Raw genomic sequence first — 144,179 nt, 5'->3', positions numbered from 1 at the left:
TCATCCCTGTGTCCTTATCAGTTCAGAATATTTGTTTGTACAAGTCTACATTTTACGATTGAAAGAATTCTGTTGGTCTGTATCTTTGCAAATAGAATTTCATAACTATTGCATATATGCACAACCGTCTCTCTCTCTCTCTCTCTCTCTCTCTCTCTCTCTGTCACCCCACCCCCCAAGATCAGGAAAATGTCATTTCTGCCCATTTATCAACAGCAGAAGAAAGAATGTAACTTTCACCATTAGAACACTATCTAATCTGGTTTATTGTGAGATCTGAGAGAAGACAAGTGTGTTTTATTAAATCTCTTGCTCTCATGCACTTCATCACATCTGCTTTGTAAAAATAGGGGGGAAAAAGCAAAATAAATTCAAAGTTATTAAGAGAAGCCCTTCATTATAAAAAGCATACGTTATTTGCTAGATACAATAAAATGAAAAACAGTGAAGAAAAATCGATTCATATGGAAGCCATCCATCTGGATACACCTAGATAGGGTACGTGGGGATTTCCAGCACTATTGAAAAGGTTATCCCTAGTACAAGATATTAAAAATATGCCTTGTGTGATTTAGGGATTTGAAGCATCACTCTTTCAAAATGAGGGAGACAGAGAAGGAGAGAAATCTGAACCTGTGTTGGAAATGTAGGAAATTTTGTGTTCTTTGCCATAGCATTTGACAAGAATAACGAAAGATATCTATGGAATGTATGTTTCAAATGTGATAATTTGTTCAGATATAAACATACTCACAACATTGTTAGTTAATTCCATTTCTGGTGTTCCACATTTCACTGTCAGGAGGATTCATTCAAAAGTTGTCCTCTTGCCAAAATGCTGATTTGTCTGACATATATATATATATATATATATTGTGATTTTAGGGTGCAACCCTCTGAGAACTGTAAGGCACAGAACAGTCAAACATGTCCAATCCTCATATAGGCCATCCAATGTGTTTTCTGTGATGAATGCCCATGCTATTTTCCTTGTTCTCCAATATGTTTATCACATATTGTCCTAATGCAGCTAGTTGGGTGAGGAATAATATGTTCAAATGATGGCTGCATGTGTAACTCCCTTGTATAATCCCTTAGCTGGAAGCATGGTGCAGAGAGAGGTGGTGGGCTAATTCAATGGTCTAGCACAGTAGTTCCCAAACTTTTCTGGGTAATGATGCCCCTGCAGCCTCTTCTGCCTGGCTCATCCAGGCACCACCATCTTGGATCTCACAAAATCTCATGGGATCCAAGATGGAGATGCCCAAATCTTGCAAGATTTTGTGATAACCAAGATGGTAGCACCCAAATCTCATTAGATTTGGGTGTTGCTATCTTGGTTCTCATGAGATTTTGTGAGAACCAAGATAGCTGTGCCCAGGAGGAGGGGCCACTGAGGAAATCCCACAGCACCCCTGTGAGTGTGCCATGATGTCCTAAAATGTTTCTTCCTTTTCCAATTCAGGAAGTGGAGGGAGCAGGGGCATGCACACCGCTAGATAAAAATGGGCAGCATTTGGAACACCACTTCAGGTGCCAAATGGTCTTGGACTGGCCCTAAAGTGAGCTATTCAGTGATGGCACTTTCTAGGGAAGCAGAGGTCTTGATAAACTCTCTCATGCTTGGCCACCCCATCAAACAACTGAATAGTGTGGTTATGGATATATGACAACTGCCATCGGAGAGGGGTCTGTATGTATTCCTAAAGTATAACCTTGTGATTAATTTTTTTTTTCATATGTGAGAAATTAAAACTCTCACTTTGTGAACTGGTATCAATTTCAGCTCCACTTGCACAACTAAATGAGAAAAATAGACATTGGTCATGACCTCAGGACTCGCCATCCTGTAATCAATGTTTTATAAATCCCTATAGTTGTGTCCACATGTCTGATTCATTTGCAATATTTTCTCCAATAACACTAGTCACAATCCTGAGCACCTTTATTTTTTGGCACGATAAATAAAATTAATGTGCCAGTATTAGGGCAGAATTACTGGTTCCTCTTTGGGGACTATGGCTTTAGCAGTTGGCAAAGGAAATGAAGTTGAAATGAAGTTTGTCTTTGTAGACATGTACAAGTGATGTTAATGTGAGGGTTTCAGCAGACTCAGCCCACCTACAAGTGGTTTCAAGGTCTTCTGCAGGTGGGCCTTTCACACAGAAGCTCACAGAGTCAGTCTGTGCAAAAAACGAGAATGAAGAAAGGGAGAAAGTGGCAGATAGGTTAACAGAATACAATAAAGCTTTCATACAAAGAAGCCGGTGTAGAAAAGCATTAGCAAGTATATGGAAGCAGTTTGTCAAAATTATGTCTGATTAAAAGAGTAAGAACAGGCCTACTCTGTTCTCTAATTTATAGAACTCAAGGTCAGAGGTATCTGTTGAAGGCAGCCATGGCCTTTTTAGTTTCGGTATTGCTTATACATTCACCTCCGAAAGCACAGGAAGCTGGAAAGAGGAGGAGCAAAGAGAATAGACTCAGGGCTGAGCTACACAAGAAGAATAATGTGATGTAATGCAGCCCCCCTGACCGCACAATCCCAAAGACACATTGGACAGTGTGGAACATTACTTGCTCCCTGCTCCTTGCTTGATTTTGGCTCAGTGATGTGCGCCTTTAAAAAGGAACATATATTTTAAAGAGGAATGCAAATATTTTAAAGAGGGCTATATTGGACACATTCAAAAAATATATAGGGTTGCAGCCAAAGGTGCCCTTCCACACATGGAAGCAATCAGCTGTTATGGCTGCACCGTGCACAACCGTTGCATGAGGAAAAATGGAGCAAAGGTGCTTTTCCACCTGTGCAAGAGCTTGTGCAACCTCCTGACCAAGTGAACACATGAAAATTGCTATAGAACCTATTTCAGCACTGTGTGCTCATGCAAATACACAAGCATTTGCAGAATAGCACTAATTACTATTTTCCATTCATCATTCTTGAGATCCAGTCCATGTGCAGATGCATTTTACAGGTAGTGACAGATAGCCCAATCCTACTCAGCTCCCAACATAGTGCTCTCTGAATCCCTTGGGGGAGTTTCAAGCTCCGCAGACCACCTTGGGGTAAGCCCGTACTGGCTCACTGGGTCCTCTCGGACCTGTGCCAGCTATATCATTGGCACAAGTTCTTGAGGAACACGTTGAGGCCTTGAGACTGGGAAGGGGGATAGGATATTAGCATGCTCTGCTGCCACAGATACTGCCTCTTTCTCAGCCCCGATCTTCCCTTCTCCCTGCCCCCATTGCTGCCCCGTTCCTCCCCCTCCCCACACTATTCCACTCTATTCTACCCCTCCCCCATCCACTTCCCCCCCACTCCCTGCATTAACTTACCAGCGGCTTTGAGCATCCCCAGTCCACTGGCATGCGGACCCAGCTGCTTGCCACTTGTGGCAGTGGCCAGGCTGTGCAAGTTTTGCAATAGCTATAAAAGGCCTTGTCATGTTTTGCGATAGCCATAAAAGGCCTTACGCTGCCAGAAGGAGCCTGAATAGAATTGGCCTGAATAGGATTGGGCTGTATGTCTGTCACTTAGGTATACTTACCTGGCTTAAAAAAAAATCCAGTGAAAATGCCACCAAGGGCCACCCCCGTCTTGCCCTTGAATTTCCACTGACCTAGCCTGGTCCTCACCCCAATCCATCCCACCACTGACTGGTGATAACAGGTTCTGTGGTCTACTGTCACCTGCACATGGCCTCTGGGGCTTTGTGCTGACAATAGTGGCCCACAGAACAACAGACTGGCTACTGCACTAGCGACCCGGGCCTTATTCTCACAAGATCTGACAGCATAAGACCTAGATAGGATTGGACAATGTAGTATATACATTTCTTCCCAGAATGCATGATCAAAGCATACATTTTCCAAACTCAAAGCTAAAATATAGAGACCAAACAGAACCCCCTTTTAGGAATGATTGTCAGAACAAACTGACTCCAGACCAAAGAAAGCAAGCAGACAATGCAAAATTGAACAAGTGTATATTAGGTGTCTACATATTTTACAAACCTGACCACAAAATATAATTTCTAAAACAATGGCAATGTCTTCAACAAAGCATTCTTTAACAATGAAAAATTAAAAAGGCTGCTCTGTCCAAGAACTCATTTTTTAATCTGTGGTCTAGTTTTGCATGTAACAGATTCCAGTTCTGTATATTTTTGTGTGGTGGCAGCTAAGTAAAGTATATGGATACTTCAGAATATTTGCTTGCTTGGGGAATAGGAAATAGCCATACTATTTAGTGATTTAAGTGCTGGTGTCAGTGTAATCGAAAACCTTCAGGGCATTCAGTTCACAACAATAGCACTTGTCGACCTAGGAATTGGTCTCAGTCCCACTGAAATCAAAGAGAATCTTCTGTGGGAGTTAAATGTCAGGCTGGTAGAATCATAGATACTGTCACTAGTAGCAAAAAATCAGTGTGATCTGTTTAACCCACTAGAATTTTTTTGGTTTTGTAACCTACTTATAGTCACAGACAGCCTGGCATCCAGAGAACTAACTTCTGTCAGCACTTCCACTGACAAAATGCGTTAAGATATCTTGCCTCCCTTCCCACACTGGCAGTGTGGTCGCGATCACAATAGCTATTTCTAGCATTCTGAGGTGCGGGGAGGACTGCAGGGGGCTCAGTGGAACTCCCTGCACCCGCCTAGTGGCTAGCGCTGGTAGAGGTGAGTTTAAAAAAAAAGACCCTTCGTCCCTGGTGGGGATGTGATTCAGGGGATCACATCACCACCACTATCCCCACCCTGCCCCTTAAGGAGGCAGAGACAGGGCTTCCCAGATTGGTGGATCATGACCTGCCAGTTTGAGAACCTTGGGCTATAGGGTAATTTAACATTTTTCACATAGGTTATGTGGTAGAGATGCTTCATATAGAGATGCTCAAAACTGCAATGTTCTTTGCCATTGCCATTGCCAGGATACTGACCTGCATTCTCCATGGAACCCCCACCCACCCTCATTTGGTGCATTAAGTGCTAGCACTTTCACCACTACTGAAAGTTCAGGAGCTGGCCCAATCAGATGGGTGCTTTGATGGGTGTAGTGCCCACTTGACCAGTGCCCAATCTGGCTGATGCTTAACATCCCTTTCCCCCCATTCCATTCTTGATGGAGGCAAAACAATGAAGGTGTGATTGTTCATTCAAACAGGATGACACTCAGTAAGAGACAGATCACACATAAGAATACAGAAAAGTAGATGCGCATGTAACGAGAACCAGTTATTTGCTCAAGTGGGGCTCTGTAATTAATGACCCCAAAGCAAACAAGCTCAAGATATTGCTTCACCCAAATCATGCGCTCTTGTAGTGTTTAGAGCAGAGTAAAATTACTCTCAGCGCTGGCAAATATATTTTCCTGCTCACTTACATGTAATCTTAAATGTTCTCATGTTTAGCAAAACCAACCTATCATTACTGGGTAATGATGTTTGATTGACACTCTAATGCATGTCTTGATCATGTTTACCTAGTTATTTTCAAATTGGTAGCAGGCTTAACAGCTGTACTAAGAACTAAGGTTTTATATTCCCACAGGCAAGTCAAACTGACAAAACCACAATGCATTCCTACATCATCAAAGCACAAATACAAAGGGATGCAAATGAGTCTCGATCACATACATCAGCCTAGAATTGAAATACTACTGGTGGAAAATGTTGGTCATTCATCTCTGCTTGTTATGTAGCAATGGCTGTTTCCGTGTGGTACTGTTGTCTTTGATGATGCCTATGCCCTTGTTACTCACTATGGAGGCAAATATCTATGCATCTTCACATGGCGGTATAGACAGAAGTTCTATGGGGCAAGTGCAGCATCTGGTTCATGCTATACAGTATATCTGAAATATACCTCCTTGTATCAATGTAAAGGAGGTGTATTCTTGTGTCAAACTCTTGCCCTAACAGATACGGCACACAGCAGATATTGCTAAGAATTCAGTGAGAGTGAGATGTGGCTAACAAAAGAAAACAATTTTTTTGTTTTAATTTCTAAAATGCTTATATCCCATCTAAATGATATGAATGCCACGCAATTATTTTAACATGGGAATGTATCACAGAGGAGTTGGAAGTGGATTCCCAAGGGAAAATAAGGAGGAAACTTCTAATGTTAATGGAGTTACAGAAACTCCAATATCACGTGAATTCTCTACTCACCATGAGTAGAGGTGAGTATTGTTCAGATTGGATCTGCCCCAAGGGGGCAGTTTGATTTTGGTACCCACTTTCTGTGCTGAAGTATCTTAAATTCATCACTTCATTTACAGTGAAGAGGAACTTAAAGCTTTTTGTAGCCATTTTATTGAAAGAATCTTGCAGCATTGCTTCACATGATTTATTTGATTTTCTTCAGAAATGGTGTACAATACATAAGATTCTGGGCTTGTCAACAGAGAAACAGATTATCAAAGGAAGAGAGCTATACAAACAGGAATATATAATTTCATAGAATATTTCATCATATCAACAGTAGGCGACTGGAATCATACTCAAAATGGAGAACCCAAAGACCTGGTTAGTAACTAGTTTCCCTGGAAGGCAACTTTGAGGATGAAATTGAAAGGAGGTAGCAGGGAGTGATATTTTCTGCTGTTCCCCCCCCCCCTTTTCATTGTTTCCTAAGGGGTGACTCCTACCTACACCAGTCCGGTCATTGGCCTGTTGCTTTTCTGGCATCTGAGGCATGTCTGTAATCTGAAAGGGGTTTAGGACATGCGTACATCAACCCTGCCTTTTCCCCACCCATGTTGCTCCTCGATCTGCTTCCTGTTTTGGCCTCTCTACCAGTGGAGTTGAGCTGCAATCCAAGTTACATCAGTGCAGCATTTTTTCAGCATTCTGCCAGTGTCCAGTGTGCATCTGTCAGCAGGTGGACTTCTATGCCTCCACACCTGTCATTGTGGGAGTGTGTGTGAAGATGCACCAGAGTATCTTGGGGATAGGATTGGGCTGTTATTCTGATGTCCACCAATCTGTGCTTCTGTGTTCATCATGTGCAAAAGCAAAGGAAGCAAAAATCAGATGGGTGGCACTTTGATTTGTAGGTGAAAGCTGACATCAAACTAGTATCGTATTGCTGAACCTCACCTCTTTTTTCTGGCTTAACTGCTACCTCAGTGTTTCTGACAATTTAGTTTTTTCCTCAGATGTTAACACATCAAGAAAATGAGCTGGGAAAATGCCTTTCCCACCAAAATCAAGCCACAAATTGCAAAATCAACATTGAACTATTTCAAAGCTATTACTCCCATGGCAGGATTTGAACTTAACATCCTCTGATCCAGGGCACTGAGATAATATATTCACCTTGTACAACAAGAAACGCCTGCAGTGTCTTAAGGAATTAGTCTTGTCTTTTCAATGCAACAATTATATGAACTATTTTCCTTGCCAACTACAGGAAGACCAATTCTTTTTTCATATTGCAAGGACTGTCAAATATATATATTTTTTAAAACCAGGTTCAAGTTTGCCTTGCCTATTTTATTTGCTAGGAAGTATGAGGAGTAGTGATTAATTAACCCACTCTACCTGGATAACTGCTCCCTCAAGAAGGTATTAATGTAGCTTGTCTGCTAAGAGCAAGCTGTGTCACCTGGCAGTTTATATTGTTGGCTTAAAAAATTGTTCTTACAGCACTTTTGTGCGAGTGCGTGTCTGCGCTTTGCAAAACCAGAAATGAAATAAAATGGATAAGTGTAACATATGCTGCAAACATAACTGTGAGTTCTGTGTGATCAGATACGAGCTGACCACTTGTGTGATGCTATCTGCAGAAGGCTCAGCTAGTTGCAGTAATGTCTTCTGAGAGAAAATGGGCCCAATTAATATCTGGCCAGCTCAGCTTCCAGGTCATCTTCTTTTAATCCCCCCCCCCAATACGCTGGTTCTAGAAAAACTGAGGTGACTTGCTATGCTTGTATCTTCCTGTCCAGATGTGCTCCCTTCTCAGGTTCCCTTCATATGTTCCAAGAACAGTGTGGGAGCTTGTGGTGTGCTCCCATTCTGCTGGGAAGTGTGTGTGTCCAGTCAGTGCTGGTACCAGATAACTGGGGGCCTGGGGCCAAGCCCTGCTTGCAGTGATGTAGCTAAGGATGGGTTAGGGGGTACATTGCCCTAGGTACCATGCCCTGAGGTGCGGTCAATCCACAACCACAACAGCAGATCCTGAGACAGACACAGAAGGCCTCCTGAAGGCTTTAGAAAGGCACTTCTGGTTTTCTAACGGTTTCTAAGGGTCTGGATTTCTAAGGGTCCAATCCAGACTGGTTTGTGCTGGCTCAGTGCCAGCACACAGAATCATAAATGTCTCCTAAAGCATGTTTGCAACACTTACCGCACTGAGCCAGCACCAGGCTGAGGATGGGTGACTGTCCCCTGGAGCTCCAGGCAAGTGCCGGGTTGTGGAGAGGTAAGTGGGGGCATGGGGGGCATTCGGGATGGGGGAGGGAGCAGGGTCGGAGGGGGGAAGGACTGGTGGAGCTCAGCTCTGCTGGATCCATAGCCCCCTGTCGGGCCTCCTGGCCCAACATGGAACTGCTTTACTCTGCATCTGCTAAATAGCCAGTGCAGAGTTGAGTAGCCTTGTTGCGGGGCCACTTCCCTTACTTGGAAGAAGGGGACAAATGTCTCCTTCCCCCGAAGAGAAATTGGGAGCCACTGGCGGCTGCCTGACATCCATAGGATGCATCAAGTGCCATTTTGGTGCCACTGCAGCCCTGGGTGCCAGGCATCTCAGAAATGGGCTGTAAGGCCTCCACGCAACCTTCTGAGGTGTGGAAAGGCCATGTGCTGCCTCCCCATGCCTCAGACCACCTCCCAAATGCAATGGTTTGTGTGTGTATTAAATTTGATTCTTTTTAATGAGGAGTGTTAAAAAATTTTGTGCCCTAGGTGCCAAATGCCATACCTACACCAGTGCTGCACTGGATCCGACTATGGCACCCTACTCACCTCCTTTGATGCCTACTGCTCATTTTGGATGGCTACTGCTTCCACTAGTCCTGACAGCTCAGGTGCAACCCTGAAGGTGTCCAATTGACACTACCCCTGGGACTAAAAGAAACACATGGACAGGCCTGATCATATGAGCCTTCTCACCAAACCAACAAGAAGGTAGCATGTACTGAATACTTGTTTGGGTGTTAATTTTATTCAGATTCAGTCCACAATGGCTGCTGAGGCAATGTTTGTCATTTACTACTGTCAAGAAACCTCTCCTTCTGCCGGGACAAAAATATGTCTCTCGTAATAGGTCAAATGACTCTTTTGAAAGGGCAGTCATTTCCATCTTCTGACCAAAAGACTGAGAGCGTAAGCAATGGACAAGTCAGATGGATCTGAGCAATATGTAGCACACTGTTCTGTTATGCTTGTGCCTAATTACTCTTCAAGCTCTGTTTCTTCCCAGGGATTTCACTCTGAGAGTCTCTAAACAGCAATCTGTTGTTAGTCTTGGCAACCTTCACTCCACAGTGCGACATTCATCAGGGTCTTTCACTTTGTTTCAAAGGCCATACTTAGGTATAATGATTTTGCTGTGAAACAAAACAGAAAATGTTCGTTGTGGTGCTGAAAACACATTTTGCGGAGTTGTTTCAGGTCTGTTGGAAGGAGGCCCTTCGTTTAATTAATCTTTCTGCATTAGTATGCACATTCGTACTTTCTCTCTTTAACTTTTTATTAAGCTCTGCAGGCCTTGATCCCCCAGAGGCTGCTATAGAGAATGTTTCGCTGCGCTGAAACGGTGGTGGCTTTACACCTGGTGTATTTCCATGATTCCTTCATGATTAGCAGCACGGCATGGAGGCCTACTGTGAGGGATCAAATGATCTGTTTTCTTTTCTCTTGAGGTGAACCGCATTTTGCTTGTATGAAAAAGCAAACGTTCCTACTAGACCAGAAAGCAACCTACTGCTTTGGAGAGACTTCTAACAGGCATTGATATAAACTGCTGACCTCTGTTGATGGGCTTCCTTATGACCAAGAACAGCTCTCCCCCCCAACCCCTTGAGACATCTCTTTATGAGTCATGTCTATGAAGTTTTGCTTTACTGTGTTAAAACCTCATGAGCTAACTGATTATTCTTCAAAGACCTATAACCCCCAAAGATACATTGCTGCACACTCAGTCTACTGAAATGGTTACAGTGGAAATTCTCACTTGACTACCTTTGAGAGCTAAGTTTGTGCTATTTGCCCATCCCTCTGCAGGCTGGAATTCCAGCGACTGAATTGTTTTCATAATATTATATGGCACCTAAGAGAGGAGCTACACATCTTCTTGGCAAGAATGTGCTCACAAAACCGCATTGACTGAGATAACATAAATGATGGAGTGGGGAGTGAGAAGCTTTTGTAGTGGAGAGGCTGGTGGAAGGGAGTGGTGCTTAATTTCTCCTGACTGGTTTTATGCTGTAAATGTGCTAGAACTAGGTTGTTGGGGGACCAGGGTGAAGCCCTGCACTAGGCCATCAAGTTTGGTGGCAACAGCTCTTCCTTCCAAATTTGTCAATGGCAACATCCCTCAGAGGCCCAGCAATGGTACAACAGCCCTTGGGAGATGCTTCCATTTCTAGTTTAGAGTGCCAAATGCAGCAATAGTGCCGGCACACAGTTTGAAAACCTCAGACCTACAGACTTTTTTCTGTTTTGGTAGCCCAGCAATAGGAAAAATAGCTACAGAAACATTAAGGGGTGAGGAGAATATTGGGAAAGGGTTTCAAGGGTTTCAACTGAGGGAAGGGTTTCAAACCACCTCCCACGCGTTGTGATAAAAAGGGAGAGGAATCCTGTGTTTTGCTTTGGGCGCCCTGCCTGCCATTTGTCTGCCTCTGAAAATGAAAATATACTGGACACATGTACATGGCCATACACTCTACAGGCACAAACAACTGTTCCAGGTTTTACACTCTTTGACGTGCATTAATTCCTGCTCTTTTCTCACAGAAGACTCATATGTCAAAGGAAGTCGTGAAAGAGGAAGGAGTCATCATCCCTACTCTTCTTGCTCAACTTCTAGCAGAACCCCATCAAACTCCTTGCTGCCAGAGCCACATCACACAGTCTTGCTCTTATGATGGGCTGGAGCAGGATAATTATGCAAAATAATATACAGGACAGTCCTCATTATCTGTGGGGGTTCTGGGAGATGGAACTCCTGCAGAAGCCAATATCTGTGGATATTGGAATCAGTGGATTTTGGAGGGGGGGGGAGGGTTCCAAGCCCTCTGAACCTGACCAAAGCTGTGCTCTGGTCGCGAGGCCCTTCTGAGGCCTTCAGAGGACAGAAAACCACAACTTCTGTGTTTTGTTTTGTTTTTTGGAAAAACTGGAAGTCATGGTTTTCAGCCCTCCAAAGGCATCAGAAGGGTCTCCAGACCCAACCAGAGCACATTCAGAGGGCTACAGGTGGCCCACCTTGTGGGTTCAGAATTCGTGGGCATTCAAATCTGTGGGTACTGAACCTGCAGATACCAATGGCTGCCTGTATACGTTTTGTCCAGCCCTGTAAGAATGTTCACAATAGGAGAAAAATATTGCACAATACTTGCAACTGTTACTGGCAGCACATTAAAAAAACAGCAACACATTTTTGTGTTGACTCCCAGCATCAATTTTTAGATTGCAAACTCTTTGAAGCTGGGGTCTGTTTTCATACTTTAGGTCAAGTGCCATGTATTTTTTAAAAAATAAATAAATAAATAAATAAATAAATAAATAAATAAATAAATAAATAAATAAATAAATAAATAAAGAAGGAAAGAAAGTATACTGCATATGGTGTGTGCAGGATAAAGTTAATTCACACAGGGGCAGCCCAATCCTGAACTGCCTGACGTGTGGGGCTGCAGCAGTGCTAAAAATGGCAGCCACCAGATCTTCGGGAGAAGGGGATTTTTCATCCCCTTTCCTCGAGTAAACCAAGCAGCCCCATAATGGGGCTACTCAATTCTATGACAACCCAAAGGTCGGCATAGAATTCAGAGCCTCTGTGTTGGACGGCCACCAGACCCATCTCCCGACCGACCCGCTCCCTCCCCTGGCACGCTTCCTCCCCGCCCTCTACCCACAATCCCTCTGCCTTCCCCCACCCCAGAACACCTTCTCCCTACCTCCCCCCACTCCCCCACCTACCTCTCTGCTGCTCAGCAGTCCATGCAACCGCTGAGTGGTGGAGCTCTGATGAGCCACTGACACTAGTCCAGCGCCAGCCAGCACTGGGCTAACACTGGCAGAGCAGTGGTGCTAGGGCCTGCAAATATGCTTTATGGCACATTTGTGACAGTGCACCCTGGCATGAGCTGGCATGCACTCCACAGGATTGTGCCCTCACTCAATCCTCAACAATGAGTCCCTTGCACCAGCCTAGGAGGTTCTCAAACGTGCTGTAAAGCACATTTGTGTCTCCTCTGGAGCAAGTCGTGCCAGCACATGGAGGTGCACTGGCACACAGAGGCTCAATCCAGCCTCTGTGGTAGCTTGCGTGGCGAGCCTCGGCTGACGCAAGACTCTGGGGTGGGTGGGGAGGAGACAGGGAGGAGGCATTCTGGGGTGGGGTGAGGATGGGTAGAGGGTGATCCTGGGGGCGGGCAGACAGGGAGTGAGAGGTGGGGCTGGGATCCGGCCATTAGGCTCTGAGCAGCGCAGAGCAGCTCCAAGCCGCCTCTCTCTTCTTGGACTCGTGCCACTTCAGGAGGTGGTGCCAGTCCAAGGAGACGCATAGGGGCTGCTCAAGACAATGAGGCAGACAAAGTATCATGGAGTGCAAACGATATAAGCTGCCATCCTGGAAGTAAGCCCTATTCAACATCGTGGGACTTTACTTCTGAGTGGACCTGCCTAGGACTGTGCTGTTAGACAAACTTTTTTGGTGATAAATATTGGTTCTTTTGAATGTCTCTGGCTCTCCACTGGGAAGGAGTGTGTTTCTTTGACTTTAGCAAACTTCCCTCAAGACACTGAATAATTCTTTGTTGTTGTTAATGTCACCAATATGAGTGCCGGTCCTGTAAAAATATGAGCGCGCAAGTAAGCAAGATTGAGGCTCCGTTCTGCTGTTGCCCTCACTGCTCATTAAAGAAGAAACAACACTGTAAGCATAAAACAGCCTAACTCTCAAAGAGGGGGACACTGAAAACCAAAACGAAGTGACTCATCCGTCTTGTATGGAAGCTTATAAAAACCCAGGAAGTCCCTGGGGTTCAGTAGGCTCATTTGAAAACTACTGACTAGCATTTCTTTCTCAACAGATGACAGCATAAACTAAGGATGCAGAGTGTATCCACTTTAAAGCCTAGCTGGCTCTCTTGTGTCTTGCCAGGTCTTGTAAAAACAAGGCCCTGTGTCATGAACAGGGTATTCCTCCACAGATCCTGGATGAGCATAAGCAGAGGTTTTGTAAAAACCACCTCAGTCAGCAAGGGTTAGTTTTCTTCTGGGCTTACAAGAGCGGCAGGTCTAAATGTTGGCTTGTTTGTTTTTCTGTTTAACCTTCTTAATGATTTATGTCACTTTCGGAACATAGTTTTTAGGTTTAAGAGTGAAGGAGAGAGAGAGAGAGAGTGCGCGAAATGTATTTACTTATGGCTAGGGATGGTCATTAGGTTTATAAAAAAAGATTACAAGAGAAAGGCGTATTGGTTTGTTTCTAAGCTTGAAAAGATAGCCTTAGACAGGACGGGTCTTTATGTATTGTTACAATCACTGCTTATGCCAGTTCTAGGATTGAGATGGCCCTTGGCAAACTGCAGTTTGGTGAAGCACTAAGGATCATGGGGGCCATAAAGACTTAGGCCGCAGTCCTAACCCATTTTCCAGCACCGACATAAGGGTAATGCAGCTCTGAGGTAAGGGAACAAACATTCCCTTATTTTGAGGAGGCCTCTATGAGTGACACCCAACTGCAGGATGCAGCACATGTCCCTCTAGCACAGCTATGCCAGTGCTGGAAAGTGGGTTAGGATTGCGCCCTTAGTTTGGTGGCAGTGACTCTTGTCTTTTTACTGCAGCACCATCAGTTGTATTCTTCTCAGTGCTGAGGGGCTGGCAGCTGCCACATGGGAATCTCCACAATGCCCCAGCTGTTGACTCATTCCAGGGCAGTGCGGCAAAAAATGGCAGCCCCTGCTGGCAGCCAGTATCATTTCCTCCATGACATCCCAGAATGGCTTAACTTCTGGATCATTGCAGGAAAATAAGATGGCAGCCACCAGCTGCTCAGCACTGGGAAAAGTGGCAAAAGAATATTTTTCTTAAAAGGGCCCAGACCTGGTGCCAATGGTATGCTCTGCCTGGGCTGACACTGGATGTGATCCCTGATAAACACCTGTTTCTCTCCCTCCAAATCCCTCTTCAAAACTCACTTCTTCTATGGTTTATCCCAGTAGCATCCAGCAAAAACAGAGCATACATTTGTGCCTATTCATCCTCTCCCTTCCCTTTATTATCTCCACCGCTGCTAAGTGTGTCAGTCTTCCAGGAGTTCTTATAGTTTCCAAGAATCAGCATCAACTGAATGTGACTACTGAAAGCAATCTGGAAGATTTTAAACAGGTCTTCTAACATTATGCCATGCTGTAAAAATAACTCTCCAGGAATAGCTTTAGGGCCCAATCCTATCCAACATTCCAGCACCGCAATGCAACCCTAAGGTAAGGGAACAAATTTTCACTTACCTTAAGAAGGCCTCTGTGAATCCCCCCCCCCCAACCACTGCAGGATGCAGCCTGCACCCCATTGGCTCATCTGTATCAGCACTGGAAATGTGGATAGGATTGGGCCCTCAGTCAGAGCTGGCAATCTTAGCCATGTCCAAAAGGGGAAAAACAAGATCTTGAGCATAGGGATCTATCTGTTTAGGTTTATTTTACTCTAAACAGTCCTGTGCATTGATAGTATAATGACAGTAATTGTAATACAGATCCAACCTTGTTATACACGAATTTTTTATACATGCATTTGACTCAACAGGAATGGCCCCTGCAAATGAGAAGGAATGTGCTGATCCCTGGAGAAGGGAAAAAATGCACCCCTTTAAAATCACCGTTTTAAAACCTGCTTTTTAGTATTGCAGAGAGACAGTCATGCAAGTGATTACAGGTGCAGCCTAAGTATCCACATACTTTTCTGTCTCAAAGCTGATGAGAAGGGCCCTTTAAATGAAAGGAAAACAGTTGTTTAATAATGCCAGAGGGGGAAGCCAGCTGACAATCCATCAATCATTCTTTTTCCAGCTTCACTCCTCCCTTCCCTCTGAGCAAGTGAAAGAAGGCTAAATGGTAGCGATTATCACCTTCTCCATTCTTTCCCCCTTGCTGGGGCTCCTGGTGAAGGGAGGGATTGCTGCCTCCTAGTGAAGCCTAAGCGCCTGGAGAGACACTGATTGCCTCTGTGTGCATTACAAAGGTCAGCAAGGCTGTTTTTAAATCACTGGAGCAAAGAAATTTTGTTTTTTAAATGGATTTGCTATAGTGCGTTTTTTGCCATCCATGTGAGTTCTTGGAACGAAACCTTCATGAATAATGAGACTCAACCTGTATAACCAAATTCTCTCTGCTATAGACCACTGATAAATAGTTCAGACTTTTTCAGGATTAATTGATGTTTTTGCATTTGCATGAGGGTAACTGAGAACAGCATCAGGCTGGAGGAAAAAATTCTTCTTCAGAGAAAACACACTGAAATGTTGAATTGTAATAGTGTAGGAATGGATTGCTATAATACAGAAGTATTAGTGGAGTCCAAACTGTTCAGTGTTTTATGTGTGCGTTATTTTGTTCTGTCAGCCCTCACATTATAGCAGGTTCTTTTTTTTTTTTGGTCCTTTAATACCAGCATCTATTAAAAACACACTTATGGATATCTGCCTTATTAGTTATGTTTCATAAAGCTTAGTCCAAAGGTCACAATTATCTTTGTGACCTTTGAACATTGGTTCTTCATGTTTGTTTGTTTGTTTGTTTGTTTGTTTGTTTGTTTGTTTTTCGGCCCTTGACACCATGTGGCCTTCATGCCAAAAACTTTGGCGATCCCTGGACTACATATTTTACAGCTATTTGGGCATCCTACTTCATCCCCTGATGTGACCAGGTGGGCTTGGATGCCCAAACAATGGGCACATGGAAATTCCATCAGGTAGGCTGGCTAAAATCTGGTGCTGTTGACCAAAATTTGCCTCTTCCAAGCACTGATCTTTCCCATTCTATATGGATCAGAAACATGGACTCTGCTCAAATCAGACATGAAAAAGCTTGAGGTCTTCCAAATGAGTAGCTTGAGACAGATCTTGGATGTCTCTCTTCGTGATCACCATCATGACAAGGCAATTTGGATTAGGAGTGATCATCAACCATCAGTCGAAGAGCAAACCCAAAAAATGCAGGCTGCAATGGTTTGGCCATGTCTGCTGAATGAACACCAGCCAGCTGCCGCACAAGCTCCTCTGGTGAAAGCAACCTCCCTAATGGAGGGTTCAATGGGCAGCACAAAGAAAATGTGGCTCAAACACATTGAGGAAAGTCTAAGGAACCAGAAATTGACCATCAACAAGGCTAGAACTATTGCCAACAATTGCCAAGCGTGGAAGTTGTCATAAATGATACATGGATCCCAGAGGCACCTATAAGCAGCATATTGGCTGAGAGGATAACTTGTTCCCCAAGCACCAGAAAAGGACTGAAGAAGAAGAAGAAGTGTGTAAAGCACACTACTCCGATGGAATGCTAGTTCCGGTGGTGCAGAGTGTCCATAAGAATGGACTATATCCCTCTCCCAGAAGACCGCAACTGATGTCACCCAAGCATCTAATCTTAGGTCTGGATCTAACAGTAATCCTAAGATGTGAACTTGCTCTTTAACAGGGAGTCCAACCCTGTCCAACAATGCTGTTTTGTTTTGAGAGAGGAACACCAATCCCCTTCAAACCACTTGAGGATGCCCTTCTGGTTTTCACTGTTCCATCCATGGTCTTGTGGTCACACACTTCACTTTATATAGCTTGGCACCAAATTCTACAAATGAAAGTATCTCCGCTATGTGAGAAACTTAAGTGGCAGTAGTAATTGTTACTTGGATCTTGTTCAGAAAAGCGTCATCTTTTGGGTTGTCCACATCTACTGTATGAATTTCTGCCCCTTGCAAGAACTGCACAGTGGCTGAAAATGAATGAAAATCCTTCATGCCTGCTGATCACGAAACTGAATTGTTCATAGATTGCATGCATCGGGCTTTAGTTGACTAATGGGAGGCTACCCCAAAGCTAGCTCTTGATATGTAATTGTTATCCAGTCTGATGACAAGAAGACAGCCACATAAAGGAACTTTGTGATACGTTGCAGACAGAAATTCAGGAATGGAAAGCATGCTATGAGCGCAACTGCTGAAAAGACAGAAAGCTTGGTTCGTTCCTTGATACCATATGGTTGTTGCTACAGAAGGGTTCAGAAGTATTGTTTATGGACACTACCCAATCATTAATGCCAACAATAATAATCTCAATAAATCTAGTCCAAACAGCATTTAACAAGATTCAAACCAATACATTAAATTATGCACCCGAATAACAAAACTCAAATTGTTTTAGGAATAGCATCGGGAGAGCATTAGCCAATTTTGATCCTAATAATTATTTGCTTCCTGTGCTCAAAACTATTCAATATGCTTTTTTTCAAGCATAAATATTTGTTCTACTAATTGTTCTCCTGTTCTCATGGTTATTTTTAAAGGGCTGAAAAGCTGTGCTGGCCCAGCAGCTATCCATTAGAGAGGGAGATCTGGTTGTGGTTTTTCACTTTCATCATCTTACAGTATTTGAAGAAATTAGTTTGACCAGTACTTCTGTCTTCTGTCCAGATTTCAGTTGTCTGTATTTTGTATACCATTACAAAGCTACTTCTCAAGTGAATCTTTGCCAGACTAAACACAGTTTTTCCTCCTAGGACATTCCATTTTAAATGCCCAAATACATATCGTGGGCCCTCTCAGAATTGTTTATAAGATGTGGATTCCTGCACGTTAAGCTAGGTAGCTATTTCGAGGACCCATGTTATTTTTGTGCCTGACTATTGAGAAATTACCATCTCATACTGTCAGTTGTTATAAAACTATCCACATCGCTGGACGACAGAAGAAAGGATTCTAGGATATTAAAAACATATATATGTATATGTATATGGATTAAGTTTATAAAATCATAACTGAAAAGGTGCTCATAAGATATATGGCAAAGCACTTTTGCTGAAGTCAGCAGTAACGTTCTGTTTCACGTCCATGATAGCAGCTTTGGGCCAAGCTTGGAGAATTTGGGAATGACCAGCTTTGATTCCCATCAAGTTTTTTGAGCTGCCTTTCTTCAGTTATGCCTTTTGTGGATTTCCTCTGCAAGGTGGAATAATATCACAGAATCATAGAATGTAAGAATTGGAAAGACTTCGGAGGTCATTTAGTCCAGCTTCCTGCCTGTTACAGGCAACTGCTACAACTTCCTTGACAATCCAGCCTCAAAACTTCAAATAGGGAGAGCCCTTCAAGTAGTGAGAGCCCACAACTGCATGAGGGACTGTTCCAGTTCTGAAAAGTAGGAACCACAGAAAGTCCTTTCCTTCTTCCATCTGACAGCCCTTCAGATACTTGAAGATAGTGATTGTATTCTCTTTTTGTCTCCTCTTCCCCAGGCTAAACATACTAAGCTCTTTTAAATGTTCCTCATGTTTTCCCGACCCCTGAATTGCCCTCCTCTGAAACCACTCCCGTTAATCAAAGTCCTTTTTTAAAATGTGGTGACCAAAACGACACGGTGTGGCCCAGTATTCTGCATGAGGTCTGACTAGTACAAAATAGAGTAGAACTATTCCTTCTCATGATCTGGACTTTATGCCTCTGCTAGCACAGTCCAGCGGTTTTTGCACCCACATCATTCTGCTGGCTCATGGTTCCTGAATCACCTAGATCCTTTTCACATATGTTGCTGTCAAGCCAGGTCTTCCCCATCCTGTGCTTATGCCTCTGGAGGTTTTTGCTCCTGTTTGTAGAGCTGTAGTTGACTCTGTGGAACATCATCTTGTTGGTAGGGGCCCAATGTTGGAGTCAAAATCATTTTGAATTCTGATTTGGTCTTCCAGGGTGTTAGCTTTGTCCACTCCGGCTTTGTGTCATCTGCAAATTTGGTAAGCATTTCCTCTACCTCCTGATTTAAGTCATTTATTAAACTGTTGAGCAGCACAGGGCCCAAGACTGAGCCCTATGATACTCCACTCAAAATTTCCCTCTAGATTGTTGTGAAGCCATTTAGTAGCACATGTTGGGAACAGTGGTTCAATTGGCTTTGAATTCATCTAACAGGAGTACTATCTAGCCCACATTTTACCATTTTATCCTCAAGAACATAATGGGAGATTTTGTCAAATGCATTGCTGAAATCTAGGTACACCATGTTCACATGCACACTGTTCTTTCCAGACTAGTCATGCTATCAAAAAAAAGGAGATGAAATTAATCAGGCATGATTTGCTCTTGAGAAAGCCATGCTAGCTCCTACAAATCACTCCATTATTTTCCAAGTACTTGCAGACATTCCTCTAAATAATCTGTTCCAGGATTTTTCTGGTGATTGATGTCAGTCTGACCACTGTATTCTATTCCTTTGCTATGTTTTGAAATAATCCTTGACAGAACTGAACTGGGAGGAAGTAGTCACTCCTCTTCCACTGGCTCCTTGATATTATCTGGCCCTACTTTCTAGCCTTGCCTCATGCTAGAGCAGGGGTGCCCAAACCCTGGCCCGGGGGCCACTTGTGGCCCTCGGGGACTCCCAATGCGGCCCGCGGGGAGCCCCCAGTCTCCAATGAGACTCTGGCCCTCCAGAGACTTGCTGGAGCCCATGCTTGCCCAACGCGAGTGCTCTCAGCATGAGGGTGACTGTTCAACTGCTCACATGAGCTGTGGGATGAGGGTTCCTTCCACTACTTGCTGTTTCTCATTTGTGATGCAGCAGTGGAAGCAAAGGAAAGACCAGCCTTGCTTTGTGCAAGGCCTTTTATAGGCATTGAGCTATTGCAAGACCATTCATTCATTCATAAAAGTTCCATCTCTAATATATTCATTTACGTAAATTTATTCAAATTTGAAATGTTAATTAATTATTTTTTCCCCGGCCCCTGACATAGTGTCAGAGAGATGATGTGGCCCTCCTGCCAAAAAGTTTGGACACCCCTGTGCTAGAGAGAAGGGGCAGAGATGCCCACCCACTGATGCCTTGGGGGAAGGACAAACAACTACTGGTGGAGATGAAGAGGGAAATAGGGACATTGGGACACCAGAACACAGGTATGTTCTACTATATGTCACAGAGGCGACAATGAAGCCAAATACATGGGTACTGTTTTTGACAGCTGCCAGACCTTTGGTGTAATGTCCAAATTGCCTCTTGATTGCCTCAAAATGATTGAACTGGAGAGTACATTCTTGAACTCAAGGCATGACATGCAGGAACAAACCAAAGGAATACACTTCTGAATCTTTCTTCTACCTTGCAACAATGGGCTGCAGCCAAAGGTGCCTTGGGGGACAAAAATGTGGTGCTTGTTTAAGGTGGCCCCTTAATTTCCACAGCTTTCCCTCTTCTGCTTTAGCCCTGTCTCCCATGGTGCATCTGACACTGAGGATCTTTGACCCTCAAAGAAGATTTTCAGGGGGCTGCAATGGACAAGTGGGGTATGGGAAACCCCAAATGCAAGGGCAGAGTACCGTTTATGCTACTGACACGACAGACGTTTCAAGCATGTGAATGCTCAGATCTGCCCTAAGACAGATCCACTGAATTATGCTCCACCTGCTTAGAAATGCAAACAGAAAACTTCACACTCCTAAAAGTGTGACTCTAACTCTCTGTAATGGAAGATCAGAAGATCATCAGGTGGATGATGTGGTGTTGACAGCGATTCCCTGTTTTGACAGCTGTTTGACAGCTCTGGGAAGGGAAGGGCTGGCTCCACAGCTGTAATCAATCAAGGCCAATGGAGACCTGGATGGACACCTGAGCTTCATTTGACCTTGATGGGACTTTGAATGGACATGGACTGAAGGGATGGCTCACCTGAGCCTAATTTGGAGCTAATGAGGTAGCTCACAGCTGAGCTGCATTTGGATCATGAGACATCCAAGGATAAAAGGCAGCTTTGGAAGGAGACAGAGCTACCCTGACCCAGGACCAAGAGCGGGACGCTGACCCAGCCGGAAGCTGGACCCTGACCCAGAGCGAGGAGCAGGACGCTGACCAGAGGGAGGACCCAGAGCCAGAAGTGGGACACTGACCCAGAGGAAGCCAGACGCTGACCCAGAGGGAAACCCGGACAGACCCACACTGGGAGAAGGGGACTGCCAGAACTCTGCTGGAGGGCACAGAAGAGAGGACTGCCAGGACCCTGCTGGAGGAGACACTCTGCTGGAGAGACCACTGCTGGAGAAGAGGAACTCTACTGCAGAAGATTGGACTGGGAATACTGGACGGGGAAGACTGGACTGTGTTTTGAAGATTGGATTGGACTTGGACTGGAGGCGTCAGACCTTCACCCACAGAGTTAAGTGGAGTTTTGGGGAGGGAAAGCCTCTGGACAAGAGGACTTGCAGGTCGTGTCTGTGTTTGTAGCAATAAATTCTTGTTAATTGCTATAGATAAGAAGTTCTGTGTTTATTCCTTTGCACACCACAGCTGTGCTTCTGGGAAAAAAGGGTGTTAATTAGCCAAAAAGCGGGCATTAGAAGAGAGTTGGGATATTTGGTAGAACACTCTCCAACCCATATTCACAAAATGATGTGCAATACGCAAATCTTGGGTGCTGCAAAACAGCTGGGATTTCTGAATACAAATGCAACCTTGACCACATTCCACCGACGCAACCTTCAGTTGCTTGGAGAATCTATTGGTGAATTCCTTAAGTCTCATTAATCACTTACGGAGTGACACTGCAGGGGGGAGGGTCTTTACTTTTTTATTTCTCATTTGTTCCTGATATTCCCTGTTTATTACAAAATCTCTTCCTGATAATGTATCTCTTTAACCAATACAGCTTTATCCTTTTTCACTCACTCTAGGAGATTGTCCCTGTGTGAGAAGTGGGAACTAAATGACTTTTGATGAACAAAGGCAGAAGGGCAAAGGACCATGACTGTACTCAAAGATCCCCTCCATAGTCCAAAACACCTGGTGGACAAGCATCACAATGCGATCTGCTTGCAAAACATGCCTGGCCCACACTTACCCACATCGAACCTCACTTCCTTCTCTCTATTTACTAAGAAAATCTTCCATTCACTGTTCATTGACAGCAGCTGCTGAATTTAGATAAGCATTTATGTCACCTTCAGAAAATTCTTTGCAAATGGTGTATGCGATATCCAATCAGTGCCTAGTTTCTAGGGCTACTGTGGAGACCCCTGCACCTTCTTATTGTTTCTTCTCTTCTCCTTACCTTTCCATACCATTATGCTTTCATCATTCACTTTGCCTTTTGTTCCTAAGCAGCAGAAATTCCAACAAGAACTTTCAGACACGCGTCCAGTTATGCCCATTTCAGGGATAGCAAATCTGAGGTCACGTACAACCTCAAGGTTTGCATAAAGGCCAAACTTGACACTACATTCAAATGCAAATATTTACACCTGCGATTTTCAAATTCTCAGGGAGTTTGAGGACCACAGTAAATCCTTGCAGGGGAGGGGAGGGAGGCAGCGGGGGCAGGGGGAAGGCAGCGACAGGATCCCCAGGCTCCCCAGGGCTGCAGGGACTGGGATGTACTCACCAAACCCTGCAGCAGCCTCCTAGGGTTGCGGGGAACCCTGCGCGAGTGTCTGCAGGGCTCCTCAGCCTTCTAAAAGTGAAAGTGGAGTGATCGTGCTTGTAACAGCCAAGGCCAGTACCTACCCTCCACAATGAGAACTTGGGGGCCAAACCAAGGTAGAAAGGCTTGGCCCATCTTATGCTATCTCTGCCGTGAGAAGGTATCTCTCTGCCTGGCTGATTATCGCCAGCTGCGAACTTAGGAAACAGCCTGGGAGTGCCCTTCGTTGGCGGCTGACTGACACATCTTGGCCAATTAGCACCCCGCACTCCCCATATAACTTCCCTATTCTAACTCAACATTCGCTTAACCCTCGGCCTTCTCCATACCCTGCGCCATTCCACGAAATCCATAAGTCTGTCTGTTTTATTTGTGCACTTTGTCTGTTTACTTTGCACACTAGGAATAAAAAGGATTCCTGCACCAGACTTGAGCTTGGTGTACTCCTTTCCTCCAATCTTTAAAAGAACTGCACAGGCTGTGGGCTGGCCTGAGACAGTGGTCCTCTTCCGGTTTTGCGGAAGTGGAGCACAATAGCTCCACTTTCATTTTTGGAATGTCAGGGAGCCCTGCAGACGCTTGCTTAGAGCTCCCCACACTCCCAACAGGCTGCTGCAGGGACTGGTGAGTACATCCCAGTCCCTGCAGCTCCCCTGTAGCTCCCCAGGATTGGTCAGAGTAATAGTTTTTGGGCTTTGTACCTTTTATATACCCATTCCCCATGGACTGTTCTCCGGATGAGTTCTTGCATATTGCAAAAGATTCTGGGGAGTGTTCTAAGGCAGGGGTAGGCAAATTTTGGCAGGAGGGCCACACCATCTCTTTGGCACTGTGTCGGGGGGCCAAGAAATAAAGAATTGATTTACATTTCAAATTTGAATAAATTTACATAAATGAATACGTTAGAGACAGAGTTCATATGAATGAATGAATTTTACTGGGCTTATTTAATATACATGAGAACTATAATACAGGCATGTAGAACCACATGAGAACTATGAACAGTTTGCAGCACACCCCTTGCGCAGTGAAAACATACAGATCAAGCCCGACCAAGCCAGAAACACATGGAGACAAAAGTTGTCCAGAGGCAATGGGGGGGGGGGGGTTAATAATAATGCCCAGGGAAAAGCAGAAAACACATGGAGACTATAAAAAGACTTGCTCAAACTCAACCCACAGCTTGTGTCTGGCGGGAACAACTAGTAGTTGTGGGTCAGCAGGGGCTCCAGCAGTCTCTGATGGGCCAGAGGAGTGGGGGCTCATTGGTCTGGGGCTCCTAAAGGCCGGATTGGGGGTCCCCAAGGGCCACAAATGGCCTGTGGGCCAGGGTTTGCCCACTCCATTCTAAGACACAGATCTACTGTCTCAGACTGCTGACCAGTGCTGCCTCTGGAACTCACTGTGACTTTGTAGGAACTGAGAATGTGTCTGGAGCATTCTTTTGTGCCTTCACATTTTCAGTGGAAATTAATAATTGGAGAATAGCTGTCTTCAGGGTAGGACTTTTTTGTCACTATAGATATTCTTATTAAGGAACCTCCGATAGCTTTCTGAGAAGTCTCAGTGAACCCCAAAATTCAGTTTAAAAACAATCCCAATAATATCCAATTTTCCATGTGGCCATTTTCACACAACTTTATAAGAAGTTTTTCCAAGGCTGAAATCCTAATCATGCATATCTGGGAATAAGCTCCATGGAACGCAATGGGGCTTACTTCTGAGTAGACATGTGTAGGATTGTGCTCTAAATGTGCAACCAGCATGGTCATACAGGAAAGCTTGGTTTGTTATTGTTGGTTAGCAGGAAAAAGAAAATATTCCTGATGCTGCTGTAGATGCTCACACCTAACAGACCGTTCTTGATTGTAAAAGAAGATAGGTGGGTTGTCGGCTGTCATGTTTACCCCTTTTGTGCAGAGAATTCTCAGGCTCTCTCAACAACCAGGCACACACAATGTGGGCAATATCAAGCAGAACGTTTTTCCTTCAGTGCTTCTCTGCTGGATTCGGCTCATGCCCTTTTGTGGTCCTACAACACAGCGACATTCTTCGAAGTGCAGACATTCCTTTGAGCTTCCTCTTCAGAGGTGGCACACCAAGAATGTGGAGTTGCATTATTGCTAAGCATGTGAACGTAAATTCACATCTCCATGTTTGTGGACTACATACTGTGGCAGTTTGCCAGCAGATAATCACCGGCCTACCCTACTTGGCAAGACAGTAAGGAGTGAGAGGGAAGTCTGGAGATAAAGCCATAACACCCCTCTTTCCCCTCAGGGGACATGAGCATGAATAGCTGTTATCTTCTTGATCACTTTTAACATTTTTCAACCTGGCCAATTTTTAGTTTGTTTTTAATAAAACTATTTGCTTCCTGGAAATTATGTTGATTATTTTTATTGGCCATCATTTGCAATTCTCTAAATAGTTTTCTAAAACTTAGTTTATCACCCCCTTTTGGTCTGGCAATACATAGTTAAATCAGTTATTTAGGCTGCCACCCTATCTGTGCCTACTTGGGGGGAAGCCCTATTGAACACAGTGGGATTGACTTCTGTGAGAGATTTACAGGGCATAAATCCCACACAGTGGTCATAGTATAGTAGATTATAATAGGTGATTATAGTGTGCTTTGTGTGATTATAGTGTGGTCATAGGGTGTGACTACATATAGAGGACTGTACTGTTAATTAATCAGAAACTTCCAGCTCCAATAAGCATTGTTCCTTGTGATGATTTCTACATGTGAAATGTGACATGTACTCACACCCTGGTACCGCTTATATGACTGACTGACTAACATTTGCAGAGTAAGGTAGTAAGTGATAAATGAGCATCATTTCATAGAAAGAAGTGTATTTGAAATCACAAAGATTTCTAACAGGACTGTCAGGGGAGTGTATGCATACTTTGGGAAGGAGTAAACCCCATATAGCTCATTGAGACTTCTCAGCAGATATCCATTGGATTGAACTGTTAGGGCGCAATCCTAACCCTCTTTCCAGCACCGGCATAAGGGCAATGCAGGTTCAACGTAAGGGACAAACATTCCCTTACTTTGAGGAGGACTCCATGAGTGCCCCCCAACTGCAGGATGAAGCCAGGATGAAGCACATGTCCCATTGGCACAGCTATGCCAGTGCTGGAAAGTTGGTTAGGATTTGGACCTTAGTTGCATAATTGTGAGCTGCAGGCATGATTATAGGATATTACACACCTCTTTTAGAAGAGAAAGGTGGGAAAGACATATTTTAAATAAATCAATAACCCTAGTGAATTGATTAGAAGTGCATAACTACTGGTTTGAAGGGGGGAAAAAATCATTTTTTTAAAATTTTTTTTGCAGCAAGATGCCATCCTGGAAGAAGGATTCCTTTCTTGCTGAATGAAGGAGGGGAAATCTTAGATTATGCATGCCAACTGCAGCTTTCATAAAGAAAATTTTTAAAAATAATTCATTGGAAAGAATTGCCCAATTCATCAGAGGGAAGCATTTTAGCTGAGCAAGTTGTTTTAAAATGAATTAATCTAGCCCAGGAGTGTCCACACTATTTGACAGGAGGGTCACATCATCTCTCTGACAGTGTGTCAGGGGCTGGGAAAAAAAAGAATTAATTTACATTTAAAATTTGAATAAGTTTACATAAATGAATATATTAGAGATGGAACCTATATGAATGAATGAAGGTCTTGTGCAAAGCGAGGTCAACCTTTCCTTTGCTGCCACTGTTGCTTCACAGATGTGAAACAGCAAACAGTGGAGGGAGCCCTTGGCCTGCAGCTTGCATGAGACGTTCAGCAGTTGACCCTTGCACTGAGTATAGTTGCATCAGACCAGCACAGTCTCCAGCAAGTCTCCAGTGAACTCTTATTGGAGACTGGGGGCTCCCTGTGGGCTAGATTGGGGTTCCTGACAGCCATAAATGGCCCCTAGGCCGGGGTTTGGGCACCCCTGATCTAGCCAATTATTTGACTAAACTTTGCAGCCCAGAAAAATGATTTTTAGAATTAGGATGTAAGAAAGCTTTCATCTGAACCAAGGCTGAGCAAAGCTTTGTTCTAAGTGCTAGGTTTCAGCACCCAAACTCTTTTTCTCATGACTAAAAAGCGAAACATAGGCCATAACAATACAGACGAAAGGGTAAAGTATGCTCAGAGGAGATAACCAAGTTCAGAATGATTCCCATTGAGTTTTGTGAGGCAGAGAAAACTGGGGGAGGCTATAGTAGCCTATAGCTAGAGATGTTTGTTTCCTGTGAGTAAAATAGGATTACAGCCTGAGGGCGTAGTCCTAACCAACTTTCCAGCATTGACGTAAGGGCAATGCAACTCCAAAGTAAGGGAACAAACATTGCCTTACCTTGAGGAGGTATCCATGACTGACCCCCAACTGCAGGATGCAGCACGTGCCCCACTAGCACAGCTATGTCAGTGTTAGTGCGCCCTAAGTCTTAGTGAACACAATGGGCTTACTTCTGAGTAAAATAAAGAAGACCATTTTCAAACCCCTCTCTTACTCAGTGGGAGAGCATTATGTTTTGAATGCAGAAGGTCCCAGGTTGAATCCTTGGCAAGTCCAGGCTGTCTCCAGGCTACCTCTCAAAGTAGACAATCCTGAGCAAGATGGACCAGTGTTCTGACTTGATATGTGGCAGTTTCCTGTGTCCCTAATTGTCTACATCTGAGGGGTTGACTTTCATCCTTCCCCAGATACAGTGTTGTCTGGGTATGCCCTTTAACCTATTACCATCTTTTTACGTCACCATCTATACATCAAGGGCAGAAACCACAGTGTTGTTGCTGGCTGCCCAGCCAAATCATGGAACACATTCCACCATTGCAAACTCGATGGGGATTCTCTCTCTCTCTCTCTCTCTCTCTCTCTCTCTCTCTCTCTCTCTCTCTCGGGTGTGTGCGCTTGCCACATTTAGAGTTTAGATTTAGATTTACAACAGTACATGTAGATTTACAACCATGCACATCTGTGAGACAAAAGCAGCCAGATTATGCTCCTGCTGTGGGGTTTATTTGATTGGATGCATTTTGTTTTTGTTACTTTATAGTTTACTTCTTCTGTGTTTTTCTGTTGTATTTTTGGTAGATTTATTACTGATATTGTTGTTTGGCACCTTAAACGCCACTGGAGAAAGGAAAGGCAGGGTAGAAATCTTTCAAATAAAAAACAAACACCGCACAGGGCTGGAGGGCACCACACAGCACTATGGCTGACGTTACCACCACCCCGTGACTGGGGAGCTTGATTCCAGTGCAAGACAGGCATTTTGATCTAGGCACACTTCTAGTAACATAGGAAGCGAAAAGCTAAACTGCATGTTAACACTGAAGGCGAAGATTATGAAGTGATAAAAAGCTGATAAAGTGAGTTGTTGTATCATGACTAGGCACCATTCAAGCAAGGGGCTGCCCACCTTGTGCAAGTTCTTTTGCAGTGTTGCACGATCCTGGCCTAGAACTGCTTCTCCTTCTGGTTTCGGATTTGTGTGGATCTGCCATGGCTCTCCATCCAACTGCAAAACTAAATTTTCTTTGAACATTTAGCTGCCTGTGCTCTGGCACTGACAAGCTGAAATGGAGACAGAGTCTTTAAGGGCGAAAAGAGGAAGGTTTTTTCACTTCTAATCCTTGGCTCCTCTTCTGAGATTTTGCCAGCAAGCATGATCCAGATGTGAAAAAAGTTATGCAGTGTGAACCCTTCACTTAGACATGAGAACAGACCACCTGATCATTTAAGGAGAAATCACCGAGTGGCCAATTGTTGTTCTTAGATAATGGCAAGAACAAAGCTGTCTGGATATTATTAAACAGGTCACCATCTTTATGAACCACTGGGCCTAAAACACGAATTCCTTCATGAACAAGAATCTGAGGGCTGAGTAATAACAGAATTGCAAAATGGCAGTAGACCAGCTTTTCTCATGGATTGGTCAGAGCTGGGGTTTTTTTATGGACTCTGCATATCTACAATATTTTGAGCATCTTTGGATCGCTTTGATCACTCCGTCACCTACTCATTCACCAAGATAGAATCAACCAATGTTAATGGAGTGGCAGAAGAACAGCATAAAATGCAAGCTGACCTGGTTCATCTGGGTTAGGTTTGCATCTGCTAACATATCGATGACTGCCACAATATTCAGTGGTATGAGTTAAATACAGGTGTGTGTCACTTAACAATGGGGATACGTTTTCCAATCCCTGTTGTTATACGATTAGGTTGTTAAGTGAACATTCAGCCCAATCTAGTGCCTTTGTGGTGTAAGCAGACACTCCCTGCCAGACACTAGCTGGCTGCACAGGCTACTAGAAACAGATTTCCTCTTCTTTGCATTAGGAGCCTCTTAATGCAAGGCTATGGTGCAGACTCTGCTGCAGGCTATGGGAGATCTGACTGCCTCATTAAGAGCCTCTTTGCTGTGCTTTGACCACTGTCATATATGCGGTTCATCATTAAGTGGACAGTTGTTAAGTGACAGATACCATTTTTTATTATCATGGACCACAGAAAAATGGAGATGTTTACTGTAGAAACACAGAGCATGGACAAGAGAGATAATGATATAGAAGCCGTTGCATTGTACAAAAGAAAAATAATTAAAAATGGACTAATGTAATGTGCTCTATGTGGGTGAGCCATTAGAGAGTGTTTGGGGACTTCAGTTTATCCAAAATGCTATTTCCAGAATCTGAACCAACCTGAAGTAATGTAAAACTCCTAACTAAAACTCTTAACATGCAGGTGAACCAACTTCCCATTAAAGGCCACCAGCACTTAGACCATCAAGCTCATCATCTCACATATTTTAAAACAGAAAGATGAGTCAGAAAGAAATAAGTGATCAAGCAAGCAACTAAGGGCACAATCCTAAACCACTTTCCAGCACTGACGTAAGGACAATGCAGCTCCGAGATAAAGGAACAACATTCCCTTACTTTGAGGAGGCTTCTGTGAGTGCCACCCAACTGCAGGATGTGGCACATGTCCCATTGGCAGAGCTATGCCAGTGCTGGAAAGTTGGTTAGGATTTGGGCTTAAGGACCTAAACCTATCCAACTTTCCAGCACTGGTGGGACCACGATAAAGACCCAAGGTAAGGGAACAAATGTTCCCATACCTTGAGGAGGCATCTGTGACTGCCTCCTCACCAAAGGATGTGGTGTATGCCCCATTGGCACAGCTGCACATGCACTGGAAAATTGGATAGGATTGGGTCCCAAGGCTACAGTCCTATCCACACTTTCCTGGGAGTAAGCCCCATCGACTCAAATAGGACATACTTCTGAGTAGATATTGCATAGGATGGGGCTGTTAGAGCTATGCATATCTACTCAGAAGTATGTCCCATTATAGTCAATAGGGCTTACTTCCAGGTAAGTGTGGATAGGGTTGCGGCCTTAATCTTAATGGGACTTAATGGGAGTGTACATGCATAGAATTGAGCACTAAATATATTTAATAGAAATACTACTGCTACTTGAAAAAGTGCTTATTCTTTGCTAAAGCTTTTTAATTTAAATTTAATTGATTAATAAACAGGAAAATAGGAAAAAAAAAAAAACATTTCTGTCTATAGATTATGAACTATTAATCCAGCTCCCTAAAGGACAGCAAGAATAAAACAAGAGTTCTATAAGACAGACACAACACAAGAGTCACACATCAATCAAAGAATCCAAAGGGAATCAAACCAAACCAAGTTAAGGAGATATGCTGCATTGCCTGTCAAAGTTTTGTCTGGGGTCTGCTTGTGCACATCACCACAAAATGAAGGTGCTTCGAAGCATTCTTATTACTTATTTGCCAATGTATTAAACTGATGGGATTCATCAATAGCAGCACAGCCCCATCATAGGCTTCCACTGGCTGCAATGAGGCAATTGCAGGGCAATGGCTGATGGCCAGGTGCACAGGCTGACAGAGAATCCACTGTCTACCAGTATTGGTGAGTTGGTGGTGGGGTAGGTGGAATGAGGTGGGGACGGAGTTCCTGGGGGAGGGAGGGGTGTATGTCAAGGGTAGGAAGGGGTGGTTATCGGCAGCGGCAGCTCCACTGACACCCTATCTCCCTTTCCAATCTCAATATTCCTCCCTGGGTTCACTCAGACTTGCAACAGCAAAATATCTGGCGCAGATCCAAGAAGACTCATTGGGGCACCACAGGCTTGCAACAGGGTAAGGGAACATTTGTTCACTTACCTCAAAGAGGTCTCCACAGCTGCCCCCCTGTGGGCAGCATTCCGTTGGCACCGCTGCATTGGCGGGGAGGGACTTAGGTTAGATTGAGCTGTAAAACTTATACAATCTATTTAAAAGTACATCCATTCTCTTCTTCACTTGCGCATATGGTGGGACAATTCTTGCCCTGGTGAGGGATTGGGTTTGAAAAATTCAACTATTTTCCCCCCAGAAAACTCAGGAAATTGCTTATTCTGAGACCAATTCAAAGCCAAACCAGACTTTACTACACCTGATTATGTCATTTCCCCTAGTCTGCCCTAACCCCAGTTCCACTTACCTGCCCACTGCCCTCCAAATCCCTTCCCCCCTTTTATCTCGCATTTCACCTGGTTTGTTGCACTAGCAGTGGTAGAAGGAAAAGAAGGGAGTGATGAGCCTTTCTCCCACCCCTCCTTGTTGCTGGGTATGCTGCTATGGATGTGAGTCTGGTGCCAGGAGTTTGGGGAATTGTAGTTTTCCTACAGCTAATGACAATTGGAACTGTATAGGTGAGCCACAACAAAAACAACTATGCCCTGCTGTTTTCCTACTATATCCAAGATAAATTACCCCTGATCATGAAACTTTATTTGACTTGTCATGGCTGATATCCATTCATAGATGTATCCTCCATGACTTTGTCTTATTCAAACAGGGCTGCTTGGGATGGCCTGCATCATTTGAGGTTCAAAACAGACTTAGGGCCTAATCCTTTTCAGCTTTTCAGTGCTGATGCAGCTATGCCAACAGGGCATGCACTTCATCCTGCAGTGGGGGAGGGGCACTGATGGAGGTCTCCTCAAGGTAAGGGAATGTTTGTTCTCTTGCCTCTGGACTGCATTGCAGCTGCATCAGCTCTGAGTATTTGGATAGGATTGGGCTCCCAAAAACATAAGAATTGCCTTGGTGGATCAGAATAAGGGTCTGTCCAGGGGTCCATAAAACCATCTATGCTTGTGGTCATCCTGACATGGCGTGGCAGTAAATTCTGTGCAGTAAATAATAATACATTGCCTGACTTCATAGTACAGATTTACTTCTGGTCCAAGAAAAAAGTTAAAATATTGTCTGCTATTTTATTATTTTAAATTCTTCTTCTTAATATTTCTATACTACTTCTCGACAAAAAGTAGTTCAGAGAGCAATTGACATAGGTAAAATAAATCAATAAATGGCTACTTGTCCTCAAAGGGCTCACAGTCTTAAAAAAAAGATTCTGCAGAGACACCAGCAACAGCCACTGAAAAAGATGCCATGCTGGGCTGAAGAGGGACAGTTGTTCTCTGCCTGCAAAATACAAGAGAGCCACTACTTTAAAAAGGTCTTTTAACCCAGTTAGCAGGGGCTAGTTCAGTTTCCTCTGGTTTCTTGTTACAGAACGTACCAAGCAATTCCTTTTACTAGAAACTATTCTTAACCAATGAGCAGTTCTGTGGCTATGCAATTTCTTATTTCAATGGTGATACTGTTCCTCATGGACAACATTAACAGCCCAATCCCGTACCATTTCCCACTACACAGCCACACACGCTGCATGCAGTGGTAGGAGGTGATCTGATGGCCTGCAAGAGGTAAGTACAGAGGTTTACTTTCCTCCCAATAGGCCACCTGCTTACCAATGGGTCTCCTTGGACACATGCCAACTATTTTCCTGGTGTAAGTCCAAGGAGAGGCAGGGGGCATGTTGGGCTGAAATATTGGGATAGGATCCTGGTGAAAGCTGTTGCTGCCCACTTCCACCCCCAAACCATCCTGTGCCTTCCCCTCCCGAACCTCCACCAAACCTCCCATGATCTGCCCTCGCCACCACCTTACCTGGTATGGCATGGGCTCAGTCCATCAGTGGCAAGGTATGCACAGCTGCCAGCTGCTTGCACAGGCAGTTGCAACATGCACAGCAGCGGCACACCATTTACGCACCACTGTGACCTTTACAAAGTAGAATGCAGGATCTACTGTCATAAAGGTCCCAGAGGATCGGGCTGTAATTTAGGTTACAATTTAAAAAAAAATCAATTTAGCATACAAAGTGGAACCCTGTCAAATTTCAACGTGATGAGATCCAATTAGTGTCATTTATTGTGCCATTGTCCTTGTAATTGCGATATCCTGTTTGAATTTGATTGACTTTTTCAATAGCTATCAATGAGCATTACACATGCACACAACACACACACACACACACACACACACACACACACAGACACAGACACACACACACACACACACACACACCTTTTTGCATCTTTTTAGTTTTTTTTTGGAAGCGTCTTTGTGTGCTGCTGTGGATTAATCTGTGTAATGAGTGAAAATACTCATTTTCTGAAAGCATTTTTTTTAATTTGTAAAAACAAACAAGAAATTAACTTTTGTGGTCCATTATTGCGCCAGATAACTGCATAGCCCAAATCTGTGATTCATTCAAGTTAATGCCACATCTGCCATTGGCTTCCATGGGGGGGGGGGGGATAAGGATTTGGCCTGACAATTCATTAGTGGACTTTGTGAACACCCAACAGCAGTAATGCTTTCTTGAAAGCAAGGCCCCTTCTCTTGCTCCCTGTTTATGTACTAATGTTATTTCTCACACCTTTATTGTGTTACTTTCTTTAATTTGATACCCTGCTGGGTCCCAGTAGGATGCCACTCAAACTTTCTATCAGTGATCTCAGAGCTGAACTCCCAAAGGTTTATTTTACAAATGGCTCCTAGCAGATGTGTGGCACACTTTATTAACTTAAGTACCCATTAGTTGAAAATTTCATTAGTTTGGGGGGAAAGGAGATCCGTTTCATCAATAGACCTGGTATGGGTGGATTCTTTGTGTCAACCTGACCCATATCAAAATGGATTATTGTTGTAAGTGAGACAAGTGACCTAATGTTCTGCCTATTATGCACACATGATCTATAACCTTTTAAAATACTAGTGTGGGAAAACAGCACACTTCAGTGAATCCCCAAACCACAGATTCTTAACAGGTGGCAATCCCTCGCTTAGCAACATTTGTTAGAGGCTATCCGTGTGTGTGTGTGTGTGTGTGTGTGTGTGTGAATTATCAGGGGGTACAGTTTCCAACCAGGTAACCAAGGGGAAATCAGAGCAGAGAATGAAGACAGGACAATGAACAGCATAACACACATTTTAATGAGCACAGATGGCCCTGGAGGAACTTTGCACATAGTGCCACCATCTGACTAGCCAGAAGCATTTCACCAGACAGCTTCCCTGCACTTCCAAAGAGGACCCCTTTTGTTCGATAATATTCTGAAAGTCATGTACAAAGTTTGGTAATGCTACTTAAAGCATTCTGAATATGCAGCCAATGACATCGATCTTGTCTTGGGTAATATTTGGAAGCTTCAGCCAGTGCAAAGCACCATGGCCAAGCTTCTGATGCAGGTGAGTCATGAGAAGCACATTACACTAGGGTCTAGTGTTGGCACTTCCTTCTAGGCTCAACTAGTGATGATACCCTACCAGGTCCTAAATGGTTTGGACCAAGTATACCTAAGAGGCCACCTCTAGCCCCTGAGATGGATTTGTTCATGGGTGTTGTGGACCAGGCAGCCATGTCCCAGGTTTATAATACTTTGTATTTATCATTTTTTTCCTCTTTCTTTCAATTATTTAGACCAGTGTTTCTCAAACATTGGTCGCGAGCCAATTTCAGGTGGGTCCCCATTCATTTTAATATTTTATTTTTAATATATTAGACTTGATGCTACCATGGTATGTGCTTGCATTTGGGGAAATGTTACAGAACTATACTTTTAACAAGCTACTATGTTTATTCTTTTAACAATGATAGTAAATGGGACTTACTCCTAGGTAAGTGTGGGTAGGATTGCAGCCTAGGATTGTTAAAAATTTTCTTGCTTGATGATGTAACTTTGGGTCATGACATCACTTCCTGTGGGTCCTGACAGATTCTCAAAAAGTGGGTCCCGGTGGTAAATGTGTGAGAACCACTGATTTAGACTATCAAAGGAAATCAATATAATTCATACTAAATCCCCACACAATCTGTTCATTTACGGTCTGGACCAGCACTGACCTAGATGAAACAGGCCTTTGTTACATAGAGTAACATGCCATGCTTTGGGTGAAATGAAGCATTTCCAAAGCAAATTGAAATGACATATCTTCAGAATAAACCACAGGTTGTTAGACAGAACTCCAGTTTCATAAAGGTATAATTTCTCAGAGCTTAAAGGGGGTGGTTATTCATAACATATAGATGTATAAGGAATAATATAGCTCTAAATGAACTTTTCAGGGCAATTTATATAGTCCATTCCATGCATCATTTATCTCCATTAGGACTGGGTATGTAGCATGTGTACATGCAGGAGAGAAGGATGGACAAGAGTGTTGCAGAGGAAATTTGCTAATGAAACATGTAACCAATTTCTAATGCTTCAAAAGTGTATCAGGTGGAATGTTTTCAGTACACATGAGAGAGGAGCACTTCTGCAACCACACTGAATCCATCTAGTTCCACAGTCCCTTGTGTCAGGAAGCTGCCAGTGTTCACCCACCTTGGTTGGTTAAAGTTCATCTCAGCTATGTTCTTGAGTATTCAAATATGTAACTATATCATGAATTGATTTTAATGATAAAGCAGAAAAGCATTTTCCGGTCAGATAGTCTGTGTATAGACTGTGTAACTGTCCAAAGTAAGTCGATAAATTATGTTAATAGTGTATCACTTATATAGCATCACCTATATGCCATTTTTTCTGTGTTACTTGCAAAGCTGTGAGGATCAGACATGTTTTCCACAAATGTCATTTCTACAACAACCTGGCTACACAAAGGTATGTTGTTTTCGAGTCTTCTATTTTCTGTGGCATAGGCGGGCTACAAAAAAACTAAAAGTGGAAGGAAAACAGGTGCTCATGCCGTTTTGCAAATATTTGTGGAAGAGTTTGTGCACCGCTGCAACAGATTGCATAGTGGTTCTCATGATTTTACTTGTGCAAGAGGCTGTGCACGTCACTGTGAGTGGAAGGATGTTGTTGGATTTAGTTGTACTTTTCATGTGCAACACGATTGCCCCCCATCTTAGGCAGAGGTTACATTCTGGAGTCAGTGTGCAAAACTAAAACTGTGTACCAAAAGTAGCCTGAGAAGAGGAGAATACAGTTGAACAAATTTTATTCTGTAAATGAAAAGAAAAAATAAAGTAGCTCCCAAAGTGAATGGGTTTAATGAAAAACACATTCAAACAACATTTCTACTGATGTTGAAAAATGAGTTTATTCTGATTAAAGCAAGAATGCAGGAGAGAAAGCCCACTACTTTGAACCCAATTCCAGGACGCACTCCTCATATGTATGTACACAGCATTCTAACAGCTATATATAAAACCAAATAAATTATTAAGCCTTATCTGTTTTGCTTTCAGAAATGTTTAAATTTCAATTTTCTGAACAGTTTTTCAGAGACCTTTCTCTAAGGCTGCCAACATCTGGCTCAAAGTGATGCCCTACAACTTGAATAGTAGAGCAAGAGAGCAAAGCTCAGAAAGGGGTAGCTTCCTGCAGTGTCTCTGCAGTAACAAGACTTATTGCACCTGTTGACAACAAAACCTAGTCTGATCTTGCACTGGATCAACAATTAAAACACTGAGCAATTCAAACAGAAAGAGGAAAACAAAATTGTTGCCAAGATAAGAAAATAATAATTTGGTTGATAAGTAAAATGAAACAATAGGTACAAGCTAGTGGCTGACCATTGATTTACTTTGGTTAGAAGATTATTTATGGCAGAAAAGAAGCATTCTATTCTACTAGCAGTGGGGTTTAATTTTACTAATGGTGTCCTTATGTCCATCCCCCCCATTTTGTGTAAAGTCTAAACAATTCCACCTGACACTTATTCTTCAGCCTACTTTTGTCCAGCCACAGTATAAAACTATACACCTAAACATGATACAATCCCACTTCAAAAATATTCTGTAATCCACAGATATCTTTAACTGGCTCCTTTGTTTGACCTTTACCTTACAAGCTGCTTCTTATTCCATTCTGTTTTGAAGTCTCATTGAGACAACTTACAATATGTATTGCATGATATGGGACTGGCCATACAGCCTCTAAACCACTTGTAAAGACTCCCTTTAACACTAACAAACACTGAATCCATGACCTAAAATAAAACTGGTTTCAATAGAGGACGCTAAAATGTCAGAAACAATTCATTTATTAAACTTGCAGATCATTCAGCTTTCATTTACAAACACCGGTTCAGATGATAGCTTCCAGATGATCCCCAAATGATCATTGCTTCTGTCCTTAAATATGGCATGCTAAAACCTTGCACAATCTTTCCTTCTGTTTGTCCATTCAAGACTGTAGGCGCCTTTGTACATTTTCCCTGATCTGTTGCATGGTTAATTGCTCAGCAGCAATTTGCTGTTCGATGAATCTCTGCAGTTCTTTCCATTTCCTGGAGCTCTGGTCAATACCTTGCTGGACAAATTCACGTGTCAATTCTAGTTTCTTTCTGAAACCGTCTTCACTGGGGCATTTGATACACAGACTGCAAGTCAAATGGTTTCGGTATGTCTATTCTGAGTTCTCCTTGGCGGACCATGACATAGGGCCTAAGCCTGTCAGCTGTCGTGCTCTCTAGCCAATCCAGAAACTGCTGGAGGTACTGGACAAACGCAGTGTAATTATCTATTGTCAGGTCAATCAGGTTTTTGGTCTTGGAGATGATCCTTTCATAGGAATTAGAAAGGTGCTCATAGGCCTCCTGCAGCTTTGCTTTGACCTGCTCATTTTGTTCAGCAGCACTTCTCTTGGCAGCTTCAGACCAATATTGGATCTTGTCATGAGCAGACTTAGAGAGCTCTGTGATTCTTCCATCATTCTCCAAAAATTCTTTCACTTGATTTGTCAGACGTGAAACCTGGTCTGCAACATCATGAACATACTGGGCTTGCCATTCCACAACATCATTGAGAAGGCGCCTCAGCAAAGCTAATACCCTCTGTTCCACTTCATAATATTTGACGGACAATTCAACGATGGTTGGGTCGAAGTATTCTTCCCGCAGGTCCTTCATATATAGCACAAATTCTTCTAGCTTTATGAAAACAGGCCGCAAGGTGTTTTGGATGATATTTTCAGCACGTGGAACCAAATACTTTATATTCTCCGCAAAGGTATTCAGCCCTTGTAAGATCTTTGTGAGCAGTTGCTTTGTCTGGTCTCTTATATAGTCATAGTTTTGGGCTTGTAAATTTTGGATGAACTGCTCAGTCTTTTGGAAGCCTTGTTGTACCAATTCTTTCAGCTCTCTAAGTTTTTCTGCAAAGTCAATCTCTTTGAGGCCCACAAATAACTGACTGACTTTCTTTTGTATGTGTGTTAGAAATCCTTTAATCTCATCAAGTATGGGTTTGCCTCTGATTATCTGGGCAGAAGCTGGAATTTTAACCTCAAGCTCATTGATATATGCAATCAAAGTATCAAAATAGTCCTTCAGTTTTGAAATGCAGAGGTCTACAGCTTGTGCTAATTTTTCAGTGGCCATTATAAAAAGTTCTTCACCAGTGTGCTTCTCAGCCAACCCTGGCACATGGAACTTGGTTATCTTCAGGAATTCAATGGCAGAATCAATGAAGCGCTTCACTGCTTTTTGGTATTCTACTGTTACTGTCATGATGGCATCAAAAAACCTGGCTCTTAGTTGGTCATAGTCCACCTGGTTGGCTTGATCTGCTGCTTCATTATACACCTTCTTGACTTTTTTCCTCATAGCATCATATTTCCCACTGGCCTGGCTAGTGACTTGGTGAAGCTGCTTTTCAAATTCATTGATTCTGTTTAAATATTCTCTGTAAGCCAGGTCAGCACTTGTTCTCAGGCTCTCCTTCACCTTTAAGGCAGCTGTGCTGATCTCCATCCCTGTATGCATGCGATGGTACTTATTAACACAGGTGTAAACAGCTTCAACTATTTTAGGTACCTGCTCTTTTAAACCCTGGAGTAACTCCATGGCACCATCCTCTTTCCAGTTCGCTTTGACTTGAATGAGGTCCGGATTTTTGAATGATATCTCACTTTTTAAGACATCAACGTCGTTCTGAGGATTAGACTGAAAATGTAAAGTGAATTTTAGAAAGCATTATTTTCTGCTTTTAAAAATATGACCCTCATTCACTAATCAGCTCTGAACAGCAGTGTTCTAATTCTGTATTCAACTACATTAATTATAATCACATATCAACCATACCCCCTTAACTCCCAAGAGTCTCTGCACCTGGCTTGTTTTAAAGAAAACCAGGTGGTAGAGGAGGTAGAAATTACGATGGTGACAGCAGTGATGGTCCTCTTCTACCCTCATCACCTTCTTATCTCTTCCACCACCAGGCATTTCCTCAAAACAGGCCAAGTGCAAAGAGTTTTGAAGAGGTATAATTAAAGCCTATCTTCAAAATTGGCTGGGTGGAGAGAATCCTGGGACTCCCAGGATCCTCCGCAGCCGATGTGTTTAGAAGAAGCACCAGAGAAAGTAAGGAGGCAGTGATTCTCTTCCTGATAGCTCTTCTTCAAAGGAAGGGCTTATCTCCTCTGCCAATTTCAGTGGTGTGCCCATCTCACATCTCCCCCCGTCCTCCACTAAGGACAGTGAGAAGAGGGTGGGGCAATGGTTAGGCAGGTGGGGGTCAGGCACAGGGTGTCACCTGCCAGTTCACTGCTTCCACCAGCCCACAACCAAAGTAGCCTTGTAAGTTCATCTCATGAGTAGGCTGGTCCTGAGGGCAATATTAATGAAGCGCATCAGATCCTAGGATGTTTTAATGGACCTTAGGATGCAGTTTAATGACCTGTTTCTGTCTCCAAGAGCAACTGAGTGGTCCTTTACGAAGACGGGCAGAGGGAATACCAGTACAGCTATTATGATGGCTGTTACAATGCCACATTTTGGTTGGCTGCCAGCATTCTGCAATGAATTCGCTTCTTTGAGAACTGCTTAAGTCTGAGATGCTAATGGTCAATCCTGCATCCACATGGATTCATAGGATGAGACAAATAATCTAGTATTGACAGGAATGCAAATAAGCTTTTCCTTCTTTCTCCATTCAAGGTTTTTGAATGAAGTCTAAAATATATTTGAATGAATGATTGAATATGTGGGAACAGCAAAATATTTCAGTAACTTGAAACTGCCCTTAGAAATGCAGACCCAGCAAAGATAATTTAGGAGGCCAAATTTAGCAGTGACGGCAGAATATAATGTCTTAGTTTTCCCTTCCTTTTTTTCAGCAAAGTTGTCACTGTGACTGAAATAGGAGAAATACTTGTGCCAAGGAGAAGAAGCTTAAATGCATTGCTGGGTAAAGGAGAAGGCCAAGCCAGGTGGGTTTTCTCAGCATCCGGTCCATGATTTGGAGCAGTCTGTAATTTGGCTTCATTAACAGGCCCGCTAAAGCCACTAGAATACTCTGGATCTCCCTCTGTCACCCAGCTATAACAACAATGGGTATTACGTTGGTAATAAAATAATCATCATTTACGCAAGACCTAGCCTACCTTTGTTCGGTAGAAAATCTTGCCCTTGACAATATCAACGTCCAGATTGACAAGACAGCCAAGGATGCCCACTGAAGAAGAAGATACAGATGCAGCCATTCCTGAGCTGTTGACCTGGTAATGTGCTTGAACGTCAGTGAAGGTTGGGCTACTGATGTCCAGTGATATTATGTGGTCAACAGCACTAAAGCAGAGAAGAGATGAACGAATTACTAATTCTTATTATTTAAAATAATTGCACGCCACAGCAAACTTATCTTTTTTTGCAGCTTCTAAGGACATGTTAAGTGAGCAAAATAGTTGACTGAGCTACGTGTTTGTCTGTAGGCTGTTGGAGAAGGAGGAAGGGAAACATTCCACATTTAATATAAAGCGATTCAAAATTAAAATTAGTTGCATATATTTATTTGGGTTTCTCCGCTCCCAGCATTCTCTTGCTACATCAGAACCTGTCCAGTAAACAGACAGCTGACTCTGTGGCCTTTGTTTACTCAGGGCTCAATTTTATATATTGACAAGAAGGGAACAACCAAAACGGTCCTACTGTCTGTTAGGATTCAAGTGCACCTAGGGCGGTGATGGCACCCACAAAAAAAGGCTTAGTTTCAGATCTTAAAGTGGTGGTGGGGGGCATGTGGTTTCCCGATGTGGTTCCTTCAGAAAGTCACCCCTTTCCCTGCCTTCATTTATTTGTGGCACTGCTAATCATGTAACGCAGACCACACTTTTTTTAAATGCAGCTAATTGAATTAGATGCTTCAGTTGCATCTAATCTAATGCATATATGATTTAATGATATATTGGCAAAAAAAAAAAGTATTTACCTGAATCCTTGAATAATAAAAACTTCTTTATAATTTGCACTTAGATCACTATGCGCGAACATGGCTCGAACATTTGCAGAAAAGCGGTCACCATCATATCTGTAGGTACACACTCCTGTAAAGAAAAGGTTTCACATTGGTAAATGGACAAAAGGAAGGATTGCCTGCATTCCAAGTCTAAACGACAGGCACAGTATATCCAATCTTGCAAGAAAGCGCAAGGGAGTTGCGCCGGCCCAGGGTGCAGTTAGGATTGCGCCCTAGATCATCTAATGAATTTGTGAAGTGACATTTGAACTGAGAACTTGAGAGGTCACAGCTCATTTTTAAATAATACACTATTCATTTACCACAGTTACCATATTATTTTAAACTTTAAGAAATCAATGACAAAAAACCCTCAATCATGAAGCTCATGCCCGAATCCCTCACTGATTGAGGTTTATTTGTCATTCATTAGATGGCCTAGGGCGCAATCCTAACTGCACCCTGGGCCAGTGCAACTCCCTTGCACTGACCTGGGAGGGTCACAAACATGCCATAAAGCATGTTTGCATGTCCCTCAGAGTAAACTGTGCAAGTGCCCACAGAGGCCAGATCCAGCCACCACAGTGATGGCAGCAGGTGAATTCACACCAGTTGAGCTCGGCTGGTGCGGGGGTCTGGGGGGGGAATGGGGAAGGTGGGGTGGAGGCGTTTCAGGGCAGGGCGAAGGTGGGCGGGCCCATGGACTGGTGGGTGGTGAGCAGGTGGTGCAGCCAGGACCTGACAGTTATGCTTGAATCTGTGCCACCTTGTCAGGTGGGGCCTTGTCAGGTGGAGCCCATTGGGGCTGCTCTGGTTCTCCCCAAGGCAAGGGGACTTTTTCCCCTTGCCTCAGGCTGAGCCTCAGACAGTTCCAAACTTGTGCTGGATACAACGCAGGCCTCCTGGCCTGCCTGTTCCAGTGCAATTTAGGATTGCGCCCTTAGTCACCTAGTGGCCTGGCTTTCATCTTCAGTCACTGGGCCTCACCAGCACTATGTGACTAATGCTGACCTACCCTACAAGGAAAAATTATGAAGATAATATAAATCACTCTTTTTAAAATTTCTGCCCCAATCATATAATGAATATTACTATAATCTAGAGATCAGTGGTTCTCAAACCTTTTAGCACCGGGATCCCTGTTTAGAATGATAATCTGTCAGTACCCACTGGAAGTGATGTCATTAACCTGGAAGTGATGTCATGGCTGGAAGTGACATCATTAAGCAGAAAAATTTTTGACACCCCCCATATGACCAAATCAAATTTTAAGGAAATTAAAAATTTACAATAAGGATAAACTTTAAAATTCATTTAAAATAAAGAAGAATCCTCCTAAACCTCTCATCAGTTACTGATCTGTTTAAAAAAATGCCCCAAAGATTGCAGTCCAAACCCATTTACCTGGGAGTAAACCCCATTGACTATGCTAGTTAAAAGCATATACATAGCAGCCTGTTAAAAGTACAGATCTGTGACATTTTCCCAAATGCAGTCACATACCATGGTAGCATCAAGTCTATAAAATAAATACACATGAATGGGGACCCACCTGAAATTGGCTTGCAACCCATGGTTTGAGAAACACTGATCAAGATAAAACAATAACTTAAAAACCACACATATAACTTGTTATTCAAAAATGTCTTTAGGTTTTCTATTTAGTACTGAATTTTTATTCCCTCCCCCTTCTGTTCCAATAGGGCAATACATCCCATGTTACTGAGGTACAGTTTCCAACCCAAACAGAAACAATAACATTGAAATTTAAAAAAAAAAAAAAATCAAATTTACCATCCAGGTCATACTCCAGAAACTGCAGTGGCGAATTTGCAGTAAAATCAATGGAATGCTCGAGAGCGCCGTTGCTGTTCTTCAAAGCTGTGCTCCAGGTGGCACTGTATACTGGGGAAGCAACTCTGAGAGAACCAGCCAAAGCTCCAAATTTGGGGAAGTAAACTCCGGCAGGCAAAGCCATTTTAAAAGCTGGGATTTCAATGTGCTGCTCGGGAATCGTAATTGTGGGCAGATCAAAGTCAGCTATTTTATTGGCTACGTAATTCAGATCCACAATTGCATTACCCAGAGAAAGTGTAGTTGGAAGACTATATTGGGGTACAGTGAGCAGATACTCTGGTACAGTCAGCTCAAAGTAGGGAATTTTATGTTCTTCCAGGTGAATGTATCTGGTTATCACATCGAACTGGGGAAACTGTATTGAAGGCAGTGAAGGCAAATTGATGTCAAATGGCATGGTAGTCAGCCTTTCAGGGACTTTTATCTCACGCAGGTCGATAGTATAAGATGGCACTTGAAGAGTTGTAAAAGGAACATTGAATGCTGGAGTTGTGACAACAGGATTTTGAATTTTCAGTTGCATTTCAGGAATTGTGAAGGTGAATCCATCTGCGAGTTGGTTCACATTTATAGGGATAAAGTACCCATCTTCATTTTTTGTGTATACTAAGGCTGCTGATGCATTTAAGTACCGCCTTTCTTCAGCGTGCGAGTTGAAATCTAATTTTAAGATGTCCCACAACTGCTTGTTATAAACTGGCACAACTATCCTGAGGAACTCCATATGTCCTCCCAAAGACCCTGACAGGTCAAATCGAGCTTCTCTTTTGTCATTTGCTAACTGGAAGTCATGTCCGAAGAACAGAGAAGAAAGTTGGCCTTCAGTCTTCCAACCAATTTTCTGATTTTCAGTATTGACTGTGGTTAAAAAGACATTATGAACAGAAATTTCACCAAGGTAGTCATTTTGCTGGGAAGCTTGTGCTCGAAGAGCTGTTGACATACTGCCAGGAGCCATTTCCAAAGTTACTCTGCAGGTCTGATTTCCATTAGTTCTAAATGAAAAATACCGCAGATTATTTTCTTCAGTGTGTTCCCACACTGCATAAATACGCCGGGTTGACGCTTCAACAGCGACATTTTCTCTCATGTCAAAATGCACGATGTCACCAACTTTAAGATTGTTCTGAAGCTTGAGTGAGGAGCGAGCACCTTTGGCATTTAGATAGGCATTTGCTTCATGAACCAGCTTCCCAGAAAAGGGACTTACTTGATCATATACTCCATTGATGAAACCATTGGTTGAAGTATCTATAGAAATGTAAGGTATAATGCTTTCTACAGTGAGCTTGTGTGTAACTGCTCCTTTACCATTCATACCATAAGTGGGAGAATCAAAAACATAGTCTAAATTAATTGCTGAAGAAATTATAGGTTTGGACTTGGTGCTTCCCCTAAGTTCTTGTCCAAAATTTGCTTTTAAACTTGTTATGCTAATTTTTGCTATTGTTCTCACTAAGGCTTCTATGCTTCTCTTTGTGAGACTGATAGTGCTGTCATGGTTACCCTCCATGAATTTATTGTTCAGGGATAATGCCGTTGCTAGCTTCAACCCTCTCTTCCTTGTCAGACTGGATGTTCCATCCAATCTGTACTGCAGCGCGTCAATCACAGAAACAGATGATGAACTCAAGCGAGCCATGATATCAGATTCGTTGAAAAATCCAAGACTTGTGCTTAGAGTAATAACACTGGATTTAAATGAAAAATCATAGGTAATATTTCCCAAGGCTGGAATGTAGATTCTGTCTGATGGGGTTTGCGCTCGATAGTTGGGAAGCTTAAGTGTCCGCAGACCTTGGGGAACATGAAGAACTGGTAGCTCCAGTGATGGGAGGACTACTGTATATGATGGTATTGAAAAGCCAACTAATGGAACAACAAAACTTGGAGTACTCATTTCTTTGGGGAGCATGTAGCCAAAAACAGGGAGTTCAGCTGTGAAGGGAGAAACTTCAATGTTTACTATGGGAATGGTGTATCCTGGAATTTTGAAGGTCTGGGGTATTCCATTGACTGAAGTATCCACTTTGTATTTGTCCAGCGTGGTCCTGGCCTGGTTATAGGATTCTGTGAGGAAAGCTAAAGCATTGTCTCGGCCTCTCTCAAAATGCCTGTTAAAGGACACAATGTAGTTATGGAGTGCTTTATGCACATTGAACGGCATCTGAAATGAGTGCATATCTTTGTTCTTCTTGTACTGAGCTCTGACACTTAAATCATACGATTGCTTGGGGGACTTCAAAAACCTTTTCAGCCCCAATTCCTCCCACAGCGAGTATGCTTGCACCCGGGTGGTCTTGATGCCTATGTAAGGGACAGTGTAATTTGGAAACGTGAGAGGAATGTTAAGGAAGTCCAAGCTAGCATCACCGTTTATGGAAACAGCAGCTTCAATGCTATCTTCATTGTTTCCAGCAGCCATGCTATGGGCATATCGATATTGGTTAAATTTGCCCTCTACCACCCAGCTGACTTGTTGAGTAGATGGTGACAGCACCAGGCCATAGTTGTTCAGGACGTCAATTTTGCCAACAAGTTTCAGTGGGAAGCTCACTTTTACGTGTCCTTCATTATGCGTTGAGATGCCAATTTTAAAGGGCTGCACCAAGAAAGTCCCATTGTTGTATATCGTTCCAGAGATGTGTCCGTTCAGCTTAGCACTGTGTGTGCCACTTAGTTCTGCTTTAAGCTCTGCAAGATTACTTGTGCCTTGTACATTTAAAATACTATGTCCCAATTGTGGAGATTCCATTGTAGACTCAATCAGAAGCCTTGACAAACTTGGCAAACTATACTCACTTATCAGTCTTTGGTTGACTTTCAGGGTCTTAGAATTTATTCTGTTTTCAGCCACAAATGCAGCTACTGATCCCTTGATGCTGAAACTGGCACTTGAGTCATGGGTTCCTTCATCAGAGTAATCACGAGCGGTCCACTTCCAGTTTCCTTTACCAACAGAAGTAATTGATACATGTCCTGCTTCCAACTGTGTTTTCATCTCGTTGCTTAAATCAGCTTGGCTTGTGAAAAGGGCATGTGGAACATTGAGCCTGTGTGTGTATGTTGTCTTGCTCTCCATGGAAATCTTCTTCTGCAAGTTGACCGTTAACTTGTTATGCAATTCGATCGCATTCCTTGCAGTACGGAAGCTTGATGCAGTTTCCGCATTACCTTGAACAGAAGTCCCCAAAAATATTATTTCACCTGTGTGATCAGCTTTAAGGTACAAGTGGGAGAATTTCAGGTGCTCCCTTAGGATTAGACGTTGCATCTCAGGAGCTAAGAGGCGTGCATCCGCAGTCATGGTGAAAGCAAGGTTGTTGAATTTGGATGTTGCCACAGCTGAAACAGAGCCCACAAACTCTGGACTATGTGGAAAAGTTGTTGCGTTTTCAAAACCAGCATTAGTAGCTAGTGTGAAGAACGGTGAGACGACTCTGAAAGCACCAGACAGTTTTCCAAATGTAGGGACAATCACAGCATGTGGAATATGTGGCAGCTGGAATTCTGGTATCTGGATTTCTGAGAACTGGAATTCACTGAGATTCAGCTTTGGGATCAATAATTCAGGGATTTGTATCTCAGGCAAATTCATTTCTGGGAACGACAAGCCAGAAAAATAGAAATCTTTCACCCTTAGGTCTTTGAAATACAAATCAGATGCTGGCAACTGGAAGTCACTTGAAATAATTTGATCTATTGTCCTCACAATTTCCAGTTTGATTTTATTCCAATCAATCGTGTAGGAAGGAATTTTAAAGGTATTTAAAATGGTGAATGCAGGAGTAGTAAATCTGCTTGGAATTTGGATTTCTTTTAACTTCTTCATGTTTATCTGATAGGAGGGGACATGCAGGTCAGTTAGTGGAATAATAAATTCTGGAGTTTGAAATGTTGCTTCCTGTAAGGCCTGGAGGCTGACTTCAAAAGCAGGTATGTTGATTATGCCAGTTCTGATTGCAGGAACTTTAAAACCAGTTTCAATAAACTGAGTAAAACAATCAGTCATATTTCTTATATTGTATTGTTCAGCCAAAAGAGTAATCTTCTCTGTGACAGTGTGCCAATATTCTATTACATAGGTGATTACACTATTGTACAACTGACTTGCCTTCTCAAGGTATTTCTGGCATTCATTAGAAATGTCCATTAGATAAATTCTATCACGTATGTCTTCCAGATAATCACGCACCTTAGTTTTCAGTTCATTTAATGCTGTAGAACTTAAGAGATTGTTGAACCAGTCAATGAGTGCTGAAAGTCTAGCATTTTTTAATTCCCATATAAGCTGAGAAATCGTAGCATTAACCTCATGTATATATTGTTTTACAGCTTGCACTTTCTGTGGTAGCTCTAAGGCTCTGATTTCCTCATTGATTTTATATGTTGCTTCCCGAATTATATTGTTTGTGTCATCGACAAACTGGTTGTAATCAAAGGACCTCAGCTTCTTTATGATAATATCTAAATAATAATTGATGCCATTCACCAGATTTTTGTAATCATATGTTTGGAGTTGTTTAACAGCATCATCAATGAATTTCAGTATTTGATTGAAGTATGACTTTATGTCAATTTTTTTCAATAAGATGGTAAATTTCTGGACTGTTTCTTTTATCTTCAGTTGGTTAGAGAACTCTATCATCTTGTCCATTAGATATTTTGCCTGCTGATCAATTTTATATTTTACAATAAGCTCGTTCATTTTGGCTCGGAGTGAATTGATCACCTCAAACACTTCATAGTCCTCCATAAAATTCAGAAAAACGTATGTGATTTGTTCAAGAATTTGCTTCATTCTTTCACCTAGATGGGACAATTTCAGTTTTTCTACAAGCACTTTGATGTCTACTGCCTGCACCTGCTGCTTCAAATTTTCTGCAATATGTTGGACATCTATACTCTGAATCTGGCTCTTCAGCTGGTCTAGTTTTTCTTGCACCTGAGCTTTGATTTGGTACCGGGTATCCATATTCTGAAGCCAAGCTGCAGCACTGCTTCCTATGTTGCTAGGGTCATACTGAGATATGGCAGATTGCAACTGTTGAATAGTGTGGATCATATTTGCACTGATTTCATATTGTCTGTCTATAGCTTTTATTTTTTGAACAATTTGCTCAATAAGTTGCACAACAGCGGCTTTCAAATCACGCAGATCATAGTTCTCCTTGATGTACTTTTCAACTTCTACCAGGAAAGTCTGTAGGTGAGACCAAGCTTTTTGCAGCTGAGTTTTGGCCTTTTCCAAACTGTGTCGAAGGTCATCCACTGTTATTCTATAGTCCTGTGTGAAAGCATTCAGTTTCTCTTTTAGGTCATTCACTGTGCCTTCCAAATTGAAAATGTTCACATAGTCATGGATCTGCTGGGGGAGCCTGTCTAATGATGCCCTGAAATCTCTGGCAAATTGGTCTATATTGATATTCTTCAGATTCTTCTGAATAGATACCAATGCGGATAGGATGGAGCGCCTGATCTGCTCATAATAAATGGGTAGCTTTTCCAAGAAGGGCAAATTGATTATATGCATATTCTTGTTTTTATCGTACTTCACTGTGAGAGAGAGAGCAAACTCCTGAGGCTGGGCTACATTTTCCCTTAGTCCTAATGTGTCAATTAGATTGACTTTCTTAGAAGCTGTGAATGGTACTCTTATAGGGAAATCCAGAACGGAAAGGTCTGCTAAAGTTTGTCCACTCAGTTCCACACCAATTGTTTCAGCATTGTTAAAAGCACTAAAATCTTGTGTGTATACATTATTGTTCAGCTGGCCCTTCAGGTTCCAAGTTTCTTTCTGTTCAGATGGGGTGAAAAGGACATAGACTTTGTTATTAAGTGATGTGCTGTATATTTTCCCAGATTCTAGGTTGTGGCCAGTAGCTCCTCGATAAGAATGGGAAACAGTGAAAGCAAGAGGTTCCACTTTGAGGAGAAATGTGCTATACAGCTGCCCTGTCTGCTCCCCCAGGACCAAGAGTCTTCCATTACCATTAGTATGCATATCGACAGTGACAGTGAATGGGGCCACAAGAGATCGGAGGACATTGGAAAATTGCAAGTATTTTGATTCACAGTTTGTGTTGACAGTGACAGAAGAGGAAAGTCCTGCCACGTCCAAGTTAACTCGGTGGGAGAGGGCTGCACCACGAATGCTGGCCACAGTGTCTGTCTTCAGATTTGCTGCCAGATCTGCATACACAAATGTGTAGGATTGCTTCACCTCATCCCCTCCATAGGCACCTTTCATGTTGCCATCCAGATTTATCTTCAGAGGCTCCAGTTGCAACCGAGCTTTGTTGTTTACATCCGCACTGCCATATTTTATGTTGTTGTTCACGTTGGCTGTGAGAGAATAGGGTTGCAGCTGGAAGTCAAAATGATGCTTGTGGGACTTGCCAGGACCAATGGTGTGGTCTAAATTGGAGGTATAAGTCAAGGACAAGCCAGGAATGCTCAGGTCATGAGTGTGTTCAAGCTTCATTTCTTGGTATGAGCCTACCAGGCTGTTTGAAAATTTGAGGCCTTCTTTTGTCACTCTGAAGTTGAAGGTGTTCTTGCTGTCCATGTCCAAAAGGCTGCCCTGATATACACTTCCCAGTGCCAATTCAGTGAAAGACACTCTTCCATCCAGATTGAATTTGGCATTGTGTTTCCCATAGCGTCCGTTGGTATTAATCACCATGGTGGCTCCTGAGGTGCCAATCTGGGCATTCATTTCACTCCCCAGTGCCAGTGGGCTCAGCTGCACATTTGTCGTGGCACTGCTGGTCAGTCCATCCTGGCTAATTCGCAATGTAGACCTGTACTCTGCTCTGTTTCTTTCCTGCTTGCTGGTCAGAGATGCATGGGCATTCAGCTCCAGACCTCGGCTATTAGCAGAGCCCGAAAGCAGGGTGTAATATTTACTTTGTAGGTAAGTGGCCTGATACTCAGAGCGAAGTGCAGCCTCCTGCTTGGCTACAGTTAATTCAAACTTATTGAGTGCTGCAAAGTTTCTGTGGCTTCCTGCTGTCTCTGACGCCAGTTTCAGTTGGCTATTTTCATACTTCAAGGAAGCTGCGTTGGTCAGAAAGCCATTCTGCACATTCGAGACAGACGTAATTATCCAAAAAGGCTTACTATATCTGCCAGTTATTTGGTTAGTAGCCTGGAGGAAGGAAGAGTCAAACTGCAGATTGGACTCCCCTACAAACACAAAACTGTTGGCATCGAAGATTTTTGAGAAAGTGTATGTGGTTTTAGCAAAGGCTGACGCAATTTTTAGTTGCCCTTCCAGGTTCAAGTTGTCAGTGAACACATTGTTATTCTCTTTGCCATCGTTGCCAACTCTTAAGGAGAACTGAGCACCCAGCGGGGTGAATGTCTCAAGTGAAATGGAATTTACAACACTGGCACCAGGTCCCAATTTCGCTATCCTGCTGAACTGAAAATTTGAATTGAAGAGACTGTGTTGCAATGAGTTTACATAATTGCAAACAAATGAGTTTGGACTGTAGCTTGCTGCTCCATCACCTAAAAGAAAAAGAGAAAATAAAATTGTAACAACATCAGAAACGTTTTTTTCAAACTTTGGTTATTGTGACTTTTCAATTCCTCCATATACCTACCTTCATTCATTGACCCAGTAAACCAAAATGCACACAATTCATTAAAGAGGCAGCCAGACTTTGTCCTTGTTTATCTCTCACCTTATTCAACAGAACTTACTCCTAAATAAGTTTCTCAAGATTGACTTGAATTTTGTATAGAACCCACTGCAGTCAGAACTAAGTATTTGGACTTTCAGCTTGGTCTCATGGTAGTGAAGGATATGATGAGTCTATTATCTTCACCAGCTTTTAAACCAGATTGTAATTCAGCTTCCATTCAAATATTTAAACTTAATAGGGTTGTGGCAGAAGCAGCTGGCTTGCAGCAGCAACTGAGCAGTTCTTCATCTGAAGAACAGCAGCTTATCCCTTTCAGAGCCCAATCCTACTCAGGCCAGGCACTGACAGAATTTGTGTTCTGTCAGTGAAAAGCCTGGGCTGCTGAATGGGCAGCCACAGTGATGGGGTGCAGGTTGAAGCCGCCAGTGTGAATGGGTGGCAGCCCCAGGCACATACCAATGGAGTTCTCAACCCCTGCTGGAGCGGGTAAGTCTGTGGAGGGTGTGCTTGGGGGAGGATTGGGGCCGGTGCAGATATTGGCAGCAGCAGGTCCGCTGATATCCTATGCCGTGGCTCCCTGGGGAGTCATAGAAACCTGGCAGGGGAGCCACGGAATTCTCACAAAAACCCACCACCCTAAACAATGTATAAGATTGTAGCCCTAATGGGGAGCCATGGCCAGTGGCCCAGTAGTTCAAGAGAGCCATCAACTAAAAAATTTTGGGAACCACTGTCCTATGTCCTCAGCCTGGCCTCAATGCATACTCCTGGACCCACTGAAATTTACAGCAGCCAAATAGCTAGCACTGATCAGAGTATGCCCATTGGGGAGCATGGCACAGCAGAGTAGGTAAGGAAAAACATTTTTTACTTCCCTATCTGCTGTTGCTTGGTCCCCAGCCAATCCACAGCATGCAGCATAGGTTGCACCAGTGCCTCTGCATGCTATGGGCCAGCCCAGGATAGGTGCTGTCAGTGTTCTGAGGGAGCAGAGCGTACTTTTGTACTCAAGAAAAAGGAATTCATGATCTACTTTAAGAAAAATTATTGATTTGACAAGAAAAACGCCCCGTGTATAACAACAATTAATGATTATTATCTTGAATGTATTCTTAAGCATTAATTTCCCTTAATGAGAGACTTACCTTGAATGTTATAGGACAGTAGTTCCCAAACAGAATTAGCTCTCACGTAGTAGTTTGTGTTCAGGCTGAATACATCCCTTGTGGTATTAGCCAAGGAGTAGGCAGCGGACCAGTTGTAGTAGTTGCTGTATATATTGGAAGAGATGTCAAGGGTTCCCAGCAAAGGCACTCGAAGCGTGTAGGACTCTGGAATGGTAAAGGGTGGAATCCTGTACTCCTGCGATGGCATGTTTACTCCCAGTGATTCCATTACCAGTGAAGGGGTCCTGACAGTCTTAGGCACTCTCAGGTCGCTGGATGGCTGGCCACCAAATGGCAGTGGGATTGTAATGGAAGTAGCTTCCTTGTTCCAAATGTATTTAATCTGGCCATCACTGCAATGCAAAATTGTTCATAGTTATGAAACTAACAAAACAACAGCAGGTGCATTCTTCCTGTACAACATGTGCTTGCTTCATTGACAGCAGACACAACATGATAACTACACGGAAATGAATGCGGCTCATAGTGTACTCCCAAGCATATGTACCTGAAAGGAAGGGTCAAACAACATGTTATTTAACTTGGCCGTGTGTGTGTGTGTGTGTGTGTGTGTGTTTCAAAAGAGCATGCCAGAATGGAGGGATGAAACCATAGTGGAGGCAGGGTTGCTTTTTACCTCTTTGGCTTTCAATGAAAGGTTGGGTGTACACGTCCTGCAATTGGGAACTATGGCCGGGACAAAGACCTGCAGATCCCTACACCCCACTGCAATTTCACACCATTTTGGTCTCCCCTGGTATACTATTTAGAGAAAAAAAAATACATGAAAAAACAAATGGCCATGTTGCATGTGATTTGACCCCAAATCTTTCCTAAGCCAATAATTTTTCTCCCCCAAGAAAGGGTTAGAAGTCAGTTGTCTGCCTTATACTGGTTTCCTTTGATACTGAAGTATGAAGCAGTGCATCCAGTGTAAGAAAAGCATGCTGAATCACGTCCAGAGCCACAAAGGGCCTCTGACAGCATCTAATCAGACACATGCTAAGAACTTCTCATCTTTTGCTTTACCTTTTCCAGAATAGTTCCTCAGGAATGGTGAAAAGGGACAGATCCACATTCTGAAAATGTAGCTGAAGCTCACTTAATTTGTCCTGTAGTCTTTGGGTATATTGATTACTCCTTGATGCCTTCTGCAGCCAGGTATTTGATGCCTGCAAGGTGAGATTACATAGTTGAATGTATCAACATTATAAGAGGCTTGTGATCAGGCAACTGTAAATGGACAAGTCAGTTAATCCCAACCCATCTGGCAGGGGTTAAGTGCTAAGGTACATCGGAAATGGTTTAGGGCCCAGTCCTATCAAATTTTCCAGCACCAGTGCAGCCGCAATGCAATCTCAAGGAAAGGGAACAAATGTTCCTATACCTTAAGGAGGCCTCTGGGACTGCCTCCCCACCACAAGATGCAGTGCTTGCCCCCTTGGCATGGCTGCATCAGCACTGGAAAATTGGATAGGACTGGGCCCTTACAGCCCAATCCTGTCCCCACTTACCTGGGAGTAAGCCCCATTGACTCTAATGGGACTTACTTCTGGGTAGACAGGCACAGGATTGGGCTGTTAGCCCGCTCCCTATGCAGCCATTCATGCTATCCTTGTGGCATGGAAGCTGCAGCAGCATCATTCTTTCCTGCACTGGGACCATATGAGAAGATTTGGACGATATGGAAGGTGTGTGCATTGCAATGCCTCCTCATACCAGGAACAACCTCTCTTTTGGTTACTGCTTAGTGACTCAAGCTATTTACTGTTTTCTGCTCCTGTTCACTGTACAATAATGTACATTCTACTCAAAAGGGGCAATTCTTAACACAAGTGGAATTGGTTACATTTACAATCATGGGTATCTGTTATCAGCATGAATAGAAGTGGTTGGACAGTTGATCTTTATGACAGAAATGTATGAATTTCTCTAAAATACTGTAGTTATTCACCACTTTTCAGTCCCTTGAGAGGACCATCAGGGCAACTTATAAACTAAAATTAAAAGCAATTTCAAAACAACAATAAAGAATTTAAAACAAAACCAAAAGTGGGGTGAGAACAAGAAGTAATGCCACTGGAGAAAGCCAACAGCAATAGTTAACAAAAGGCCAAATGGAAGAGAATTGATTTCTTAAAGATTGCCAGTGAAGGGGCCACCTCGGTGGGAAGGCATTCCAGAGCTCAGGGGTCACCACTGATGAAAGCCCTGTCCCATGACCCCATCAACCTCAACAGGCAAAGGAACATTGAACAGGGCTGTTGGCAACAAACACATTATATGAGCAGGTTCACGTAGGAGGAGGCTATCCTTCAAGTATTCAGGCCCAAAGCCACGCAAGAACTTATAGGTCATAACTAGCGCTTTGAATTGGGCCCAGAGGCCATCCAGAAGACAGTGAAGATTGAAAAGTGCCATAATATGTTCAGACCATCGAGACCCAAAGAGCACCAAAGGACTGCACCATCTGAAGCTTCTGCACCTTCATCAGGGGCAGCCTCAAATGTTACAACAGTTCCGTCATGACGTGATTATAGTGTGGATTGCAGTGGCCTGATCTTCCTTCTTCACTTACCGTTATAAGATGTGAAACAATATGTCGGAGTGTCATATCTGTATTGGCTACTTGGTGGTCCAGTAGCTGATTGGCACGCTTCTGCAATGCCTTTGAATAATCTCCAAAATCTACAGGTAGGTTGGCAGACATTTTCTTCAGGGCAGCACTGGTACCTGAATTCCACTGCACTTCAACTTTGTCATTATCTAAAAGCAATGACAAATTATAACCTACTGAATACAGTTTGCAAGTTAAAAAAATCATATAAACCCTGAGTAGACTTCAATCCAACTTGTGACAGGGTACAGTGATACTTAGGCATGTAGTCCTAAACCACATGATCCATACACTCTGATTTTATGACACGCAGATTGTATGTTCTGGTCTAAGTACTTTGCACTGTGTATGCATAGGTCCATATGCAAAGGCAAAATTCAGTGGGTAGATGTTGAAGGGGCCTAGGAAAGGGATGAAATATCCTCCTGGTCCTTCACTGCAAACTAGATCATATACCTGCACAAGGCATGCTATTGTTTTTGCTTGCTGATGAAGTTCCTTCAGTTTAGGAAATGACCATACCATATATAAAGACAATCTTCTCTGAAATGGAGGAACCATAAGCTGTGGCTGAGGAGTCGATCTTAAATGTTACTCCTTGATTTGATTTTTGCAGTAATGCTTCCGTTCTAGCTTGAGTCTGTAGTCGAGGAATAGAGATCACAGCTTCTAACAATGACTCTCTCCCAGCAACATATCTGGAAAAGAAAATCACTAACATGATGATATATCCTTTGACTTTTACTGCCTGGGATATTGTAGTTTCAGCATTCAAAATGAGTGGAAGGAAGAAATGGAGGACAACTGCTCCCTTCAAAAAAATCTGGAACACCTTGCCACAGGATGTTGCAATTGCACCTGGCCTAGATGTCTTTAAAGGCAATTGGACAGATTTATGGAGGAAAAGGCTATCACAGATTACATATGCAGTCTCTGGGATTTAGAGGTAGCATATCTCTAAATGCAGGTGGCAACCGGATGCAATCATGTTGCTTGGAGTGTTCCCTGAGGAATCTGGTAGGTAAAGGAAGCTGGACTAGATGGGCCTCTGACCTGATCCAGCAGTGTTCTTCGCAGGTTTGGGAACTTGAGTCAGTGACTTGAACCCGAGTTGCAAAAATGCATGATTTTGCATGACTCGTGAGTTGCGCATGTGGAAGACTCTGAAAAAGACTCAAGTCAGTGCCCCCCTGACTTGGCACTCATCCCCACACATGCTGACTTGAGTCTGCCTGTGTCTGGGGGTGCTTGCTTACTGTTTTCACAGCATGAAAATATGTGCGTGACCCTCCTCCCTCTTGCTGCTTCAGTCCCCACTTTCTCGCAGTCCCTCCCACCCCTCCTGCCCTGTTTACAGGTGGGTGGAGACATCAGGGGAGTGAGTAAAGAGAACACACACACCCCCGGCAGCAGCCCTATTTTTTCCATGGCGGGCTTTTTAAGGGGGGAGTGACTTGACTCGAGTCCCTTAGAGTCACTAAAGGGTGACTCGGACACTCAGAAAGTGCCCCCATTATGACTCATTTTTAAGTCGAGTCATGGGGGGGTGGTGACTCAGCAACTCGACTCAAGTCAAACAACATTGGGTTTTCCCATCCCTGGTTCTTCCTATGTTCCAGAATATGCTGGAATGTATGCTCGGGACCCGCCAGTGGGTTATGACCCATAGTTTGGCAAACCTGCTCAATGCAATTGATCCAGGAAGGAAATGCAGTAATTGGAAAAGAAAGAGTGCTGAAGCAGCAGCACCAGATTGGGGAACAGGAAAATGTGGGGTTGGGTGGGAAGAGATTTTGTTCATTTCTAGTTAAAATGGATATATGCGGAAATTAGATACTGAGAGCATTACCCCATACGTCCTGTTAGAGTAACTTCAGAAATTTTCTTGTTGTTGATGTCTAAGATGAAGGTATATGCTTTCCTTTCTTGAACAGATTCATCAATAATTCTGAAGTTGGTACCAACATCAATGCTGAAGCTGGGAACCTGGAAGTCACTGGTAAAAATTCTCTTGTTTCGGTTGTACCTGAAAATCAGTGTGGCTTCACGTTGTTTTGCACCTGAAACACACAATGGTAACCACTGGTTTGCAAATAGCATGACAGATTTCTATGTATGATACAGCAATGACTGGAAAAAAAAATTGCCCAAAGAACTAAGAGAAGGCAACAGACTCTGTACATGGTTCTTTGAATCCACATTTTATCTAAACTCTTAAAAACAAGCAAACAACAAAAACAGGCTTTGCAAACTATCCTTGGGCTCGTTCACACATGCATATATAATGATTGTCAACCTTCAGTCTCTAAAGAAGCCTACAGCACCCAGTAGGTCTCCCATCTAAGTACTGACCAGGCCTGACCCTGCTTAGCTTCTGAGATTGGGCATGTACAGGGTAACAGACATGCATATATAATACTTGATCTTTCTATGTAGCAGGATTGGCAGGTAAATGGGTGGTATACTGAAAAGTACAGCATTTGAGGTAACTTGATATTAAAATTCAAATTAATCCCGGAGACCTCCAGCAGTCAAAAAAACCTCGAAGGGATGCAGCATAGCTTGTGCTACTGCATCGCAGAAAAAGGATTTAATCCTAGTTTTTCAAAAAGATTTATTAGCAGGAGAGCTTGCATATGGTTTCTATAGAGATCGTGGTAGAGAACAGACTTTGGGTGCAATCCTATGCATATTTACTCAGAGGTAGGTCTCACGATATTCAATAAGGTTTATTCCCAGGTAAGTGTGCCTAATGCAGCAATTCTATATACACTTTCTTGGAAGTAAGTCCACTGAATACAATAGGGCTTACTTCTCATAGGATTGTTACTATATAGCAAGTTTTACCTTTCAAAATTACTATAATAAATTCCATAGCTTCTTACCTTCTGCTTGAGCAATAAATTTCAAGGTGTCAACCATGTCTTTTTCCTCTTTCTTTAGTTCATAATTAATACTTGCAGAATATTCATTTACTTCCCCTGTTGGCTGTATTTCAACTTCATACCTAATGTTTTTGACGGGAAAATATTGTAAATAAAAAATATGGTCATAAATAATATGATCATTCTCTTGTAGAATTACTAGTCAGAAATTGGTGTCAAAATGGACCCCAATTTCTTCACACACGCATATACAATTCATAAGATGTTTTTAACAGTTATGCTACATAAAATTATATAAAGTGTATTTTAAAACCAGGTATTTAAAAAAAATCACAAATTCTATCAAGCATTATAGCTTATGAAACAAAAGTAAAACTATACAGGGACAGTATCTGGTGTTTGTAATGATCCACAGTATTGATTTTATGTGGTCTCACAGGCCACTGACAGCTTAGTTGAGCACTTTCCCCCTTCAATTCAAAATTCCCTGGAGGTATTTTAAAATAAAATTGTTCACTTCTTGTTTGACTGGAAGTCACTTCCAGTTGCTTCTGTGGGGCATTTTGGGTCCTGCAGAAGTCAATGGAGTGGGTTGTGGGGTTGGTAAGATCCGGAAGTGGCCTCTGGGGGTTCCCAAAAAGGCATTGAAGTGCTACAGGGAGCAATGCATCTCAGCCCACTGTGGAGGGCAAGGTTGGATGAGGCGGCAGAAAAAGCTTGGGAACTGCTGATGTACATGCATATTTGCGTACTTTATACAATTGCAGCATTCCCCTTTTCTAGGCCCAGTGTATGGGTTATTGTGAGGCTGCAGAGAAATTGTGATAGAAAATGTGTACTAAACGGGTAAAGAAAGTCACATGGTCTTATTTACTTTGTTTCTCCAGTGAGTGGATAATACGGAGCTGCATCTGTAGAACTGGCATTGGAGTATTGTAGCGTGGTACAGAACTTAAGGCCAGGGAAGTGAAATCCACAAGACGTCCGGGACACCATATTCTCAATCAGAGGGGGAATCGTTTCTGTTCGAGTTGGAGTGACCAACTGCATGATATTGCTGGGGGAAAAAGGAAGCAAATTATATTTTTATCTTTGCTAACTAAACTCACTGGTTACTAAGTAACAGTTCAAAAGAATCCCTTGTGAAAATGGGCAAATTATAATCCTGACCGAATCCAAATTCTGCAGAGTGGCACACTGCAAGCAAATGAGACATTTTTTTTTCCTTCAAAAAAATGAAAATCTCTTAGTTTTCATCCTAGGACTTGCATGTCATTTTTTTTTTTTTTCATGTCTCATACTGAATACAGTGTGAGTAGAAGAAAAATCAAATGTCTGTAACAGCAGTGCCCAGACTGCCCTGACTACTTTGGCTATGCCAAAGAAATTCAAATTCTTTTGTGGAAACCTTCAGCTTAAAGCTGGTTCATATAATACATTTTGTCTTGAGAATGCACATATATGGAGGCAGAACATGTGCAAACCAGTGAATCAGTCAGGCCCAGGGGCAGCACAACACAGATCACTGCCTGATGCTTTTTCTGCACCACACACACACACACACACACACACACACACACACACACACACACACACACACGTCCTTACCATGCTCCATATGTGCTGCGTGGGACTTTAATTTCATTTACAGGGACAGTGTGAACTCTCGCATTGTTCCTGGTAATGCAACTGAAAGTCCTGCACTTCTGGGTTTCACAGCAGCACACATGGAGCATGGTAAGGAGGAAAATGACCTGCTTCTTGAGATTACTGTGGCTTGCATTGGTGGCAGGTTGGAGGGAGGCAGTGTCAGATTCAGGGGGAAAAGGGCCATGAATCCACTGCTTCCTCAGAACCCTTGCAATCTGCCACTAGTGCAGCTCACATCAGGTGGGCTGCATAGAGGGGCCGGCATTGGTCACACGCAGGACCAATGTGTGCGACATCTGGAAAAACTGCCACTTTGATTGTAGAAATTGTTGCTAAACATCTCTGTAATCAGCTGGCACATCTATTATGTTTCTCCATATCCCGAAACAATACCTGATGCTGAAGAGTTTGGTTGGGATCCTTGGAGCAGGAATGGTGACCTTAAGCTGTCCAGCTCTTAACCCAACATAGGCTTTCAATCCAGACTCAAGATAGATATTAGTATTCATCTGCACACCATTCTGAGCAAATTCAGGAATGTTCACTCCTATATGAGCTACAAACTCAGTTGCCACAGAAGGTTTGGCACTTATTTCTGCTTGCATCTATGGGATAGATAGAAATGCACATTCATTTTTTCAAGAAAATTATCTTTCTGTATCCAAAAATAAATAGCAGACTAATTTCTTTCAAGTCCTGATGATGCACATATTGAGAGTGTATTTTCCTTCCTGGTTTGGTAGTCAAGAAGACTGGGCTTCTACAGCACAATCAGAAGCAATGGAACAGAGAGTTTTACAAATTGGTTTTACTTATTCTGCATTTTGTACAGTCTCATGAAGGCTGGCACTAGAGTGGTCCTGTCCACCATTCTCCTCTCCTCCACACTTCCTCTTCTTCTCTGTCTCCCTTTCCATAGATAGATGTAGGAATGGGTATTTATTTTTCCCCAGTGGATGATGTAGGTTTTGTTCGGGAATACTGAATAGTCTTGGACCCAAAACATGATCTTTCAGTGTTTAAAAGAATTCTTGGAACAAAATATTTACTTTCTTGTTATAGAAACCTTAGCATGAGAACTCGGGTTGAGAGTCATTGCTAATCAGTACTCCAGTACAGAGAGAGAGAGAGAGAGAGAGAGTGCGCGAGCGCACTCCAATTTACAGACACAGCCCCAGTTCACTACAGTGCAGACAGTAGCTCTGCACAGGAAAAGGAAGTTCGTGTCAAGCTGCCCCTTCCTGGAAGTGAAAAGGGAAAAGGGAAGCACTTGTGGGTAGGGGAGCTCCATGTGCACACTTGGAGCTTGGACACCTGCAGCAAATTTCTAGATCAAGTTGGGACCTTTGGGATATGCTATATTTTGTACCCAACCAATATAAAATAACAATAGGAACTTAGGTGTTGAATTCAAAGAACATCAGAGTGGAAAGTAATTGCCTACCTTAGCATAGAAATGTTAACTCAAAACATGTTACAAATAAATAAGTTAATGTGATGTTATTTTGCTTTTGCATTCTTCCTTGATTCGAATCTTCAAGCTCATTTGACTGCTCATACCACATGAATTCCGGTAAGACTTGGACCAGCACTGTGTCTTAAGGCTCAAGCTTATGCATGCCTACTCAAAAGGAATTCCCATTGATTTCAATGGGACTTACTCCCTGGTAAGCATGTATATGGTGGCATCTCTATTTTCTGATGTCATGAAAGGGTCTCACTTCTTATGTCAGCTTTATACAGTTTGACCTGTGCATGTATGCATTGCCTTATATGTAACTGCACCATCAATGACATGGCCACAGTGTCCAAACACTTTTGCCTAATGGTCTGCCACGGTTCTGGTTCAATGTCTTCTTATGTGACTTTGCACCGACTGAGCAGTCAATGTGTTCCATCCCCTTTGCTTGTCTGCTCATACCCTGAGCCTTAAAATCAGGTTGGAAGACAGTCAAGACTCACATTCCTCTGGGAAATGACCAGCCTGGCTTTTGCTCCAGGAGTGGTCACTCCAGCTAGAGAGACCTGTAGTTGCAATCCTGCCCCAGTTGGCAGCTCAAATTCATTGTCCATGAAGATGTAATGAATGAATAAATCATTATCGGCCCCCGATGAGATGGCATTGGCAATCTGTGGTGGAAGAGGAAAAAAAAATCATTTTTATATTAATAAATAATAATAATAAACTTTATTTATATCCCGCCCTTCTCCCTAAAGGGACCCAGGGCGGCTAACAACATGTAAAAAGATATTAAAAACATTGACACATAGCAGATAAAAACACATTAACAGAGGCCATAAAAACAGTCGTCAGATTAAAAGACAGAATAAAAAGAGCAAGTCACAGAGGAATCAAGCCTGTAAAAAGCTAAAAGATATATAGAAATGTTAAGAAGGCCAGAAATCAGAAGGCTTGTATAAACAACAGTGTTTTCAGGCCTCGCTGAAAACTCTCAAGAGAGGGAGCCATTCTCAAATCAAGGGGAAGGGAGTTCCATAATGTTGGTGCCACTGCATTTTACCCTGCATATTACCCTGCATTTCTGCTCATTGGTACTGCATGCTTTTCCCAAGGAACTCCAAGCAATGTTTTTTAGCCTCTCTGAACCCTGTGATTATTTACACAAGTGGAACTTTACTGCAAGCTTAAAAAAAACAAACAGGAATGAATCAAATATATAAGGGAGGCTCTTTCAAATGCCTATTTTAATTAGGGGTTATGCTGTGCAGTTCGTACAACACAGAGGCAGCATAATGTGGTTGAATCCTTTTTATCCGATATATATCCGATTGCAGGGTAAAAACCAGGATGAGTGTAAAACAGAATTCAGAAAAAAAAGAAAATATACATTTTCCTGGGAGTAAGCCCTATTGAATTCAGTGACACCTATTTCCAAGTAAACATTCATAGGACTGCAGAACTAGGACCCAATCCTATCCAACTTTCCAGGCCGATGCAGCTGCAATACAGCCCCAAGGTAAGGGAACAAACATCTCTCCTTGACTGCTGCCCATCTCTGTGACTGCTGTCCAACTACAGGATACAGAGCATGCCCCGTTGGCACTGCTGCATCAGTGCTGAAAAGTTGGATAGGACTGGGCCCTCAGTCTTTAAGATGCTACAAGATTCTTTCTTTCTTTGTGCTGTGTATTAATGTGGCTACCCCTCTGGAAGAATTCTAAAAAAATTAATCCGAGAACTTTAAGATAAATAAACAATACAGGGTTGTTGTTGTTTTCTAAGGCCTCTTCCTATGTCCTCAACATAAGTCTTACAAATTTAAACATAGAGTAGTTTGCGATTTTTAAGGTGATAGCAGTTGCAATTTATCTTATGTACAAATCCCAGGAGAAGATGCACAATCAAGGGAAATATCAATATACAAGTGACCATTGCTTTGTGATGTTCCGACCAGTGAGGGGCTGCATATGCAACAGTTTGTCACCGGTCACTTTTCCCTCCCACCCAAGCCTCTGAAGCTGACGGGAACTGTGCTCCCCTCACCTCTGGGCGGTTTTCTGAGCCCCGCAGAAGCAGCACGCATTTGCCTCTGCAGGGTTCAGAATTGCCTTTACAACTGAAAAGACGCAGCTTCTGGTTTCTTTGGGAAACAGGAAGTGATTTTTTTTTCGCCTTATAAGGCATTCATGGGCCTGGGGAAGCCCCTGGAGAAGCCCCTGAAGCACAGCTCTTCTTGGTTTCTGAGGTTTCATGATTGCTTGAGCACTGCTTGACAACAGGGATGTGGGAACGTGTTCCCCATCATTAAGCGATGCACACCTGTTTAGGAGAAAACACAGTACCAAATAGCATAAGTGGCCATGTTAGTCCATTAGAAGAAAAACCCACAATCCAAAGTCAGGGCTCTACCGTATTTTTTTCTTTCTTTCACTGTTTAAATAGTCCCGTGTATTCAAACTGCCTCACACTTTTCAGAGGATGATTCAAGCCTGCAAGAAAATCCCTAAACTCATTCTTTAAATTTCACACTCCCCCCTTTATGTTTATCATCTGCCTATAGGACTCAAAAGATTGTTATTTTTTTTCTTGGATGTTTGTTTGAAAGTGTTACTTGGCCTTGGAATCCAAAATATGTTCATCAGCGTTCCAACAACCTACCTTCTCAGGCACAGCCTGCAGAGTTTTAAAGCTTCTTAGAAACAGGTGTCCCAGCAGCTTAAAATCATTGAGTTTCAAGTAGCCCAGCTCTTCTCCAAGGACTCTGAGGTATGCTCTAGCTTCAGGGGCTTCTTTGCTTCTAATTTCTTTCACCAGTTTCTCAAAATTAAGCATAATTCCTTTCATAGCATCCTGAGCCTATAAGAAAATGCAGTAACAAAAATTAAATGCAAGTGTAACAAACCTCTTCCAAGGTCACAGACATAGCCTTACCCAGCAAAACTTTGCATATGGAACATAAGAACATAAGAACAGCCCCACTGGATCAGGCCATAGGCCCATCTGGTCCAGCTTCCTGTATCTCACAGCAGCCCACCAAATGCCCCAGGGAGCACACCAGATAACAAGAGACCTGCATCCTGGTGCCCTCCCTTGCAACTGGCATTCTGACATAGCCCATTTCTAAAATCAGGAGGTTGCACATGTAAATCATGGCTTGTAACCCGTAATGGATTTTTCCTCCAGAAACTTGTCCAATCCCCTTTTAAAGGTGTCCAGGCCAGATGCCATCACCACAACCTGTGGCAAGGAGTTCCACAGATCAACCACACGCTGAGTAAAGATGTATTTTCTTTTGTCTGTTCTAACTCTCCCAACACTCAATTTGAGTGGATGTCCCCTGGTTCTGGTGTTATGTGAGAGTGTAAAGAGCATCTCTCTATCCACTCTGTCCATCCCCTGCATAATTTTGTATGTCTCAATCATGTCCCCCCTCAGGCACCTCTTTTCTAGGCTGAAGAGGCCCAAATGCCATAGCCTTTCCTCATAAGGAAGGTGCCCCAGCCCGGTAATCATCTTAGTCGCTCTCTTTTGCACCTTTTCCATTTCCACTATGTCTTTTTTGAGATGCGGCAACCAGAACTGGACACAATACTCCAGGTGTGGCCTTACCATCGATTTGTACAACGGCATTATAACATTAGCTGTTTTGTTCTCAATTGTCCCTAAAGTGTCTATTAGCTACAGGGGGGGGGGGGAAGTTTTGCTTTGGAGGGCATTTAACTCATGGAATTGGTACAGGGACAACAGGTTAAACTCCAAACAGCTCTGATCCAAATCACACAAATCAGAGCACTATCGGTGGATCAAATCCCTGTTTCTAAATATCAGCAGGTAAATATCATTAGATTGTTTTCAAGATGGCAATACCTGATCTGGAATTCCATCCTTGGAGTATCCAAAATAGTCAAAGAGTACTTGGGAAACTTTTTCTGGCACCTTGCCATTAACCCAGTACAAGGCTTTGGTGGTGATATCAGGGAAAAACCCATTTGGTCCAAATATCGCTTCTAATGTGGGCTCAAAGTTCTTTCCATCCAGGCCAATCTAAAAAAACAAAACAACAATATCAGATACTTTTCCACCCCAAATCAAAGTTTACTAAATAGGCCAATTACACACAATTACAACAATTACCTTGTTGTGTCACCACCAACTGTTTCAGGGGCCTCCAATTCTGGGCTAATCAGACGTCAGGGTAGGTGAGAGGGCCCTCTAAGGGCAAAGGTCCACTCACCATGCCAGACTCACAATGCCTCAAGCAAAGGATTCCATGCCAGAGCATGAACTGAAGAGTTAAGTACCAGCTGCGGCTGGTCCATTGTCTGCCCTAGCAAGGAGGCCCTCAGGTGCAGAGCTGGATTGGGCCAATTGGCCTAAAGCTGCCCCTGGGTGGCAGATGTTTCAGTGGAGAAAGAGATCCTTGAAGCTAGAACGTTTGAAAATCATTATCCTTCCAGTTAAGAAATAACAGCTTTAGCCCTTCAAAATTGCTATAGCAGCACTAAATATTAAACACAAAGCGGTTCTTCGAGCTGATGTAGTGAAAAATTTAACAATAATTCAAGAGTGTGATTAATTTAAAAATAACAATGTCAATAAGGTGTATCATGATGATGTCATCATGCATCATCATCATAATACATCTTAGGGACCATATCCATTATGTATATTCATTTAATGGACATACTGTAGTTGTTTTTCAGTTGGTCAGTGTCTTGAATTATTAATTTTTTAAAGGACAAGGCAACACATTCTTTATTTCTGCAGTGTTGGCAAAATTGCAATTTTTATTTTTGTAGCTTTTTTTCTTCCTTTTTTTCTTCTTTTTTTTGGGGGGGGGGGGCGTTTGGCCAATGCAATATAGATGCAGCTTCTGTCTTAAGCTGTTTTTTTAAGGATTTAAATGTCAGACTCCAGTATTCAAATACTGATCTTCTGCTTGGTTGTTGCAGTAAGGGGTTATCCTTTTTGAGATCAAGATGGTTGCAGGATTACATTGGGTGCTAATTTAGCAATTCTGTCCTTACCCCACTGAGATAACTGACATTGTTAATGCTTTGCATCATCCCTTTTAATTGCTCACATGTTGTGGGCACACATAAGCGTATCTATTCAGGCCAAAGACATCAAGCAGAAAGAGGAAAAATAAACAGTGAGAAATGAGCAGGAAGGCATTAAAAGCTTTTGTACCTCAAACACATCCAGAGACTCCAATCCATACAACTGCAATGTTGTTTTTAGCATGGATTCCTTGGGTACATAGCTACTTGAATCAAACAGCAGATTTCTTTCCAGTTTTCCAGAAATAGGATCAATTCCTGGAATTGAAATGGTCTTGGAAGTTTGATAGTTTTGTGAAAATTTTTTGAAGTCCTTGGCTGTTGGCACTTGAGTTCCTTTAAGAGCCTCCTGTATTTTGCTTTTAAACCTGGTGACAAAGAAATGGAGTAACATAAATTCTGTACATCATTAAGATCAATTTCAGCAGTGATATAGCTCTTTGGTATATAGGCTGTGGTATGTAGGCTATAGTGCTGTTCACATCTCTATGGAGATATCTTTATAAACTGGGCACTTGCTTTGCTTGGTGAAAGTCAATGAGATTAACAGGAAATAGTCAAATTCTTGAGATTTCCTTCATAAAAAGGAGTTTGATACTGGATATGAAAAATATATAGGGAAAAAAATGGCACAACTATTTCTAATGAGGAATTATAAGGTTAGCAATGGCGAACTAAGGTTCAGATTCAGTCTCTGCTCCAATGTTGACCTTCTCTATATCCAATCTTGCTGACTCACTTCTAATTTAGCAAATGAATTAAATGAAGAAGTTTTCAGATCCTGCAAAGATCCTAAAGAGGCTTCAGGGACATCTTCTCTGTTTGTGTAGGGAGAGGCTCCTGCCACATGTACTCTTAATTTGCCCATCCGGTGTTCTCGCTCATTATGCATGCGGGGGGGGGAGGACTTTCACCCAAGTCCAGCTTGGTAAAAAAAAAACAAAACACACACACACACACAAAAAAAACCCTGCCCTCCCTAGGGAAAGCAACTGGCCATTACTGGTCTAGTTGACTATCCACCTTATAGACTCTTGGTTTAACAAGATTATTTCAGGTATCCCTTACGCAATTATCATTATTTCAGCTGAAGTTAAAATGTTGATGCTACATCAGCAGACCCTACATTAGCTCTACTTACGATCCAATGCTAGGTTCCTCAGAGGCCAAGATGTTGGCAATGTGTGATGCTACAAAGCTTTTTACTTGTTCGTTCTTGTCCCTCAGAAGAGCTCTAACAACCTTGGACAAGTCAGATTGGGAAGGGTTTCTCATCAGCATGAGATAAGCTGCAAGACGTTTATCAGGTGGCTCGGAATAGTCATGGAAAACTTTGACGAGCATTGTTTGGTCCTGCAACAATAGGAAGAATGGAATATTAGAGTAAAAGAATGGCAACTATTAACTGCTATTTTATGGAACACTGAGACTCAATTCTGCAGTCTCAGAATTCTTAGTCCTAAGAGTGCAATCCTAACAAACCTTCCAGCATTGACCTAGCCGCAATACAGCCCCAAAGTAAAGCAACAAACATGCCCTTACTTTGAGGAGGCCCCCTTGACTACCTCCCCACTGCAGGATGCAGTGCATGCCACATTGGCAGAGCTATGTCAGTGCTAGAAAGTTGGTTAGGATTGCACCCATAGTCTATTTTAATAATGAGCGACATATCTCTAATACCAATGGCCTAGTTTAGATGTTAACATTAAACTATGGTTTAGCACTACATAAATGAGATGAAGGGAACTGTGCACTCTTGTATTCCCTCTTCCCTCCCCTTCCTCTCTTGCATACTATAAAGCTTGGTTACATTTTAGAATAAACCACAGTTCCCTCTTATCTATGGACTTGGAAAACTATGGTTAATTAACCATAGTTAGAACAAACCAAGATATCTGGTTGATCCTGGTTCATTCTAATTATAGTTACTCAGCAAAACAAACTTCCAAGTCTGTTCTTAAAATGAAAATCTGAAACTTTCTCACTCTTTTTTTTCCTGTGTCAGAGACCAAGAGAGGGGAGGGCGTAAGTCCACAGTTCCCTTAAATTTATTTAGTTAGTGCTGAGGAGGGGGTGGAGCCTGAGGTGGCTGAGTTGTCTTTTTTCTGAGCTCCTGGAAAGCTCTTGGAAAGCACGCTATTTCTTCCCAAAATCGCAGGTCTGATGAGATCCGAGGATCAGTGGTCAGGAGAGGCCTTGATCCTACAGACGGTGTACAGTTTCGGAGAAGAAGGGTCCAGCCAGGGACTGTTTTTCTGCAAGGGAACCCAGCCATCAATGTCGGTGATGGTGAGGATTCAATGTTGAAAATAAGCCGAAGGCTCCAAGCAGGGAAGGAAGTTGAAAGAAGCGAGTGTTGTTCCTTTGTGTGTGTCTGGCATTAATTAATTGACTGCCTGATTAAGCTTTTGCTTAATCAGGGAAGGGAAGGAGAAGGAGGGGGAGGAGTAGGAGAAGGAGGGAAGGAGAAGGAGGGGCAAGCTTTCCCCCTCCTGGGAGAAGAGGAAGGAGGGGGAGGCTTTCTCTGCTTATTCGTTTGTTGATGTGAGAAGAAGCTTTGGAGGAGATCTGCCGAGCTTGTTATGGAAATCTGAGTGCATAACTCTATAAATCTAAAATTAGTTGGATTACAAATTAACTGTCTTGGAATACAATTATTGTTGTGGAGTGTTCAGTTTTGTTTTCCTGTGGAGAGCTTGTGGAGTGCCTGTGGAAAGTGGCTGGAGACCTGCAATTTTTTTTTGTTTTGCAAAAGTGGTTGATTGTTTACATTCCTTTGATTATCTCCTGGAAAGGAATGTGGTTGACACAGAAACAAATATAAATAACCGAAATAAGATATAAACAACAGAAATAAGAACATCAGGGACATCTAGTGGACTAAAAAAGACACTACAAGGACAAGAACAGAACTTGACAAGTGAAGTAAGAAAAAAGAAGATATAAGAAGGAAGAAAAAGGATGACAGGAAAAGGAGCAAAAGTTAGGAGCTCTCCTGCCCCAGAGTCCAGCTTGGGAAAACTAACACAAGAGGAACCAAAAGGGAAAGAATGGAAGTAGACAATACAAGACAATATAGAGAAATTAGTGGCAATGGGACAGCAACATAAAAATCAATATCTGTGGGTGCAAGCTAGTTTGGATGCATTAACTACACAACTAAATGATCTTAGTGTACAACTTAAAGATCTTATATCCAAATCACATGAGAAAAAACAAAGGATTATGGAAAAAGTACTGGAAATGGGAAAGCAACAAGCAAATCAATATTTACAAATCCAAATTAGCCTGGAAATCTTAATTCAACAGACAAATGAGTCTAATATGCAACAAACAGGAGAGGATCAACAAAAGAGCAAAGAAATGGAAGATAAATCCAAAACACTGGAGACAGGACAAAACAAACAATTGGAAGAGATAATGTTAATGGAGATAGCTTGGAATATAAAGACTCAAAAGTCACCAGACCAGAAAGTAGAAGAAATCTTTCAACTAATGGAAGCAGATTGGATTGATCAAGTGAAGGAAGAAGAAATACTTCAACCAACTGACATAGATTGGAATGATCAAGTGAAGGAGATGACTCATCAAGATGTTGATTTAGCAAGAAGGGCGAGTACATTAAACCGTGATCTGTTAAGAGGAATTCATGTGAAATTTATTAGAAAAAAAAAGATGGAAAGTTAAAGTCTAGAGAAGAGAAGAGATTTGGCAGACCTGTGGATATTTAGGTTGGAAACAAGGGAAAAGATAAAAAGAAAGACAGTAATGTGTTAATTTTGTATGTTAGAAATTAAAACTTATTAGATGTCAATGAGATGCTATATAAGCTTTATAGGTGATATGTAATACGTATAAAAATTTTAGTTAGCTTGATATTAATAGATGTTAGAATTTTAGAGGATAATTTTAATGAATTAGAATTAATTTTAGGTGATATTGTTTTGGATGTTTACCTATATGTTTATGTATTTAGTCATGAGAATATATTAATTTTGGATGTTATAGGTAGAGAAATGATATATGTAATTATTAGGATATTAAAAGTTGTTAGAATTTAGTATGTTAGATGTTGGATTATGATATTAATTGTTCTGAGGATTTTATATGCTAGATACTGGAAAGACACGAAGATCCCAATGAAAGATGAATTAATAGAGAAAATAATGAATGTGGCGGAAATGGACAGATTTTGAGAGAGCTTGGATCAACAGTGAAACTGATATAGATTGAGTAATGAAAATTGTTTTATGCTTGGTTGAAAATAAAGTTGTAGAAGTATAAGATAGGGTATTTAGATGAATGTATTATATATATGATATATGATATATGATATGATAGATAAATGATAAAATATTAAGAGGCTAACATAGAAGAGGAACTGGATTAGGAAATATGTAATGATTTATTATAGTGATGTATGATATCTTGCACCCTCTAATATTGTTTTTATGTATTGTATGTATTGTATTATGTGTTATGTTATGTGTGTTTGTTATTTTTGTTTTTGGAAAAATTGAAAAAAAATTTATTCAGATGGTGCTGAACCATGGTTTAGTATGTCAGCTATACTGGGATATAGATTCACTCCTGACTTTTCATGAAGCACTTATAAACCAAAACTGGCTGATGCTAGTTTTTGCAGTTACTTCTAATTAAAAACAAAATGTAGACTTGATTATTCATTGGAAACATGTTATATGATTTTTTTAAAAAAGACAACAAAGTCACAAGACATTCTATTGTGTTTACCTCATCAGTAATGGTCATTTTCCTCAGTGCCTGGATGGCTGCTTTTTGAACTGCAGGTGATGCAACTTGGCTTCTAATACATGCTTTCAGATAATGTTTCACAATAGGATTGGCAGCTTCCATTACTTTTCCCATATTGCCAATGGCCTGTGAATTACATTCGAAAGATAAATTTCTATTTTCTCCTATCCCCATGGAAGATTAACATGTAAACAAAGGTAAATGAAGCAAATTAAAAGTACCCTCAGAGTCAGATAGGTGAGTTCCTCATCCCCAGAGCACTCATTGTTGATCAATGATGTCATAACATTTGCCACTTCATTTATTTCCTGTGTCACTATCCCCTTCTCACTGTAAAATCTGGAAGAAAGATCATATCAAACATTCTCAAAAGCTTCAAGGATGACTTATAGTAGGCTGACAGCGCAAAGGCCTTAACTAGCCTGCAAAGCCTTTTTATCTGATAGTTCTGCCACATTTTCATCAATTTATTGCCCCACTGGTTTGCATTCATAGGGGCACTTGTTTCCAAAAGTTGTATGTGATTAATTTTCCACACTTTAATGCTAACATCTCTTTGGGGGTTTAGTATGTCATGTCACAGTCATGCTTAATGGCATGTGCTCCATAACTGTGAAACCATAACTGTGAAACTTTTACTGCTAGGCAGTTTGACTTAATCATAGAGACTGACCACCCGTGAATGGAGTAGGTTTGTGCAACAAAATACATTTCTGGCCAAGAGACTACTGTCTGGAGAATAGAGTTAGCTGGGAGAATAAAGAAGTTGGTCATCCCTGTGATTTTGGTGTTTATTGCAGTCTTTAACAAAATAGACGTTTCTGCCTCCTGTAAAGAGAAAACAGATTATAGCACCTTCTTTTTTTTATCTAGTCTGCCTGTATCTAGATCTTTCTATATACCAGACTTGAAATTTATCTACTTTGATCATGGAAATTAAACACACACACACACACACACACACACACACACACACACACACACACAGAGGCTGAATTACTGTATAACATTGCTGCATCCACACACACATCCCCCCAATGAAGGCCTTATCCTGTCAAAAACCATTCCTATTGATTACATACCGGTTAACAGCGTGACTCAAGGCATAAAACGAAGCTCGACTTTGACGATGCTGGGCCATGTTAAGAATTTCCTTGATCCTTTTAGTACTTGGAGAAGGCAGCAGTCCCAGGCTGTACGTGACAGCATCTTCCACAAGCGGATCAACATTGCTACTCCTAAGTATTTGGAGGATAGCTCCAAAGCACTCTGGAGTACCACACTGAGCCAGAGCCTGTATTGTGATTGGACTGAAAATAAAAGCAAAAGAAAACAAGGCTGATTGGAAAGGCATATGTCTTTGGGAAGCATCTACAACCCATTGTCCAGAATTTCAGTCTCAGTTCAAAATTCTGGAATACCACAAAGTTAGCACGAGCCTCCTGAAAGTTAGACAATGAAATGGTTTGACAAGCTTCTGTGATGCTGTTGTTTCAGTCACAGCACCATCACTGTCACAACAGCCATCCTAGGAATTTCAGCTCAATCCTGGACCTGCTTATTCAGAAGTAAGTCTCACTGCATTCCTTGGAGCTTACTCTCAGGAAACTGAGCATAGATCGCAGTGAGCATGAGTTAGTGGCAGCAAGCATGACGCCTTCCAAGTTTGTCTTCACAACAACTATGGAAGGCAGGGTAGTGATTGGCATAAGGTCACCCAGTTTTCCTGTGACTTAATAGAATACTATGACACATTGGTTCTCTAATTTCTCAAAGTTCTATTTTTGAGTAGAACACTGAAAGATGGTGGGACCGGAAGCAAGTTCTTCCCTAAAAACCTATTTATATCATACCTGGAAGTTTCCATCATCTTTGGCACAAGAGGACCCAGAGCACTACTATGCAAGCTTCTCAGTAAAGTTACAAATCGATAGAAGAGACTGGCTCTTCTTTGGTTCTGCTCGGAGACTGCCAGGTTCTGCATTTCTTGAAGGAGTTTCAGGACAGAATCACCATGCCTGGAGGATTTGGTCTCAACACCCTCCAAAGACAGTCCTCTCTGTACCAGGCCATTGACTGAAAAGAAACACATCAATTTGAGAAGGACATATTTGAATTTCTGTGATACCCAGAAGCATCCCTCACCAAAATACATAACAGTAGTAGAGATAGTGGTAGCTGTTATGTCATATGTATAATTCTTTCATAATTACAGCCCCTGAAACCCTAAACTAATCTTTCCCCTGTCTTCTCTTTTTCCTAGCCTTAGAAATGATGGGGCCCAAAATATTACAGCATCACTAGGATGATGACGAAGGTTTGACCATTTTTGTAATAAAAAAATGCATTCATTTCAAATGTGCTCTGACGACCATTTTGGAAACCAGCAAAACAGCCAGTTGTACGTGCATTGCTTCAGTCTAGCACCAAGCTAATAAAAACCTGCCATTCTCTTCTGCAATTATTCTATTATGATGATAACATATGCTGTGTTTCAATGGAAGAAGTTAAAAAGCAGTTTGCATAGCAAAATACATTTTTTTTAATGATCCCTATCCCAAAAGAGCACACAATCTAAAAACGAGACATCAGCAAATGGCTACTGGAAAAGGCTCTCGGTTGGAGTGAACAGGGACAGTTGCTCTTCCTTTCTAAATATAAAAGAACCACCACTTAAGGGTGTGTGTTTGCCCACTTACAGCCCGATCCTGAACTCTGTGTGACAAGCCCTAACACTGGCTAGCCCAGCACCAGGCAGGCACCCAGCCTCTGCCACTCAGCAGGTCGCATGGACTGCCCAGCAGTGGAGGGGAAAGTGGGGGCATGGGGGGAGGTGGGGAGGAGGCGTTCCGGGGAGGGGGAGGGAGGCAGGCAGAGGGTGGGGAGAGGGCAGGGAGGAGGCATGACGGGGAGGCGGGGAGAGGACGATGCTCCACCAGATCCTGAGCCTCCGTGTTGGGCTCGCCGCCCAACACGAAGGCTTTTACCTCACTGCCGACCTTTTGGTTGGTGGTGAATCGAGTAGCCCCATTGTGAGGCTATTCCCTTAACCTGGGGGAAGGGAACAAAAGTCCCCTTCTTCCGAGGTGCCGCCCGCAGCTGCCTTAGGTGTGAGGGATGCGGCGGCAGCCGTTTTTGGTGCCGCTGCAGCCGCACACCCTGCGCAGCTCAGGATTGGGCTCTTAGTGAGGCAACCCACCAAATTTAAATGCTAATCAACCTCTTGATTGTGTTCTTCCTTTAGTGGTTTCTAATGCATAGCCTATCCCACTTCCTTCCACTTTATTGTACTTAATCGCAGATGGGTATGGACGTTTGGAGAAATGAAGAAAGGTATCTCTCATGTTAAGGGAGGAAATGTACAGGTGGCAAGATGTGGTCACCCATGGGTGGACAGAACATGTATCTCAATGTAGATGGATCACCTCTTCTTCACATTTGGCCATAAATTATCAACCCAAGAAATACGAACCACTTGAGCTTCCTCCGCATATTGCATCAAGTGAACATACCAAGTCACCACTTGCCTCCAGTGAGAAATTGGTCTTCGTTTTCTTTCTGGGATCCGTTTAAATACTGGGAGATTGCACCCGATCTAAAGCCTGCATTTGTGCACTTCAATATTTCACTTGTTCCTTCTCAGAACAAGTGATAGTAGGAACATCTGAAGCTACATCTGAATGGGTATTATGCAGCACACGATCATGGATACGGATCCCTGGCCAAGTGCAGGTGACCCGCATCCCACCTTTCTGTGAATCTTAGGTATCAACTGCTTCAAGCCTGAGGAGGCATCTCACCAAGTACAGCAATCTTACTAAGAACTGTTCTAAGCAGCCAAATGGTACAAGATCAGTCCTTCTTCCCTTTGCGTAACAGGGCTTCAATTCCTATATACATAGTTCAAACTGAGAAAAAGTCTTGAAAAGTCTTACCATCAACATCTCTGTTGTTGATTCTGGGAGTTTCCTGAAGTCTCAGAGTTTGTGTGACTTCGGACATCATGCCATACTTATTTCTAGTTAGCAATGAGAAAGAAGTTGTTGCACAGTATAAGTAGATTCAGTTCAATAATTAAGTTCAACTATGGCCGTATTCCCGAGGAAAGGGTGGAAATAACAAGACATGCAACCTACTTGTGTGAGAAAGGCAGAAGCAAGTGCTTTTCGGAGCAGGTTGCCTCCGTGACATGCTTTTTCTTGCCGTCGATGTTGTACTGACAGTGCTGGTTGCTGCTAATCAGTGTGGATAGTGGTGTGTTCTGAAAAAAAAGGGTTGTGGTTAAGTTAGCACTAGCATTGTCAGCAAGAGTTAAAGAAACCACACTGTAACTCCTTGTTAAGCTGGTGGTATGTATACCCATGGTTGATATCTCAAATAGCTGTATGCACACTGTAAATTACCACTTTGTCAATGGTCATTACATAGTCACCACGTATTGGTTTATTACATTTTATTGGGCTGTGAGCTGACTTGGGCATCTCAGTGCTTAAGGAGAAAGGAGGGAAACAAATCTTTTGCAAAAAATAAATATTTTATGTTACGTATGCAAAATCTCCTTCCTGAGACAGAATCAAATAGTGGCTGGGTTTGTATTTCCAAAGGAAGGGTCTCCACTGCTACTCTTTCCCATCATGTCTCAGTTTAACTAGAGCTCTTTTGCACATGGCACAACTCTCGCCTAATTAGCTTGTCTACTCTGCATTTAAGTTCCATTGTGTTCAGTAGAGCTTACTCCCAGGAAAATGCGCATACAATTGCAGCCTGCAAAGGGATTCCTCTGTTACCATCCTAAGACAGACATATCATGTGTTTGACTAGAAATACTTTCCCCTTTTTTGATTTTAAAAAAATTATCATTCACTTGAGGAAGACTTCTGTGTAACTCCAAAGTTTGCATACAATATTAGAAAGCTCCTTTAGTCCATTTAGAAAATACAGGTATTTTCACCTCTCCAGAATGTAGTTTTAGATTAGTTATCAAGCTTTTGCTTAGAGTGATATTTGAGAGGTTGTGGCATCAGTATTACATGATACAATTCAGTCTTCTCTGCTTACCAAGCCTTTAAAGAGGGCAATAGGGCTGACGTAGTCTCTGATGGGGTTGAAATCATCACAGGATTTCAGGTTTCTTCTGATCTCAATGCCTTCTGCAACGTTGCTTTTCCTGGTTTTGATTTCAATGTCACTGTCACACTTTCCAAATACTGTATCCTAGGAGGAAAATACAAACACAACTGTTTGTGTCCCCAGCATCCAATCAAGGCTAGCTGAAAGGATTTTCATGATGATCCAAAGCTAACTTTGCCATTGGTTGTTGGCACTTGGTAGTACAACAGGGTTTCACTGAAGGAAAATAAGATGTTTGATGACCACACTGCTTACCATAGAGAGCGTCTGGGAATGGTCTTCCGTCTCCATTGGCACTATTAGAGCAGAGATGATGCCTCTTTTGATGTTCAGAATGTATGTAGCTTCATTGTTTTCAGGGTACAGTTGGACTTGCGTCCCATTTGGAATACTGAATTTCAGCTCATACCTGCCCAAAACAAATAGATATGATATTATGGAAAAAAAGGTACTCCTTAATATTCAAGGGTCTTGCTTGATTGCATAGGTTACAAAGGAAGGTGCCTTATACCAAGTCAGGCTATACTTCTGTAATCTAACTCAGTGATATTTATTTAATTTTCCTTACTGGGACATGGCAGCAGCAAACTCATCAGAGTTCCTTGACCTCTTCAATATAACCCTTCCATCAGCATCAATACCAGACACCTCTCGGAGGTTGCACTGATTTGTCTTCAAGATGAAATGGCATTGTTGTGGGACTTCCAGCTCAGCCTGAAACAGAAAGAGTGTTATTGTATTAATGATCCAGTACTAAGATTTTCCTGTAATTAAACACTAAGTCAGTGCTTTCTAGCACTGACATAAGGGCAATGCAGCTCTGAGGTAGGGGAACAAACATTCCCTTACTTTGAGGAGGCCTCCGTGAGTGACACCCAACCACAGGATGCAGCACATGTCCCATTGGCACCACTATGCCAGGGCTGGAAAGCACTGACATAAGGGGTTAGGATTGCGCCCTATGTAGGGGAGGTATAAACCAGAGTCTGGTAGTGCACTCGTAGGTATGTCTAAGCAGAGGTTAGTCCCATTGAGTGCACGGAGTTTACTCCCTAGTAGGTCCAGGTAAAGTACTGCAATTTCATTCTTGTAATCATAGTTTCAAGGTGTGTAAATCTGATGTGTGAAAGTGTATGCTGATCTATTAGGGACAATGTAGTGAAGAGGTTAGGGCTGGGGTTGTGAAGCAAATTGTGTAACAAGATTAACTTGAGATGGGGTTCTAGAACACAAGTTTGCTGTTCTGTCTTGAAGACCTTTTCTTTGTGCCTGGCTTTTGGATGTTAATTTTACTAGATCAGTGAAAAATGGATCTGTTTTTAAACTACTGCATTTATATTTTTATCTGTATTATATTTTTAATTACTGCTCTCTCTCTCTCATTTTTTTTTTAAATGATATTACCTATTATTGCCCTGGATTTTTTTAACAAGGAAAGGCAAGATTTAAGTCACCATTTAACGGCCCAATTGTAATCACACCTTGTCTCATTCCAGTGGCATAAGGTACTTTATAGCTGTCGCATAGGCAATAAACTATGCATGGCCTGGCTGTCACTGCAAATGGCAGATCGGAGAAGCTCACTGGCAAGTTGGTATAGGGTGTTGGAGGGAGGAGAGGAAGGGGTGGAAGAAAGTGAGGTATGAACAGGATGCCAAAGGGGGAGGGCAGATCTGGGCCAGGAAGAGTGCAGGATTGGCAGCAGTGGCACACCAATACCCTAGCCCCTTTCCTGGGTCCATGCAGACTTGCACCAGCTATAAAGCTGGTGTACATGCAGATAGACTAGTGGGCTGGTGTGGGCTTACTCAGGGGCAAGGGAACAAATGTTCCTTCACTCTGAGGAGTCCTCCAGATGTTGAAACTCCAAGGATTCAGCAGGTACCACAATGGTGCTGCTGCATTGCCATGTGGGGGATTAAGTTGGATTAGGCTGTAAAATGCCTAAATTATACAAACTAGGGTAAACAATGTAATTGTTCAAGAGTTCTGTTACCTATTCCATTTGTTGGCTTTCTTTATTTCTTTTCCTTACCTTGCAGGTAATTTTGGAGCCACTTCGTGAATCTGCTGTTCCTGTCACTCCACTGGATGTTTCTGCTTCATAGTTGTAGACATATTTTCTGAGGTGCTTAAATCTGCTTGCATCTTCTGCAGGGCATAAACAAGGGAGTAGGATTGGATTAATTTTCTTAGAATAGTTTCTTCTGATTTAAATCATGACAATATTTCAAGGGAAATATTGTATTTCAAGGGGAAAATGGTATGCATAAACCGTATATGGCATACATTTTACATATGTAAATATATATGACATATATCAATAAGGCTCAGGATCCAAAGATCTTTTTTCCACATGTAAAAAAGATGGACAAGGAAAATCAAAGCTGCACCCAAAGACCATGTTTTGAATGTAGAATTCTATTTCACACAACAAACTGTGTACAAAACTCATCCTTTGGGACAAAGTTCACATCCAGAACTGTAAAATATGGGTATGACAAACACATAAATGAAACAAATGCTCACATTAAGGAGTCACAATCAGCCTGCTAGTTGTTGCCTGCTAGTTGTTGGTTGGCAACCTTCAGTCTCGAAAGACTATGGTATAAGCCTACAGCATCCGGTATTCCCAGGCAGTCTCCCATCCAAGTACTAACCAGGCCTGACCCTGCTTAGCTTCCGAGATCAGACAAGATCGGGGATGGGAATTTTAACTTTAAGCAAAGCGCACATTCAATGGCAACCCTGAGTTTGCCCCTGTTTAACATGAAATGGCATTGGGGTGGCTTTTGTTTCTTCTTCTGCTGACAACACAAATGATACACACAAGCACAATTGATCTGAATGTGCTCAGATCTTACATATTCCCTGTACTCATTCAGTCTCACAAGTTCATACAATGCTGCCCATGTAGCAGCTTTCCAAACAGCAAAAGGTGACCAGATGGACAACCCAACGTCGATACTGGGTTCTCCCATACAATGGCATGCCTATGTTTCCAGGTCAGTTTTATCCAACTTTCACTGCAGCATTAAAGAGCTGAACAAGATGGGGGGAAAGCTGGCAAAAATGAAAAGTCGCATGCTGTAAAATAAAAATGGCTAGCTGCTCATTAGAAAGTGACTGTTTGAAAACTATTGCCACATTATTTCTACAGTGCCCTCAGCATCCCTTTGCATATTATTAATACAATTAAAATAACGACTAGAGGAACAGAATCCCTGAAATAGTATCAGTGAAAAACTGAAACACATATGTCACCAAAAAACAAATGCATAACATACACAGAAAATCATATTTAAACAGAGCGATGACTAGGATGGAGCGTTCAGTTACATGTAACAGTGGATTAGTATGTTCCAATTCATGCTTTTATTCTGGAAGGTTTTTTAATGTGTATGCTACAATTTCTATTATTTTCTGAACTGATAGGGTGTTTTTCTTTTAATAGATTGTGTCTACAGATTATTTCTCTTGTTCCTTGAGAAGTGATAAAGGGAGTATATGATGCAGCCTTTAACAGGGTCAGATACCTGGTCCATCTAATCCAGTACTATCTATTCCAACTAACCCTATCCCACAAAATAAGCATATGTGACGCAGATTCTGGAGAAAATTAAGGGCCATGTTTATTGCTGTCAGAACATGGATGTGTTTGTTTGCAAGTGGGTCCTGCCCAGATGGTCAACTTCAGCTGTGCAGGCACCTAAATGGGAGGAGACAATTACAACCTGAATCCCTTCTTCTGGTATAGAATACCCCAAGGCTCTCCCAGCTTCTTCACAGTCAAGCCCTGATAAAGGAAGTCAAAAAAGCAGAATTGCCTTGCCAGTCTTACACTGGAAGATCACTAAGGTTGGTATTACAATCCAGGTCCAGCCTACATCCCAGTACTGGATGGCCATTTGGAACTGGTTCTGACCATCCCTTGTAACACTTGCTTACCTAAGAACAGACACCTTTAGATTCCTATCTCTCATCCTTATCAGCACTATTCTGTCAGTCAAGGCCAACTTGGCATCGCCCACAAGAAACACACAGTCTGGGATAGGTGAAAACCACACTCCCTGAGCCAATATGAAATGTGTTAAAAAATTCCTATCCAGCCCCCAAAGGGGTGAGCAGCCAAGCATCAGACCTTGTGCAGAAAGGTCGGGAGAGTAAGCTTTGTGTTCACAGCAACAATGACACTGGGCTTCTTGTACTCCCCCTAAAGGCATATTTGCCTGTTTGCGTACCACCAATCCTAGTTGGGTAAAACAACCACATTTGTGGGGGACAGGGACTGGTTAGCTCACGGGAAGGAAGTGGAGCAACCCACAAGTGTGGTGAATTTAAACAACTTGGTCATGTACCTTGCTTTGAATTATTTTGTTGATTTACATGCATTTATGTTCATCTTTCAGTTTATGCTATCATATCACAAATTAATAATAATAACAACAACAACAACAACAACAACAACAACAACAACAACAACAACAACAACAACAACAACAGTATTTATATACCGCTTATCAACAAAAAGTTCCCAAAGCGGTTTACAGAAAAAAAATCAAATAACTAATGGCCCCCTGTCCCAAAAGAGCTCACAATCTAAAAATATGCAAAAGAACACCAGCAGACAGCCACTAGAAAAGACACTGCTGGGGGAGGTGGGCCAGTTACTCTCCCCCTGCTGAATAAAAGAGGAGCACCCACTTGAACTCTTACCAGTTAGCAGGGGTAAAACCAATATTTTTCAAGCAATAGACATCTATATATGAAGAAAAAACTTTTGCATATAAAGTCCAATTCTAGATGTGGTCCCTTAACAGCAAAGGGTTCTGAATGGGGAATGGAAGATGAACTATGGTATCCATCACCCAGGAGCTTTTAGAACACATTCCTACTACAGCCCTTAGGGCACAATCCTACCCTGCACTGGAACAGGCAAGCCAAGAGGGATCCAGTGCCAGGATAGGGGGCATAAGCGGCTCAGCCAGAGACAAGGGGAAACATTTCCCCTTACCTCCGGATAAGAATTGCTGGCCCCTGTGGGTCTCCTTCAACTCTTGAGGTGGCACAAGTGCGAGGAGAGTGGAGTGACTTCAAGCTGTTCCGTTCTCCCTGGGAACTGGGTTTGGGATCTGGCATAACTGCCGGATCCCAGCCCCACCTCCCGCTCCCCTCTCCCCGGGGTCACACACCACCCGCTGTCGTCGTCCCCCGGAACGCCTGGGTGGGCTTATGCAAGTCTTGTGGAGGAAGCCGGCGCAGAGGCTTGTGTCTGCACTCCATAGCTGAGTGCAGGCCCAGCTTCTTCCTGAGGAGGTGCAAATGTGCCTTACAGCACATTTGTGACCCTCCTGGGCCAGCACAAGGGACTTGTGAAGGCCCAAGTCAAGGCCTAGATTGCGCCCTTATAGTGTAGCTCAACTGTTGGGATTGGAATGGATTTTAGAATTTCTATTCCTCTTCAGCAAGGGATCAGAGTTAGTTTCAACCATTGGTTCCATTGGAAAGATCCTGGTTTGCAGTAATTAGCATGCAGCCCACTACAAAGCAAGAAGATTTCTGTTTCAAGGGACCGGACTACATATTACTTGATACATTTGTATGACTTCAAGAGACCACTGAATTCATCATCGCAAGTGCTTCAGCTGCTTAACTGGCACTTCCAAAGCAATCCTATGCATGCCTGCTCAGAAGTAAGTTCCATTAATTTTAATGTGGTAAGTGTGCATAGGACTGCAGCCTTAGGCAGATTTGGTTCCTTAGAAGTCCATAGGACCAACCGCACTCAAGAAAAAAGTGCACTCAATTACTCCAGTGGGATGACAGTATATCTTGCTTCTGACACTCACAAAACAATACACATATATGTTCTTCCCACTATTAGCTCCTACTGAACAAATTCATTTTTAAAAATTTATTATTTATTTATTTTTACCAAGGGATATACACAAAACAAGAAAGATAAAGCGTTGAGAAAAACTGCAAAAATGCATAACATGTCTTAGAGTTGGGCTGAAAAGATGAGGTTTTCATCATTGCCCGTAGGTGGTGCTAAAGCATTGTACTGAGGAAAGCAGAGCTTATCACAGGACACAGCAAAAAACAGCTCATCATATACTTTGACCCTCCAGATGAACATCATGTAACTAGCCAAATAGTCCGAGACAAGGTTCTTTACAAAGGTTACTCATAAGCACTCTCTGATCCCTGACTGTGTTGTTTTGATATGGCATCCTACCAACATTTCATGTTCATGCCAATTCTGTCTATATATTATAGTGAGCGTTCAACGTTTGGTGCTTGTTGCTATTCAGACGTGAATGCTGACAGTCCTGTTTCCAGATTAATTTGTGAATCCCTGAAATAGACATCTGTCTCCCCACTTTGAAGACATACACAAATGACTGCTGACAATTAGGCAGTCAGAAAGGTGGCCTAGGATTGCCAGAATTCACATGCAAATGTCAACATGCACCACATTCAAAACATTCACTGTAACATTAGATAGATGGATAGATAGATATTGGGATAACACAATCTGAGAAGCAAATAAAAAGTTCAGTCACTGAAATATCATTTTTTCCCCAAATAGACATAACTCAGAAGTTAACTAAAAATGTACGTGCAACACAAACTCAATCCATCTTTGAATACCAGAACCACAATCACTGCTTTTCACAACCACGCACAAAGCTCTCTTACAGTTTCTTAACTCAAGAGTCTTGCTTGGATTAGGATAACATGTCAAGTCATCATTTTTGTTCATCAAAGGGTCAAGTGCATAAAGACATACATGCTTCTCCTCTACATTGGAGCCTGACCTCCCCCTAGCTTCACAATATATATGATAGAAGTGCTAGTCAGGAAATCATACACCAGTTCAGTAGCCTTCCCCACCCCATACTGTCTATTCAGGTGAAATGCTCATTTTTTTTTTTAATTTTTAAACTATGGGATGTACACTTATTCAGTTAAATGTGTGTTTTCTCCTCTTTTTTTAATTTAAAAAAAGTTCTAAAATATTAAAAAACTGTTTCTGGGAGGAGACTGATGCAATCTGTTTCCAGCCAATCTGTATTGTATACAGTGAGCCTCTCTTCTAAACACACAAAAACAAGCTTTCCCTAATCTCATTCTGCAAAAGAGATTGTCTAAGAAAAAAAATATGGCAAGCATACTTCAATTAAGGGCTCACCGCTCTATTATGTACGCATGCAGCTACCCAATGAAAGGCAAAACCAGTCATTCCCTGAACTGTGTTCTAAGCAGTTGGAAAGAAGAGAAGAGCATAAAGGATGAGACAGAAAAGGGCTTACTTGAACAGCCTGGATTTGTCGTCTCAGGACCATCATCTTCTGTAAAAATAAAATTAAAATGCAATTAATTTTACATGTTCTAGGAAGTCGTAAACCATATAAAGCACTCTTATGTAGAAACAATAGTGTAATTTTTTTTAGGTTAACATCAAAAATACAGTGGTACAGAGAAGCAGATTATGTGGCTCACCCAGTTTTGTATTTTTGATTGATTTTGCAAGAGCGATGATATATGGATATATTTAGTAACACTATTTTGAGACTAGTGGACCACAGGAAACATGATCCTAAAAGGATTCATCTCTTCATAAATTGGGGTAAACTGAAAAATCCCCAGGGGCTGCAGTTATGTGTAATCAAGCTACAGATGACTAGTCCTCTGATGTGCTAGCGCAGCAATTTTCAAACAGTGTGCTGTGAGTGGTCCACAGGTGTGCCGTGGAAGTTTGGCAAATTTATTTATTTGTTAAATGAATATCATTTATTAATAGGGCCACTGAGGGATGCGAAGCCCCCACTAGCAGCATGGTGTGCCTTGTCAATTGTCAAAAGACTGGTGGTGTGCCTTGAGAATTTTAGTGCCTTGTCAGTGTACCATGAAATGAAAAAGATTGAAAATCGCAGTGCTAGCTATTAAAATAAACACAAAAAGGACACTGCAGCGCCAATTATATATTATACTCACAAAATAGAATAGTATAATCTCCTTGCATATGTATTGTTTATTCTACATTGTACAGTCTTAAAGCAGTGATCCACATGATCAGGTTTGTTGGCTCCAAGTCTGTGGATTGAATAGGAGGCTATTTGGACACTGGTTTAAGTCTTGGCTAATAAGCAGCAATGTACTGAGTTTGTGAATCCTGTTGCCAGACTCAGAAAAATGCAGATCAACAAGAGGTTCTAAGCACGCAAGTTTGGTAAATGGATTTATTATAAATAATCTCAGGCAATATTTCTGTGCTATCCAAGCTGAAAATTCTGCCTTAAGACTAGTTTAAAAAAAACTTTAAATTCTTGTTTCTGAAGGATAGGATTATTGCTAAAATTAATCTTCCTCCTCAGAGAGTCTTGCTGTATAGTAAGTAGTATGTGATTAACCGTATGCTTCTCTGCCTGAATTATTAAAAGGATCCATATATCTTTCCAGGAGTTGATGGATCCCCCAGTGCTAGTCTAGTGAAGTCAATCAGTTACTCTGAGGGTGAGTTTAACATTTAAACTGCATGAAAGATCAGATCATGCTAAGCTGCTACTCTCTTCAATGGAGGAAAATCCCAAAGAGTTTGGTAGCTTTGGTTCTACCACACAAAGCACACAAGACCATCAAACACAAAAGGAAACTCAACCCACAGCTGACTCCACCAAGCATGTTCCTCAAAATGGTATCACTGAGGCAAATTTAACCATGCGTACTTAGAACTGAAACAAATTCTATGGAAAAGAGAGTTTCATCCTGAGTTTGTTTAGGACTAGGGTATCAAAACTGTAATCCTGAATCCAGGATATATGCTTGAGACCACTGACTCAGATTGGATGGACATCTTGATCCTAAGCATGTTTACTTAGAGTTTTTGGACTTAGACCACGATAAGTAGGGTTTTAGCTGAACAGCCCAGTCTGAATCACATTTGCAGCCCAATTCTATGCATGTCTACTCAGAAGTAAGGTCTGTTACAGTCAACAGGGTTTACTCCCAGGTAAGAGTGGATAGGATTCCAACCTCAAGGTGAAAATAAATTCCGTTAGGTTCATATGGACTTACTTCTAGGGAAGTGTCCACAAGACTGTTGCCTTGGTATACCTCCTTAAGTATGGAGTAATAGCTTCAAATTCCAACAAATGTTCTAGTCAAGAAGTTAGACAGCTTTTCGGTTAAGCTGTTTAAAGGAACTGTTGTCTTTTATACAACTGCTTTATTGTGATTGTGAACCACTTGTTCATTGTGGTTCCACTTTTGGTAAACCACTTTCGAGAAAAAGCAGGATTAAATAAAAGCAGCCAAGCCCCCTGACAGACATGAATTCCTATCACCAAACACCATCTTGTCAGGCACAAGGTAGCTGACCACACTGTTGTTTAACCTCGTACGTCTTTTTAAAAGGTGAGGGGTAGCCAAACTCAAAATTTACAGCTAGTCAAAAACAACCCAATGCTAATGGCACATCATAAAAGCAGCAAATTAGCCATACACCAAAGCAGTTGTGTGTGTGTGTGTGTGCGCGCGCACGTGTACATAGAACAAATTTCCATAGATCCATTGTGAGCTTAAGAGGCAACAATTCCTGATAATGAAATGACACAATAAATTGGAACACCTTTCTTATCATGAGCTGTACTGCGTCCCCGCTGCCTATCTAATCCATTGAGATTTAATGTACTTCATGTGATTATTCCCCCTCCCCAACACCACCACCACAGCTGCAAAGGTGAGAGATGCTACTTACGTGTGAAAACCCCAGTGCCCAGCAGCAGGAGCAGCCAGAGCTGTGGGGGTCCCATACTGAGCAGCGGACCCTTAGGCTGCCCTCTGCTCCCTCCTGTTTTTCTTCCAGTCCAGTGTCAAAGAGAGACTGAGGATCCCCACTTGGATCTGCCTTTATATAGTTCATGGGAAGGAGCTGAGCCAAATGGTTTAGAAAGTTGAGAGCAAATTACAAAAGGTCCAAAGGTTGGCTCCTCTTTGCAATATCCACAGAGGGCTCATCTGGCCTGGCTCAGAATGCAGAAGGGCAAAGAGGTTCCCTGCTCTTTATTCAGTCACTTCATTGATTTTTTTTTTTTATTGGAAGACTTCAAAATATGACATTGGAGCTCGTAAGTGTAATAAACTATATTCATACAAAGAAGCCTTACATTTCCATCGGAAAGTATATTTCTAATATTCTGTTAGGAATGTTACTGTACACATCTCTGAATCGGGACGTATAACTGAATGGCAGAAGGTGTATTTTGCAGTGAGACACACTCGAGTTAGTGACATTCCCCAGTCCTCAGTCACAGATGTAGGACAAGGCTTGAACTACCTGGACACTGGCAGGCCAATCCTATGCATGTCTACTCAGAAGTAAGTCTCATTAAAGTCAATGGAGCTTACGCCCAGGAAAGTGTGGATAGGATTGGGCTGTCCACATTTGCAGTTCAGACTAGCTGCTTACACTATTCAGCAATGTTACTATACCACACAAACTGTAGTAGATTCTCTCTACTATTTGGCATTCCATTCAGGTTCTTTCAGGTGTGCTTGGAGGATTATGCTTCATGTCTCTGACCCCTCCCCCTGGTCCTCCCATCATTGCCATTCTCTCTGTGCAGCACTATGCAGACATCCTGGCTTGCCTGCTGGTCCATTGCAGTGGACCATGCAAAAATTGCATTGAATTTATAGTATAAAAGAGGAATTACCTTCACTGAAAAATCACATTCTTTTGACCAGTATAATCCCATCTCTCTCTCTCTCTCTCTCTCTCTCTCTCTCTCTCTCTCTCTGAATAATGCAGCATAACTACTGTGTGAGTCTAACTATCCTGTATATTTTTGCAGACATCTTAACAGTTGTTTTTTTTCATGTTGACTGACAACCATGGGTTCTATCCAAAGCTTCCTGAAGAAAGGGAACATTTCGGCACAAGCCCATGGTCCTGAGCTTGCATGTACACATCATGCCACTTGCAGTAATGGAACTTCAAAAGCCTTAAGATGCTGTTGGCAGCAAATAAATGTTGAACAGATGTAACAGTACAGTAGTAGCAGTGCCAGTGCCAGGTTGCAGGGCGCTCTGGAACAAAGGCTTGCGCTGGGCCTCCCATGGTGTCCCTGCCCATCCTTGTTTCCACATTGGGTGCTACCACTGCCATCAGTACTCAGGATTCAGGAGTGTACCTCTGAAGGAATTGGCCCTTGACCAGTGCCCAGCATGGCCTACCCTTTCCTGGTGTCACCCTAGTAGTAGCTTACACACATGCAACTACAGGCAATAATGGGGAGGTGGGGGAGTGAAATCACAGTTGTGATTACCTGAAACAACATTAGCAGAAATGTGTCACTTACTGTCTGTAGTGACTAAAAACAGAACTGCGAATCAGGAAGTCCCTAGTTTGAATCTTACCTGTCATGAACCCACCAGGAGATATTAGTCAAGCCACTCCCTCTCTGACTCAGAGCCCCAGTTACCATAAGGGTAGGATAAATACTTTCTGTACAAAGTCATGTAGGGCATCATCAAGATAATATGAGCAAAGTGTTTTGCATACTCAGAAAGCTTGATGCTTGTCTTTGAAGGGTACCCATTGTTCAAGCTGCTGTCATGGAATCTCCATGAGCATCCTGACTTCTGGAAGGAGGTGTAGGCTACAGAATGCTGACAAGTAATGTAGCTTCTGTGACAGAAATGTTTCAACAAGGCCATTTAGAATTTGGAAACAAATTCACACCATCTGGGGATGTGATCTGTTTGCCAGTATTTTGCCTTTTTCCAGATGATACTATAAAATTGATTAAAGGTGGTTCTAATAAAAATCTAAACATCTCATTGCTGGATCAGGAAAAAAAAAAGTGCAAGGCCATACCATACCAATTCCCATTTCAACAGCAAGATCCCTCTGAGACAGAATTTGATGACAACTGCAGTCTCTTGCAAGCATTTGGTTCTCAGAATGTATACTGGGGTGCTGCCAGAGTTCTCTTGGTTCATGTTTGGAAATGAATTTTGGAGATTCTAAATCCATCCCCAAGTTAAAGGAGGGACCAACTCCTAACAACCTGACCTCCAAGCTTAGCTCAAAGAGTCTCAGTCTGCCCTCTCCACCAGCCTTCCACCGTCCTTTACTCTCCTTTACTCCATCAGAAGTGAGGGGCTCCTTACTCTTCTCACTTTCTCACCCTGGATAGAACGCACCATGAGTTGTTAAAGTGTTCCACATGAGTATTCTCTGAGGTTTTTTTTTCCCTTCTCCCCAAGCCGGAAAACAGAAAGGCATAGGCACTGATGGGAGTCTGTAAGGCAACTTCCATTACCATTTGAGGAAGGGCATGGGGAAGATAAGGAGGTGGCATGGGGGAGATTAAGGGCGCAATCCTAACCACTTATGTCAGTGCTTTCCAGCACTAGCATAGCGGTGCCAATAGGACATGTGTTGCATCCTGCAATTGGGTGTCACTCACGGAGGCCTCCTCAAAGTAAGGGAATCCTTGTTCCCTTGTCTCAGAGCTGCATTGCCCTTATGTCTGTGCTGGAAAGCACGGACATAAGGGGTTAGGATTGCACCCTAAGGGTGTGAAAAATATGTGCTATGTACAGCAATGTACATTACCTTAAAGACCCAGGGAGCCTGGGCCAGGCCAGTCTCCCAGCCGTAGACTCCTCCCCCTTTTCACATGAGAGACCCCAATCCAGTTGCTACTGACAAATCATAAATTAAGGATGAATAACAATCACGCGCAGTTTGTCCCTTTAGGAGCTGCCTCTGTCAAATCCCAATCTTTCCTGGCTTTATAGCTCCTTTATATTTGTTGTCCCACTTGCAGAGGCTTCGGAAAAGGAAATTTCAATGATGGCACCCACTACAGCAGTGGTTCCCAAAGTCCTACTTGAACTTTGGGAACCCTCTACGTCTTTGCGGTGGGGGGGGGGGGGAGAGCAGCAATTTGATTGCCATGATCATGCTGCTGTAGGACAGGAAAGGGCTTTTTTTTCACTTACCTGAGGGGTCACTCTGGTTCTTTGGATGGTCTGTGGAGCCTGCAACCCCCTCTGTAGCCCTCCCAGAGGCTTGGGAATGTTGAAAAAAGAAAAAAAAAACACTTCCTGTTCCGGGATGAAACCTAAAAGTGAACTGTTTCCTCTTTATAAAAAATTTTCAAGCTTTGGGGAGGGCTGCAGAGGGGGTTGCAGGCTCCCCAGACACTCTGAGGAGCCATAGCAACCCCCAAGTAAATGGAAAAAAAGGTCCCTGCCCGGCAGCAGCGTGACTAGTGATTGTGTTGCTGCCAATTTCTGGATCATTCCCCTTAAAGAGGAATGTCCTTTTCCGGTTCCCCTAGTGCAGGGGTGTCCAAACACTTTGGCAGGAGGGCCACATCATCTCTCTGACACTGTGTTGGGGGCTGGGGAAAAAAGAATTAATTTTCATTTAAAATTTGAATAAATTTACACAAATGAATGTATTAGAGATGGAACTTATATGAATGAATGAAGGTCTTGCAGTAGCTCAAGGCCTATAAAAGGCCTTGCACAAAGCAAGGCCAGTCTTTCCTTCACTGCCACTGCTGAATCACGGACATGAAACAGCAAGTAGCGGAGGGAGCTCTCATCCCACAGTTCAGGTGAGAGGTCAAATAGTCGTACTCATGCTGAGAGCAGTTGGGTTGGGCCAGCATGGGCTTCAGCAAGTCTCCAGAGGGCCAGAGGCTCATTGGAGACTGGGGGCTCTCCAAGGGCCTGATTGGGAGCCCCCAAGGGCTGCAAGTGGCTGCCGGACCGGGGTTTGGGCACCCCTGCCCTAGTAGATCGTGACCAACCAGTTTGGGAACCACTGCACTACAGTGTTGAACTCCCTTCCTAAAGAGGACTTCCCAGGCCTTCCTTAACCCAGTGAGCTTATCAGGCCAAGGCCTTTCCAAGTTTTATTTTAGGTGGTTAAGTAATCATTTATTGTACTTCAGTGCTCTCCTTGACTGTGATTTCCCTGCTGATTTCATACTTTCCTACATGCTACTTTTATTACATGTGTCTGTCATGATCTTTGACTATTTTATTGTTTGTGTTATCAGGTGGTGGTTGCACCTTGTTAAATTTTAATTCTGATCATTATTTTGTATTAGTTTATTTTAAACTAATTTTAATTAGTTTAAAAGTAATTTTAAGTAATTTTAAAATATTTGCTTTAAAGAAAAGCAACTTATGAGCATATATAATGTTCCATTGTATTTTAGAAAAGAATGAGAAATTGAAAATGTGTGTCTGAGAAAAAGAGATTGATATACTGTCTTGTACAACCACAGTTTTGAAAGGAATTCAGCACATACTTAGGACTTTGGAAATAAAATACCAGATTTTCAAACTGGTTCTTTAGACCCTAATAAAAATCTATACCTAGTTGTAAAGCATTAAGCTTTGTTTATTTTAAAACTTGATCATAGTGTTTGATTTATAACTTTCTATTCAGTAAGCATAGTTTGCAAGTAGTTGCATTTTGTAAAGAAAAGGGACAGATTCCAGGGGTTAAACACGTGTTATGTACATGAATGCACACAGAAGAGCCCTAGACAGCCTTTTCTGTTAGAAAAGCAAGTTCAGATAACAGGACACTTTGAATACAGAGGTAGCAATATACGTGTGTGTATGATGTTCTCCCCACCAGTCATTGTTCTGATCCAAACAGTCCCTCCAAGTCCAAACTGTTTTTGTTTCTTCACACAACAAACCTATGAGGTAGGTTAGGCCAAGGGATACTGAGTGGCTCAAGATCACCCAGGAAGGTTCATGGCTGAACAGGGATTGAAATTGGGTTTTCATGGTCCAAATCCACATTATTGTACATGGACTTTACACAGAATGAGAGGCTAAGGGCTTGCAATCTGGATAGACACAAGCCGTTGCTTCACTTCAGAGGTCTGGGTGGCGCAGGCTGCACCTGGTGACACCACTGGAGGAGGTGACACTTAAATGACCTGCTGTTGCCTCACACACACACCCCCGTGGCACAGCAAGCCAGCCAGTCTGGAGGCACTGCGGCTGCGCAAGGCGACAACAAGCCACCTCGGTGTCTCCGCTAATGGTGCCGCAGTGAGTGGCTGGACTGCAGATCCAGCCCCATTCTTGAGGGGGAGCCTGAGAAGTGGCAAGTGCAGCTTTCACCTTCATTTTGCCTCATGCCAGCTTCTCCAGCCCTCTCCTGTCAACCTCGAGGGTATGCAGTGGCACCAACTCCATCAGGTGCAGGTGCTGGTTGGAGGGTGTTTTTTGAAAAGCGATTTTTCCCAAACTCAGGAATCCCCAGCAAGGTGGCTACGGTCATAAACCATTAATTCTGCTGTTGCGGTAGGATTTAGAGTTGGAAAGCTACGGCACCCTTTTGGAGGCACAAAAAAAACTTCATTGGCATTTAACCTGTGAACAAGTTTACTTCTGAGTAAACAAGCACATTTCTGCATACAAGCATACTTGTTTACAAACAAGTTTACGTCTCACTAAAAAAGATTGAGCTCTTAATTAAGGAATAGATGTGTGTGTGTGTGTGTGTGTTTGATTACATAGCTTGATATCAGAGAGTGGTCTTCCTGGCCTGTTTCCTCCAAAGTGTGGCCTTCTTGGCCAGAGGTTCTATGGTGCCACACCACCAGGCCTTCTAATAGGTGTGTTACTCTTCTGGCCCTTTGCTCTCTAAGCAGGCACTCAGCATCAAGTATACGTGTATAAATGCATGACTCTGCACTCCCTGGCCAAATATTGACCGTGTAATACACGTTCCTTGTCTTCAAAAAGAGTAAAACATGCAGGACAATTAGAACTAAAAATGGCTGCGAAAGAACATTAAGCACCCTCTTCTCCTTCATATTGACTCTGTTCAGACACAACAACCCTCCAGTTGCTTTTTATGAAAGAAAAAAATGACAGCTGAGTTCTAATACATTTGTAATAAGTAGTTAGCTTCTCGATGCATGACTTAGAAAGCTTTATTTCTAAATCACACAAAATCAGATTTATATGAACTCTACACACTGGAACAGGGTGCAATTATATTACTGTTATTAAAAATAAAAACAGTAACTCTCCTGCATTATTTATATAAAACAAAGATTACAAGTTGAGTTTCAAGATGATCAGCTGATAAGAATGGGTATCAGGGAAGCAAAAGGAACCATTTAGTAATCGGATGAAATATTTAAGCGCTTCATTCTTTTCTGTTCTTTGGAAAACAGGTTTAAGCTAAGATAAATGGAAGACATACTGTACACATTTCTTCAGCAGGCAAAACCTGTTCAGAATTATTTTGGCAAAGTTTAATTCCATGGCCCTGCTAATTCCTGCTGATAAGAGTGCCACCTCTGTCCGAAGTGAGAGGGGTGGTGGCTCAGGGGCAAACCTTCTGTGTAGTGGCACCACATCTATGGAATTCTCTCCCAGAGGAATTAAGAACTACTCCTTCCCTCATCGCTTTTTGGAGAGGGTTCAAAACATACCTGCTTTGTCTGGCATTTGGTTTGATGGGTGGATAGTTGCCCTCAGTGCTTCTGCTCTATGCCTCTGCTATACTGCTGTGGCTTGACTGCTACCTTGGGCTAATTTGTTCACCCCAATGGCTCAAAAATATGTGTTGAGTTTTGCTTTGTTTTAATGTTTTTAATTGTTCAATGTTAGAAGTAAGGTTTGAATGCTGTGTTTGCCACTTTTCCTTTTACTTGTTATGATACATTGTACATTTATTATGGAGTTTGGAAGCCACCTTGGGCATTTGCTTTGGCATGGGAAAGGCAGGATAGAAATTTTCCAAATAAATAAAAAAATATTGTAGCCCCTGCCCCCGAGGTCTCATCCCAAGGTGGTAGGTCCAATAATAGGAATTGAAATATGACATTTTTAGGTGTAGGAAAGTCCCCAGCCCCAAGATATGACACTGAACTACCAGCCTGCTGATGACCAGAGTCTTTTATTAGTACCTTATGCCACCAAGTGGCTCTCCCCCTTCCCTTATAGCATCCCCTGAATTCCTTTGGTGACTGGGAAGCATTGGCGAGTGTTGCTTTCTCAGATGGACCTTCTTCATACCAGGCAGGCCTGACAGACCAGTATGTGTCTGGGTTTCTCTTTGGCTGGCTCCCCTCTGGTATTTAGCCTGTCTATGGCCTGTACACATTCAAGAAGTCTTTCTCACCCCCCCCCCTTGCCAAGGGAGGCAGACTTGTGTTGCTTTCCCTCAACTCCTTTCTGATGTTCGTCCTTCTTTTGCTGCCTGTTCTTCCCTCTGACTCTGTTTTCTCCTTTCTCCAATCTCTCCCACTGTTGCTCCATCCTGGACCACTTTTAAACTCTCCCACTTCCCTGCTATGTTCCACCCACTGAGAATGCTTCCAGCTGCACTGTTGATGGCATCTATTCCTTTTCCAAGGCCTGGCAATGCCATTATTGCCTTGTCACTGGCCTCATGGTTGCAGTGAGGTGGCTAGCCACTTGATCCACATGAGTTTGCACAGGGAGGCAGGCGCCACACTGGGCAAAGAAGCATCATTTAAAGTGGTGTGCTCTTATATTGATCAGAGGGAGAACAACTACTCATTTGTTATGTTACGTGGCCCCTGTATGTCTGGATTTTTATTTTTTGTCAATCATGTGGTCAGGGACTGTGGGGTGAAACTGCAGATGACTTTAGAACTTTACCCATTACAGTTCTAATAGTGCCCCCCAACACACTATTTTTAATGGGGAAAACAGTTTCTGTTGAAAACCAACAGAAGTATTTTTACCCATTAAAAATAGCACAGTATGCATAATCAGGATTGGAATCCTATGGCAGGTAAAGTTCTAAAGCCCACCTATACCTTGCTGGAGTTTTGCCCCATTTTCTGCCTTCTCGTGCTGTTTACCAAAACACAGCCAGTGGCACTGAATTCAACGGATTTCCTTCTCGGACTAGTTAAACATGTTTGGGAATGCAATCTTAGCTAGGCATAAAGAACCGGATGTGTTTACTTTGTGACAACTAGGCCAAAAGGCTTTCCACACAGCCAGAGTGCCAACAGTTTCCATTTCCCAGAATGGTGAGTCTCTTTCAACATTAACTCTCAAATGCCCAGATGGTTTCACAGACACTTTGTGCATGTGAACTTTGAAGCCTGCTGGCACAACCTTGCTCAGCATGTGATTTGGAGGAAAGACAGCAGGAAAAAAAGTTTCTTTTTCCCATTCTAAAGTCTTCTCTTGTAAAGTGGCTTTGCCACCTGCCCACTGAATTGGTAGACTAGCAGCACAATCCTATAAGTGTTTACTTGGAAGTAAGTCCCATTTGGTTCAATGGAACTTACTTTCAGTTAAGTGAGGGTTGCATCTGATTGCACATACTTCTTCCACACATGGCGATTCCCTTTCTCTTCAACTGGGATACCTATTATTATTATTATTATTATTATTATTATTATTATTATTATTATTATTATTATTATTATTAAACAGTATTTATATACCGCTCTTCAACTAAAAGTTCACAAAGCGGTTTACAGAGAAAAATCAAATAACTAAATGGCTTCACTGAATGCATTCACTGAAACATGTGGGCAGTTCTATAGTTCCCTTTGAAGTGACAGTGGGGACCTTTGTGAGTGGGGAACCTATATATGCCTGCAAAAAGTAATGGAATTGTTCAGGCTCTCCAACATGTGGAATATGCACCATTTTTTCACTTAACAGTGCTGGGCAATGTCTAGGACTGGCAGAGAGGAAGTAATATTTTTCCAGGGAAATGGGATATCAAGCTAGTGTGTGTTTAGGAATACAGCAGCCAACATTTCAATCTGAATGCTAGACCAAAACAATAACACATTGCATTCTTATTTTCAATGACAGTTAAGAAACTATGCCCTAAATTCCAGAATTATGCTGTTTGCTCTATACCAGGGGTGCCCAAACCCCGGCCTGGGGGCCACTTGTGGCCCTTAGGGACTCCCAATGTGGCCTGCGAGGAGCCCCCAATCTCCAATGAGTCTCTGGCCCTCTGGAGACTTGCTGGAGCCCATGCTGGCCCAACGCAACTGCTCTCAACATAAGGGTGACTGTTCGACCTCTTGCGTGAGGGCTCCCTCCACTGCTTGCTGTTTTACATGTGATGCAGCAGTGAAGGAAAGGCCGACCATGCTTTGTGCAAGGCCTTTTATAGGCCTTGAGCTATCGTAAGACCTTCATTCATTCATATAAGTTCCATCTCTAATATATTCATTTATGTAAATTTATTCAAATTTGAAATGTAAATTAATTCTTTTTTTCCTGGCCCTCAACACAGTGTCAGAGAGATGATGTGGCCTTCCTGCCAAAAGGTTTGGACACCCCTGCTTTATACAGTGGCAAGAGCAGCTTCATAATGAAGACAGCTGTTTCTTTTCAGCATTATAAAGTCTAAACATTCCATACTTCATGAAATCATGACACTGTGTTCTATTGAGATTAAATTTGTTATGGTGACTCTAATCTGTGATGGCCAAATCTCAAAAAAGTCCAATATGAGTGACTGAGTTATAGAAGCTAAAGATGTTTACTTCCAGGTACAAGTGGGGCCACCTGCCCTTAGTTTTGTGAGGCACTCTGCATCTTCGATTGACCTTTCCTTTCCACCTATCTACATACAGACTGCCATTACTAATGTGTCATTCTCTCCAACCCACACTGAAGCATATAGGGAAAGCGGGAGGCCAATGTGCAGCACAAAAGAAAATACTTCTTTACCCAGCGTGTAGTCTGTGGAACTCCTTGCCACAGGAAGTAGTTATGGCATTTTGCCTAGAAGCCCTTAAAAGAGGATTGGACAAATTTCTGGAGGAAAAGTTCATCATGGGTTACAAGTCATGGTAGGAATGTGCAAGCTCCTGGTTTTAGAGATAGGCTGCCTCTGATTGCCAGATGCAGGGGAGGGCACCCGGACACATGTTGTGTCTGTTTTCTTGTGTGCCTCCTGAAGCATTTGGTGGGCCACTGTGAGATACAGGAAGCTGGACTAGAGGGGCTTTGGCTTGATCCAGCAGGGTTCTTCTTATATGCTTATGCAATGGACATGGCTCTGCAGCATCTTGAAAGGTAACGTTGCTCCCAATCTGCAAAGAAGAAAAACTGAGTTTGGAAGGAGAAGTCTGGCTGCAGGGAAGCTAAGCTGTAAATGAATACAGTTAGTAAGACTGTAAAATGTGTTTATATTTTATTTGTATTCGTATTTCTGACCCATTTTCCCACCATATTGGCCTTCAGAGAAGCTTTCCAGTTTAAAATAAAACAGGGTGCATGAGTATAAAATCCTATTGGGCAGGCAGACTCATATGGAAAGATATATTCATTAAGATGTATCCAAACTACACTAAACTGTGCCTAGAAACAAATTGGAAGCCAATAAAGATCAAACAGAAGGGAGTGACATGATTCCTGACTTGAACACCCCACAACAATCTGGCTGCTAAATTCTGCATCAGCTAGTGTCTCTAACACTTTTCCATGGCAGTCGCACATTACAGTAGTCAAGCCCAGCCCAGATGAAACCAAGGGTTATGTAACAGTTGCTGGATGTGCTTTCATAAGGAAAAGGTGCAACTGGCACACAAGGTAGCTGTGCAAAGGTACTCCTTACCATGGCATGTGCTAACTAGGCAAAGAGGCACATTTTCAAGTGGTACGCCTCTTATATTTAGTAGGGAGACAGTAACTGTCCCTTTTCACCCTGGCACAGTGACATTTCTAGTGGCTGTTTGCTGGTGGTGTTCTCCATCTTTTTAGATCGTGAGACCTTTTGGACAGGGAACCATTTAGTCATTTGATTTTCTCTGTAAATCACTTTGAGAACATTTAAAACAAACAAACTGTATATAAATGTTCTTAATAATAACAATTTACTCTAATAAGGGATACATTGCTCATACTAAAAGGCTCATTGCTCATTGACTTGGGTTCTGAGTCCAAAGAACAATCTCTTGACTCATTCTGCATATTTTCACCTGACTAATACAAGGGAGTTTCCCACTTGGAGGTGTCTGATCACCTTTCAGATAATGAATAATTGCAACCACTAAAATTACTCATATGAACTTGTGTTCCACTGAATTAGACTACTGGTCCATCTAGTCAAATATGGTCTACTTCTGACCAGCAGCAGCATGTCTCAGGCACCTTTTCTAGACTCATCAATATATTTTAATTGGAGATGCCAAGGATTGAACGTGTATCCATCTGAGTACAAAGAACGTGCACTTCACTTCTCAATTTACAGACTCCTCAGATAACTTTTACATCACAAATACTGTGATACATGTCTTATAGAGAAAGAAGCCATTTTCCTCCATTGATCACCTCTCCCTTCAACTTGAAATTCTACCTCATATCAGACAGGTGACGGAGAGCCCAATTCTATGCATGTCTACTCAGAAGTAAGTCCTATTATAGTCAATGAGGCTTACTCCCAGGTAAGTGTGGATAGGATTACAGCCTGAGCCTGCTCTCTGCAGCCTCTAATAGATTGTGTACCCCACTTTGATAAACTAATCAAATAACTAATCAATAATAAAATTTTAGTATGTTTTGCAGCTAGTGGCAGTTGACATCCACTGAAGCTATGTAATTCACCTCAACCTGCTGCTCCCCTACAGAAGACTAAATATCCACTTACTATCCTATTATTTGGCAGATTATTTCTGTCAGTGCAGAGTCATTGCTTTGATTATATTCCATAGCAGGGGTGTCAAACTCGTTTCATACAGAGGGCCAAAGTTCAAGTTCAAGTTTATTAGGTTGATCAGCACATAAGCCATACACCTATTTATCTAAAATCTTACAACCGGAGTTTAAAACCACACAGAAACAGAATTTGGCTATATCCACAACACACTCTTTGCAAAGACTACTTAACAGTAATTTCAGTCTTAAAGAGTCTGAAAACAGAAAATTTATGTATCCATTAAAGGGCTAAAGTCAGCATTCTGGACGCCTGCTGAGGGCCAGACAGGACGTCATTAACCAGAAAGTGGCATAATTAAGCAGCTGATGGCCAGAAAACAGCACTTCGTTCTCATCAACTGCAAATCACAGAAGAGAAAATATGCAAATCTTGATCATATTTCAAGATATGGGAGAGCCCAATTTTCATGCGGGCTGCTGTTTCAGCAGTTACACCTCAGCACTGCTCAGCAGCTGAGAGCCTAAGGGCTGGATAAAAAGCTGCTGGGGCCCCCAGGCCTTATTTTTGACACACCTGCTCTATAGTTCTTTTATTTCACAGGACATATGTCTAGTTCTCACAAATAGCAGATGAGGGGATAAAACCATTTCAGACTGCAGTTGAGATCTCAATAATTGAATGCTTCTCCATGCAAGTGTATAAATCTTGGCACACAGAAAACTAGCCTGACAAAGAGAAGGCTAGAAACTTTCTCACAGATATTCAACTTTCTATCTGTAGGAATTTACTTAATTGAATGGAGGAACAAGTCAATCATGTGAGCTCTGAACTGCAGTCTGAAGTGATGGGCAGCCCAATCCTGAGCTGCCCAGCGTGCAGGCTGCAACAGCGCCGAAAATGGCTGCCACCACATCCTGTGCGCTCCAGGCAGCCACTGGTGGCTCCTCGGGAGAAGGGAACTTTCATCCCCCTCCCCCAGGAAAAGCGAATAGCCCGCAATGGGGCTACTTGATTCTATGGTGACCCAAAGATTGGCTCAGAATCAACAGCCGCCATGTTGGGTGGCCAGCCCGACACAGAGCCTCTGGATCCGGTGGAGAAATCCTAAAGTGCACAGCAGCAGTGCACCTTTTACAACGCCGATGTGACACTTATGGTGGTGGACCAGGAATTCTGCTGCCATAAGTGCTCAACAGGATTGCGTCATTAATCACTCCCTGAAAACAAACTGGATAAAGACAAAAGCAGTCTAACCATTGTGAATATGATCAGTTGATTTAGATAAACTCCAGTTCATTTCTTCTCTTCTTTCAAAGCTTTGTAAAGCCCCTTCTCTGTGTTTGGAAAAGTCTCTTTACTAGTGTTACCCTAGTTTTGTTGCAGTTTTCCCAAAGCAGAAAATGTCAGAAAACTATCAAAATAATATTGTGGGAAAATATTGTGGGCTCATTCTAACATTACTTTTAGTGGTATGGAAGCCACAGTAGGGTTGCAATTTCTCACACTGTTCTGGTCGCACAGTGTTCTGGTCTCCATCATGCCTCCCAGGAGCTAGAGTACTATCAGTGTGAAAAGGAGCCATAGTCTGGGTTCCTGACTGGGAAGCACTATAGGAAGGAGCTATACAAGTAACTTCCATGCTGCAAAACATTGAAAGGGGGCCTTGATATATTTGTCTGATTATAATTCTCCAAACCCACCCACCCCCAAACTAAAACAAATGTGTTTACTTTTACACTTTTTAGCATGCACCATCCACAATAAGATGAAATAGGAAGGATAGTTGAGTGTGACTGGAGCTGGAGTAGATGCCCAATAACTTCAAGGGGGAAGGTTTTTCCTGGTTTTTCCAATATATGCTTGTTGTTGTTGTTGTTGTTGTTGTTATGTAGTAGGCAACGTTCAGTCTCGAAAGACTATGGTATCGCGCTCTGAAAGGTGGTTCTGGAACAGCATCTAGTGTGGCTGAAAAGGCCGATTCGGGAGTGACAATCCCTTCCACACTGGGAGCAAGTGCAGTCTGTCCCTGGTCTGTCTTCCTGGCTATGGGCCTTCCTTCTTTGCCTCTTTGCCTCAGACTGTTGGCCAAGTGTCTCTTCAAACTGGGAAAGGCCATGCTGCACAGCCTGCCTCCAAGCGGGCCGGTCAGAGGCCAGGGTTTCCCACCTGTTGAGGTCCATTCCTAAGGCCTTCAGATCCCTCTTGCAGATGTCCTTATATCGCAGCTGTGGTCTACCTGTAGGGCGCTTTCCTTGCATGAGTTCTCCATAGAGGAGATCCTTTGGGATCCGGCCATCATCCATTCTCACGACATGACCGAGCCAACGCAGGCGTCTCTGTTTCAGCAGTGCATACATGCTAGGGATTCCAGCATGTTCCAGGACTGTGTTGTTTGGAACTTTGTCCTGCCAGGTGATGCCGAGAATGCATCGGAGGCAGCGCATGTGGAAAGCGTTGTTTCCACTCCTGTTGTGAGCGAAGAGTCCATGACTCGCTGCAGTACAGAAGTATACTCAGGACGCAAGCTCTGTAGACCTGGATCTTGGTATGTTCCGTCAGCTTCTTGTTGGACCAGACTCTCTTTGTGAGTCTGGAAAACGTAGTAGCTGTTTTACCGATGCATTTGTTTAGCTCGGTATCGAGAGAAAGAGTGTCGGAGATTGTTGAGCCAAGGTACACAAAGTCATGGACAACCTCTAGTTCATGTTCAGAGATTGTAATGCAGGGAAGTGAGTCCACATCCTGAACCATGACCTGTGTTTTCTTCAGGCTAATAGTCAGTCCAAAATCTTGGCAGGCCTTGCTAAAACGATCCATGAGCTGCTGGAGATCTTTGGCAGAGTGGGTAGTGACAGCTGCATCGTCGGCAAAGAGGAAGTCACACAGACATTTCAGATGGACTTTGGACTTTGCTCTCAGTCTGGAGAGGTTGAAGAGCTTTCCGTCTGATCTGGTCTGGAGATAGATGCCTTCTGTTGCAGTTCCAAAGGCCTGCTTCAGCAGGACAGCGAAGAAAATCCCAGACAAGGTTGGTGCAAGAACACAGCCCTGCTTCACTCCGTTTCGGATGTCAAAGGGGTCTGATGTGGAGCCATCAAAGACAACAGTGCCCTTCATGTCCTTGTGGAAGGATCTGATGATGCTGAGGAGCCTGGGTGGACATCCAATCTTGGGGAGGATCTTGAAGAGGCCGTCCCTGCTGACCAGGTCGAAAGCCTTTGTGAGATCTATGAAGGCTATAAAGAGTGGCTGTCGTTGTTCCCTGCATTTCTCCTGCAGTTGTCTAAGGGAGAATATCATATCAGTGGTGGATCTGTTGGCTCGGAATCCACACTGTGATTCTGGATAAACGCTCTCTGCAAGTACCTGGAGCCTCTTTAGTGCAACAACTTTGTTGTTGTTATTAACAGTATTTATATACTGCTTATCAACGGAAAGTTCACAAAGCAGTTTACAGAGAAAATCAAACAAACAACAACTCAAGGCTCCCTGTCCAAAAAGGGCTCACAATCTAAAAGGATGTAAAACAACACCTGCAGACAGCCACTAGAAAAGACACGGCTGGGGTGAGGTGGGCCAGTTACTCTCCCCTCGCTAAATAAAAGAAGAGCACCCACTTAAAAAGTGCCTCTTACCCAGTTAGCAGGGGATGCACATGTTCCTTTCATTTGTCTTTCTGATGGAGCCCTAAGACAGTGACAAAGTCTGTTACTGAGATGACGTGCTTTTCTTGTATTACTCAGCAGAGATAATATGCAGTGATATCAGCACTTAATGTATCTGTCCATATTCTGTGCCCAGCTCTTGAACTTTTGCTGACACCAACATTAATAAACTCTCTCTGAAAATATGTAAGGCCTTATTGTGTCCTTCATTACCTTCTTCTATGGAAAAAGGAGCCAAGGTGATAAATTCATATGGTTTTATAAATTAAGAGAAGAGCCTTTGTTGAATGTTTAATATATAAAAGGCCAGTTGAAATTATTGCAGGCCCAATCCTATCCACCTTTCCAGAGCTAATGTAACCAAGCCAATGGGGCACGCACTGCATTCTGAGGTGGGGGGCAGTCATGGAGACCTCCTCTATGTATGGAAACATTTGTTCCCTTACCTTGGGGCTACATTGGCTGCATCAGCACTGGAAAGGTAGGATTGGGCCCTGCATCTCGACTGCTCCCAGTGACAAGAGTCTTATACTTTCTCACACTCAGGGCGCAATCCTAACCCAATTTTCAGCACCAACCTAACGGCAAGGCAGCTCCGAGGAATGGGAACAAACAAACATTCCCTTACTTTGAGGAGACCTCCCGAGTGCCACCCAACTGCAGGATCCAGCACATGCCCCACTGGCACCGCTATGCCAATGCTGGAGTGTTGGTTAGGATTAGGGCCTTATTCACATACAAAATAAAAATTAGGCATTTTACTTTAAGCAAACTGAATTCTCTGCATTTAATACTTTATTTATGCCCTTGAACAGAGTCAAAAGCAAATACTTAATATTACTAGGATTTCTCATGTTTAGAGCATTTAAGCTTGATGCCTTTAAGTAGAGCATTTAGCTTGAGTGATGCCTTCAAGCAAAATCTTAATTTCTTCAGTCTCAATATCATGAATCATGGATGCTGCAAGGTTAAACCTATACAGTTTGTCACTCAAGAAACTAAACTCAGCCCAGCCTGGTTCAACCCAGCAGGTATTCACTCTCAGAAAAAAGAAAAAAAAAATAGTTGTACCTGGGGATACTATTGTAGTGAGTGAAAACCCCACCTTCTGCCCCTACACTGAGTAGCCCGCTCATTGTACAGAGGGGTATAAGGGCCCAATCCTATCCAACTTTCCAGCACTGATCCAACTAGGCCAATGGTGGGTATGCTACATCCTGTGGTGGGGAGGCAGAGGCCTCCTCAAGGTAGGGGAATGAACAAACATTCCTTTGTTCCTTTACCTCGGGGCTGCATCAACATTGGAAAATTGGATAGGACTGAGCTCTAAGTTTCCTTTGCAACTGCGCATGGCATTCTGTCTCCACATACACCCTTCTCATATACAGAATGATGATGATTTGCCAGATTTTTCTTTGTAAACCGCTTTGTGAACTTTTAGTTGAAAAGCGGTATATAAATACTGCTAATAATAATAATACGCAATAGACAAGAAATGACTGGGTAAAAATATGTCTTAAGTTATGCTCTTCAAGTCAATCTCACTTAAGGAAATACCTAAGCAGCAAAGGGTAAAAAGGACAAAATAAAGCAATTAACGTAATCTCTACAGGCATGGAGATAATGGAAACATAAAACTTATATCTTGTCATTATTTTGATAAACCTGTGAACTCAAATGGGATAGTTAAGCAATGTCCTTCTGTTAGAATTGCTGGGTCAACCAAAGCATGTTTGTCTCCCCCTAGCTAAGGAAGAATCAAATTCCAAGATTTTTGGCTTAATTGGTTAAAGAAAAACCAACTAACATAAGAACATAAGAACAGCCCCACTGGATCAGGCCATAGGCCCATCTAGTCCAGCTTCCTATATCTCACAGCGGCCCACCAAATGCCCCAGGGAGCACACCAGATAACAAGAGACCTCATCCTGGTGCTCTCCCCTACATCTGGCATTCTGACTTAACCCATTCCTAAAATCAGGAGGTTGCGCATACACATCATGGCTTGTACCCCATAATGGATTTTTCCTCCAGAAACTTGTCCAATCCCCTTTTAAAGGCGTCTAGGCTAGACGCCAGCACCACATCCTGTGGCAAGGAGTTCCACAGACCAACCACGCGCTGAGTAAAGAAATATTTTCTTTTGTCTGTCCTAACCCGCCCAACACTCAATTTTAGTGGATGTCCCCTGGTTCTGGTATTATGTGAGAGTGTAAAGAGAATCTCCCTATCCACTCTGTCCATCCCCTGCATAATTTTGTATGTCTCAATCATGTCCCCCCTCAAGCGTCTCTTTTCTAGGCTGAAGAGGCCCAAATGCCGTAGCCTTTCCTCATAAGGAAGGTGCCCCAGCCCCGTAATCATCTTAGTCGCTCTCTTTTGCACCTTTTCCATTTCCACTATGTCTTTTTTGAGATGCGGCGACCAGAACTGGACACAATACTCCAGGTGTGGCCTTACCATCGATTTGTACAACGGCATTATAATACTAACCGTTTTGTTCTCAATACCCTTCCTAATGATCCCAAGCATAGAATTGGCCTTCTTCACTGCCACTGCACATTGGGTCGACACTTTCATCGACCTGTCCACCACCACCCCAAGATCTCTCTCCTGATCTGTCACAGACAGCTCAGAACCCATCAGCCTATATCTAAAGTTTTGATTTTTTGCCCCAATGTGCATGACTTTACACTTACTGACATTGAAGCTCATCTGCCATTTTGCTGCCCATTCTGCCAGTCTGGAGAGATCCTTCTGGAGCTCCTCACAATCACTTCTGGTCTTTACCACTCGGAAAAGTTTGGTGTCGTCTGCAAACTACTAGTAGTACAAACTACTAGTAAAATTTCCAAATGAACGCATGAAACTGGATAAAACTATGGCTTTCTGTAGTTATTGGCTATAAGAGTTATGGTTTTTTGGCCCAATCCTACTTGGGCTGGGCAGCAGTGGAACATACATTTTGCTGGTGCTGACTGCCATAAAGCAGTCAGCACCAGCCATAAAAGGCACTCCAGCAGCATGTGAACCTGCATGCTGCTGGACCGCAAGTGGGAAGGCTGCAACCTTCCAGTATGCTCTGGAGTAGCCAGAAGAAGCCACCAATGGAGTGACAGCAGCAGAGTGGTAATTTGGCAACAGAGGCAGGACAGGGCGGGGGTGTAATGAGGTGTGACAGGGTGGGGGATGGGCAGATCTGGTCCAGGAAGGGGTGGGCTTGGTGGCAACAGCAGCAGATGAATCCTGACCTTCTTCCCAGACCCGATCCTGCTGAATAGGTCCATGTGGACCTGTATCAAATATTTAGCTGCTGCACATCCAAATAGACCCTCACCCCCCCTGGAGGCTTACTCCCAGGTAAGGGAGTGAATGTTCCCATACCCAGAGGAGACCTCCTCCTCTGCATGCCATGTGATGCAGCAGTAGCCGTTTTGGCTGCTGCATTGTTGGGGAGGGAAAGAATAGGATTGGGCTGTCAGTATATTAAGTCAAACTTCCACCATTGCCTCCACTGCTAAGAAGTGGCATTCCAACTCATGAGAAGTTTTAATATCTACCAGCACACAAAGCTTAGGGACAGAAGAAGGGCTAAAGGCAGGCATTACCCAAGCCAAGGGCCACTTATGGCATTAGAACATAAAACGCCACTCCCCCACTACTAGCCACCCTGCCCCAACTACCCACTCAAATAAGGGGAAGGGAGGAGGGGAACCTTTCCCTCTGGGTCAGCAGCAGTTCCCTTCTCTCTCCAGCGGTGCTGGAGGGAGGAAGTTAAAAAAGGTGCTATAGCTGCTATCATCACAACCCTCCCTTCAATCACTCAGTTGCAGCGGAGTGGGAAGAGAAAGGCAAGGAGAGATGACCCTGCTCCTTACTTCCCTTTGATACTGTCTCTTTGCTCATCCTCATATGATCTTTAAAAAAATAAAAATAAACCGGAGGTGCAGAGGGCAAAATACCATAAATTTACATGGGTCTCCAGTTAGCATCCAGTTTTCATGTGCACAGGATGACAATATATAGTTCTTCAATTTTGAATTCTGAAGTGTAGAAAACCAAGAAATCAAATTAAGCCACAAAAAGTTATTTACTCTAAATTTAAATGTACTTTGTGCTACCGAACATCTAACAGCCCAGTCCTCACCATGTTCACTCAGAAGAAATGCACATTGATTTCACTGAAATTACTTCCTAGTCATTGTACCACCAAAGTCTTTTGGACCAGTGAAGCCATAGACAGAAAAGGACAAGCTCAGGAAACATAATAAATTATTTTGCTGCAACGTCTACATTTTACTGAGATCTCTACTATCCTCATTAAAATACAGTATGTCTGTATGGAATCATATGTGATTATATGACCTTTATATTATTTAGCATTATTAAGTTTGAAAGAAAACAGGTGGAGTATAAATAAAAGAAAATTAAAAAATTTTAAAAATTCTGAGACTGAAAACTTTTGTATAGTAGAACAAGCACTTTTAGAAGTTATCACATCAAGATAATGATTTCATGGACTTAGCAGCTCCTGCAATTAGGTTGTTGAAACAACTACCCAAAAAGGTCACTGACCTATAACAGACAAGTTCCAATTTAGGGCGCAATCCTAACCCCCTTATGTCAGGGCTTTCCAGCACTGGCATAGCGGTGCCAGTGGGACATGTGCTGCATTCTGCAGTTGGGTGTCACTCACGGAGGCCTCCTCAAAGTAAGAGAATGTTTGTTCTCTTACCTTGGAGCTGCATTGCCCTTATGTCAGTGCTGGAAAGCACTGACATAAGGGGTTAGGATTGCATCCTAAGCCATTTTTGCCCACCACACAGGTGTACACATTTGGTCCCTGTTGCGTCTATGCAGTGTTGGGTAGAAATGGCTTAAGTAAGAAATCATTTTGATATTTGATTAATAATCTTCTGTATATTCTGTACAATTTTTAAAATAAAAAAATATGCAGGTAACAAGGAAAAATAAAAACCCCATAAAACAAGCCACCGTGATAATTCTCTCATTCAGAAGTTCCTATTATAAAAGAATGCATTGCTTACAAACTTCACTGCACCAGAAACCAACTCCAGCAATGACACAGTTCAAGATAACTTCAAATAATGTATCAGCTCTGTTTATTCAGGGACATGATAATTAATCAGGTCATGTCAGCCACCTTTTCAAAAACCAGACACTGCCATTTTGCATCAAGTTGTTTTTTTGTTTTTTTAAAAAGGAAATTAGTTCATAGTTATCCAGGGAGTCAACAATAGAGCCAAGATCTGAAACCAGAGCATCTGGGGCCAAGGAATCAGGCGAGATCGCCTCTACTTAAAATATCAAGCTGACCTTATTAAACATTAAAGGCTCCAAAAGGTCATACTTTGGCATTATTTTGGGGTCACAGCGAAGAGTTAACTAAACTAATAACATCATCCATTAACAGAATGCAATGGCATTCATTGCATTTTTTCCTATCTCATACTAGGTCAGGTCTTGTTAACCTCAAAGACAAACACAACTCATCAGACCTGTGCTCCTCTCCCCCCTCCAGTGCTCAACAACTCGCTGTTTTTGCTGACCAGGCAGGGAATAACAAAAATATAGGATTATTGAGTTTTTCTTGAGTCTTTCTGTACATGTTGATAAGCCTTGTTTGGCTTCATAAGCTACAGGTTGTGCTGGTCTAGGGAATAAGGCTGTAATTAAAAACAAATGGCCTGTATCAATAATCACACATCTACATCATTGTTGCTGTTTGATTGATCCCAAGTTAGTTAGGCTACTACCTTTGTGTCTTCATTTTGGACTCCTAAAAGTATATTGTTTGTCACTGTGAGAGCTAGACTTCTGAACTTGTGGAGTCTTTGGGCCTGATTCAAACCCAACCTTGGGCCGGCACATGTCCCTTGCGCCGGCCCAAGGCTGTCGTGAAAGCATCGTAAAGCACTTTTGCGACAACCTAAGTGGGGTTAGGCTGGCACACGGACATGCGCTGGCCTCCCCATGCCGATGCGGGCCCCGGGAGGCAGGTAGAGTGTGTCGGCCAAGCTCAGCCAAAGCAGGGGTCTGAGGGTGTGTGGGGAGGGTGGGGAGGTGGCGTTTTGGGGCGGGGGGAGGGAGGGCGGTGTTCCCGGGGGTGGGTGGGCAGTGAGTGGGAGGTGGGCCAGGACCCAGCGGTTATGCTGGATCCTAACCCCATTCCCGGGCAGCCCAGGGCAGTCCCGAACTGCTCGGTTTTGCGTTACCTCTTGAGGTGGCCGCAGATCAGAGTAGTCCCATTGAGGTTGCTGCAGCTTTACAAGACGTAAGGGGAAGCTATTTCCCTTGCCCCGGACTTAGCCGCTTGTAGCCCCAATCCTGCCTTGGATACAGCGCAAGCCTGCCAGCCTGCCTACTCCAGGGCAGGTTAGGATTGCATCCTTGGTCTCAAGCAAAAGGGTTTTTCATTTGTTCTTATATGGGATGATACCAGTACGGGAACAGCTGAAGGGAAGAAGAGCAATATATTGCATGGAAATGGTTCTTAGGATACATTCTATACCCAATCTTTTTTGAATTTGGGGAGAGGATTATGCTTTTGAACATTGTGGTTGGTCAGCTCCAGGTACTTCTGCATGAAATTATCTAGAGGTCCATTTCAGGTCATTTTCAGCCCTGGTCTGGAGACCAAGACTGCCTTGATTGTCCTGGGGGATTACCTTTTCCAGGGAGAACAGCAAGAATGCTACATATCAATTCCTCTAGAATTTCAGAGACTTTTGATCCATTGTCATTAGATCATTGACTATGGTATCCTTTGGAACCACTCTCTGAGATTTTGCATTGTGTTGGTCTTACAACACTGTGAAAAACATGTAATTTTGAGCCTGAGTATTTGACTCTGTTTATGCTGAAAGTGCTGTCTTCATTAGACATATTTGACTTTCTTTATGCACTTCATTTAAAGGTGGCCAAATTAGGCAAGGCCAGCCTTTGGGCAATTTGTCTGATTTGGCTGCATTGGACCCTGCATTTTGGGGGGCTCCATGGCTGTGGCACATGTTGAAAGTCAACAACACCATCAGAAGGTGATTGGCTGTTACTTAAACAGGATGAGGCATCAGCTCCTATTTGCTTCTTTGTATTTGGCTTGGCCAGGGAGACACACCAGGGACAGACTGCACTTGCTCCCAGTGTGGAAGAGATTGTCACTCCCGAATTGGCCTTTTTAGCCACACTAGATGCTGTTCCAGAACCACTTTTCATAGTGCGATACCATAGTCTTCCGAGACTGAAGGATGCCAATGATTTGGCTTGGAGGTGGGGCCCCAAGGTGGTGACACCCCTTGGCTAAAAGGGGAGGAGTGTGACTTTCCATTGGCTTAAACAGGGATTTTCAACCTTTTTCATCTCATGGCATACTGACAGGCCACTAAAATTGCCAAGGCACAACATCAGGTTTTTGACAAATTGACAAGGCACACCATGCTGCCTGTGGGGGGTTCACATCCCCCATTGGCCCTACTAATAAATGACCTTCCCTCAAATTCCTGTGCACACCTGTGAACCACTTGCGGCACACCAATTGGTCATGGCACAGTGAATGAAAATGGCTGGGCTAAAAACTCTAACATTTTGCTAAAGCGTCCTCACACCCAAAGAAAGTACAGGTTGAGTCTCATTATTCGCGAGGGTTCTGTTCCCAGAACTCATGTGGATGGCAAAAAATGCACTGAAGCAAATCCATTTAAAAAACAATGTCCCTTTGCTAGGGACAGCCTTAAAACAGCATTTAAAAAAAAACAGCATTTAAAAACTTCCACAAAACCGGAAGTAGAGTGTGATTGCTTTACTTTCACTTCAAACCAGCTGGGGAGCCCTGCAGGTGCTTGCGCAGGACTCCCCACACACCCAGGACGGTGCTGCAGGGACTAGTGAGTGCATCCCAGCCCCTGCAGCCCCCCTGAGCAGCGTGATCCTGGGGATCGCATTGCTGCCTTCCCTCCTGCCCCCGCTGCCTCTCCCCTCCTGGAGAGTTTGAAAACCGCAGCTGTAATCATTTGCATGCTTGTCTCTCTACAATAGTAAGAAAAGCAGTCTGTTAAACTGTGATTTTAAAGGGGTGCATTTCTCCCCTTCTCCAGGGATCAGCACATTCCTTCTCGTTTGCAGGGGCCATTCTTGTCGAGTCAAATCCATGTATAAAAAATCAGTGTATAACAAGGTTGGACCTGTATATGCCAAATTGTTATATAAACCTCTCCCTATTGTGTTGCTTATAAGTTAGAGTGACATTAAGTGAGTGAGGTTTCTGACTGAATGGTCCCTAATTTCTTACTAAAAAGAGAAACATCTCATCTAACAGAACTGAGATTCTTGTGCAATAAAAACACAACTTTTGTTCCCAAAAGGCTGGCTTTGAGCAAAATTAAAATCAAGCATGTTGTTATTGGCTGGTTCGCTCAGCCTCTCCACACCCTCTTTTTCATTCCTAAAATAAGAGGAGGAGCTGTGGGTGGCATGTGTGCTGCAAGGACTTCAATTGCAGCAGGTGCTGGAGAAAAACTCTGGCTGGTGGGAATTTTCGCTGCCTTTAAAGCCAAACAAAGTGCCTGGCTGCCTGGAAAGTCCCTCTCTAGAGGAGCTGCTCTGGGTAGGCAGGCAGGGGCTCTGGTGATGTGAATACCCCCTAGTGCAGTGTTTCTCAAACTGTGGGACCCACTAGGTGGGTCACGAGCCAATTTCAGGTGGGTCCCCATTCATTTCAATATTTTATTTTTAATATATTAGACTTGATGCTACCATGGGATGTGACTGCCTTTGGGGAAATGTTACAGTCCTGTACTTTGAACAAGGTACTATGTATATTCTTTTAACAATGATAGTCAATGGGACTTACTCCTGAGTAATTGTGGGTAGGACTGCAGCCTAGGATAGTAAAAAAATTTTCCTGCTTGATGCTGTCACTTCTGGTCATGACATCACTTCCGGTTGGTCCTGACAGTTTATCATTTTAAAAAGTGGGTCCTGGTGTTAAATGTGTGAGAACCACTGCCCTAGTGAAACATGCAGGGAGTGACAAAAGGGCCAGGAATGGAAGCAGGAGTAACAGCAGCAGGGGGTGCACAGTCAGCTCAGCTATAACCCCAATGCCCAGCCTGGGCATCAGCTGTGGTGGCAGTGGGAACTTGCTTTATCCCTGTGCTTCTCCTTTCCCCCCTCCAGGAAACAGCCTGCAGAGGAGGTCTACAAGGGGCAGTGACCCTATTCCCATTCCCTGGATAGATAATGCCTGCCAGTTTTTTCCTTCCCACCTCCCCATGTATCTCTCTGACTTCAGTCTCTGGAGCGTGTGAGAATATGACCCCCACCTCTGCAAACTTGTGGCAGTTTTCAGTTTTCCTCCCCAGCTCCCTCCCCACCATGGGGTGTTGGGTTTGTTTTAGAGTCCTGCTGCCTTATCAAAGGATTACTTTTCCCTAGGCTGTGCTCATGTCCTTCACTTTAGTAATGACTGCGATTTAAAACAGTTATTTTTGTGTGGCAAATTTCCTTTGGATAGTTAAACTTTAAACTTAGACAGCAGTTTCAGGAAAGAAAATTTGAGGATTCCACTCCGTCTGCTTTGTTTTTGAGATGTGGGTATGTAGCATCCAAAGTGCCTGGCTATTTGTTCAAGCCTAAATTGACATTGTTTGCTAATTGCTGAGGTAAAGCAGTTAAATTGCTTCAGTTTGTTTCATAAGGAAGCAAGAAGTTATGAAATTCAAAATAAACATTCCACAGACTTGAAAAAGTCAAGTCAAACTTCTGGTTCATGATGCTCTCTACACTGTTTGCTCAGGATAATCCAAATCCCCCCCCCCTTTTGAAAGTCCTATGCAGGAACAAAAATTTTAAAACAGTAAATGAATTAAAAAAAAAAAATTTCTCATTGCAGTGGTTCTCACACATTTAGCACTGGGACGTTTTAGACCCACCTTTTAGAATGAGAATATGTCAGGGCCCACCAGAAGTGATGTCATGACTGGAAGTGACATCATCAAGCAGGAAAATTTTTAACAATCCTAGGCTGCAATACTACCCACACTTACCCAGGAGTAAGTCCCATTTACTGTCATTGTTAAAAGAATATACACAGTAGCTTGTACAGGTCTGTAACATTTCTCCAAATGCAGTCACATACCACGGTAGCATTGAGTCTAATATATTAAAAATAAAATATTGAAATGAATGGGAACCCACCTGAAAATGGCTCACGACCCACCTAGTAGGTCCTGACCCACAGTTTGAGAAACACTGGCTGCAATCCTAACCACACTTTCCTGAGAGTAAGCCCCATTGAACAAAATAGGACTTACTTCTGAGTAGACCTGGTTAGGATTGTGCCCACTGTCTCATTGTATTGATAGGACACACAAGACATTAGTTAGACTTAATACTAGGACATGATCTAAACCATGGTTTTCTGCTGTTGGGCCAAATCTGGCTCCCATAACAGTTTTTCTGGCTTGTGGAAGCTTTTTGAAATTTTAATCAAGGTGTAATGAAAGGTTTGCAGTGTGTAAGAAATCAAAGCAGCAGCATTGGGATGGGGCTTAATGGCTTGTGAATAGTTCAGTCTTTTTTGTTGTCAAGATATGCTTTTGGCCAAGGATCACTGTCTAGAGAAGAAAGTAGTTCCTGATAATCGAACAGTGATTTCCCGTTTGCTCCATTAACTCGTGCACATTCTAATATAAATTTTGGGGGAGGGGCCCTGCAGATACAAATGGGATCCACAAATTATAAAACCAGCCCTGAAATGAAGGACAAGCCTGCTTCAGGACTGTGTTTGTAATAGGTTTAAAGGATTTAGCAAATGACTGACAGGCATAACTCTTCTGTTCAAACTTCCTGTGAAGTTTCATTTCATTCATAATCGTTGCAACCTGCTTCTCGCTCCCTGCTCCTCCCCATTCCAAACTCTAGACAAAGAGCTTGAAGGTAATTATCCTAAGTTTTAATTTAGAATGTTGGAGCCACAGAAGACCTGTGTGCACATTTCACTGTCCTGGAAATTCTAATGAAGTGAACAAAGAACAAATCTATTTTAGTTGAACATTAATGTGTGTTAAGCACTATTTGCAGAGAATGACATGCTGCTCTCATCATTAACTACTTATTTTCCAGAATGTGTTTAAATTTGGAGCTCTCTCACAGCCCAATCCTGAACTCCCGTGGCGCGCAGATTCGGTGCCACCAAAAATGGCTGCCGCCTCATCCTGTGTGCCACAGGCTACCGCAGGCAGCGCCTCAGGAGAAGGGGACTTACGTCCCCTTCTCCTGGGTAAGGAAGTAGCCCCGCAATGGGGCTACTCAATTCACCACCGACCAAAAGGTCAGCGGTGAGGTAAAGCCGTTCATGTAGAGCACCGAGCCCCACATGAACAGACAGAATCCCGCTTTCCTCCCTCACCCTGGCATGCCTCCCACCTGCCCTCTTCCTGCCTCCCCATCACACCTCCTCCCACCCTCTGCCCGCCTCCCCCAGCCCCGGAATGATGCAAGCCTCAGTTCCTCCATCGGCGTGGAGGCTGAATTCAGTTTCTGCAGGCAGGCGTGCCTCCGCGTGACAGCCCAACCAACTTACAAGGAGGTGCAAACGTCCCTTACAGTACATTTGTGACCCTCTTGGACCAGCACAAGGGACTTGTGCTGGCCCAAAGGCGTCTCAGGATTGTACCCTGAGGGCACAATCCTAACCAGGTCTACTCAGAAATAAGTCCTATTTTGTTCAGTGGGGCTTACTCTCAGGAAAATGTGGTTAGGATTGCAACCACAGTGAGTGAGGCTGGAAACAGAAAATGGTGCCTTTTTTGGCATATGCGACAGACTGCTTCATGATAAATCTGGCCCTGATTTTTCTGTTTTTTCTTTACAATCATCTTCTTCTACACATCTTGAAGGCCTGTCAGAGTGGATTGACTTTCTCAAGTCCTGGAAGAACATAGCACAAGTAGTTTTATATTTTAGGGATCAAGAAAACTTTGAAAGAATGTAACATTGTAACATGTATGGTACTTTGTACTTTGTTACATGTACTTTGTTACATGTACTTCGTAAAAGTACAAAACATCGTAAGCATAAGAACCTAAGGGACAACTGCATACAGACTTTGATGTATGGTGCTAACTAGGTCATGGTTTTCAATTTCAGCATTTCAGCTTCTCTTTCAGCATTTATAGAACTGGCCATTTGGTTATTCCCATATGTTTGTTTTGCAATATTGGCTTTGGCTGTGACAACTACATTGCAAAACAAAAGGCCTGCATTGGCCTCTGTCACAGGAATGCTCAAGATTAATCATTAGTTTTCACACTGGCATATTTAACCTAGGGATATCTCTAGAAAACTGGGGTGTTAGATGCAAATAAAAAAACAAGGGCATGATCAGCCTGAGTTGGACACTGAACAACCCCATAGACTTCAATTGGAGACAGTGAAGTACAGTGAAATTAAGAGAACATGGTGCCTTATCCAAAGGATATTTATTCAGTGCTGTTCATGAATTCAGGAATTGATGCAGTTGATTTGGACCAAGTACTAGGTCTGTCCATCAGAAAGTACTGGACAACAGAGGTGGCTGAAGGGGGATGGGCCTCAGGTGCCAGGCTGTAGGGGAGTGTCAGAGGGGTCAGAGGCATGCAGGGGGGTGACTGGGCAGATGCACTCCCCCTCTGTGGCGCTCTGGATGTTTCCTGGACTAATCATGGAGGGATGACGACAACACGCAGAGCTTGTTGCTGGAAGTGGCGAGTGCTGAACATTGGGACTGCCCACCCACACCCTGCAAATGGCTCTGAAATGAAGTCATTCCAGAAATGGGGGGTGTCTGGTGTAGGGGCAACATGATGATGCTGGGATTGACGTTTCTGTGTCGCCTGGCCCCAGGTGCCAGGAGGCTCTGCTGCCACCAGATTTGGGGGGGAGGCAAATTGTTCTATGTAAAGGTCAAAATTCATTTATCAATCACATTTTTATACCAACCTTCCTACAAGGAGCTCGGGTTGTTGTACATGGTGCCTTCCTTTTGTCCTCATAGCAACTCTGTGAGGCTGGCTGGCCTGTGCTGCATGCAGAGCAGAGCTGAGCCAGGTTGCAGCATAACTTGGAAAAAAGGGAATTCATTCCCCTTACCCTGTGTTGTGCGGAAGCTGCCTCTAAGGGGCTACTCGAATCTGTCCCACCTAGAGGTAGCATAGATCTGATCCAGGTGTAAGACTGGTCTGTTTGGGAGGGGGGTTAGGATCTGGTCTAAGTGCAAGACTCTGGTCCTGGACCCCTCCTAGACCCAGTTCTCTGACCGGCCTGCCCACTGCCCACGCTCCCCATGTCCTGGAACACCCCCTTTCTGCCATCACCCTGCCCTCCCTGAACCCCTGCATTGGTTGAGGTAGGATGGCACAACCTTACCAGGTGATGGCGCTATTGAAGCTGGATTCAGCCTCCGGAGGTCTGCGCACATCCGTGCACTGGCCTGTCTCCTCCCGAGGTGACGCAAAAGTGGCTTATGGAACTTTTGTGATACCTCTTGGCTGGCACAAAGTACCCGTGCCGGCCTAAGCAGCCCTTTGGATTGGGCCCTGAGGCTGAGAGACAGTGACTGGCCCAAGGCCACCAGGAAGCTAAGGACAAAAAGATCCCAAGGGCTCCAGTCATCATAACATCGTATCAAACATTTCAATGCCTAAAGGGGTCAGAGCTTGCCACATTCTTCTTGGTGCACTGTGGGCTTTCCCACCACTCTGGACCCTCAGATGGTTTCATGATAGTGGTGGGAACAATGGGAAGGGTACATTCAATATGTGCTGCGATAGAAGAGGCAATTTCTATCTCTAGGCCTTAATGTAATCTCAGTGTAGCCACCGGCAGTGGATTGGGACTTGGAAGCTGTTCTACATTTTTCCTAGCATGTATGAAACTTCACCATCACCACTGACTTTTGCACTAGTGCTGAAGGGAATGGTAGTAGAACAAGAAAATGATACCATTTTTTTCCTGAAATTGTACTGATTGTACACATATTGCTCACCTTAAAAGTCTCCTTTCTTTGTTCCTCACTGATCTGTTTCTGAGGGCCAAAGTAAACATTAGCATGGGACACATGTGAACAGGCTTCCATTTTTTTTCTTTTTTTAAATAAAATGCAGTTGCAGAAGGTTGCCAGTAGGAGCAGAGGGAAGGAGATACTTAAATGTTGGTGTTTTTCTTCTCCAAATAACCCTTCCCCTTTTATTGCCATGTGGGAAAAGATATGGTACTATATAACCTTTCCCCGTGTGCGTGCGTGTGTGCCTGCACTCACAAGAGAGGAATTTTGAAGAAACAACAGGCAAGCAAAGAAAGGGTTAAGGAGACACTGCTGAAAGTTGAAAGAAAAGCAGGGAGAGCGACACAACTGCATGTAATATGCTGCTTGGAATGGATGAAATGCACACCAAGTGATTATACATGTGCAGCACAATCCTATCTTGTTCTGGAACAGGCGGGCCAGGAGGTCTGCACTGTATCCAGTGCAAGATTAGGGCGAGAAGTGGCTCAGCCGGAGGCAAGGGGAAACTCTTTCCCTTACCTCTGGGAAAGCCACCATGGCCCCAATGGGTCTCCTTGGACTTACACCACCTCAGGAGGTGGCACAAGTCCGAGGAGAAAGGAGCAACTTTGAGGAGAAAGGAGCAACTCTGCACACGGAACAGGGTTGGGATCCAACATAACTGCTGGGTCCCAGCCCCACCTCCCACTCCCCACCTGCCTGCCCGCCCCCGGAACACTCTCCGCCTGCCCACACTCCTCTCGCTCCAGAACGCCTCCCTCCCGCCTCTTCCATGCACTCCCCAGACTGTGGGGACCCTGGATGAACATGCAACCCTCTCCCCAGGTCGGCATGGAGGTTGGATGCACTCTCCATGGGCCCGCGCACGTCCCTGCACCACCCCAGCCAATTCCCGAGGAGGCGCAAATGAGCTTTATGGCAAGTTTGCAACCCTCCTGGGTCGGCACAAGGGACTTGCGTTGGCCTAACATAGGATTACACCCTTAAAAGACATGCTTAACTTTAACCAATCCTAGCCCCTACCATTTGCACTGATGCAGCTACACTGATGGAGTGCATGTTGCATCCAATGATGTGAGGGGTGGACAGGAGGCCTGAAAGAGGTAAGGGAAAATCCTTTCCCTTACTTCTGGGTAGGGCCCAATGGCCTATGTTTTTCCTCAGCCCTATACCAGCTAAATAGCTAATATAAGTCCAGGGAGGGAAAGGGGTGTAGAGGGATGAAAAATGGGGAACAAAAAAGTGGGCATGTCTGCCACTGAGATCCAACTGCTCCAGCATATTCCTCACTGCTTGCCCTCCCCCAATCCACCCAGAAACCACCCCCTGCCCTCTCCATCCACGAAATGCCCCCCTGCCAACTTATCTGCCCTGGTGTAGTCTGTGGCCTGTGCCAGTGCAGTGCTGCTGCTGTTGCCACTTTCTGATGATGGCCCAGACAGGCCTGATGACAGTGAGTTCCGTGTGCCATCACAGGACCTTTTACGACAGTGAGACAAACATCCTACTGCTGTAATTCAAAGATAGGATTGGGCCAGAAATATCCTCTATTTAAGAAGTTAAGCAAGTCCTTAATACCATCATGCACATGAATTCTAAAAGCTTTCCACCCATCTGTTGCCCAAGGCTTGAGAAGAGTTACAAAACTCCTAACTGCTTGATGATCAAGACATACTAATCTAAAACAAAATAATACTAACAGGGGAAGCAGCTATCAAACATTAAGTCTAATAAGAAATCCAAATGTTAATATCTTCATAATTCTTTGGAAACATAGGAACTACTGTACATTATTATTTCTTCAGTGCCATGCTAATATATATATTTTTTAATCTATAGTGCTTGATAGTGCTTGAGATATAGAATCAGTAAAATTGAATCTAGGTTGGTATGTAGTATATGGGCAGTTAGAAAAACAGTATTATCAGTTACTGACATGCAGGGGTGTGACAGGCCACTGACAGGAGGATACCATGCTTAGCGTGCTTGTGATACATCTATAACAATAAGGTTGCCAAAATGATACTCAGGAAAGCATCCAAGTTTAGAATCTAAGAGATCATGCACCAGAATCTGATGTAGTTTGTTAACTGTGAAATGTTCAAGAACTCTGAATGCTGGCCAGAAAACACAGGCAATGAGGGCTAAATTGATTTACAAATAATCTAAACTAAAGCAATTTCTCTTCAGCTATGATTATTATAACGTGTTATGAGAACCAAGATGGAAGCAACCATCCACAAAGATAGAGCAGTACTGGTGCATTTTCATAAGGTGTATAACATATCCTTTATGATGAAGGAACCAAGGATGGAATGGCGATGGAGAAGACAGGCCATTTAACCCTAAATCCTACCAAAGCACCATCACTACCAGGATGTTGTGTGAGTGACTCAGGAGTATGATCAACTAGAACAGGCTAGCAGAAATTTGGTGGGCAAGGTATATTGTGACAGTGCAGAAGCTTTTATAACAAAGAGTCTCGTAGCACCTTACAAACCAACCAATTTATTTCAAGGTAAGCATTCATGGACTACCATTCTCTTCAACAGATGCATGAAGTAAAGGCTTTTACACCTGTATTGTGAATTTAAAAACAACCTTATATCAGGGGACTGGAAATTTATCAACATTCCAAGGAGGAAGCTCAGCCATCCCCTTCCAGATTTTGGCTGTAATATTCAGTGTATCTTTTATAGGTACCTATTCCTCTATGCTGACATTTACTTTGGCCAGATGTTTTCTTTTACAGAGGCATTAGTCTATCTATGATATCTGCATGATTTCATTTTAGCACTATTTGAGCGTGTGTTGGTGAAGTAGGGAAGAAGTGAATTGCTAAATGAAATTACCAAGGCATTCTAAGAAGTCAGTAACAGGTGGAGTTGCTACAAGACCACTCAGTGCAATTTCATCATGTGCATTTAGTGCAGCTCTTCTTCACTGGCCTATCAGGACTTTTCATGTAAAATCAGCTAGGACTCAAATAATGAAAACTGTTATTTTTCTTCCTTGCGAGAGGGACTTTTTTTGTATGACTAACTGCAAAATGGTCTTTGTTCTGCTTCTAACCGGCTGAGCTCACTGCCACGCAGGAAACCTATTTATTACGCTGTGCAAAGGTTGCAGCCAACAAATAGGCAGGTGCAAAGTCTGGGGATCCAGAGTCTTTATAATAAACCAAGGCAAGGTATTTCTTGCTGCTTTGCTGCAATCTTCAGACTTCAGATAAAGCAGCTTCTTTATAACTTTCTTGATAAGGACTGAGAAAAACAGGCAGATCCTGGTTTCCATCTCTGTTCAGTTCAATACTGACATTGGTTTTAACTTGCGACCTTAATACTGATAAATAACAGCGGAATCAGCACAGCTGAGACCTACATATATCTGAGGTTCTGGAGCAGGGTTTCTTCCAGATGGATTTGTATCAGAAACCCTTTTTGAAGCCTAATATATATACACAATTGAACTTCCTAGGAAAGTAAGCTCTAATACAACCCAAACACAAGCCCTCCGTGGGTCCCTTTTCCCACTGCTACCTTTGGTAGCACACCTTTCTGAAGTCAATGACAAAACTTGAGCTTAATTGTTCTTGATAGCAGTATTGAATGCTGTATTCAGTACTGAACCCTATTCATAGGCTGTTTTATTCTCTTTAAGCTCAATTGAATTTAACCCATTTCTGCCCACAGGTGAGCTTTTGATTCCTGTTGCAAATATGCAACATCGGGCAGAAATGGCTTAAGCACAGTCTTTTTGTTCCCTTTACAACCAAATGACTGTATTTCTATTCTTGGCATAACATGTTATGAAAAAGAGGCATCTAAAACACATTTTCTATTTTTAGAACTTCTATAATTTCTATTTTTATAATGTCTATAATTTTCTATTACACATTCTGGTATTTAGATGTCTGAAAAAGGAATGAGTGATGGGCTTGTGAGATTTTTTTTAATGCTGCAAATCTAACTTCACCCCAGCACAAAGTTCAGCTGAGCTTTTCTGTTTACATAAATGAAATAATTTCTGACTTTAAAAAAAATACTTAAAAATATTCTCAGTAATGTTGCATAATGGAAAATATTTGTTTGCAAACAGTATTACTCTTTCGAGAACTTCCAATGGGGCTTTAAGCCATTTTTGTTTGGCCTTTGATGGCAAATGTAGCCGGTGACTGACTCTCACACACAATTTAACTGGTGTTTAACTGATGACAATCTAATGGGGTTTTTTAAAAATTGTTTTTACTGTTAGTATTTTATTTATTGTTGCTCATTGTTTTTATTGTGTTTTAGATGATTGTAAGCTTCCTTAAGCACCCTTACTGGCAGAAAGGCAGGGTAAAAATCCATTAAATAATAAAATTATACCCATTGGCAAGGTCTCCACTGAGTTAGGGTTATATGTAAAGGTTCTTCTTCCATCCCAGAATGAAAATGCTGCAATATTTTATTAGAACATTCCACATTATCAAAGATATAAGAAAAAAGTTCAAATCGGGACAAAATCTAGTTACAGTTAACAGTATAAATATGCCCTCTTCCAACAAACAAATTTTTATCAGTAAGTTTTTTTCAGTGAGACCTTTCAGTAAGATTTTTATCCTCCATCAGTAAGTCTTTCTTACTCACATAGGCATTATAGTGGCCACACTACTGGCTTATCATGCAATGATGCCACTAGGGGAGACTAGACATTATCCCTTAACCTACATTCTACTGGCTTATTTTGTGAACCTTGGTTTCAAGATACACCCTTCTCCCTCCTTTAAAAACGATTGATTTACCCACGCCTCATGAGGAGCTGACTTCCTTGTAACAAGCACTTCCCCATGTCATTAGTTTAGTTGTCAGGCATTTAATTGTTCTTGAAGTTTAACCTTAGACCATGGGAACAAGTAAACAAGTTCCAAACCCAAATGGTTGGAGATATTACATTTGCAAATGGATAACTAGGAATCATCAGACAATTGGTTTTTCAAAACATGTTAATAACAACATCTAGTCTAGAGAATCCGTAGACCATACTTTTGTCAAATGAATAGGAACAACTGTTTTAAACTGTGTCATAGAAGCTTCTCACAGTGGAGTACTTTTAGATGTGCACTTCATGATATAGCAGCTGCTATTCTCATACAGATGCTTCCACACCAGAAAGAAGATGCTCATAATCTTCCATCCACACAAATGGGTTGTTGTTGTTTGGTTAGACATTACACAATCAGTGCACCTCCCAAAGGACCTGGTATTATAACCTGCAAGGTTGCAGAAGCAACCATATGCTGATGATGACAGAAGACTACAACTTCAGGTGTTCTAATACTAACAAGGGAGCAAACATGGTAGAAACTGCATGCCTATAAGGCAGGCAGGGAGAGGGGGGTCTAGACACAGTTAGAAAGCTGCTTTCATTAAGTTCTGTGACTAGAAATCCTGTTAAAATAAAAATTGTTGAAATCTTGACTTTAATGTGTTCTTATTTATAATTCCATTGGCATATGTTAAACATCCCAATATCACAGTTTTGTTTAACTTTCTGCAGAGTATACACATTTTATCACCATTTTGTTTAAAATGTAGGATTTGTGGCACACTGGAAACAAGGTCTGGTCTTATACCAGGCAAGGATTCAAACTGGTATGTCATAAAAATATCTTCCATTATTAGACAGAAATGAGGAACTGGCATGGGGCCATTGGATAGCATATTAATTTGATATTGTATTTAAATGGTTGAAGCTAGGAGAAAAAAGAAACTACATGTGTATATGTAGTTTTAACTTAGGGAGGAAACAAGAATCAAATCTACTGTAACCTTGCTACAACTTCATTGAAATACTTCCCAAGTTAGTAGAAAACTTCCAACAATGTAATTCACAGCACCAGTGCCAGATTCTTGGGAGTCTTTGACAAACCCCTTTGCTCAGCTCTACTGGGTGCTTGAATACATGGGGATGCTATCCCATCCCTTGCGGTTTGGATGCTCCTTTCTCAATGTTACCCGGACACAGAGAGAGGAGCAATTGGAGATCAGTTGGGCCCCTAGGAACGCATGAGCCACTGATCAGTGCCTTACTGATCCCTGACAACAATGCTGGATATACACAAAGGGGGAATCTCCTGTAAAATCAGCATTTGTTTAAGGAATATACAAAACAAATGTTTATCTGAGAACTGTGAAAAGCAGCAAAAAGAAGGTGCATGGCTTTCTTCTTTTCATCTTCTGTACTTTCAAGTAACATGAGATGTTGTTACTGGCACTTTTCACCCATAGTAAGATACATTTGGTATTGACGTAAGTTATGTTTTTTCAGCTTCTTTTCAGCAGCAGGTGAAATAATTTACCCAGGATCTTGTTATTAATCAAAAAAAGGCCTACACATTGTTATGTAGTTTAGCAGCTCACAGTCGGAGTTCCCTTACTCTACTGCAACTCATAAATTAACTTCTCTGGCCTCAATTTACCAATTTGCTGAAGAGGGCAAACACATTTTAGGGCTATACATGTTTATTGCATATGTTTGTTCCCATCACTTGCATAATTCCTTAACCAAAGAATGTAGCAGCAGAGTAAACATTTTAGGCCTCAGTCTAGCAGATAATGCCCAACTCCAAAGCACTCTGACCAATTCAGCTAAAAGATCAGTTTAACAAGTACATACTGAAAAAAAACCACAAGTTCTATTTGACCCTGATTGTCATTTCTTTAAGGACACATATCTCAGATGAACTGCCAGCAACTAAGGGCCCAATCTTATCTAACTTTCCAGTACTGGGGCAACTGCAATGCAGCCCCAAGGCAAGGGAACAAATATTCCATACCTTGAGGAGGCCTCTGTGACTGCCTGCTCACCACAGGTTATACTGCAAACCCCATAGGCACAGCAGCACTGGCACTGGAAAATTGGATAGGATTGGGCCCTAAAACAACTGGAAAATTATAAATTTACTTTAGAGAGGACAGGGGAAAAATTCAGCCTTTATGGTCCTGCCAAAATTAAGGACAGCACAATCCTTTGTGTGTTCACTTAGATGTAATTCCTACTCTGCTTATAGGGGCTTACTCTCAGGTAACTATATATAGAACTGCAGCCTTTAAGTCCCATTTATTTCAGCAGAAAATATTTCAGCACAAAACCTTTTATTTAACCCATTTCTGCCCAGCCCACAGGTGTACACATTTGGTCCCTGTTGTGTACATGCCAGGGTGGTGTAGTGGTTTGGGAGGCGGATGTAGACCTGGAAGATCCAGGTTTGAATCCTCCCTCGGCCATAAAGCTTCCTGGGTGACCTTGGGTCAGTCACTTTCTCTCAACCTCACGACAAAAGAAGGGGAGCAGCTGTGTACACCAGGCAGTATAAAAATGTTAAAAATAAATATGCAACATTGGACAGAAATGGCTTAAGCCAGGGGTGTTAAACTCATTTTATACAAAGGGCCACATAGTATTCATGATGCCTGCTGAGGGCCCGAAGTGATGTCATTAGGCAAGAAGTGATGTCATAACCAAGTCATAACCAAAAATAAACACTTTTTTCTCACTGAGGAACTCATTAGCTGCAAATAACAAAAGAGAAAATATATGAATCTTGATCATATTTCAAGATATGGGAGAGCCTAATTTTCATGTGGGCTGCCCTTTCAGCAGTAACACCTCAGCACTACTCAGCAGCTGAAAGCCTGAGGGCCATATAAAAAGGTTCTGCAGGCCACATCTGGCCCCCGGGCCTTATGTTTGACACTCCTGGCTTAAGCCATAATATGCCCAATGTCGCATATAGGCAACAGGGATCAAATGTGTACACCTATGGCCTGGGCAGAAATGGGTTAACTCTGGTACTTGTCTGCTTGGATCATGTCTTAAATAAGGCTTGTTAACCTATTTCTGTATCACAATATAAAGTGAGTTTTCAATTGAGGCCCCAATCCTATTCTACTTTCCAGTGTAGATGCAGCTGTGCCAATGAGGCAGATGCTACATTGTGCAATGGGGGAGGCAATCACAGAGGCCTCCTCAAGGAAATATTTGTTCTCTTACTTTAGGGCTGTATTGTGGCTGCATTGGGGCTGGAAAGTTGAATAGGTTTGGGCTTAAATGCCCTGAGGCATTTAAGAAAACAGTCACCTCTACCAATGGAGACTCCTTAAAGGCAAAATAGACCACAGTAGATCTGGTGAGAGGCAGACAAGCATTTTCAAATGTGGTAGAAGCAATTTGAAATGCACATGTGTCATCTGCATTTGTTTTCAGGCTAGAGCTCAAATCACTTCCACCACAGTTGAAGTGTTATGAGTTTCTTCACCTGTATACTCCCTGACCTAGAAATGCTTTTAGGTCAGAACTGCTCTAGCAGTGCAAGCCTAGGCGTGTCTACTCAGAAGTAAGCCCCACTGAGTTCAGTGATACTTACAACACAATCCTATGCTTGGCTTCTCAGAAGTATCACTGAATTCAGTGGGACTTACTCCCAGGAAAGTGTGTACAGGATTGCAGCCCAGGAGATCTATTCTTCCTTTGTAGATGGCCTTCACCAAATCTGACAATTTGATGTTAATATGTGGTAAACTTTCCCATGTGTTAGAGATGTGATGCCTGATTCTCTGACTTGTGAATCACCCAAGTAGCTTATAGGTGTTTAAAAAGCTGCCTTTAAGCTTCATCTTGATACAAATCTTCCTCTTTAAAGAAGGAGGAAAGAAGAACAAACATCTCTCTATCCAGAACCTTGTCTACACTTCTCTCTCTCATACAGACTGACCATAAGACCCATAGGAAGTTTGAGGTGGAATTTTCTTCAGATCCTGTTAGGCAGCAGTTTTCAAACTCTTGGGGAGAGTTTGAGCCGCTCAAAGTTCTTTCGGGGCAGGGGGAGGCAGTGGCACAATCCCCAGGATCGTGCCATGCAGGGCGGCTGCAGGGGCTTGAGTCCACTTACCCAAGCCTCCTGCAGCCTCCTAGGGGTGGGGTGGGGTGGGGATCCCCGCAGCTTCAGAAGTAAATGTGGAGTGATTAAAACTTTCAAAGCTGTGGGTTGCCCTGCAGAAGGTTGCACAGGGCTCTCTGTACCCCCGGGAGGCTGCAGGAGGCTCAGGTACATGCAGACAAGCCCCTGCAGCCCCTCTGAGCAGTGCTATCCTGGGGATAGTGCCACTGCCTCCTCCCTGCCTCCAGGCTGTCCCCACCTCTTAAGGTGAAATTGGCCAGGGCCCATAGGCTGTGGCGCTGCAACGCCCCAGTTTGAAAAGTCCTGCTGTTAGGGGATGCCTAAAAGAAGGGTAAGACCTTCGGTAGACATCTAGGAACCCAGGCATAAGGCGGCAAACCTATGTCCACAATCCTGGGAGTAAGCCCCATTGGACACAATGGGACTTACTTCTGAGTATACATGTATAGGCTTGTGCTGCAACTTTCATAGGGTGCTATTTTGTTTTTGGAATCCTGTAAAACAGTGGTTCTCACACATTTAGCACTGGGACCCACTTTTTAGAATGAAAATGTCAGGACTCACTGGAACTGCTGTCATGACTGAAAGTGACATCATCAAGCAGGAAAATTTTTAATAATCTTAGGCTGCAATACTACCCACACTTACCCAGGAGTAAGTCCTATTTACTATCACTGTTAAAAGAATATACATAGTAGCTTGTTAAAAGAACAAGTCTGTAACATTTCCCCAAATGCAATCACATACCATGGCAGCACCAAGTCTAATATATTAAAAATAAAATATTGAAATGAATGAGGACCCACCTGAAAATGACTCATGACCAACAGTTTGAGAAACTGTCCTGACTCACAGTTTGAGAAACACTGTAAGTTATGGTATAAAACACAGCACAATCCTATGCATGACTTGCCTAAGTGTGTTTGTAGCAAAGGCTAGATTCAAACCGGTAAAGTTCTGATTCAAAGCTCTGGACTAAGTTAGACATTATGTGAAGTGCATAATGTAACCTAGTGGGTTATGGGAAAAAGAAAAGGGGAGGAGTAGGTCATGAAATGGAGCCAAAAATGTGGGGGGTTAGGTTCGTGTCCCCCACTGTGTTTCTGCCCCTAATCCTAATCACTAACTTTGTGTGCCAAAATGGGAGGGAGGGAGATTTCATTGGTTTAGTCTTAAAGTCCTCCAATTCCCCTTCCTTGGGTGGTTACACTCTGTTTTGTGGCCTTCCTATCTACTATTTTAAGACAGAGATGCGGCAGCCACATTACATGTTTTGTGTAATGTGCTGTTTGACCTTTTGCCTCAGAACTGCATTAGTTCTTCATCTAAACATGCAGGTCAGCCTTGTGTTTCTAAAAATGCCTCATATATATCTGAACATCTGCTGTGAAAGTTGATAAGCTCCAAAGAAACCAGGTCAGATAGGCATCATATGACCACTGTTTCTGTTTGTTCTATGCTGTTACGAATGCTCTTGACCAATAGAAAATGTCAAAAAAGAGGCAGTTCTGGGTGACCTGTTCTGTTTGTACACAGAGAAAATGTAAAATGTTTAACAAGCAAAATACTTATTAACATAGCGTCCTGCAAGGCTTCTGACTTTCAAAACAAAAATGAGAAGAATTAGCTCCTCATTCTAGATTTAGATTAAGTTAAGGATCTTAGAGTCTTAAATTTTGATAAGAATATAGGAATTTTGATAGTGAATCAATGGTGTTGTCTAAAATCTCTCTCTCTCTCTCTCTCTCTCTCTCACACACACACACACACACACACACACACACACAAGTCCTCACTTAAAGTTGTTTCATTATAAAGTTGTTTAGGGGAAAAAACAAAATTAAAAACCTTCATGTGTGTGGAGTTTGCATGTTCTCATGTCAGGGTGGATTTTCTCCAGCCCAGAAAACTCACATTTATTTCAGTGTTTAATTTTAGAAGTTTGGTGATGTTTTTGTGACCAGAAATGTGCTGTATGAATGTAACTCTTGTTTATGTAAATGAATTAGCCTACGGCACAATTGGTTTCATTATAAGTTGTTTCATTTAAAGCTGCAGTTTCCAAGAACCTATTGACAACTTTGAGTGAGCAAGCGAGTGAGTGAGAGGTACACACATACACAGGGTCCAATCCTATCCAACTTTCCAGTGCTGATGTAGTTATGCCCATGGGGTGTGTGCTGCATCCTTTCTAATCACTGTAGTGTAAAGGCACAGACTGAGCTACAAATCAGGATGTCTCTGGTTTGAAACAGATCTCCGCCATGAACTCACTCAGGGGCATCAAACATAAGGCCCGTAAACCAAATGTGGCCCCCAGAAGCAATTTATTTGCTCCCTGTTATAATTGGGCTCTCCCAGCTTAATAATTGGGTTCTCTCATATCTTGAAAACATGAACAAGATTTTAACACTAAGGCAGCAGCGCCAGGAAGGGGGTGGTAAGAAAGGAGGAGAAAGGGCATGGCATACTGTGAAGAGCACTGAGCCACTCTTTCAGTAATCTCTGTATAGATGCCATTCTCTATCATTCTTGTATTATGGATGGGTGCTGAATCGGAGAGAAACTGCTTTACGTAGGACCACCAAACAACAAAGATTCTTGTAGCACCTTAAAGCTTAGCCAAATTATTTCAGCATGAGCTTTTCTGAACAACAGTCTACTTTATCTGATGCAAGATGTGAAATCCTCAATGGGTAGCTATATATACACACATGTGGATAGAGCAACAAGAAAACAGCAACCAAACCACCACCAAGTTCATAGCTAAGCTGAAATTTGAATTAGGGACTTGCTACCTTAAACTTTATACTACTACATTGCCTCTCTGTCATTCACCAAAACTGTTGTTTACAATTAACTTCCAGTGACAAGTTCAGTGACCAACTAGACATGTGAATGTGCACGAAAAGCTCTTTTTTATAGCACAAAGGTGGGGGAGTAGACTGAGTTATAAAGACTTATTAAAATGTGAATCCTCTACTGACTCCAAGGGATAAATCACTTAGCTTCTCTGTGTGTTACCTCAGATATTAAATGAAATTGAGATGCCAGTTCTGTCTTACCCCACAGGATGTTATAAGGTGGTAATTGGCATTTGTAATATGGTACACAGCTGCAAAAGCCTTTCCTTAATTTCCTTTCACAGCAGTAGTACTCAATATTCTCTAATTTGAAAATAACACGCAGCTTTCTGTCTATGGACTGGTTGTAGACGACTCAGTGTGGTGGGAAAGGCACTGTGCTTATTCTCAGAGCCACTTTCTTTGTTCCTATTTTATTCCTATAGTGCTGAGGCTTCTCATATCTAGTGGCTAAGCCACTAATGGCACAGAATGTTCAAGAAACTAAATAACAGGCAGTCCAGGTTATGTGAGGGAAGGGGTAGGTGACCTGAGGACAACTGAAGCAGGAAGGGGCTAATTGAAGAGATGACTTGGGTAATTTCATAGTCAGAAGGGGCTATATGCTATGCAGGAAAAGAGACAAGGGTGTTGAAAGAACAGGCTGGTTATTATACAGGGGACTGAAGGAAATGTTTGCTGGATCTTGCATCTCAGAACCTGACAGAAGAATTTTTCCAGCTCAGCTCCTACTGTTGCACAGTGATGAGAGTAACCATAAAGAGCGATATCACCTGGATCACGATATCACACACTGCAGTTCTTTCAAAACAGCAAAAGTAATTTTAAAAGACTCTGTTACTTACTGATGTTGATATTTTATTCAAAATTTAGACTGATTTATAGCAGTTCAAATTGCTTTGTAACCAGATTAAATATCCATGCATTTGTTTGAAGAAAACAGTATTTCTGCAAATACCCCATTTTCTCTTCAAAAAGTTCTCTAATTCTCTGTAAGGTATTTTTTCTAAATATTTGCCTGCCACCTAGTGGCTTGCGTTCACAAAGGAAACCACATAAGTAGTTATGAATAATTTTGAAATATACATTTCTAATATGATCATTCCATTAGCGACCTCTTACTCTGTGACCCCGAAGAAAATTTTTACAATACTTTAAGAGCCCAGTTGTATGCATATGTACTCAGAAGTAAGTCTGATTATAGTCAATGGGACTTACTCCCAGGAAAGTGTGGATAGAATTCCAGCCTTAGGCCCAAATCCCAACCCAATTTCCAGCTCTGACATAGCTGTGCTAATGGGACATGTGCTGCATCCTGCAGTTGGGTGGGAGACACAGAGGCCTCCTTAAAGTAAGATGTTTGTTCCCTTTCCTCAGAGCTGCATTGCCCTTATGTTGGTGCTGGAAAGTGGGTTAGGATTGCGCCCTTAGTTGCTAAGAAGTTTATAACCCAGCAAAGTATGTATAACACTTATCTCAACTTCTTCCAGTCTCATGCTAGTTAAAAGTGCAGTAAACATTATATGGTCTGAATGTTTTATAAGTACTGTATTTATTAGTGCTGTATTCTGCCTTCCTCCCATTTTATTCCCACAACCACATTGTTAATGGAGATTTAGACTATGTTTTACCAATAAGTGGCACATGTGCAACAGGGTTTTGTGGCACTCCTGGATGGGAGCAGGAGGGACCTAAATAACACAGGGTCAGGCAAACACTCACATGCTATGCTCCAACCAATTTCCCAGGTCAGTAAGCCAGAGACAAATCCATCATAAAGTACATATATATTACCTATCATGTACATGACTGGCTCTATCTTTTTCGTAGAAGGGGACTCCCTTGAAGAGAAGGGTTTGTATCTCAGTGGAATATCTGAATGTTCCGGCAACTGCTTATGAAAATATTGGTGAAACTGTTGTCCTCTAACAGCGATTCCCAAACACTTTAGCACCAGGACCCACTTCTTAAAATGAGTCTATTGGAACCCAACTAGCTTTACGAGACTTAAAAAATTTGCATTACCAGCTGCTCAAGTCTCTGTTTTTATCTTTTCTACCATGGTGGGGGGATGCCTTCTGGAGCATTTGTTGAGCTCCACATTCATTGGATTGGGACCATTCTGGTGGTCATGTTTTCCTCTTTATCTGGTATTTGATAAGAACCATGACACATCTGTCTACTCGCAAATACATGCACACATGCAGTTCGGTTTCACTTTCCATAGGTCTCAATATATTTTTCCTCGTCAGTCCAGGGAGAGGGGACTTCCTTCTCAAGTGATTTTTGGGGCCTGTGTTCATTGGATCAGAACCATTCTGCTGGTGCTGTGTTCCTCTCAGCCTTCCCAGCTAAGGGGATGCAAAGCTTCTGGATACCTGTCAATTGTGGGGGGTTTGCGCCAGCTTTGCTGAATCTGTGAAACAAGAAAGAAGCAATGAGCATGTGAAGGCATACAGAATCTTGGGGTGTTATATTCATCTACTTGATATGGGAGGAGGGCAGTGGGAATGCACTGTCAAAGCCCACCCTGACATGACTCTAACCTCAAGTGGCCACCAGTACAATATTTGCCTACAGCAACACCATACCTGGGAAGTGATCCTCTCTAGGATAAAGAATGCTGGATATCCATTGTTCAGGTCACTGGGAGTATCTTTCCTTGTGTTCAGGATTTGTTACTGGAGACAAATGCTATGCAGGGGCTTGCTAGTTGTCCACCACATGATGTGTGTACACCTGAATAAGGCTGAGCAGGGCTAAAATTCTGAATCTTTGTAAAGTCCAATATAGACACTCACTAGATAAAGACAAATCTATAAAATACATAATCACTGTTGTTAAATGTGGCTTGGCCTAAGCAGATCTGTTGTATAAATTTTGGAATTGTTCGTTACTACAGTAAAGTTTTGGACAGATAAGTTAAAAAAATCTACAACATTATCAGTTATTTACTTTTTGATATTAAGACATTAATTTGTGAGCATTAGTACTGAATTCTTCACACAACTGAATAACAATTATGAATTAACAGTACTACAGATAGTAATTGCCACCTTTTGCTCCATCTGTTAGAGCAGCCATTTTCAACCACTGTGCCATGGCACACTGGTGTGCTGTGAATGGTCTGCTGGTGTGCCGAAGGAATTTGGGCGAGAGTCATTTATTAGTAGGGCCATTGGGGGATGTGAGCTCCCCACCAACCGCATGGTGTGCCTTGTCAATTGTCGAAAAATTGATGGTGTATTTCTCAATTTTAGTACCTTGTCAGTGTGCTGTGAGATGAAAAAGGTTGCAAATCATTGTGTTAGAGGCTGGTTTAAAAAGATTGGAATACTGCATATAAGATTAAACTCACCTACTTCAAGAGATATAGTGAAAAAGATATATCAAGTAAGCTTGTGCAAAATGGGTTTCCTTTACGAATCACTGCAATAATAACACAGGCCAACACACATTTTGCTTCCTTAAACGTTACACCAATTCCTGGGTATATCTGGGGTGCCGATTCCAAAAATGGCATCCGTTTTGCCCTATCGCATCTAGTTTTGGAGACACGACATAACCTCTTTAGTGAATGGTTCAAGCAGCTTCCTCATGAGGAAGCCTGCACCATGGCTTCCTCATGAGGAAGCTGCTTGAACCATTCACTAATGAGGCTATACTATATCTCCAAAACTAGACATGATAGGGCAAAAGGGATGCCATTTTTGGAATCGGCACCCTAAATTCATATCAAACCACCATAAAGTTTGGGAAAAACTTTTCTGACCCTCAATTTTGTAGGCCTGTGCAATTTCCAAGAAAACATTTATTCTTGTGCTTTATATTTTGTTAATATTACACTTATGTATATTTTGTCTGATTGTATATGGTTTGTACTTGGCACAATTTTTTTTTAAAGTCTTTTTCCTTTGTAATGTTCAGAACACAAGATGAACTGGGTTTCTGCTAAAGGGAGACCTCAGTTGTCTGAGTAAAGACAGATCAAGATCACCAGTAATGCTCAGACAACAAATGTCTGAATTTCAATGCAATTCTCTAATCTAGGGCTTGGAAACAAATTTTGAGAATCTGAAATCAGCCCTCCCACTTCTGAGCCTGAACTCAGATTTTTGTTCTTGCCCACCAGCGCTCACTTCTGACCTTCTAACTTCTTGCCCCTGTACTCCTTAAGTTACTCCAGCAGGAATAAGGAAGGAGTTTTCTGTTTACACCACTCTTCTGGCATGCAGTACACTATGAGCAGAGATGAGTGAAAACTGTTTTATTTTTTTCCCCTCAGATTTCAGTGTTTTCCAAAGTTTGAAGTGCAGAAAGTGGTGTTGTATGGTTTTATTCAAAATTAATAATCCCTTTAAAAGTGTACTAGGTAGGTGGTATAGTGTCAGCAAATATAGCCACATGCACCCCCATTAAATAATAAAATTAAATAAAGAGGGTTTCTTTGTTTTGCAGATTTTGAGATGGGTTTTTTGTTTGTTTTATATTCACAAAAATGAGAAGTGCAGAAAGCAGTGTTATGTGTTTTTTATTTCCTTGTCACCATTGTCACCCTCCTCCTAACTATGAGTAAATACATAAGTGGTATAGTTCTTACACTGACAGCAGCAGCAGCTATACAGAAAGGAGAGAAAGTGCGCTTCTCCCAGGACTGCAGCATCTTTAAAAAAAGATCAATGGATGCAGCAGAGAGGGTCAAAAGACCAGCTAAATGAAATACCCTTGCGATGGAGGCAATGCCATCTTACCAGCAGTTGCCAGCCAAACTGGACCCTGAGAAGAAGGCTGCAGCCTGAGGGGAGGACACTAGTTGAGTGCAGGTGGAATTCAACCCTGTAGCTCAGTGTTTTTTCCCTGAGGTACCACTTTGCATGACCCACCTATTGGAAGCACCACCAGATGTAATTGGCAGTGACATGGCAATGTTGTGATGCAACACAACAAACACCAATAGGAGGCTCAGGGCAGACAAGAGTGCTTTTTCAAGCATGGGACACATTGGAGCTCTGCCTGCTAAGCCAAGTCTCCTACTGTCTGTCGCATTGCTGGTCTAGCTGGCAGGAGGTGGGGGTTGGGCGTCCCATGAGTACTACCAGACAGCACCTTAAGTACTATCTGTGGTATGAGTACCACTGGTTGAGAAATGAGTATCACTGGTTGAGAAACACTGCTGTAGGTCTAGTTAGCGAAAAGGATCTTGGAAAGAAAAGAGAGATTTCAGGAAGGACAGAAGGAGAGAGTTGCTTCTAGAACAGGGGACAGTTCACCAGATGTCCTCTTTTTCCAGGACGTGTCCTCTCTTTTAGCCTCATGTCCTGGAAAAGAGCTTAAATGTCTTCCTTTTCCCTCTAAGTGGGCTCCTGCAGCAGCACATTGCCTTCTTTTAATTAATAAATTAGATGCAATAAATTATAATTTAGTTTTAAATTTAATAATTAATACAGTGTTTAAATTACCATAACCACATGAAATCCAGTTTATTATTATGATTATGAAATCATGTTTATGCTTATGTCCTTATCAATAGATGAGTGTTTTTAGCTTTTTATTTTATTATGTCCTGCATTTTTCTTGTCATGTTTTTACATTTTGGGGTGGGGTGTACATTTTTACTAAGACACTTATAATGTCTTCTTTTGACACTATAACATCCTGTCACCCTGGTTTTGGGGGGGTCCCATAAGTACCACTAGCCACCACCTTAAGTACCACCTGTGGTATGAGTACCACTGGTTGAGAAATACTGCTGTGGCTCTAATTAACCAAAAGGATCTTGGAAAGAAAAGAGAGAAGATTTCAAGGAGGGCAGCAGGAGAGAGCAGACAAGGGGGGGGGGGAGAGATGGACCAATGGTTAGAAGTGCTTGAAACTTGTGTTCTTTATTTTCCTCATTAAGGAAAACAGTAAGCCCATTGTGTTCAGTAAGACTAAGGGCCCAATCCTATCCACTTTTCCAGCACCAGTGCAGCCGCAATGCAGCCCTGAGGTAAGGGAACAAATGTAAGGGATGTATGTAACAACTGTAAGGCCTCTGTCTGCCTCCCCAACAAAGGATGCAACCCGTGCCCGATTGGCATAACTGCACAGTGGGCCCTTCGGCTGCAATCAGGGTGATCAGATGTCATAACCGCAAAAGAGGACAAGGCACCCCAACATTTTTGGCACCCAAGATGACAGCCGGAGTGGTGTTGTGGTATGGGAGATGGACTTAGACCTGGAAGATCCGGGGTTCTTCAGGCATGAAGCTTGTGTGGTGACCTCGGGTCAGTCGCTTTCTCTCAGCCTCCCCTACCGCACAGGGTTGTTGTGAGGGCAAAAGGAAAGGAACAGCTGTGTATGTTGCCCTGAGCTCTTTGGAGAAATTGCATCAAATGATGCAAAAAATGTGTAATAAAATGTGGAAATACAAAATGTAGGACATTGCAAAGTAATGTCCTAAAGCTAAAAACACTGGTAGGTGGATTCCACGTGGCTAATGGAAACATTATCATTGCTTATGATTAAATTTAAAACTTTATTCCATGTAATGTATTGATTACCAGGAGGCTCTGCACTGCCTGCTGCCAGGGAAAAGGAGAGCAGTGAAGTTTATTTTCCAGGACAGGAGGCTAAAAAGGACCTCTGGCCACCCAGGCTGCCACCCCAGCCACATTTTCCTGAGAGCAAGCCCCACTGAACGCAACAGGGCTTGCTTCTGAGTAGACCCGCCTAGTCCTGTGGCCCTGAGGCTGGAGTTTCCCCTTACTCACTGGGAAGGGGCACACGCCCCTCCACTCCACCTCCACTCCCACCCCTGGTAGTAGTGGAGGCGCAGCAGAGGCAACTCGCTACTCTGGAGGCGACGAGCGCTGAAGCCACGTCCTCTCAGCCCAGCCCAGCCCAGCCCAGGGCACGGGCGAGGCTCGCTTCCTGTCGCGGCCGCGCGTGGGCTCAGCGAGGAAGGGCGTCGAAGGAGAGGCTCCAGTGGGGCCGCTGAGGGAGGGCGCTGCGAAGCGCCGTCGCCCCTCCTCGGTGAGAGCCCGCGCGGTCGCAGCCCAGGTTTGAGGGGCAGGTGGGAGCCCCTTCTCCCTCCCCTCAGGCGAAGCGCGAGGGGCGGTCCTCACTGCCTGCCTGCCTGGTGTCTTGGGCCTCCCTGGGCGCGAGGGGAGCCCTGTCCTCTTCACTGGGGCTCACTACTCAGTGCCCATAAAGCCCCTTTTCTCCCCCTCCTCCTCCCCCCCCTTGGGGGCTGCCACAGCAGCCTCTCCAGTCTGGTGGGCTTCTCCCTTGGGGCAGCCCAACCCCCTCCTCCACTCCCCCTTAGGGACAGGCCAGTCTCCCCTCCCCACCTTGGGGGGCTGCCATGGCCACCCCTTGTGGGCAGCCCAGTCCCTCCTCCCCCTCTCCCCTTTGGGGGCAGCCCAGCCCCTCCTCCCCTTGGGGGCAGCCCACCGCCCTCCTCCTCTCCCCCTTAGGGGCAGCCCAGCCCCTCCTCCTCTTCCCCTTGGGGGGCTGCCACAGCCACTGCTCCAACCTGGTGGGCTTCTCCTCCCTTGGTGGCAGCCCATCCCCTTCTAACAGTCACAGGGATTCCTAAGAAGCAACCATGGGAGGGAGGACTATTGCCTCTCTGCTCTGCCCCAGCCCTTGCAGTACCCCTTTTCCAATTTGAGCCCAATCCTGTGCATGTCTACTTGGAAGTAAGTTCCATTAGAGTCAGTGGGGCTTACTCCCAGGAATAAGATTGTAGCCTGAGTCAGGAAGGTGTCTTGCCTTCCTATTTCTCCCCACTGAAGGACTTCTCTGAGTCTTCTCCCCCCTCCCAATCTTGGGTAGTTGACCTTGAGAAAAATCCTGTTTCTGGACTCCCTCTTGGCACTTTTTTCACATTTTCTCCCTCCCTCACCCTCTTGCCATGCTTTTTCCCCCCCTCAGAAAGACATTATTTTAAAAGCCATTTCTGCCTAATGTTGCATATATGCAACAGTGACCGAAAAGTGTACACCTGTGTGCTGGGCAAAAATGGGCTAAGGCTACCCAAAAGGTGAAAGGAGCAACCTTTGCACATTTGTAGTACCCTAACCTCATAAAACAAAGTTCACCCCAACTTTCTGTCTTCTATACAGCCTTTTTTGTGCTGTGTGACAAATGCTGTGGTAGTCTTCATAAGTGATGCGTTGAGAGCTGGAAGGCTGCAGTCTTGGTATGAAACATCTCTGTTTTCACATTTCAGTTCCATTGATTTTTTTTTTTTTTAAGTTTGGAGCAGTGTTTCTCAACCAGTGGTATGGGTACCACCAGTGCTACTTGAGGTGGTGTCTGGTGTTACTTGCAGCACCCCTGGATACCTGCCACCTGGCAGCGAGACCAGGAATGTGTCACAACAAGCAGTGGTAGGAGGCTTGGCTCAGTGAGCAGAGCTCCAAAGCATGCTTTTCCATGCTTGAAAAAGCCCTCCTGTCCACCCTAAGCCTCTTATTCATGATTGTTGTGTTGTATTTGGCCTCCCAACCCAGAAGTAACTACTGATGATGTCATCACCAGTTACCTTCAGTGGTACTTTGTACTGGAATCGAGGAAGATCTGGTGAGGAGGTAGAATGTGTTGTCTGCTGTGGCCCCTTTAAGAGTTAAGGCCTGGGCTTTCAGCAAAGGGTGTGCTGCACAGCTGCAGCCACTAGAGGCAATGAGGTCCCTAAGGATATAAGGAGCACCTGAGGCAGGAAGGGTTTGGGTTTTAGAAGGAGTGCAGGTTGGAGGTAGAAGAAGAGACTGACTGGGCTTGGCTACTCTGACTTACCTGGAATCTGACCTTGGACTGTGACTGGGCTTATTGACTCTGGACTTTGGCCTGGATACTCTGACTTTGTGGCTTACGGCTCTGCCTTGTGGACTGACCTTCTGGCTAATTGTTTATTTGGCTCACTACCTAAGGGACTACTTGAACAGGCTACAGCAAGCTGAGGTATGCTGCTATATCTGGAAGGACTGCTGCCTTAGGAACTGGGAGGAGGGGCCCCTGCAGTTTAAACAGACAAGCTACCCTGGTGGTGGAGTTTAGCAGTACTAATGTAGAGAACTGGGGCCATTATGGGGAGCTAATTAGCTTAGAGAGGGCATAAATTCCCTAAGTGAGGCTTGGATTGGGAATCTGGCAGAACATACTTCGAATCTGTGGGCCATGTGAAGTGGTACAGTAGTGGACAAACCTTGAGAAACACTTGCTTAGAGCAAAGTAAACAGATTGTGGGTGATTGCCTGCTTAGAACCCACTGATTTTATGGTACTGTATTTTCAGGGTTGGTTTAGTCCCTAGCAACCAAAGTGTAAACTGCCATACTTAGAAAAAAATTTGTTAGGGGTGGTGGTGTCTGAATGTTCCAATATATTCTAAATATGTATCCTAGAAATATAGTTTAGGAACAATCCCCAAAACCTTGAGTTTAAATTTTTTTAGACTGGTAGAAAGCCAAATATAGACAGACAAAATGATAGGTAGTACACCTAATGTCTGAAGACCTTCATATATATTAATTTTAAAAAATAAATAATACTTTCAACCTCCTGAGTTTGCTATAAAAGGCTTAAGCCAGAAATATGTATGCATCAAAATAACACAGAATTCTAATTTGAAACATTAAACAAGCATTAAACATAGCCATCTAATCTCAGTCTCAGTCACCATGTGCTGCTCTATAACAAATTTCAATTGTAGTAGAAAAGACTTCTCACCATGCTTCTTTTGCCTTGTTCACCCCCCTTCCTCTAACCCAGTGATTTTCAACCTTTTTCATCTCGTGGCACACTGACAAAGCACTAAAATTATTAAGGCACACCATCAAGTTTTTCACAACTGACAAGGCATACCATGCTGCTAGTGGGGGGCTCACATCCCCATTGGCCCTACTAATAAATGATCTTCCCCCAAATTCCTGTGGTACGCTTGTGGACCACTCACGGCACACTAGTGTGCCATGGCACAGTGGTTGAAAATGGCTGCTCTAACCACACATCTTCCTTCTTTTGTTCCCCTGGCAATGTTTTTTGGGAATTTTCTTCTAAAAACACAACAATTTCTGACAAAGCATTGTTTTTAAAATGGAGCATTGCACTCCTTATGCAATTTTAACTACAGCAAACATTTTACTTGCAAGTAAATGGAGGTTATATGGAATCACACTGTAAGTGAACTTGGGGTCTCTGAATAGCAGTTGTACCTCTAATCTCAGGCTATTCAGATTCTCTCAAAAACACTGAAGCACACAGTTTCCTCATAAAAAACATAAGAATTATGTTGCGAAAGATCATTCAAAAGCGAGCAAACCATCAACTGGAAGCTGTCAAGTCAAAATATGCCACCAATTTGATTTTAAGCCAGGCAGCAGAATGGCATGCATGGAAGTGCCTAACTTGACCACAAAGGAACAATGAGAAGTAGTTTAGACCAGTTGTCTCCAAACTTTTTGGCCAGAGTGCTGCATCAAATATCTGGTGTGGTGTGGAGGGCTGGAAAAAAATTTTACATATTAAATTTAAATAAATAAATTAGAGGTGGAACTCAGATGAGTGAATAAATGAATGAATGGGCTCATGGCCCTCAGAGCACCCTCCAGACACAATCAGAGCACAGTTCTGGTCATGTTCAGTTGAGTGGGCCAGAGGCTTTCAGGGGACAAGAGGTTGGCCATAGGCCAGAAAGAGGCTTGCTTTTGGCCCCTGGGCTGGGGTTTGGAGACCCCTGGTTTAGACCAAGCAACTATATTTGCCTGAGGTTATATGTGGTGTGCTCCGGGTTATAGCTGTGCAGTGATTTTTTAAAAGTTTTGAACTGCAAGGTTTTTGTCTAAAAACCTTGTCTGCAAGGTTTTGTATGTCAGTACAGAAGTCCTAAATCCTGGTGACTTCAAAGGGGCTTACTCCCAGGTAAATGCATATAGGATTGCAGCTTAAGTCCCAGATCAAGTGTGCAGGTGGTTGTGTAAATGTGTGCATGTGCTTTGTTCATTTTGCTAGCTCACGTCTCCTCCTTGTCCTAGATTCCTACTAGATTCACAGAGCAAGAAAGAGATGTGGCTTTTTTTTCACTCCAGGCTGGGAAAGGCTGATGTAGCGCACACCATATTGGCATGTTTGCATTAGTGCTGGAAAGTTGAATAGGATTGGACCCTTAATTTCATGCTAGTCCTTTCATAAATAGTCATTTTAGTACTACTTGCTCTATTTGGGCTTTTACTCAGAATTTTCTGTGTTTTCAAAACGATATCTTTTAATAGCCCTGCAGAAGCTAGTTGATGGTATAACGCTGAGTGCAATATGCTTTTAAACCATGATTTTGAATTTGTACTCTTAAGATGACTGTGTTACATTAGTCGTAATTTGTTAACAAAAGTTTTGAACATAATATCAGGAATTATTGATGTGCTTTCCTTTTAGGAGTCATGAAATAAGTAATTTTTAATTTATGCTTAAAGGATATTACAATAGAAAAGAAATTAATGCAATCCAGAGAAATTTTGAAACTACTCCAATCTGGACTTTCTGAACAACACCTGTCAGGTGATGTCTCTTGATGTTCCCCTGCTGTTTACTTCTAAATGTGCATGCTTAGAACTGCAGCTTTAAAGAACAGGGCTCAGAATAGCAGTCCTGTTTATTTCAGTGGAATTTCGGGTATGAGGAACCTAATGTTATTGTTGGTAATGCCTGTTGAATGTGTTTTCTCAGCACTGGGTTCTGTGCTGCTTAATACAGTTATTACAAATAATTTTGTTTCATATAGTATGCTGCATAATTGTAATATAAAACATATAGAGCAGGGGTGATCACACTTTTTTGGCTCGAGAGCTACTTTGAAACCCAGAAAAGCCCGGAAATCTACCAGGGGGGAAGGAAGCGTCTGACAGACACCCCCTTTAATGTATGGAGCCTCTGCTGGAGTCTAGTCAGTTTCGTCAGTTTTGTTGCTGCATGCCTGAAGAGCAGCTAAAGTGTCAGTTTCAGTGTCAGTTTAGTGTCAGCTAAATATGTCAGTTTTGTCTAGTCACTAGAGAAACTGACATATTAACAGTTTGGCGAGACAGGGCTCCGCGATCTACTCATTTTGCCTCGCGATCTACTGGTAGATCGCAATCCACCTATTGAGCACCCCTGATATAGAGTGTTTATATTAAAGTTAGCAATGTTTTTACAAGATTTAAATGCTGTAATTTTTTTTCTTATTGCTTTATAGTTTTGTGAACTTTTTCCCAAATTGTTAATTGCTTGATCAGAGTAAATGCTTCTGTGAATACTGTGCTATATGACAGGTAAGGTTAATCTTGGCAGGGTTTTGAAAAATGTACAAGAACTGCTGTTTGGCCTTTTTTGAATGAGGTAGTGCCAGTGGTATATTATCATGTATACTGACATATTCCTCTACCTTTTTGATGATATAGAGCAGCAGTTTTCAATTAATATGCGATGGCACACTATGCCATGAATGGGCCTCAGGGGCGCTGTGGGGCCAGAGGAGATAGTAGCTGTGTGGGAGAGTAAGTCTCACCAGCATCCCAAGTAAAGGCCATCAAAGAGGCCAGAATTGTCTGCGTTTGCATTTTGCAAAGTGGAACCTGCAGCTTTAAGTATGAGGTGGCTGTTGCATCTTCTGCATGCTTATTGGGCAGCTAGAGAAGCCTGAAGGAACTCTGGGGGGGGGGAGCTGTACTGTGGGTGAGAGTGAGCAAGGGAGCCAGAAGGCAGGTAGCAGGTAAAGAGTAAGTGAGCAAATGAGTGAAGAGGGAGTCTGCCCAGGGCCACTGGTTGGCTTTTCTCTTCCAAAGAAACCAGAACAGCTGGCATATTTCTAGTTCATTTTGGTGAGGCTTGAACAGGTAAATTGTCTGGTGGATTGTGCCCCTTTCCCCAAATTCTGCATATGCACAGGTTGCCTGTTGCTGTTTTATTCAGTGTTCAGAATTGTTCTGGTGGAGGAGGGGAAAGAACTTTCACTGAGCACTCACTGAGTGGAATGCCCCAATCAAATACAGTTTGTCTGCCTGTTACGCCTTGGTGACCCTTCCTGCATTGCTTCCACTCACTGGCAGGCCTGGGCATGTGGCAGACAGGGCAAAAGCCCCAAGCGCTGAGTCCAGGCAGCCTGGAGAGGGGCACTGAAGCTGCAGTTCCCCCCCCCCGTGTGTCACTTTAACAACATCATCGTGTGGCAGCCATTGCAGAAAAAACCAGAGCCTTTGCAGATAGACTCTCCTGTGAGCAGCTCCCCATTCAGCACCAGGAGAGGCTTTTCCTCCACACAGATGCAAAGCTGGGGTGAGCAGCACAAGCGGAGACAAGTCCTGCGTGTCTACTCAGAAGTAAGCCCCATTATACTGGATGAGGCTTATTCCCAGGAAAGCATGGCTGGGATTGCTGCCTTGGAGCCTGCTCCTGTGCATGTCTACTCAGAAGTAAGCCCCATTATAGTCGATGAGGCTTACTCTCAGGAAAGAGAGGCTGGAACTGCATCCTTGCAGCTCACTTCTGTGCATGGGGCTTTTTAAAAAAAAATTACTTTCTTGTTTTGTTGCAAGGTCAGCAGCAAAGTTCAAAAGCAAACTCAGTAGGCAAGGGTGGTGGATCGTTTGCAAGCTTTATTCGTTGCCAGCAACGGGCTTCTCAGGGACTCCTGTCCAAAAGGAGAAAGCAATGGGAACTATGTGGGAACTCCCAGCACTCTCAGAGAAAAGCAGTGTTCCAATGTGAGCCTTTTGCTTATATAGTATTTTGGCTCCTTTGTCTGAGAATCTCACACTGTCATTGGCTGGGGTTATGACATCAGAGATGGAGGCTTTCTCAGGATTGGTCAGTTTCAAGTTACAAGTCAAAATTTACATTTGAGAGATATAATTTAACAATCACTAGATGGCATTCTTTACTCCTTATTACAGTACTAGGTTTTGTTATGTCTTTTGCAATTATCCCCTGACCTCCACAAGAGCCACCTGTTTATCTATTCAACATTCTTTCTGTCTGGGCTCATTAATCACTGTGAGTCTTCTGCTAACCAAGCTTTTTGGTCTTTCTATTCCATGTGTGATTCCCTATATGTGATCTGCATAGTGGTGTAATTTCATTTATTCAGTTCAGGACAAACCAAACTCTTATTGTACAAAAGGATTCCCTTTTAGAACTCTTTTCTTATTCATTTTAACTAAATCCAGCCCTTTCTGTTAACTTAGAGGCTCTGACAGAAGTCCTCTGGAATGTTCTGCCAATTAGGGGCTTTTTCGTATTATCTTGTTCCTGTCCATTTCTGGGCTTTTTCATATTATCTTGTTCCTGTCCAATTCTGCTTGTCTGTTTCTGCTGATGTCTGCATCTGCCAAACTCCATTTTAATTAGCAACAGATTTACTGTCTTAGCCAATGTCTCTGACCTGTGTATTGTATTGGCAACCTTCAGTCTCGAAAGACTATGGTATCGCGCTCTGAAAGGTGGTTCTGGCACAGCGTCCAGTGTGGCTGAAAAGGCCAATCCGGGAGCGACAATCCCTTCCACACCGGGAGCAAGTGCAGTCTGTCCCTGGTCTGTCTCCCTGGCCATGGGCCCTCCTTCTTTGCCTCTTAGCCTCAGACTGTTGGCAAAGTGTCTCTTCAAACTGGGAAAGGCCATGCTGCACAGCCTGCCTCCAAGCGGGCCGCTCAGAGGCCAGGGTTTCCCACTTGTTGAGGTCCATCCCTAAGGCCTTCAGATCCCTCTTGCAGATGTCCTTGTATCGCAGCTGTGGTCTACCTGTAGGGCGCTTTCCTTGCACGAGTTCTCCATAGAGGAGATCCTTTGGGATCCGGCCATCATCCATTCTCACGACATGACCAAGCCAACGCAGGCGTCTCTGTTTCAGCAGTGAATACATGCTAGGAATTCCAGCACGTTCCAGGACTGTGTTGTTTGGAACTTTGTCCTGCCAGGTGATGCCGAGGATGCGTCGGAGGCAGCGCATGTGGAAAGCGTTCAGTTTCCTCTCCTGTTGTGAGCGAAGAGTCCATGACTCGCTGCAGTACAGAAGTGTACTCAGGACGCAAGCTCTGTAGACCTGGATCTTGGTATGTTCTGTCAGCTTCTTGTTGGACCAGACTCTCTTTGTGAGTCTGGAAAACGTGGTAGCTGCTTTACCGATGCGCTTGTTTAGCTCGGTATCAAGAGAATGTGTGTCGGAGATCGTTGAGCCAAGGTACACAAAGTCATGGACAACCTCCAGTTCATGCTCAGAGATTGTAATGCAGGGAGGTGAGTCCACATCCTGAACCATGACCTGTGTTTTCTTCAGGCTGATTGTCAGTCCAAAATCTTGGCAGGCCTTGCTAAAACGATCCATGAGCTGCTGGAGATCTTTGGCAGAGTGGGTAGTGACAGCTGCATCGTCGGCAAAGAGGAAGTCACGCAGACATTTCAGCTGGACTTTGGATTTTGCTCTCAGTCTGGAGAGGTTGAAGAGCTTTCCGTCTGATCTGGTCCGGAGATAGATGCCTTCTGTTAGAAGGCATCAAGGGGATAGAACATCAAGGGGATGTATGATGGTATCAAGCAGGCCCTAGGTCCAACACAGAAGAAATTTGCCCCTCTGAAGTCTGCCACAGGCGAGGTCATCCAGGATCGGGCGCAGCAGATGGAACGCTGGGTGCAGCACTACTCTGAGCTATATTCCAGAGAAAATGTAGTCACCGAAGAAGCACTGAACAACATTGAGTGCCTGCCTGTGCTGGAAGAGCTTGACAGTGAACCAACCCTAGAAGAACTTCACGTGGCCCTGGACTCCCTTGCCTTTGGCAAGGCACCTGGAAAAGACAGCATCCCTGCTGAAGTCCTAAAATGCTGCAAAGAGATCATCGTCACTGAGCTGCATGAAATCCTCTGTCTCTGCTGGAGAGAAGGTGGAGTACCTCAAGACATGAGGGATGCAAACATCATCACGCTGTACAAGAACAAAGGTGACAGGGGTGACTGCAACAACTACCGCGGCATCTCTCTCCTTAGCGTTGTAGGAAAGCTGTTTGCCCGAGTTGTACTAAAGAGGCTCCAGGTACTTGCAGAGAGCGTCTATCCAGAATCGCAGTGTGGATTCCGAGCCAACAGGTCCACCACTGATATGGTATTCTCCCTTAGACGACTGCAGGAGAAATGCAGGGAACAACGACAGCCACTCTTTATAGCCTTCATAGATCTCACAAAGGCTTTCGACCTGGTCAGCAGAGACGGCCTCTTCAAGATTCCCCCCAAGATTGGATGTCCACCCAGGCTCCTCAGCATCATCAGATCTTTCCACAAGGACATGAAGGGCACTGTTGTCTTTGATGGCTCCACATCAGACCCTTTTGACATCCGAAGCGGAGTGAAGCAGGGCTGTGTTCTTGCACCAACCTTGTTTGGGATTTTCTTCACTGTCCTGCTGAAGCAGGCCTTTGGAACTGCAACAGAAGGCATCTATCTCCGGACCTGTGTATAAACTCTTAGTTATCTGCTATAACTCTTCCTAATTAATGTATCCTAATTAATGTATCCTGACTACTCCTTATCTGTCTTTCCTGTATGTTGTAAATCTGTCTCTGAGTTGTTTCACTTTAGGTTGTACTTCCTTAGTTCCAATTAACCAGGACCTTGAGTCTACAGAGATATACAGAGTTCCTATCTGTAAGGAGTAACCACATACCAAATTCCTCCTTGTTAGACTTTTCTAATTAACTCTAGGCAGACACCTGCCTTTTCAAGGTTGCATTCTGAATCACTTTTGTGGCTTTTAATTTAATGGTTTCCACTTATTCCATGCATCTATGCTTTTAACAGCTAAAATTCACTTCTGATGCTACTAACATTAATTTACACTTCTAAGCAATAACTTTAAGTACACAAGTATTGTGATCCCTTTAACATGAACCTCTGGTCTCAACAGCCCTTCCCAGTCTTTAATATATGCATTCAAGACTGTATTTTGGTTAAAAAAAGGAACTAATAGAATAACAGGAAAGTCTGTCTGACATGTCTTAGAACCCAAAATGTTCTTTTTCTTCTCTGGTTTAATGAACCCTGAATGCAAAAATCCCCTTTTGATTCTCTGTTCAGTTGTTCTAACATTCAAGCCTGGAAGTGTATATCTAAATGAAACTAATCTGTTCATCCTAGCTTCATTTATCATTTTACCAATTAAACTTGACAGCTGGAAATTCCAGCTTCTTAGTGCTTTGAAGCTTGTATCTTAT

General features: G+C 42.9%; 1 protein-coding gene across 1 annotated transcript; it reads right to left on the bottom strand.

Annotated features, from left to right (window-relative positions):
- Positions 1-37,449: 37,449 nt before the first annotated feature.
- Positions 37,450-85,568, bottom strand: APOB (apolipoprotein B). Its single transcript, XM_066639843.1, is given in 31 exon segments — positions 37,450-37,624; positions 37,626-39,208; positions 40,648-40,831; positions 41,472-41,586; positions 43,293-43,823; positions 43,911-50,870; positions 52,153-52,526; positions 53,203-53,345; positions 54,752-54,939; positions 55,313-55,488; positions 56,640-56,850; positions 57,676-57,797; positions 58,550-58,732; positions 59,719-59,930; positions 61,288-61,455; positions 63,446-63,637; positions 64,655-64,831; positions 65,978-66,215; positions 66,989-67,200; positions 70,600-70,746; positions 70,842-70,959; positions 71,703-71,930; positions 72,474-72,696; positions 74,556-74,638; positions 74,757-74,881; positions 75,679-75,834; positions 76,006-76,159; positions 76,319-76,464; positions 77,786-77,901; positions 83,067-83,105; positions 85,514-85,568. Coding segments are annotated over 31 exon segments (13,734 nt in total).
- Positions 85,569-144,179: the final 58,611 nt, after the last annotated feature.

Source organism: Tiliqua scincoides, chromosome 1 (assembly GCF_035046505.1).
Source record: "Tiliqua scincoides isolate rTilSci1 chromosome 1, rTilSci1.hap2, whole genome shotgun sequence".
NCBI lineage: Eukaryota > Metazoa > Chordata > Lepidosauria > Squamata > Scincidae > Tiliqua > Tiliqua scincoides.
Note: the sequence above shows the minus strand (reverse complement) of the source record. Positions and strands in the feature narration are given on the sequence as shown.